Source organism: Homarus americanus, unplaced genomic scaffold (assembly GCF_018991925.1).
Source record: "Homarus americanus isolate GMGI-L3 unplaced genomic scaffold, GMGI_Hamer_2.0 scaffold44060, whole genome shotgun sequence".
NCBI lineage: Eukaryota > Metazoa > Arthropoda > Malacostraca > Decapoda > Nephropidae > Homarus > Homarus americanus.
In genome coordinates, this window is record NW_024756871.1 from 1,871,926 (window position 1) to 2,011,925 (window position 140,000).

At 38.9% G+C, this 140,000-nt stretch overlaps 6 protein-coding genes and 1 long non-coding RNA gene across 12 annotated transcripts in view; 2 read left to right on the top strand and 5 right to left on the bottom strand.

The window, feature by feature from the left end:
* Nucleotides 1-2,278: 2,278 nt before the first annotated feature.
* LOC121856957 lies at nucleotides 2,279-19,860 on the bottom strand. The gene is made up of 2 exons (XM_042352747.1): nucleotides 17,753-19,860; nucleotides 2,279-2,340 (listed from the first exon to the last, which is right to left on the bottom strand). The coding sequence occupies exons 1-2, from the start codon at nucleotides 19,242-19,244 to the stop codon at nucleotides 2,279-2,281; spliced, it is 1,554 nt and encodes a 517-aa protein (XP_042208681.1). The 5' UTR covers nucleotides 19,245-19,860.
* A 3,092-nt stretch (nucleotides 19,861-22,952) lies between these two features.
* On the bottom strand, nucleotides 22,953-48,855 carry LOC121857046 (gamma-taxilin-like). 3 transcript variants are annotated; one of them, XM_042352899.1, is made up of 9 exons: nucleotides 47,932-48,855; nucleotides 34,969-35,309; nucleotides 34,581-34,724; nucleotides 34,161-34,307; nucleotides 32,537-32,731; nucleotides 31,538-31,666; nucleotides 30,502-30,660; nucleotides 30,062-30,269; nucleotides 22,953-27,448 (listed from the first exon to the last, which is right to left on the bottom strand). In XM_042352899.1, exons 1-9 carry the CDS (start codon nucleotides 47,987-47,989, stop codon nucleotides 27,138-27,140), a joined length of 1,692 nt encoding a protein of 563 aa, XP_042208833.1. In that variant the 5' UTR covers nucleotides 47,990-48,855; the 3' UTR covers nucleotides 22,953-27,137. The 3 variants fall into 3 exon arrangements, with proteins under 3 accessions (XP_042208833.1, XP_042208836.1, XP_042208835.1); XM_042352902.1 differs by lacking the exon at nucleotides 47,932-48,855 and adding an exon at nucleotides 38,251-38,361; XM_042352901.1 differs by lacking the exon at nucleotides 47,932-48,855 and adding an exon at nucleotides 37,840-38,346.
* On the top strand, nucleotides 41,077-48,991 carry LOC121857048. The gene is made up of 2 exons (XR_006087092.1): nucleotides 41,077-41,210; nucleotides 43,068-48,991. It is a non-coding gene; the product is annotated as an uncharacterized LOC121857048 (long non-coding RNA).
* Nucleotides 48,992-50,583: 1,592 nt separating this feature from the next.
* On the bottom strand, nucleotides 50,584-71,050 carry LOC121857047 (uncharacterized MFS-type transporter YhjX-like). 2 transcript variants are annotated; one of them, XM_042352904.1, is made up of 11 exons: nucleotides 70,854-71,050; nucleotides 65,206-65,327; nucleotides 64,716-64,902; nucleotides 63,545-63,671; nucleotides 60,606-60,733; nucleotides 60,282-60,408; nucleotides 58,930-59,032; nucleotides 56,877-57,103; nucleotides 55,274-55,483; nucleotides 54,312-54,411; nucleotides 50,584-54,062 (listed from the first exon to the last, which is right to left on the bottom strand). In XM_042352904.1, exons 2-11 carry the CDS (start codon nucleotides 65,279-65,281, stop codon nucleotides 54,025-54,027), a joined length of 1,323 nt encoding a protein of 440 aa, XP_042208838.1. In that variant the 5' UTR covers nucleotides 65,282-65,327; nucleotides 70,854-71,050; the 3' UTR covers nucleotides 50,584-54,024. The 2 variants fall into 2 exon arrangements, with proteins under 2 accessions (XP_042208838.1, XP_042208837.1); XM_042352903.1 differs by lacking the exon at nucleotides 70,854-71,050 and adding an exon at nucleotides 67,872-68,118.
* Nucleotides 71,051-73,752: 2,702 nt separating this feature from the next.
* LOC121856936 lies at nucleotides 73,753-83,463 on the top strand. Of its 2 annotated transcripts, XM_042352719.1 has the most exons (7): nucleotides 73,753-73,845; nucleotides 75,705-75,910; nucleotides 76,571-76,773; nucleotides 80,975-81,169; nucleotides 81,421-81,504; nucleotides 82,453-82,617; nucleotides 83,010-83,463. In XM_042352719.1, the coding sequence occupies exons 2-7, from the start codon at nucleotides 75,706-75,708 to the stop codon at nucleotides 83,166-83,168; spliced, it is 1,011 nt and encodes a 336-aa protein (XP_042208653.1). In that variant the 5' UTR covers nucleotides 73,753-73,845; nucleotide 75,705; the 3' UTR covers nucleotides 83,169-83,463. The 2 variants fall into 2 exon arrangements, with proteins under 2 accessions (XP_042208653.1, XP_042208654.1); XM_042352720.1 differs by lacking the exon at nucleotides 75,705-75,910 and having other exon boundaries at nucleotides 73,783-73,845.
* Nucleotides 83,464-87,227: 3,764 nt separating this feature from the next.
* Nucleotides 87,228-94,195, bottom strand: LOC121856935 (45 kDa calcium-binding protein-like). Of its 2 annotated transcripts, none has more exons than XM_042352717.1 (9): nucleotides 94,004-94,195; nucleotides 93,515-93,668; nucleotides 91,287-91,486; nucleotides 90,458-90,617; nucleotides 90,059-90,198; nucleotides 89,192-89,305; nucleotides 88,616-88,765; nucleotides 87,719-87,882; nucleotides 87,228-87,555 (listed from the first exon to the last, which is right to left on the bottom strand). In XM_042352717.1, the coding sequence occupies exons 3-9, from the start codon at nucleotides 91,450-91,452 to the stop codon at nucleotides 87,379-87,381; spliced, it is 1,071 nt and encodes a 356-aa protein (XP_042208651.1). In that variant the 5' UTR covers nucleotides 91,453-91,486; nucleotides 93,515-93,668; nucleotides 94,004-94,195; the 3' UTR covers nucleotides 87,228-87,378. The 2 variants fall into 2 exon arrangements, with proteins under 2 accessions (XP_042208651.1, XP_042208652.1); XM_042352718.1 differs by having other exon boundaries at nucleotides 94,114-94,175.
* A 7,306-nt stretch (nucleotides 94,196-101,501) lies between these two features.
* Nucleotides 101,502-140,000, bottom strand: part of LOC121856944 (ecdysone receptor-like) — a 43,024-nt gene continuing 4,525 nt past the window's right edge. Inside the window, 8 exon segments of the mRNA XM_042352730.1 lie at nucleotides 101,502-102,147; nucleotides 104,287-104,509; nucleotides 106,818-106,967; nucleotides 113,438-113,563; nucleotides 115,285-115,365; nucleotides 115,771-115,895; nucleotides 116,985-117,125; nucleotides 118,362-118,532. Coding sequence (XP_042208664.1) covers nucleotides 101,900-102,147; nucleotides 104,287-104,509; nucleotides 106,818-106,967; nucleotides 113,438-113,563; nucleotides 115,285-115,365; nucleotides 115,771-115,895; nucleotides 116,985-117,125; nucleotides 118,362-118,532 — 1,265 coding nt within the window. The 3' untranslated portion in view covers nucleotides 101,502-101,899.

The following is a 140,000-nucleotide window of genomic DNA, read 5'->3' on the forward strand; positions in this document are numbered from 1 at the left end:
GTACCCACTTGGAACCTTCAATAAGCCAGGTGCCGCACCGTTTACAACTATTAGTCAGAGATGCATGCAAATTATTTGTCAAGTCTCAAGAGTCGATGAGAGAGGAGAGAATAGCGAAAGTGGGGGAGAGAAGAGAAACGTACACAGAAAAAGAAATAGATAGAAATAGAAGAGAACAGAGAAAGAGAGATAGAAGAGAGAAAAAGTAGAAAAAACATAACAAGACAGACGTATAATAAACCATCATTTCCTTCATCTAACAACAACAGCAATAATAATAATAATAATAATAATAATAATAATAATAATAATAATAATAATAATAATAATAATAATAATAATAATAATAATAATAATAATAATAATAATAATAATAATAATAATAATAATAATAATAATAATAATAATAATAATAATGTGAGCTTCACATAAGGCTGCACACTTCTCAAATTGAAGCTGACCACACAATAGTATACAGAGTGAGTCAAGCGGTGAAAGATGGGGTTAAAAAGGGCTTTGGTCTCGGTTATTCAAGGAAAAGCAAGTTAATATTTTCTTAGTATTAGGAGTCTGCAAGAAACACCTGCAGGTATGATGAATCATGAGTGCAACTGTAAATTAGTTTTCGATGTGGTCATTGTCTTGTCCCTTAAGTACAGTAAACAAAAAAACTTCCACGTCTCCAGTATGAGGAAATGTTTACCCTATGATCCTCTGAGACTACGAACCCAAAAGAAATTTTAAAATTACACTAATATTGTTGCACTGACCTGTAAGTAAACAAGGAGAATGAGACATGTTGCCGCCCGACAGGAACATACTGGCAATCAGGATGTAGGCGACGAACAGCGCCGACACCAGGGACATGAGGCTCCTGCCGTGTAACTTGTTCCGTAGTTCTGGCACACTGGCATATGACACGAGGGTCAGGAGGAGGAACACACATGACACCAGCATTAAACTCGGGTTCACGTACTTCCTGATAATAATTAAACACGGCAACGTCTCCCACAAACAGATCAGTCCATCAGTGGAAGCTGAGCCATCCTCGCCACGAAAATTTTCCACAGTAGCGGTCAGGGGGATATGGCTTTTTGTAGGTGGAAACACTTAAGAATCCATTACTCAGCAAGAATATTTCCTTTTTTGAGCTATTAACCTGGAGATGGCCGGACAAGACGGATATCCATAAACAACTCTTAAATCAACATCAAGGGTCAAGTTATCAGGGTTATAAAATGAAGGTTTCCACAACTCATTGTCACTTGTGGCAGGAACACAAACAGATCCATTATTTAACTGATTTTCTGGACAACACTTGCGCACGTAGGTGGCGTCCCTACGCTGTCTGTGGTGGCTGGTGATGGGGTCCTCATAACAGAGTCTGACAAAGTAGTCATCTTTCCCTGCTTCCACACCCACGCAGTAATCTTGCCGCTGCTCTGAACCTTGTGAGTTGGGTGGCGACCACACTAAAGACGCTTCACCTGACAAGTATGTGAGATACGACCCATCAGTGTTCAGTTGGATCATCAGCTCCTCAAATCCTCACACGTCACATTATTAATATCTCCATCTCCTCGACCGACCACTTAATAAGCACTCCGTCCACCATGACGGGTGGTGTGAAGACATGGTTGGTTGTGGCGGTGCAAAGTTGTCAGCCCTGAGGAGAGGCTCGGGCACAGCACCGAGGTACCTTTGGAGTGAGAGGCACACGTGAGCCTCCCAGGAGTTTGGTTCCTCCTTCATGCAGCGTGTGCTCGATACAATACTGATGATATTGATGTTGTTGCCAGTACTGCCCCAGAGTCTAGGAGGGAGAACTGGTCCATTGACTCACGAGTAGAGTCGAGCACAACAAATGAGTGACCCGGGGACACTGGGGCTCCCCTGACCTTCACACTACCAAATTCATTGGTTTTGACGACAACAACGCCCCCTGTCTCAGGTCCTGCACCACCACACTGGTTGTAGTGTCTGTACACTGTGACCCATCCCACACTTGGTCCCCAAACACCAACATTTTTGCAGCGTTGCATTATATAACAGAGAGTTATACACCACACTGTCTGCTGAAGCGATGTGTTTATTGGTCCATTTTGTTGAGTAATTATATAGTAGTGGTGTGTACTCGTACTCAACGAAGTCCTGCCCAACACCTGAGGCTGTTGTCAACACCAGGGTCACCACCACTACAGTCAACACCACCTTCACTGTCATGTCTGTAACGGTACTGAAACGATCACACGAATAAAAAACACTCACTGAAGAAGATTCAGATCTCAACCTCACCGAATATTACATCACTCTTCCCAAGAGTCTTCTCGTCGTCAAAGACTAAGACGAGAATGACACACCAAGTGGGGCGTAGGAAAATAGTATACACAGGAGCTGTCTCCTCACACACACCAGTTGCCTTCGGTAACTACATTCCCGACAAATACCGCCCCGCAAAATAGCCAAACTCGTCAAATGGATTTTTTTCTTATAATAAACAAATTCACGCCTAGGTGGCTCTTGGGCCGTCCATCCTCGGTACTGAGGGACAACCATTACTATTATTATTATTATTATTATTATTATTTTCGAAAATTTTTGGAAAATTTTGGAAAATTTTTGGAAAATTTTTGAAAATTTTTGGAAAAATTTTTGAAAATTTTTGAAAATTTCAAAATTTCGAAAATTTTGGAAAAAATCCTTTTAAAATTTTCGAAAATTCTGGAAAATTTACGAAAATTTTTGAAAATTTTGGAAAATTTTGGATGGAAAATTTTGAAAATTTGAAAAGTACAAAAATTTTTTAATTTTCAAAAATTTTAAAATTCTAATCAAAATTTTCAAAATTTTCAAAAATTCAAAATTTTCCAAAAATTTTCCAAAATTTTCAAAATTTTCAAAATTTTCCAAAATTTTCCAAAATTCAAAAAATTTTCCAAAATTTTTCAAATTTTCAAAATTTTCCAAAATTTTCAAAATTTCCAAATTTTCAAGGTTTTCAAAATTTCCAAAATTTTCGAAATTTTCAAAATTTGAAAATTTTGGAAAATTTTGGAAAATTTGAAAGAGTTCAGAAGAATCAGAAAATTTGGAAAATTGAAAAAGAAAATTTTGAAAATTTGGAAAATTTGAAAAAATTCTCAATTTGGAAAAATTTTTGAAAATTTTCAAAATTTTTCAAAATTTTCCAAAATTTTCAAATTTTCGAAATTCTCAAAAATTTTCAAAAATTTTCAAGAATTGAAATTTTCAAAATTTGAAATTTTTCCAAAATTTTCAAAATTTTCAAAATTTTCGAAATTTTCAAAAATTTTCAAAATTTTCAAAGTTTTCAAAATTTTCCAAAATTTTTCAAATTTTCAAAATTTTTAAATTTTCAAAATTTTCGAAATTTTTGAAATTTTTGAAATTTTGGAAGATTTGGAAAATTTTCGAGTACAGATTTTGGAAAATTTTGAAAATTTTCGAAATTTTGGAAATTTTTGAGATTACTCGAAAATTTTGAAAATTTTCGAAATTTTCAAAAATTTTAATTTTAAAGATTTTCAAAATTACTAAAATTCAAAAATTTCTCAAAATTATTTCCAATTTTCCAAAATTTTCAAAAGTTTTCAAGTTTTAAAAATTTTCAAAAAATTTCGAAATTTTTGGAAAATTTTGGAAATTTTGGAAATTGGAAAATTTTGGAAAATTTCTGAAAATTTTTGAAAATTTTGGAAAATTTTTGAAAATTTTGGAAAATTTTGGAAAATTTTGATGAAAATTTTCAAAATTTTCAAAAATTTTTCAAAAATTTTCCAAAATTTTCCATTTTCCAAAATTCAATTTCCAAAATTCTCAAAAATTTTCCAAAATTTTCCAAAATTTTCAAAAATTTTCCAAAAATTTTTTTCATTAGCCCAATAAAGCACGCGGACTTCTACATACAATCAACATATAAATAATTGTTGTCTTGTTCTTATTTATATTTATAAATAATAATACAGTATTTACATATATAGTTATTATAATTGCGTTTAGTATTGTACTAGATAAATCGTGCAGTTAGGGTGTAACAATAATTGCTCTTGTATTTACCTTTCTTCTATTATTTTCTTATTTCTTTACTTTTACTCTAATTTCTATTTATTTACTTTCTTTTACTCCACTATTCTCTAATTCTCTTTTCTTCTATTCTTTATCTTTCTCTTTGCTATTTTTACTCGTAAGATGGAGGAGGTTAGGGTGGAGCCTAACTTAACACCCCTTAATACCAAACATTAACCTGGCCTTAACCTAACTTAACCTAACCTAACCTAAAATTAACACTTAACCTAACCTAATCTAATTCAACGAGACCTTAACCTTACCTTACTTTAACCTTAACCTGACCCTACCTTAACCTTACCTTAACCTTAACAACTTCTTAAACCTTGCCATAAACATAACCTAACCTAACCTCGGCTTATTTAAGTTATGTGAAAAACGTGTAGTGGTTCCTCCCCTACAACTGCCGTGTCCCTGACCAGCCGACCCCGCAAATTCCCCAGAGTACGCCTCGTGGTCAAGGTCGGTAACCAGCGCCGCCGAACAAAGCGGAGTCCATCAAGCCACGCCTACCCCCTATATAAGACCTCACGTGGCCTGACCTAGCTCTTTCTACCTGCAGCAACACCTCCTCCGCTCCTGCCTGGCGGCTCCCGCTCCCGCCGGCGACTATCCGCCCTACAAGCTGAGTGTTCTCCTCTGAGCACCCTCACCAACCACTCTCTACATCACGTTTGGACTCACGCTGCCACCCCCCAGCACCAAGCTGCATTGTACATCCAATACAATAGGTATACAGAGAGCACATTGTGAGTTTCCTTTCTCCATCCCATCCTGAGTGTGAACCAACATCTCATAACCCCACAAACACCTCGGCGGCCTGTGACTTTTTCCTGTTTACAATGTTTTAGTTTGTGTAGAGGCCATCCAGGCATACAATTAAGAATATACTGTATATATAGACAAAGCAAGGGTATTCATTATACATAGCTGGTGCACAGGTTTACAAACAATGGTAAACAGAAAGACAATAATTCGACGAAGGATAACCTAACAAAAGACATCTGATGTTCTCATAACCTCATAAAACAGTTCCACGTAAACGATTCGGGGTGGCTGATCAAATGAAAATAACAAGGTGTAAAGAAACGCACAGAAAACAAAAGAGGAAAATGTTGGATGGTAACAAGCTGGTGTTTACCTTATCCAGTGGAGGAAGGGAGAGCATGTTTACATTTCTCCGAATTCCCATAAAACGCTGGTATATTTTTCTTTAATTATACCTTATAAACTGCAGTTCCATTATCGAGACAAGACCTTGATGAAGATATAAGTTATATCCGTATGTAGTAATGGTGATATAACGAGGAATTTTTTCTCTCTTTTTTGGGGGGTGGAGGGGGAGGATATATTAATGAGAATGTTTATAGGTGAACTGACTGGTGGCTGCGGGTATACAAAGGGCTTCACTCACTAGCGCCGCCGATTCTTCTTTATCCCTTCCTCCTCCTCCTCCTCCTGTTTGTTCTTCTTCCCGTGGACAACAACCCATGTGAGCCCCCAAAACACATTCATTGTTTTTAATAATAATAATAATATTAATAATGGAAGAAAAAAGAAAGAAAACAGAACAGCAACAAAACACCCAAGAAGAAGAAGAACCTTCTCACTAACATCTGAACATTTTACAGTATACAATAACAGGGATAAGTAAAGGTCAAGAAAACTGCTTACATGAAAATATACAAAGTAAACTAAGTCAGTAAATAAGTTAATTGCCACGACCGCCGCTATAGTAATACACACACACACACGCACGCACACAGACACACACACAAACACAAACCAACATCAGTCAATGGTATGGTAAGCTTAAAGAACTCTGTGGACTAAACAATAAGACACACCCTCTCCCCTTCCTTAGCTATCTCACTAATGTTGACGCAGCTGAGCACTCAAATAACCATTTCGTTACTATATGCCAGACGCTTCCCCGTCTTGACACAACCAGTCTCCCTGCTTACCTACCAGCCCCCCTTCCCACTGACTTAGTAGAAGAATTTGAAGTAGCAAAACGTCTGGACAAACTGAAGTTAAAACGCTCCACCCCTCTGTTCCATCATCAATGCTTCCCTCAGTCAAGCCAGATGCCCAGCTGACTGGAAGACTTCATATGTGTCACCTGTGCCCAAGTCAACCACCCAAATCCTTAAATCAGGAGCCGTAGATCCTCAGCAATTTGGTAATATGAAAACTTCCTCCACCACTCACTGTCTTGTCAGCTTTCTCGACTCCATATACCGCTATCTGAGGCATTCGACCTAGTCGACCACAATTTAATCATCAACAAAGCTATTGACCTCGGGTTTCGAAGACGTCTTACACTATGGCTTACAGACTTCCTCAGCGACCGACGCCAAGCTGTACGCTTCCGAAGGGCTGTCTCCACCTTTCAGTCACTCACCTGTGGCGTCCCCAAAGCACCAAGATGGGAACACTATGCTTCCTTATGCTTATCAATGATGCCCTAAGAGAAACCCCTGCTCGCTGGAAATATGTTGACGACTCCACCATTGGGATCAGCGTCAACAATTCTGCTCCCGACTATACCGCCCTTCAGGATTTATTGAAGAGTCTCCAAAATTGGGCCACCAACAACCACGTCACCATCAACCATACTAAGACAATGGTTATGCACATCAACCTCTCCTCCGACGTTGTCCCACCCCCTTCCATTACTTTAAGTCCCAACACACTCCAGGTTGTAGATTCCACTAAGCTCCTCGGCGTCACCATAGACAACAAACTAAATTGGAAACCACAGTCTTCTAGCTCCTCAGTGTTTACTCAACATTCATACTTCCCAAGCTCACATATGCCTCCCCTACCTGGTCTTCCTTCCTAAATGCCACACAACGTAAACACCTAGAAAAGGTGCAAAGAGGGCATGCAAGATTATTCTCTCCTTCCCTACTCCACATATCAAGAAGCGCTCAACACACTGGCCCTCTCAGCTCTCACTGACCATCACCACGACCTCATCTGCAAATTTGGTGAGAAGCTTCTGCACCATCCTCGACACCAGCTCCTACTACCACCCGAGATCCCTCGCCCGAGAATTGTTGATCGACACCACAACCGCATCCAGCCCTTACGAGCACGAACAGATCGTTATAAGAACAGCCCAGTCCCAACCATTGTAAAAATTATCAATAATTTGTAATCAACCAGTGTATTCACTCCCAGTCAATCTTACTTTTTGCACTGTCACTATGTTGAAATGCCCTGTAGTTTGAGCTTCTCCCCACCTAGTTATTATATATCATATTTGTATAACTTATGTTACTTGTATATCATTTGTAAATCAAGAGACCCATTCCCAATTATGTAACTGTATATTTTCAGTCTTCCGGCTTCCATGCTCTTTCAATAAGCCGTTAATTATTATTATTATTATTATTATTATTATTATTATTATTATTATTATTATTACACACACACACACACACACACACACTATTAATACTACTTTGCTGTCACTCGGAATCGAGTATGACGATCATCCAGCTATGATACAATGATATGAGTTATTACGGATGTCACTACTGTATAGGTCAGTGAGTTTTGAGTTGATTAAAGAGCCCGATACGGGACTCGCAGTGTCGTCCACATTCGTTGCACATGTGGAGGGCTCCATCTTCTGTGGGAGGGGCGGTGACAGCTTATCTGCCTCGGTTTGCAGTCGGTCTAACTCGAAAGTATTGACACTTCTCGTGTGGTGCTCCTCCAAGCATTACGGTGTGGTGTAATCATCTCCCATGTGAGGGGGTAGATCCGGCACTTTTTCAGGTTTATCTTAAGACTATCCTTATACCTTTTCCATTGCCCGCCAGCATTACGTTTACCATTCGTTAGGTGACTCTAAAGTAGCTGCTTTGGCAGTCTACTGGCATCAATGCGGGTAACATAGCCAGTCCAATGTAGTTGCTCATGGATAATTGTAACCTTGATGCTCCTACAGTTGGTGTCAGCCTAGAATACTGGCATTTGTTCTCTTGTCTTCCCAGCGAACTCGGAGGTTGGAATGTATACTACGTTGGTGAAAGTTTTCAAGTGCCTTGAAGTGCCTCCTGTATGTGACCCATGCCTCGCTGCCATACAGCAGGCTGGGGAGGACCACTGCTTGATATACATGCAACTTTGTAGATAATTTCAGCACTCTACAACTGAAGACACAGGTATGGAGTCTGCCAAGGAATTGAGATGCATATCTGATCCGATGTTGAATCTCTTCATCGATGTCTGTGGTGGTATTTGGGAGCCGAGATACTAAAAGTGGGTGACATTAGAGAGGGTAGTACTGTTAAGTTGGATGGATGGTGGAGGTGTGGCTGAACCAGGGGCTGGCTGAAAGAGAATCTGAGTCTTACATGCATTCACCTCAAGGCCAAAGTGTGCATACGCGTCTGCGTAGGTGTTCAAGATCTCCTGTAGGAAACGTTGAGTGTGAGCGACGAGGGTGAGGTCGTCTAAGTAGTGAAGTTCAGTAATGGAAGCTGCCGACACCTTTGTTCCTTCCTGCAGTTGTCTTATGTTGAAAAGACCCTTCATCCGGTACTGGATGTCCACCCCACCGGCTAAATTGCCACTGGTACGAGTAAGGAAGGCAGCCAAGAAAATGGAAAAGGGAGTTGGTGCCAGTTCATACCCTTGTTTAACCCCCGTTTGGATGAGGAAGAACTCAGGCTGGGTGCCATTGTGCAGGGCACTGCCATTCCTGCCATCGTGGAGGTGCTTCACAATGGCAATGAATTTTAGTGGGCAGCAAAAATGACTGATGGTCCGCCAGAGAACTCCCCTGTTGACTGAGTCGAAGGCCTTAGTAAGGTCACTGAAGGCCATGTACAAGTTACGACACTGTTCTCTGCACCTTTTCTGTATATGGCGGGCAGCAAAGATCATCTCAGTGGTACCACATTGAGACTCTGGGAGCAAGTTTTCCATATATTATCCAGGAGTGAGTGGAGATGGCTGGTAAGCAGAGGTCCGCCTGCTTTATACACCTCAGCTGGGATTCCATCAGGTCCCATGGCTTTGTCATATTTCCTCTGGTTGATGGCAGTAGCTACCTCATCAAGGGATGGAGGATAGCTGATAGTCTTCTCTGGGTGCTGAGGGACCTGCTGGGAAGTCAGGATATCCACATCGGTGTTTCAGTTGAGCAGCGAATGATAGTGCTCTTTCCAGCACTGATGCATGCCTTCTTCATCTTTAATCAGGAAGTTACCGTCGGATGAGCAGAGGTCACGCCATGAGTGGTAGACCATATATTGTTTTAGTGGAATTGACAAATTCAGGCATCTTGTGTTGATCTGCACATTATTGCATTTCACACACTTTATTTTTCCACCAGTAGTTCATTAGTTTGCGAAGTTTGCACTGGACTGCCACTTTCTCCTCGTGGAAGGTATCAGCTTTGGTCCGAGACTTAGGGTTGTTCTGCTAGTCATAGAGCAGTACGTTTACTATTAACGAATACTTAGATTTCCAGATCGTTTTCATCAAACCAATCCTGGTGATTTCTTTTGATCAGGTCGAGTGTCACATTACAGGTTTGTGCAGTGACAGCTTTGATGGGACCCCAATCGGCACAGTGATTGTGGTTGTTTGGTGTTGGGTTGTTTATCAGCCCATCGTTGAGATGCTCTCTGAAGGCATGTGCTACCGCTGGATCCTCCAGTCACTTGGTGTTGCCTTCGCCGTTTTGGGGCGAGGTGAAGGGAGAGTTTGGCTCTGACGAGCTGATGATGTGCATCACAGTGGTCTGAGCCACGCATGACTCAGGTGATGAGGACATCTCGGTGATCTCTTTCTCTGACAATGATGTAGTCAATGAGATGCCAATGTTTGGATCTTGGGAGTTGGCAAGAATCCTTGAACTTGTCGGCCTGTCTAAACAAGGTATTGGTGACAGTGAGGTTGTGTTCAACACACTAGATGAGGAGGAGTTGGCCGTTGGGATTACACTTGCCTAATCCATATCTCCCTATGGTTCCCTGCCATATGTCAGCATGTCTGCCAACTCTGGCATTGAAGTCAGCTAGGAGTACGACCTTATCTTCTCTGGTGATAGAGACTAGCACTCTGACAAGGTCGGCGTAAAAGGCCAGTGTTGGGACGTATGCACTGATGAAGAAGGAATGACGTGAGTGATTCAGTGGGACTTGTCGCGTCACAAGGAACTCGTTGATCCCAACAGTCATTTCAGTTAGCCTATGTAGAATGGATTAACGAATGGCAAAGCCAACTCCAGATATGAGGTTTCTCTCCGCAGCAGGCTTACCCTTCCAGAAGAGGGTATAGCCGGACCCCCGTTCTGTGAGTCGACCCTCGTCTGGAAGCTGGGACTCACTTTTGGCTGTTATGTCGATGGGTTACCGCACCACGTGAGATCCTTCTGCCAACACCTCTGGGTGGGTTACAGCACCACGTGAGGTCCTTCTGTCAACACCTATGGATGAGATACAGCACCACGTGAGGCCCTTCCCTCAACACCTATGGACGAGTTACAATATCACGTGAGATCCTCCTGTCAACACCTGTGGATGGGTTACAGCACCACGTGCGGTCCTTCATATCAACACCTATGAATGCGTTACTGCACGTGAGGTCCTTCATGTCAACACCTATGGACGAGTTACTGTTACTGCACCACGTGACCTACGTGACCTCACACAGTAGGGCAAGAGACCAGCCTCTGCCATCAACTGTAAACTATAATTTGTATGTTCATTTCATGTTTTTTCTCCTTTCAGTAACGAAAGCTTTTGCTAAACAACGCTCCCCCATGTTCTTGTGTGTAATAAGTCATTTCTGCCTAATGTATATTTTTCAGCTTTTGGTTGCTGAATTTGTTCAATAAACTGTTTATTATTATTATTATTATTATTATTATTATTTTACTGAATTGTCATCTAATCATTACAGTACAGTACCACTACTGTAGGTCCCATGGGAATGGTGGCCCAATAGGTAGTGTGGACGCAGCACACTGAGTACTCAGCTTTCAGTACACAAGAGGGGCAGTGTGGCCGGCACTGGAGCCAACCACATTCTTTCTCAAAATGAAAAGTTAGATATTGTACCTATATACAGCTGGGTTAAATATAAGCTCCGAGTGTGTGACCCAGCAACCCTTAAAACAGGAGGTGAGTGTTGTACCCACTCAGTTACAAACCTTTATCAGTGCCATTACATTGTCATAAAAACAGTCAGAGTGACTTCTGTTATAATAAAGACTCACGAGTAGAGTCGAGCACAACAGTGACCCGGGGGACACTGGGGCTCCCCGACCTTCACACTACCAAATTCATTGGTTTTGACGACAACAACGCCCCCTGTCTCAGGGTCCTGCACCACCACACTGGTTGTAGTGTCTGTACACTGTGACCCATCCCACACTTGGTCCCCCAAACACCAACATTTTTGCAGCGTTGCATTATATAACAGAGAGTTATACACCACACTGTCTGCTGAAGCGATGTGTTTATTGGTTCTTTTTGTTGAGTAGTTATAAAGTAGTGGTGTGTACTCGTACTCAACGAAGTCCTTGGCCCCAACACCTGAGGCTGTTGTCAACACCAGGGTCACCACCACTACAGTCAAGACCACCTTCACTGTCATGTCTGTGTTGCTGCTCACTTCCTTAACCACAAGTGAGGCTTAATGATAAAACTCAGACATTGAATCAATCACTAAAGTAAGTAGCAATATGTGAAGAATCCCTTAACAAAGTTTACACACAACAAGACGTCACGTGACGGTCTCAGCGCAGCACAACTGTCTCACTCAACACTCACTCTCACGATCTTCAACGTAAGTTTCACAGAAAGTTAAACATTACAATACGAATGTCAATCTCAGGTCGGCTACAGAAATATGAAGCAGACAGACGCGAGAGTCACAGGAGGAGGTGTGGACGTCTTAAACACACAACCGGCGAGACACAGGAAGGTGTACAAAGGAGCGCTGCGCAACACACATTCTCACACCACCCAAATTGTGTATACTGAGAGAGGCGCCTCACCCGCTAGACTATACTCAACCTACCTGCCTTCCTTGTGCCCTTCTTAACGCCAGAGATAACAAGACAACACGTTAAGTTATCAGAGGGAGGGGGGGTTGGAGGGGATGAAAGTGGTGTGTGGCTAGCTGTTGTGGAGGTAGATTCGAATACACAAACCTTACTCTGTTATCACTCGGAATCGAGTATTACGACCATCCAGCTTTGAGGTGACTTGAGAAGCCGATACGGGACCGGCAAGACTATAAACAGATGTTGCACATGTTGCACATCTAGTGCAGGAGGGGCGGAGGCAGTGTCTTTCCGGTGCTGGTGCTTATCTGCCTCAGCATGCAGTCGGGCTAATTTGAAACAATTGGCACCTTCTCGTGTGGTGCTCCTTCAAGCGTTACGGTGTGGAGTGATCGTCTCCCAGGTAAGGGGGTCGATTTGGCACTTTTTCAGATTTGCCTTAAATACTATCCTCATAAATTTTCCATTACACACCAGCGTTATATTTACCATTCATTAGGTGACTGTAAAGTAGCTGCTTTGGCAGTCTACTGTCATCCATGTGGGTAACATGGCCAGTCCAACATAGTTGTTCATGGATAATGGTAGCCTCGATGCTCCTACAGTTGGTGTCAACGAGAATACTGTTATTTGTTCTTTTATCTTTCCAGCAAACTCAGAGGATGAAATGTAGACTACGTTGGTGAAAGTTTTTAAGTGCCTTGAGGTGCCTCCTGTATGTGAAACATGTCTTGCTGCTATACAGAAGGGTGGGGAGAACCACTGATCGATATACCTGTACCGTACGTGCAACTTTGTAGATAATTTCACCTTCCTACAGCTGAAGACATGGGTACGGAGTTCTACCAAAGGCTTGAAATGCACATCTCAATGGGCGCGATTATGATATGGTATACCTCGACTTTAGTAAAGCCTTCGACAGAGTCCCCCACGAATTGGAGGGCTTACCTGTAGAATGAATCGAAGGCCTTAGTAAGGCCGATGAAGGCCATGTACAAGTTACAATGCTGTTCTCTGCACTTTTCCTGTATCTGGCGGGCAGCAAAGATCATGTCAGTGGTGCCACGTGATGGTCTAAAGCTAGATTGAGATTCTGGGATGAAGTTTTCCGCCTCAGGAAGAAGTCTGTTTAGAAGGATTCAGGCGATAATCTTGGCTCATAATGAAGTGAGTATGAGTGAGGCCCATAATGATGTGAGAATGAGTGAGGCCCATAATAATGTGAGTATGAGTGAGGTCCATAATGATGTGAGTGTGAGTGAGGAGAGTGAGACCCAGGATACAAGGGGTGACTTGAGGGTGAGTGAGGAGAGTGAGACCGATAATGATGGAAGTATGAATGGGGAGAATGAGGCCCAGACTGCCAGCGTGGTCACTACAATAACCCCAGGTCTGAAAACTGTCTACTGTATGACCCTGTCCTTCTTCCATCATTCCCGGAGGAGGAACTCGTGGAACTAATGAGGGAATCTGTGTATAGAAATCCTATTGGAACATAGGCTGCACAACGCATTCTCAAGAATTCCAAGGACAATGCACATGGAAGAGAAAACTTATTGGTCAGGTTGATCTATGAAACTAACTCACAATTCTTACAACTCAGATCAAGATGGCAGAAGTAACACGAATGCTTAGGTTTATATCAGGGAACATCCGGAGTGTTAACCGCAGAATTAATGACCTACAATGGTATGTGCAAGTTTATAACATTGATGTAATTGGTTTACAAGAACCTTACACGTCCAGCACCCAGAAGGTGCACCCAGGATAGCAGGGTTTATAGCATACAATAGTGGAGCAGGAAGTAGCCTGCTCACTTATGAATAAACCCTGTATTGGGTAGAAAAAGAGTCGGGCTTCCTGTTGAGAAAAGAATCTGATTTGGGCGCCATTGGTTGATTTGTCACTATCAATAAGAGCGCCTCAATTATACCACCTGGGTTAAGTCAAGGAGAAAGGGGGGCAGCGCTAAACCACCTCTGTGAACACATGACCCCATCCCCATCAAAGAAGGAGAGAAGGTAGAACAGCTTGCCAACACTTATAAGCAAAATAAAACGAGCGATAACCTCTTGGCATTCTTCAAAGCTAACTGAGAATTTCGTGAACAACTATTGGGAACAATTCTTACAGGGGATTAATAGAACAACCACTCTAGTAGAAGTGTGGAACAAAATTAGAGCCATTACCAAGTCACCCACCCCAGTCCAACATCATCACAGCCTGCAGAATATGCTGACATGTTATTAGACCAATGGTCTAGTGTGTCACGAATCACTTCCCTGCCTCCTGACATACAACAATATCTTAACACCTCACACATTAATAGGGGTTTCAATATTGAAATAGCCTGTTCCTCACCAGACCTTACCGACCAGTTTCCTATAACGCACCACGAACTAACAACAGCACTAATGAAAGGTGAGTCATCCTCCCCTGGTGAGGATGGCATAACCTATAACACCCTGAGATTGTTAAATGAAATCCCTAACCATCCACTGCTTGAAATGTATCAAATGAGCCTCACACAGGATATTCTACCTAAGACATGGACTCAAGGAAACATAGTACCAATCCCTAAAGCTAACTTTCCAAACTTCAGGCCCACTTCACTCATAGCCTGTATGTGCAAAGTCCTTGAAAGAGTTGTTCTCAACAGCCTCATGTTTCATGTCAAAGGCAAACTGGCCCCTAATCTGTATGGGTTCATGCCCGGGCGCAGCACACAGACATGCTTTGCAGAATATCTTGTTCACTCAAAGGATAAGACACAAACAGCCTTCATAGACCTTAAATCAGCCTTTGATGTAGTTAATAGAGACATTATACTTGAGCAACTAGCTAATTTTGGCATCCAAGGTAACCTCCTGACATGGATAAAGGGTTATCTGTCCAACAGGTATGCCAGTGTTCTGTTTAGGGGTGTCAAAAGTACCAGAATGAGAGCATTTGAGCTTGGCACGCCTCAGGGAGGAGTGTTAAGTCCTATGCTCTTTAGTATACTGATGCATAAGCTCATTGCTCTTATAAATATCTTGGAATTAATGTGAATGATGCGAACTTCGTCAGCAACCTTCGTGCCAAACTATTGCAGCGCATTAAACCTCTCAGAACCCTTGTTGGTAAGGGCAATGTAATTAACATCATCTATGCTCGTAATTTCTATCTTCGCTTCATTCGATCTGTAGTTCATTATCATGCCCTCCATCTCGTAACTGTTCCCACTAAACAACTGAACAGCCTTGAGGTGGTACAAAATGAAGCCATGCGCATCATTCTAGGATGCCCAAAATCATCCAGAATTGTAAACATGAGGAAAGAGCTCGGGCTGCCCTCTCTGTCCGAGAGGATAGCTCTGCTTAATACCATGTTTTGTATCAAACTTTTGAAGAATAATGGTCCCCAAACTACAGCTCAAACTGAGTCCCGACTGTCTCGCTAACCTTCCACAAAAGTGTTGCAGATCTCTTGAAACTGAATGTCCCAATCATCCCAGACGAACCCATTTATGCTATTTTCCTTGGTTGGTTATATCAGTTCCTATTAATTACACTCCTGTTGGTATTAATAAAATGTTAAACACCGATGTGGTGAGATGTATTACACTAGAAACTATTTACAGTCACATAGAGAGTATTAAATCAAGTGAATGTTATGCTTTTACTGATGGTTCTGTGCGGACAAACACAAGTAGAAAAGGTTGTGCATGTGTAATATTTAAAGAAAAGGAAATAATAGTGTCAAACATGCAAAAGCTGAACAACTGGGCCAGCACAACACAAACTGAACTAATGGTAATCTACTTAGCTACAGACTACCTTATTACCTTAAAGAAAATGAAGGTGGGGTGATAGTCTGTGACTCTCAAAGTGCTTTGAAATCAATGAACAGTCCGTCAGGTTCAATATCAAAAGTTGTCTGTGATATTAAAAGAAATGTGTAGGGATCCCCTCGTATTCCTAGAGACACTGGGTTTGGTTTTGGGTATATATTTATCCATCAAATGGGTCACTTTACTGGTTATGATATTCAGCGTAGTGTCTGCGTTCTTGTGCCTTAATGAGTCAGGCCAGTGGATACCCTCCTCTCTTCCCTCATCCCGTTGTAATTTCCCTTGTAATATTTGCACCTTGGCCTGGCCTTATCTTGAACTAGGTAACAGTTAAATCTGAATGACAACACTTTATGGTGACTGGTGCCAACTGAGGCAAGGTGTTCCAGTTTGGCCACCATACCCTCCTCGTCTAGTGGCTTGGGTGTTTGCTCCCCTCTGTAATGTGTCGGGTCTCTAACATGTTGGAACAGAAAATTATCTCTCAGAATTTCTACAAAAAGAGTAGTAGGGTTTTTCAAGCCATTTGGGATGAACTCGTTTCTCCAGTCGATGTCCCCCATGATAAGGAGGTGGCTTGGGTTGAGCATAGCTGCATTGTCTATTAAGGCTCTTAAGTTCCTTTGATTTAGTGGGCCACAGTTTGGGGAGCTGTAGATACACCCGACAATAAGTAAGTCCCCTCCCTTTAATTTAATTTTACACCACTTGGACTCTTCAAAAACATCCTCTCCCAGTACCCTTGCCTGGCTGGCTCTAAGGTCGAAATGTGCCATTGCATGAGGAGAAATGACATTTAGATGCATTTTTTATATACTACAACAATATTCTATACCATATTAATTGTGTTGATATGCATGTAATGATCAGAGATGATGCTTCTCCTGTCACGTAAGTAATACAGTATTTGGTAAAAAGGTAGTAAATTCGGTTATTTTACAAAAATACAGCTGGCCATTGGAATGGCAGCCCATTAGGTAGAGTGGACACAGCACTGTGGCAAAGAGGATAAAAGTAAAACAGTAAAATAGTAACACTCAGTACACAAGGAGGCAGTGTGGTTGGCACTACAGCCGACCAGTTTCACTTACCAAACTGTAAAATTAGATATTGCACCTATATACAGCTGGGTTAAATATAAGCTCCGAGTGTGTGACCCAGCAACCCTTAAACCAGGAAGTGAGTGTTGTACCCACTCAGTCACCACACCTTTAATCAGTATCATTACATTGTCTTAAAAGCAGCCAAAGCAGGCCATACAAAAATGACTACCGTACTGTTATGATAATGACTAGTTAGGGTATGGTCGAAGAGCTACTTCACACACCATTCTAACACCTATATTTAAGTCATACAGCACCCAGGTACAGAGGTGATCACTACCCCACAAAGATGGCAGCATACTGGATATGTTGTCTCAGAAAAAATGGGATATTGTCATTCAAATTAGTATAAGAGTATACTATAGGTGTATTGTCACCCTGAACATTAATACGTCCATACATAGAATGTTTATACCATGACACTAATTAACAGACAATATTAGCTCTTTCTATTGCAAAAAACTTTGGACTTGGACTGTCAAAGATTCATAAGAAAAAGTTTTCTCCATAGCTGAGGTTGAAGGAACATGTGGAAGTAATATGGACCCAGTGCTAATATGATGTTAACATTTGGTTAACATTTATGAGGTATGGATGGTCAGGTAATGCTTCCCACACCTCCAGTTGAGGGAAATGCTCCAATAAGAACATGAACCCAAAGAAATTGTAAAATCAAACTAATATTATTGGACTGACCTGTGGCTATACAGGGTGAGTGAAGCATGTTGCCGTCCACCAAGTATACGATAGGCAACAGGATGTAGGCGAGGAACAGCGCCGACACCAGGGACATGAGGCATTTGCCATGTAACTTTTTCCGTAGTTCTGGCACACTGGCATATGACACAAGGGTCACGAGGAGGAACACACATGACACCAGCATGAAACTCGGGTACACATATTTCCTGGCTATTATTGTACACGTCATCAGCTCTTCGACGTTGTCTTCGAAGCAGATCAGCCCATGAGTGGAGGCTGACCCATCTACACCAAGAAACTTTTCCACACAGTAGCGGTCAGGGGGATATGGTTTGGGGAAGCCAAAAACCTTTAAAAATCCGTTACTCAACAAGAATATTTCATCTTCTGAGTCATCAATTCCAGTTTGAAAGAAGTTCCCACAAAGTGGAAATCCATAAACAACTCTTAAATCAACATTAAGGGTCAAGTTATCAGGGTTATAAAATGAAGGTTTCCACAACTCATTGTCACTTGTGTCAGGAACACAACCAAATCCATCAATTAACTGATTTTCTGGACAACACTTGCGAACGCAGGTGGCGTCCCTACACTGTTGGTGGTGCCTGGCGACGAGGTCCTCGTAACAGAGTCTGACAAAGTAGTCATCTTTCCCTGCTTCCACACCCACGCAGTAATCTTGCCGCTGCTCTGAACCTTGTGAGTTGGGTGGCGACCACACTAAAGACGCTTCACCTGACAAGTATGTGAGATACGACCCATCAGTGTTCAGTTGTAGAATCATCAGCTCCTCAAAATCCTCACACGTCACATTATTAATATCTCCATCTCCCTCGACCAACCACTTAATAAGCACTCCGTCCACCATGACGGGTGGTGTGAAGACATGGTTGGTTGTGGCGGTGAAAGAGTTGTCGGCCCCGAGGGAGAGGCCTCGGGCACAGCATCGAGGTACCTTTGGGGGTGAGAGGCACACGTGAGCCTCCCAGGAGTTTGGTTCCCCTCCTTCATGCAGCGTGTGCTCGATACAATACTGATGATATTGATGTTGTTGCCAGTACAAGTTACCAGAGTCTAGGAGGGAGAACTGGTCCAGTGACTCACGAGTAGAGTCGAGCACAACAAATAAGTGACCCGGGGGACACTGGGGCTCCCCGACCTTCACACTACCAAATTCATTGGTTTTGACGACAACAACGCCCCTTGTCTCAGGGTCCTGCACCACCACACTGGTTGTAGTGTCTGTACACTGTGACCCATCCCACACTTGGTCCCCCAAACACCAACATTTTTGCAGCGTTGCATTATATAACAGAGAGTTATACACCACACTGTCTGCTGAAGCGATGTGTTTATTGGTTCTTTTTGTCGAGTAGTTATAAAGTAGTGGTGTGTACTCGTACTCAACGAAGTCCTTGGCCCCAACACCTGAGGCTGTTGTCAACACCAGGGTCACCACCACTACAGTCAAGACCACCTTCACTGTCATGTCTGTGGTGCTGATCACTCTTTCTTAACCAAAATGATTTTCAATAATAAATGGGAGAGTTAGACCAATAATTTAAGTAACAATAAAGAATAAGAAGAATCACTGAAACAAACGCATACAGAGTAAGACATCACAGTGGCACTCTGTACAATACACTTTCTTGGTGACTCATTTTGATAATCTGATGACAGGTCTGGTGCAGGGGTCATGTGTACCCTCAAATCCTTATCACACACATGAAGATGTATATTGTATATGGCTGCAAGACACACACTCTGGCAGGTATTGATGGCCTTGATACACAACCCTTATGGAAGGTATGAAAGTGGGTCCCAATTGTCCATTAGGGGCAATACAGATACAACACACTGTATATTAAATCTTTGGTACACAAGTCAACAGTGTGGGTGATAATGCCTTCTTTTCCCTCACACATTCACTGCTAAATGAACTGGGATTGCACTGAGTGCAAACCAGCTACCCTAAGACAGCAGGCGACTGCCCTAACACCCCAGTGGGAGGTGCATGTGGCCTCCCACATGCTCCTATAAAGGCACACAATTTGTATTCAGGATGATGCTTTACAGCCACCAAACTGTATACCGTACTACAAGGCCGAGCTACACGCACTGGTTTATAGTACTCCATCAGGCTGACTCCAACACAATCTCCATATCATGAGATAAGATAACATGTAGGGTTATCAGGCAGGGCTCCTATGTGAGGTTAGATAAGATAATTTGTGTTTAATGTACGACTATCTGAAGTGGGTCTAGGTTATGGCAGCTGACACAGAGAAATACTTTCTTTTCAGAGTGATTAAGTGAGTTAGTATCACAAAGAGTACAATTAAGAACATTGTAATCAGAACATCTACATTGTTTTTTCTAACGCATTGAATCCCATATCAAGATGAATGTCTCAAGATGAGACATATACCTATAAATTCTCAGAAACTGTTAAGTAATATTAGTGTTCCTCATTCCCAAAAACAGTTTTACTACCTCACACATTGCTTTTTCGATCAACTTTATCTAGATCCATGTTACAATTTCTGTACTTTTTTCCAAAAATATTTCACTTTTGCTCCTTAATACGGTACATACATTTGATCCATAGCTGTACATTCTCCCCCTTTACAGAACCATCTTGGCTGTACTAATAATATACGAACAGTAAGTCTTCATTTAACGTTATCCCCGACAACATTGTTTCGTTATAACGTCGCTAGTATTTAGTTACTCATGATTCGGACAACGTCCCGCCGATTCGGTATAACGTCGTCACAGACTACTTTGTATGGAGCATCACCCTCTCTCACCCAGTCAGAGCGGGAGGAGGAGCCACCTTCCGGGTCTCAGTGACTCGCCACCCTACTCCTTTCCCACCCTCCCCCTCTCCAATACCCACCACACACTCGCTCCACCTCTGCCCATCAGTGAGTACAATACAAAATGATTTAGTTTATTTATCTTTTGGGATGTATAATATATACTATTTTCTATAAAAATTCCATTGAATTATGTATGTGTAATGTATTTTATGGGGCAAAGGGAGGCTGGGGAAAGTAACTCCCGTATTTTATCTACTGTATTTCTTATGGGGAAAATTGATTCCATTAACGTTGCGGTTTTCAGGAACAGAACCACGACGTTAAGTGAGGGCTTACAGTACTCTCTTTTTGCTACAATTTTCTTATTGATGCTCCCAAATACTTTTTCTGGTATAAATATAACCTACAGACTTATGACAGCATAATTTTTACATTCCTTCTCATCACCTTTCACTTTCCAATATATAAAGGAACTACACATGTCTTCGTCATTTATTTGCTACTCCTCCCTTTGTCAGGCATACCCAATACAGGTGTTGTCATACACAGGTCTCTCTCCTTCTGCCACCTTTATTAATTTCACAGTAAATGTAATTCCATCCACTCCTCCACCTTATATATTTTCCTCTCAGATATTAATGTTTTCATTCCAACACATCCCGAACTGGATAGGCTGCCTCTCTTATCTCTTACATTCAGAAATTGCTCAAAACATTCTCCCCAACTGGATTACTCCAACATTCCCTCAATTACTTCCATTTGTTTTCTTGGTTTTCTCATCCTTTAGTGTTCAGTGTTCAAGTATCAGTGTATCGGTTGAGTCGGTAGAGAGCAAACTACAATAACCAAGAAACTGTGAAGAGTAAGTAGGAGCAGTTGTAGTGATGGTACAACAAAAACACCACCAAAATCTCAAGTGAATTCAGACCCGTTAACCCCTTCATTGCGTGGGTGCCACTTTTAATATTTTATTTAGGTAATGCCAGACAATTTTTTTCAGCAGAGAGAGGACCCCATACATATGTGGTTAATATCACCTGAAATACTAAGTTTAAATGTATCTTTGTTATTACATCTTTTTATACAGCTTATTCTAATTTTAACTGTATTCATAAATGTTTTACATAAAGAACAATTAGGATAAACACATTTCAGTGGAAAAAATATACAATTACAGTACTGTATTATTACTTTTCAACTCCAGGAACACCCTCCCTGTTATGAGGCAGCCAAACTCTACAAAAACACAGATCTTTCCTTCAGTCAGTGTCATTTGTTTCCTATGACTTACCTTCTAGAGGTAAATGAAAATGCTCTCCTTATATTATTGAGCTTTGGATTAAAATACACTATGGATTTAGATTCATATTTACAATCTTTTATAAAGTTCAGCTTTCTCATGTTATTCCCTTACAGAAATCATTATAACAACTGGAAAAAAAAATCATACACTCACAATACACATAAAACAATTAAACAACACTCACCACTTCATTACCTGATCGCGGCCTCGTGCAATCACCATGAGACATAGCTTGGTACTGCAATGCACCGGGTGACCGTTTGGAGACGCACACGTTTACAATAAAAAAATGCGTGCTACCCAGCAGCCACCTGGTGCACTACAGTACCAAGCTATGTCCCATGGTGATCACACAAGGCCACAACCATGTAACTCAACAATTATTGTCAGTATCAGTGTTGTTATTTATCATGGGTGTTTTTTTAACCTTACAATAAGAGAACATCATTAAAGTTCTTATTGTACTGTTTCGGTGACTAGGAAGTGATTTTAGCTATGTTTTTGTGACTGTAAAATGACATGTAATGACGACCAGTGTTGTTTGATTGTTTTATGAGTGTACAATTTTTTTCTTCAGATGTTATAATGATTCCGATTTACGATATTTTGACTTGCGATGGGTATTTCAGGAACCTGACCCCAGCAAAAGTAAGGCGATATCTATATTTACCAGAAGACAGTAGAATGGGTATTACCCAGAACTTGTACACTGCAGATTGCTTTAAAGCTCAAATATGAGGAGCTCTGGACTATAACCTGCTAAGAGCCATATATCGCTGATATGTGTTATGTATTGCATTGTATTCCCCAACCTCTTCTCTGTCCCCTGAATATGTCAGAGAGCCAATTGGGAACCTGTAGATGTGGATGAGAGTCCTCTGAAAAGACTATTGTATGTCACACACTCCTCCCTGAGCATTTTCCTCCACTGTCTTTTTTGGTACTTAGCAGATTATTGCCCGGAGCTCCTCATATGAGATATTAATTGCATTGCTTTGCGAAGACAATACTGTACATATTATCAATCTAAGAGATGAGGGTTACTTCATGAAAAACCAAAAAAAGCAAATGCTGATCTTACATCTTTTACTATGTAGCAATAGTTAATTTACATCATTCTAAACTTGACACACCAAAAACATACACATATTAGTTCCATTTTCATTCATGTCACAAACTGTAAACTAATACAATACATCAAGTCAGGAGAAAAAAATAAATAAAGCTTACAATCAGCTAATAAACTGTTCTCTGCATAAAAATTCTTGCTTACTCATTACATTCCAAGTTGTCTGGCCACTTGTTCCTCCCTCACTGTATTGGCATCTTCCTGCATACTTTATATTGTGATGTCCCTGTGACCACTAACACTACTGGGTGCTACCTACCACCTTACATCATCCACATAACAACAGGTGATGCTGAGTACTGTACCATGTAATACATTAAAACATCCCCATAACAACAGGTGACACAGGGTACCATTTGCAAGACTATGGTGTCCTCATAACAAGTTACATTATACAACTCCCATCTTCATGACAACATGTGACACAGAACCAAATCTCTTACATTATGGCATTCCCATGACAGCAGCAGGTTACACTGGGTAAAAGCCATTATATTATATAATATTGTCAAGGGACCACAGCTTTCACACATCACTCTATTCACACTAAATATAAAAGGGAATATATTACCAGGTCATAAAATGATAATTAAAAATGTAGTAAGGCCACATGGTACTTACAATAACTTAAGTAATAATTTAGGCTTATTGTAAACCAAATGAAACATTACACATTAAACTTAACAAAATAAAGAGTGAGAGCAGTACAATACACGGCCTAAGCATTCAATGTCACAACACATCTCCAAACTCCACAGCACGTGCCAAGAACCTACCCACCACGACTATCATGAAACACAACTAGCAGCCATAGGTTTGCAAGATATAAAACTCATTTCTTTCCTATTTCAAGCCGTTTCCCACTCAATGCAGAATCAAAGAGCAAACACACACGCAGCATATAAAAAATTTACAAGAGAGGAAAGAAGGTTACCAAAGCAACTGAAATAAAGATATAAACACAGAAAAGTAGAACAGGTACCTTACAGAGAGAACTGGGACGACCAATGCTTAAATTTTCCAACAACAGCAACAAAAACCAACAACGAGAAAGAAAAACACTATTGGGTGTAAATTAATGGAACAAAACCCTTGAACTGTACAAGCTAGAAATAACATAAATATAAATTATCCAACTTTTTTTTGATAATATTCCTAAAAAAACACATTTATTATCCAATAAAAATAATGTACTGTAGAGGCACAGATATCAAGATCATCAAATAGATGACAATATGCATTACCATACTACTATATGAATACTAATTTGCTTGTGGGTGTGAGAAAGCAATGTGAAGTTGATGCCTGATTAACCACTTAGTGTGTTGTTAGCTCAGAACTCTGCCACCATGAGCAAGTCAGCCACCAAAACTTAACTGTCATGAAATAAATGAGTGTCATTAACTAAAAGGGTCTACCACCAAGTAAATATTTCTGCCGTAAAGATGCAGGAAATATTAGTCAAACACAAGAATACTCAACACAACATGTGTAGCCACATTTAATAAGCCAAGCTTTCCTTCTGTAATAAATCCAATTGAGATAGTCAAAAACAATAGCAATGATGATACAACTAATAATAACAATGATACGAGATAAACTTAAAAGGTACACAAAACTAGGTGACTGGTAAAATGCATCTCAATCCTGATAGACCTCAACATAGCATATTCATCTGGGTCCAGTGCCACTAGTCTGACTGGGCTCTAAACACACTGGTATGGTTAAGGTTAGGTTGGGACTTACTCAGAGGGGCTCATTTAACCTGCAACCACAAGACACTACATGACCTAACAGCGCCTTTATACTAAAGGTACTTCATGACGACAATGCCCTCATAACTAGAGACACATTCCTCATGTTCGTAACTCAGTGATGACAATGCCCTTAAGTGGTTTATGAATATAAAAAATTTTCAATCCATGGAAGAGTAAGGAAGTAGGAGAGTTACTGTACCAGGGTAAAATTAGCTGCCTCATAGTGAAGAAAGATTTCAGATCAAATGGGCCTGAGTCCTCCTAAGCCATCAGTTAATCTAACCATATAGTCTTGAGGTTCAATAGCATTATGACCCATCAGGACTGGAGCACAAATTTAAAGGTCAAGTTACACTAGGCTGAGGCTCACTTGACCTGTAATGGCAAAGACGTACCCATGTTCCAAAAAGTATTGTTACGATTTTGTGTTAGATAATATGACAACGGACGAAGGATTTTGACAACCTTGCCGAGACAGCAGGAGTCACAGTACTCGTTTTTAAATTCACCGGACTCCTCCGTAAAGATACTTTTCGGCCAACATTATCGAGTCTTTCTTGAGGCAACTCATCCTAACTAAAAGCGCAAACAACACAAAAGTAAGTTTCTTTACTTCTCCTGACAACACAAAGTAAAACTTTCATACTGTACTACTTTTTCTAACTGAAGATGCAAAGGATAAAGTCACATTATGGTACACTCACGCGCCATAATTTCGATGCACCCTCTACCCCCGACTCGATGGAAGTCGTAGCCTTGGCTTCATACCAAACCCCCCCCCCCATCGTTCAGTGGTGCAATGTGGCAGCTCAAAGCTTCACTGGATTGTACGAATAACGGTTGATGACGTAATATTTGAGAGAATATATGCACCATACATTTTTTTTAGTGACTTCACAACACTTTATTTACCATCGCTATACAAGAGGGACCGTTCGGTTTGCAGACCTGACCACGACTTCCCTCGAGCCAGGAGTAGGGGTAGAGGGTGCATTGAAACTTTGGCGCGTGAATGTACTTTTCTTAACTAGACAGAAAGAATAAATATTAAAAAGAATCATTATGGAACTTTTCTGAAATTAAAATAGAAAGAATAAATATCAAACAGATTTTGTCAGTTATCATTAGAAACTACAACAAGGGATGATGTACAGTATGAACCAAAACAAAACACTCAGATACTAAGAATGTGTTTCAGCAATTCCATTTTAGATTTTCCAATCTAAACAAAACTTGTATCATGAGAAGAACATTAGCTACCAATGACACCAGAAAATATAGACCCACATTCTAAATAACTTAAGTACTGTACTGTACAAAACATGTGAATAAAATACAAAGTTAAAGAGAGGCCTGGAGACTCTATTGGCATGGGGCATTGCAGATCAGGTAAACAATATCTAATTACTGTTAAGAGGTTGAACTACATAATATAGGGCTGGTAAAGAGGAATCATAAGCACATAGGGACACTGGAGTATGTCGCCAAACACGCACTGAGGCATATTACCAACAGGAACACACACAATCATTAAAATGAGATTATACAAATGAAAGATAACCGGTAATCAAAACTCGCTACTATGAGCTACTTTCAAAGCTTTAATGTGACTAGTAAGTGTTCTCCTCAACAGCTCTTCCTCATTCCCTACAATGTGGAAAAATATAATAATATGAAGGCTCTTGGTATAGTCCGTTGGTTGTATTATGTTGCAATATGTTGTATGTACTGTATTACTGTTTAGTCTGTTGAATGTACTTTGCTACTGTCTGTTGAATGCTTTATCTTGTTACAGGCTCATGAATGTACTATGTATGTGCACTCGCTACAAAATGTACCTACAAAATTTTGGGGTAGACAATATGACACAACGGAAGGATTTTGACAAACCTACCGAGACAACAGAAGTCAGTGTTCATTTTGACATCCACCGGACCCCACCTTACAGATGCTTTCTGTAGCGAGTGTACTATGCTACAGTCTGTCGAATATCCTGTTACAGTCTTGAATATCCTGTTACAGTCTCTTGAATAAACTCAGTTAAAGTCTCTTGAAAGTACTATTATACAAGTAGTTTAACAGATGCATCCTTCTCTCACACTTTATTACAGCTTTCTTTGCAGAGTATAAAGTATAGATATTTTTTTAATTAACCATGGTGCAGATCTCCAAAATAAGCTCTTAATATATAGGATTTCAAAGACCCAGAGTTTTGTTTTAATAGTGATAAAAACCTAAATAATATGATCTATAAACCTCATAATCTATGGCTACTGCCCAGATCTGAAAAACAAGTACAGTATTGTATATATAAATATATACTGTAAGTTACGATATACGGTTCAGTTCTACGTGCACAGATGTAAACGTGCTAGTCAACCTCATCGATATTGGATACATATGGCTCCTCCTCCTCCTCTACAGCCTTCACCAAGATCTCCTCCTCCATTGCTTCTGCAGGAACTTCATTTGTCTCTACTGCAGGTGTTGGATTACTATTGGTTTCCTCCTCTGGGGTTTGATCAACATTACTACTTGAAATGTCTTCTTCAACTTCTGGTTTTGACTCTATAACTACTACTGCAGGTTCCAAAGGTTTTTCAGCAATATCTTCCTTTTTTTCTTTCCTTGCTGCTTTCTCTTGTATTTGTGCATTTTTTTCTTCATTAGATGCTTGAGATGCTGAAAAATTCAAGAATAATATCTTGTCAGTCTAAATGCACCAGTAACTAAACAAGGCTGTTTTTTCCCCACATTCACAGCAGGATGATGCAGGCACAACTTTCCTGATACATCATGACCAAATAACCTTAAACAGTTGCTGTAGCTCCTGAAGGTATTACCACAATAAAAACAATTGAATGGTGACTGGAGATATGAAGCATCAAAATTCGGAAAAAAAATTAATACCAGTAATAATATTTTGATTTCCTAGTCTTACTGTTTTTCCAGAACCATAACCACCCCTTATGAATGTGGAGCCACCAAGTCATGATACAGTCATGATTCAGGGACTAGAGAAGAGTACACTAACCTACTCACTCCTTTTGGATATCTAGCAAGCCAAATTCATTTTAAGATCAGTATATGCTGTATCACACTATATTATAAAGTACTATAATGTACTTCAATATATCATAAAAAATTATAATACAATAATTTACACTGAGCATAAAAATTCAATTATCCACCTTTCAAATAAAACAAAATTCAGTTAATGACATTTGTATGTACAGTCAAATTTTCAGTAAAACACCCCATAATTCGAAATAATAGTAACTCTAGCCCTTACAAGTTATGAAATTTTACAAAATACTGTATGAGGGACACCTTCTCCCGAGGGAAAAACAAACAAAACAACAGTACTTTTCCGTTATCTGCCCCAATCAAAATTTAAACATTTCTAAGTACAGTACCAGATTAAGGGTTATCAGACATAATGGCTCAGACACTGGGCAATGATGGAAAAAAAAAGTGCAAAAAGCTTGTGCAGCAGGCCATAGACGTCCATTCTGCACCTGACCAAAGTGAACTGACCGACACGTCATACTTGTTTACACTAAGGCGAGAGACAGCACCCAGTGGCTACATGTGCATCATACATATTCATAAATGTCTCATAATTCAAAATTTTACCAAATATTGCAATAATTGTAATATATAGTATAAACATCGTAATATTTCTAAACGTATTCAAATTTTACCAAATATTACAAAATTTTTAACATATACAAGTACTTCATAAAAGCAAAACATTATGAATTATGCGTGATTTCAAAATAGGGGAGTACAATTATGAGGGTTTTACTGCACTCACAAAAAATATTCACAAGCAAGAGTCAAGTACTGTATAACTGTGGCAGAAACATTCATGCCCTGAGGAAATGGATACCTACCAAGTTAGAAAGGCATTAACCAATGAGACACACCAAAAGTATATCAGTGATGACTTGAGCTGTGTACTCTTTGCACTCATCACAAGGAACAAAAGTAGAAACGGGGGAATTTACACACTACCAGGAAGCCCTCAAGAGTATAAAAAAAGGTTAGTAAAATCCTAGACGGTTCAAAATTACCACTCATTATGACAGTTATGTAGGAGTATGTAAAACAAGCACATGCATTAAATTAAACTTTGCAAAAGCTTAAACACTTGTGTTCGGGATCCCCTCTGTGCTGAATAAAATCATATCCCATTAGCCAAATAAAATATCATAAATGGCATCCCTGTATTGAAGGGAATAAGGGGTTAAGGCAATAGCCAAGGCCAAGAATTTCACAAAAATAAGTAAATGTCCCGAGGCAGAAAAGTTCTTGTCGTGATCTCTGTTTTAAGCATCACTACAGTATTTAGTAAGGAAGTTGCTCATGGCAGTTTAGAAAGCCTCTGCCATTACCCAAATTTCAAATTATAATGTACAGAACTTTCATACGCTTAAAAAAAAAAAAACAGCAGTAGCAGCCGGTTTTTAATGCTCATGGAATTAGCTAGTCATATGAGAGCTACAGATAAGTATGACAAGAAGCTATACAGTATGTATTATAATATAACTGCAGATGAGGTGGATCTCCCACAACTAATGAACTCTACTGTACTTGATGGTGATGATATAGAGTTTAGACTGTACTGCATATGATATTAAACTTGATCATAACGCACTATAACCATCTACAGTATATCAAAATACAGGTATACGTGAGATTGCTAATACAGTACAGTACCCGGTATGTTAGCAGCCTAATAAACCTAATAGTGGACTCACATAAATTTAGTGAAGTTCAATCAATCAATCAAGAGAACTGTCTTCACATCTGAGGGTTGGCGACCACAGTCCTCCACTCTAAACGTTCTCGGGCTGTTTTTACCAATCCTGTAAGGTTTTCTCTCTCTCTGGGGACCCAGTTTTTAATTTCATTCGTCCATCACAGTCTCTACCTTCCCCTGGTCCTCCTACCCTCAACTTTGCCCATTAATATTTCTGTTATTATCCCCTCATCCATAATCATATGACCATAATATCTCCTTTTTCTTTTTCTGTACATTTCAAGTATTTTTCTTGAAGTTGTTGCTAATCTTATTACTGTATTTTTCATTTGATTTTCCTGTCAGTGTAGCTTATTTTTAGACTCTGAACTGTTGATACCTACTGCATAACTGACAATAAAAATGTACAAAGAATAGTATTTGAGAAGAGAATGTTTGTTGACAGGAGCATCATACTCAATCAGAAGACAATGACAGCCATGACAGGCATCAAATTCCAAGGCTGGGGTTAAAATTATTTTTAGTCTCACCTTTATCCTTGTTCCTCAGTTCAGTCAGCTGTTGCTGAAGTGCCCGGCAAAGGTTTTGCAGCTGTACGTTTTGTTTCATCTGTGTATCAAGCCGCTTCTCTAAGTCTGCTCGTTCCCCTACCATATTCAAGAGGGCCTTGTTGGCACCTTCCCAACGTTCCTTCCATGACTTAGTTTCCTTTTCTAGTCTCTTAATTTTCTTTGTCATCTAAAATATAAATAATAATAATTAATAAATCTCTCGGTCAAAAATAAAATGCACGACTACAGATGAAATTAAATTCTAATGTCTCCCAAATATAACGGGTATTGATCCTAAACATTAACCCTCAAATAAGAGATGATTAAATTTAAGGCTATTGTTTATCATCCAATGTACTGTGTACATTATCACAACCATCATCAGCATATTAAGTGGAATAAAAATGCAGTAGCTTTACCTCATCCATTTCTTTCTTGAAAGTATTAAAGATCTTGTTAGACTTGTCTAAGGTATTTTGGAAGTCCTCATATTTCTCCATGTAAGAGTTGAGTTGTGTCCGTAGGCTGATCTCATTCATGGACATCTGTTGTGTCTTGTGCTGGTAAGAGGCCACCTCCTGGAATACAAAATTACCAGTTTATAGTGAGGGATAAACAAGATTGTAGTTCACAACAGTAAGATTGATGACACGAGAGCAAGAGCAAGACTAGGGAAGACAGACTGTTTATGTTAAGATGAAAATACTGAGGTGTAGAAGTGTTGTATCAGGTTAAGTAATACCAGAAACATGGCTTAGGATCATGTAAAGTGGTCATTACCTGCATGACTGTGTGAACATGAACAATTATGACAACTCAACATTAACAGTGAATCTATTCTAAGAACTATAAATCAATATAGGAATTAATGATTCTTTCTGTTTACATCACAAGGTCTCACAATGGTCTCACACCACAGGAAAATTTTTGTTCTTTTTTCTCTTTTTCAGGTGAAGGAATCGTAACAAATATACGAAGGTTGGGTGATGAGGACCAACCAAGTGGCCACCGAAGTCTCCGGACTTCACATCCCTCAATTACAGTACTTTCTCTGGTGTCACCCAAATGGTTCTTGGACGATCTTGAAGATAACAGATTTTAGGTAACGCCAAAGGAAGACACTGAGGGGTGAAATCCAGTAACCTTAGTGGCCATCTAAATGGTCCTCATCATCCAATCTCCACTGAAAATAAAAAAAAGGCAATTCAGAATTAATTTTTGTATAGTGTGAAACCTTTTTATATGTTGAGGAAGCGAGTTTGTGGAGTATTTTTAACCAAACCTAACCAAGTCCTGGCACTTTCTATCCTTGTATTGCACCAAACTTAAGTATTTCCTGGATGTATCAATGTTAAAAACTATGCTCAATTTGATGGTCCATCACCGAGGCTAACAATAATATTAATAATCTCCACATCTCTGTCTGACACACAACTTATTTCCTAGTATACTTACCTCTAACAGATTTTTCTTCTCAATAAGCATCTTCTCTTTGTCCTCAGTCACTTCAATTTGTTGTTTTGCCATCTTGGCCTCTAACAGCTGACACTGAAGCTCTTTCTGCTTAAGCATTTTATCCACATGCTGAAAGGTAATGAGAAAATGATGATACGATTACTGACAATACTGTTGCCCAGCTTGAATACCCCCCCCCCCCTTACCAGCTAATTGGGCAGTTGGTCTGTTTTTTTGTTATAACCTTCACTGTCCATCGTTAGGAAAGTCAAATACCTGGAGGAAACTTGCCATATTTGGTAGGGTCACACTGGATAACACCCTTCTCACATCTGATCCAGGGATTTGAACCCGTGACTACACTGATGAGAGGCAAGCGTGCTACCACTATACCACCATAAATATAAGTTTTTAAGTTTAGTATAGTACACAATGCTTTCATCTAAAGGGTCAGGAATAAACACATCAGGATCGATACATTGTAAAGAGTAAAGGACAAAGTATAATTTCCCTTATAAACATTTCTAAATATATCTAAGTAAAGGCACTAACTTTACAATGCTTAAGTCTGTATTTGAATTCATATTTCTGAGTATTTCAAAGTTCCTCAAATCTGAATCTCAACATACAAATCCTTGAATTACCATTATGTATCACTCAATATTATCTGTGCCATTTCTAAGAAGTTTCAGGTACTGCCATCTTGGAAGTTCATAAATAAGGCATAATGACCACAGGAAAAGAAGTGCCACAGCATTATAACAGTGAAGGGGGTTGAAAAACTCTGAATGAGGTAGCTAGCTAATAAAATTGTATAAAAGAAGAAAGTATATACTGTATCTGGTTAATACCAACAACTACTTAACAATTACATTTGGGGATCAGTCCTAATAGACCCCAGTTTTTACGAAGACTAATGGTATTGTCAACTGAGGCATAATAAGTCTAGGGAGTATTGGAATGGGCCCATTTGACCTGGAACAGTACATTCCTACTTACTGACTCCCTCTCTTCATATTGCTTAATGAGTTCCTGCAATCTGCCAGCCATGTCCTGGTTTTCATCTCTCAGCTGGGTGTTCTTGTCTGCATTCTCTTTCATCAGGTTAGATATTTCTGACAATGTAGTGTTGAACTTGGCTGACACCTCCTTCCTTCGTTCTTCTTCTTCCCGGAGCCGAGTCAAATTTTCATCCTGTTAAAACGTGTTATACATATAATCACCGTCTTGATTAATTACAGGGTATAAAATCAGTCGTAATTAACTACAGGGAAAGCAGACCTGATTTTCATCACCTGATACATTAACCAACTATCAACATCAATGATGTGGAGAATAAAAAGTATAAGTATTATTATGCTAAAACAACTATCTGTGCAGGTGGGGGCAGATATGCTCCGAAATTTTACGTGTGACTAGTGACAGCCCCACATACCAAAATTTATTGTCCATGGTCTCATATTGTTTCCCACAAAGCATGCACAGATAGTTGTTTTAGCTACTGTACATATTGTTCAAATGGAAGTTGTATCAGTTTACTGTAATGTCAGGCTTCGACTTCCTTCCTCTGATGACGACAGCCAGACGTAACCAAATACCTATCCTCACGCCACCTTAACTAGGTCATAGTCTCAGCACAGGTCACTTCCGACAGTGGAGTACTGTAACTTAAACGACGGATTGACAGTGTGGAGAGAACACAAGCACAGAAGAGACCCTTAATTTTATACATACTTAAGTGTTTGACTTGCTCCTGCACACTTAACCAACAGTATAGAGAATAAAATGGTACAGACAAGGCAAGATAAGAGAACAGCATCTACAGAATCCACCAGATCACTTGGGGCTACCAGTTAGTTTACACCTCTACAGTATACAAACCTTTATCTCTTGAACAATATTTTTTCCTAACCATAACTATTAAATATGAACATAAATTTATAGTTTACAATGAAAAGTTTTCCGGTTTAGTCTCATATGCACATTGTTTACCTGGAAAACCCTACACTATTACTTTATATACAGTACAGTATTTACCACAAAATTAACTTGTGTGTGGCATAGATATGCAGCTTTCCATCTTGCAGTCCTCAGTGCATGAATACATTTATAGTCACAGAGTGCTACAGTATTTTGTGCTCCAGTACAGTATACTGTATATTGCACGTGTTTTGCCCCTTGCATCGTGTCACCAAAGCGTCCTCTATGTTCTCCTGGTACCAGTGGTCCTAAGATTAAGATGAGTGTGCTCAAACATTATGAGAGATGAAAGAACAGCTGATATTACATGTGCCCTTGAATTTAGTGAATAATGATAGTGCACAGAAGATCAAAGGGAGGGCCAAGAGTGGAAGATTAATCAGTGCATTTAAGAATACATATTCCCAAAGTTCGATTATGGAGAGAATGGAATGAATGTTGAGCACATGGATCGAACACATTTCTGATCCCTATCTTGTAGGTTACTACACCTATTTACCCACAATGACAGTACCCCTCCTCAACCCTGAGAGGTCTCTGTTCTCTTGATCCAACAACACCAGAGTGGAAGAGGTATACATATGACACAGACAAGAAACATTGAAATAAATATTCTTCTCAAAAAATAATCCCACCACATTACCTTTATGACTTTGTTCTGCCTCTGTAGTTCCCGGCACAGTGACTCCAATCTGGATTTGGTGAGAATTACTTTTGTATGTTCTGACTCCATCTGGTCCTTCTCCTTATGCAGTACTTGTACCTGACGCTCAATAGATTTCACGCTTCCCTGTGTATAGATACTTGATTATTAAAGACATATACAGCAGAATGGGACCACATGAAGATTAGCCCCCAACTTAATTCACTTTATTATAAACTCCCCTAATTGTTAACCTAACCTAACCAAACCCAACCCTATACATAATGTACATATCACTGCCTTTTGTAACAGATAATTCAGATGATTCAGTTGACATTTTATACCATATTCTGACACTCATTCTTTTAAACTACCTATATCACACCTTGATATGTACACAGTCCCACCCAGTTACCTCACCTGTAAACGTTTATTGTTATCAGCAAGTTCTGCATATTTGGAGAGCAACGTGGACATCTGCTGTTCTGGGGGGAGAGCCTTGAGTGCAGCGGTGAGAGCCTCGACACCAGAATCCCTATCTTTTCTCTTCTTGTCCTTCTTTTGCTGCAGAAAGATGGCATTACTTAGTAGTTCTTACATTAATGTGAATTTTGAAAAGGAAAATACAACAGTAGCCACCTTTCTTATCCCAGCTAATATATAGGAATGCCAGGAAGTGAGGAGAGAGGGCTACCTTGATATAGCATGATGAATAAAAAATTTAAATATGGTAGGTAAGATTCACTATGTTTATTTGTGCCATCATTATTCCATCACATTTTAGCCTTATAAAATAACTATACTTTACCTGTTTATTATGCTTTGTTTCTGCCATGCTGGATACTTTCACCTCAACCTGAGCCTTTTTATCCTTTGGTGGTGTGCTATCAAGTGACCAAACGGCGTCACTGAAATCACTCTGAGAGGAATCAACCTTAGACGTGAGGTTATCTCCAAGAACTACTTCTGGATCACCATCCTGTGTTAAATTGCCATTCTCAGTGGTTAGGTCAAGTGGATCTTGTTTTAACACTATATTGGCATCCTCAGCATTTAGAACAAGTGCTATGGCCTCACTCCCTAGGTCAGGGTCAACTTTCTCTGATACAGTAGCTGTTTCCACACACTGTAAAGCCTCTCCCTCAGGCACTGCAAGACAAGAAATAATTTTTTTTTTAGAAATTAGCTACAGACCCGAGTCCGCCCATCTGCTAAAACCTGTGTACAAATTAAGTGACCTTCACTTTCTCGATGCCAATGAGTTATTGTACATATGTGCAGTGAGGTGCACTATACAACACAGAATATTAAAAACTACCAATCTCTATGATCATCAAGGTAGTTTAGTTTCGATTAAATAATAAATTAAGTCGGGATGTTAATTATCACAATAAATGAGAGTAAAGGTGATAAACAACAAGACATACATGAACCTAACCTAATGATTTTAGGGTACACTGCATCTCACTACACATGCAAACTGTAACACAACAATATCAGCTCTCCTAAAAACAAAGAAAGTGGCTTTTTAGCCAGGTCAGACGGTAAAATAGCTCAATGGCAATTGAGCCAGGTCACCTGGTTCACACACACACACAGGTGAGCATCCCTCCCTTACCTGTCCTTGAGGTATGTCAGGTTATTTCCTGACCTTACTCAAGCTTAGATCAGGTTAGGTATATACAACTGTAGACTATTTTACTCGCTAAATAGCTCTTGAGCTATTTTACTGTCCAACCTGGTTCAATAGCCACTTCCTAAAAAAATTTTATACTGTGTGTTGGGTCAGCCGGTAAGTTTTGGTTCTGTTGCCTTAGATAAATAAAATGTTTAATAAAACAAGGCCCCAGGGGCCATAGAACAATACAGTATATGTTCCCTTATACTGTACAGAATAATTGTAAAGCCATGTTTAAAATAATCAATAACCATCTTTGTTAGTACTACAGTATTCTCTTAATTTTTTTTTTAAACTCCACATTTTGCATCCTCTCAAATCCCTGCCCACTCAAGTTATCAAAATATACACATCCATTACATTTAAGAGGAAAGCACAGAGAAAGTACAGTCACCTACACAACCTCATTTGGTTGAATGTCTGGAGTAACTCTGAGAACTTAGCACTTAAATGGCAGCATCATCAGTAAGAGTTATGGCAGCTGTACGGACGGCAGCCATCAACAGCGGACATATAATATTCCTTGTGTGCCGTTTTTACATACATGAGAGTGGAGCAGGAAATCCTTTGTCACCAGTCATGGGTTAATAATGTTTTTCCTTGAGATTTACACTAAAACATTTTTCATACAGAATGAACATCAAGTGTGAGCAAGATATAAAGAGCACCAATACTTTAAATTCACATCTTGGTGCTTCTACCAATAAAAAATATTACGATGTTCAAACTTTGCAGGAGCGGACCACTGAACAATGTACACTACTGTACTGTACACTCTAGTCTGGCAGTACAGTACTCAGTGGTTCATGACTGGTAAATCTGACGTATATAAGTTCCCTAATCGTGGTTAATATATAGAAGAGTTTCTTGTGCATATGGATAATAAGTTTATTAATTAGGTTAGGTTAGATTGTTCTTTCTTTTCTAGGTTAGGTTAGGTTACATTACATTAGGTTACATTACACTTTGTAACATTCTCACAATTTTCCATGGAGAATTTGGACACTAGCAACACTGTCATCAGCTACTGGGAACAGTGAAAAAAAACACTTTAACATTAATAATGATAAAAATAAAATAAATACAGTAATTTCTTACATTTACATTCTCATTTTTCCACAAAGCCTTGCCCACTTTGTAAGGTGTCAATATTAAAGGAGAAATAAACCACAACTTAAATTCAGCGGATGTTTTCCCGTGACCAGTAAGTTCCTCCTTTAGCTATTTTACCGTGAGTGCGGTCTGATTGGCTCAACGTCCATTACCAGCAAACAACGTGAGAACTATATTTGACCGTGACTCTGGTGGCATTTGGCATTTATTTTGCCGTGAGTCGATCGTTGTGTAGCTGTAAACATACCTAACCATGTTTTTGTTGTGCATGGAAACTTATCATTGTAAAAGAGGCGACATTTACTAGTACATAACAGAACCTGACCTAACCAACCAAAGAAACCTACCTAACCTTACCTAACTTCTTAGGCGGGGAGCGGACCCCCCGTTATATTAAACAGAAAGTACTTAGCCAATCAGAGCGCACTCACGGTAAAATAGCATTAGTAGAAACATAGATGGTCATGGCAAAATATTCACTACAAAACTTAAAAACAAAGTAATTGCACAAGAATTTTACCACCAATGGAGGGAATAGAAAATTAAAAACAAAACATGTTTCGTCGTTTGGTCGAGGAGCCAGTGTTCTCTATATATATATTTCCATTACAATATTTGTGAATCCAGGGGGTGACAAGACAAGAGCAGCAGAAGCCTTGACCAATATGCTGTTTCTTAAGTAAATTCTAAGCCACAATTTCCTTATTATCTCAGGTTTATTTCATTCTGCACATCAAATAGAACATTTTAGTGAAAAATCCTTTAAAAAACAGACTATTATCAAGTTTCTGGAGTCATTCTGGACATCTACAAACCATTTACTTCAAATATGGCCTCTAAAGCTAAGGTTAGTAGATTAACCTTCAATACAACCACTTCTATACTTACTGACTGCACACTGCTAATCCTTAGTTGTCTAATGATCTATCAATTAACACTTGGGTAGTGGGAAGAGGTCACAGTACACCTGGTGTTAGGTGTTGCAGGAACTCCCAGCTGAGTGAGTTAGGCGGACCTAGCACGTGGAGTCAACTGATGGTGCCAAACAGGGCAGCAGACACCAGCGCCACACACAAACACACACACACACACACGCACACAACCTCAGTATAAGACTTTCCCCTTAAATACCTAATTATGATCAGCCAATCGTCTAAGAACGTGAGACTGTAGTGGCTTCACTAACTACACCTACACTAATCACATCCCTTCTCTCCTCTCTGTAGTCTCCAAGGAATTCTACTTTGGCTACAACTACGAGGCATATATTAACTATAATATCGTTCTTTTTTCACTCACGGAAATACGGTTTTCAGTAAGGTAATTCTATTCTTGTTTCCTTATACTTTTGCGTCACACCGACCAAAATAAACGGTGTTCGACAGGCGGCTACAAGAACAAACGAAAACATAAAGTAACAAATGACAACACGCCGCTAGAAAATCCTGTGTTATGATTGGCTTATATTTTATAGCTAGACGGTAAACAGTGGTAATTTTCATTCTCGTCCCCCTCATCACTGATTTATTACTTCACTTTTCAAACTAGCCTTACAAGACGATGGTGAATAAAAATTATATCTTAAAATTATTAAATACAGTAGTTATATGCAAGAGGTGGGATATATCATTTCAATTTTGTCCGTGTGGAAATCAATAAGAAGAACGTACACAAGCTTGGGACGAGAATTTGGACGATTCCGATTCCATTATTTAGTTCCCGCTCATATTTGACTTTTCTACATCGAGGTACATACCTATGAGTGATATGCCGCTCCTTTATTTAAGATATTTCACTTTCACATTGTACTTTATATCATATATAGAGTATGCTATTAAGATGTAGAGTATTTAAAACCAAGTCCATAACCGATTTACAGTATGCTAAACAGCTTGTTTTTTGCTGCTTTCCTCGTGTATCTACCATACTTTTTTATGCTGCGATAATTCAGAGTAGGGAGGGGACGGTTGTCTGCATATGTAATAGACATTTAAATTAACCGCTACCCGTATGACCGAGCATATACACACGTTCCTTACCTTTGATCCTTGAAGAGGTAACGGTTAAATGTTGTGCTTGTACCGCGTGGTAGACGAGAGAACTTCCCCTTCACCAATGATAAACTAATCAAGTATGAAATTTGTTTATTGGTGCTTATTTACGATATTGATAATGTACATGGTTTTCAAACAATTCCTCGACGTAATTAAACATTTTATCTTTCGATAGAGGGTGCGATAGGGTTGACGCACTATAATCTACAACGGCCATCTGTCCTTCTTGTCAGCCGATTTTCCACGCATTTTACTCTATCATAGCGAGATTTCTGTAGTAATTTGGCCACTTGTGAATAATGAAAGATATAAGAATTGACAACATCGCATTTCTTAATTTTACAAACGCAGATATCTTAATGTTTAGAATTATCCATAGATAAGAAGATATATTTGTACGCTACTTGTTGACATATTGACATTAACGTATTATATGAACACTATATGTATAAATTTCCTCAACAACCTCAAGGCCAAGCACCATCACGTGTACCTTGTTCATTTTTTTATTCCACTCCTCCACCCTAGCCCCTCAGTACCTCACCCGCGCCCACTGACCACCACTCCCTTCCTCTCCACTATTTTCCCAGCCTTTTCTTTCAATTAATCCATTCCTGCCTACCGCGGCCACACCCTCTCTTGCCTTCCCTCCTCAACACCCCTACTAGTGGTGTACGTGTCTGTCTCTCCTCGACCCTGCTGGAATTGACTTAGTTTACCATTATTTTTGTACCTGCACTGTCTGTACATTATTTGTATACACTGCCTATGTAAATGTTCTTATACCTACACTATCTATGTACTACATTGTATACCTGCACTGCCTATGTACACTATAACTATTTGCATACACTATCTTTGTACTTGCCGAATCAATGTGAAATCATATGACGATATTTCTGAATAAATATCTCTGCCAAGAGTCGTGCATGTAAATAGGTTCCGGCCAGTCCCGTCGCGGTGAACACATACAGGAACGTTACACGGTAGTGAATACTCAAATTCCTCGTTGCGAAGTGGCTATAGAGTTTTCTTATTTATCAATTAGACACCCCACTCTATCTGGGGTTAGGCTATATTAATATTAGGGTGGTTAGACTTCAGGTGAAATAAGTCGGGGTATATAATCTTCAGGTGGTGTAACCAAATGTCCCCCCCCCCCCAAAAGAAAACTTTTCGGTTGAATTTGAAGATTTATGGGGATAATTGAATTGGCTATAAATTCCCAAATAAACAAGCCTTTTACTCCTGCAGAACACACTTTGTTTCATATTTTTTGTCAACGCCTAACGATTGACTCCAGGTAAGCGTTATGTCAGACTTCCTGTGCATTAAATCACAGTTGATGGGATATATTCTAAGTTGATATAAAAATTATCGGAGCCTGACAGTACAACTTTATCAGTGTGGAGAAGATGAACAACATTTTAGTAAAATCGTTAAATATGTAGTTCACATACAATGCATATAAACGGTGTAGCTATGCAATATGCATAGACGGTGCAGGTATTGTATACAAATATACATAGAAAGTGCAAATATACAAACTATGTATATGGACAATGTATATATACAAGCTGTGTACTGTACTCACTTCAGGTATACAATCAACGTACATAAACAGTACAGATACAGTACAAATAATGTACAGTGTGTGTATACACATACATAGATAGTATTAAAGGTATACAAGCAGAGATGAACCAGTGTGAACTTAGGACGATTTCACTGAATAAGTACCTGGATGTCTATCTGTCCATCTATCTGTGACAGGTGTTAACTTGTTAAAAGATTTTCCTGAATAATCATCTTTCGATTCTATCTACATTATCAAAGAAAAACCAGGAGTGAACTGTAATAACTTTACCTATATCTTCTTCGCCACTAATCGAGCCGGCTCTTTAATGAAATATTAAATATAAACAATAAAATTTATATGCAAAAAATAATATTTTTTGTACAACTACACATTAAACATATTACCTACAGTATATAATATTTTAGTATTTAATTGCAATATATATATAGTGTATTGTATATATAGAGAGAGAGAGATAAGAAGTAGGGTGATCGGAGCGCTCCCAGCTGGGCGACAACAACAACGGGACGCTGATGGTCGTCGTGGCCGACCTCACACGCCATGAATATTCACCAGAATTTACATACCCAGCTCATCCCTGAACTCGGATACATCCTCAGTAAGCGGTACGTTACGTATTGCCTATTTTATTTCAAACGGTCGTCCAATTTTTTTTGGCGCAGGAGACCACGAGCGGGGTTTAAATGCTACTTGTGTATGCATACGGGTTGGCCTATGCAAATAAGGGAGGAAGGGTCGGCCCAGGTAACATGTAAAGGATCTCGGTGCATATATTAAGCTTTCAATGGGTGTGTAAGGGGAAAAAAGCATCACGGTTCCTTAAGGCCCGTTGTGGGGGGTTAAACTAGCAGGGGGACTTCTGAATATATGCAAATGTGTGTTGAATGAGGAGTGAGGGAGGCGGGGCTGGCACACGTCGAGGTGAACTGAATCTGTGGCGGCCAGTCGAGGCTCAGCTGTGCACACACACACACACGCTGCCTCACTTGTACACTTGTGTCTTGCAGTATATTATATATAACCTCATCAGTGGTGTCTCTTGTAATGTAAGTGAAAATACAGTGCTTGTGTTAGGACTGTGCTGTGCCTTCTCATGAAGGGTTCGAAGTTATTTATGTTTTCTGTAGTGTTATGCTTACAGTCCAGATTTCTCTCTTAGACTTTGTCTTGTGCAGTGAAAATTATATCAGATAAAGATGGACACCTGTCAAATATTCAATACCTTGCGATGAAACTTTCATCAGTGTGGGCTTATGGATTTCTTTCCAAACACATGCTACCATCTGTCGACCTTAATGATTACAGTTCTCCTCAGTGTAGGTACGGTATGTTTCTGCTCGAGTTATGTCGGTCTCTTAAGAGTACCTGTATAGTCCGCACTGCATTTGGTTATGATGGCATCTCCTGATTTTCAAAATCAGAGAGAACAGGAGCAAATTGGGGTTCAAAGTTTATACTGACTGGCGACAACACCTTGAAGTACAACACCAATGGATTGTGGTCCTAAGGACATATTGTATTTGGCCTCATATAAGTGCTGTTGATAATTGCAGATACATAATAAGCAACTGTCACACAAGCACTGATTAGTTGAATTGACCGAGTGAGGCTAGAATTTGCTTTAATCTTAAGCATCGTACCGTAATGTGATACACACTATCAGTTGTACAAAGATAGGTTGTTACATACTAAGATTATTCGACAGCATTATTCCAGAAATTTTCAGGGGTTTTTTCTTTTTCTTTTCAACCCTAGATCTAACCCAGTCACCCTAGTTACTGTAATATCCAGTTTTGTTTTTTGTATCACATGTCAGAGCTGTTATGTTGATGTTTACATCATGTATTTCACTTATAAATGAATAGAATTTCATTAAAATCTGACCGTTAAATATTGAGGCCACTTGGTAAAATACACGTCAGGGATAGATTCAACCAAGGTACAATGTATCTGGGTTCTGTAAACTTCATTATTTTCGAATTATCCAAATAAATATCTAATTGTTGAAAAAATTCACCATTACCTTCACACTTATAATAGTACAGTTGCCCATGTAATCATACAGCCCTGGGTCATCTCTGCTTACTGGGTCACAGTTATGTGGGGTAAAGGTGGCCATTGATATTATAGTTGGAGTTGCTGGTGCTTCTCCATTACCATGTTAAATGTTACTTTACCTGATATTATTCACCAACTTCTTAGAATAAAGTCTCAGAGCTTTTGTTATTTATGATGTAAGTTGGTATATTTCGTAGGTAATTTCATCTTGTTTGTTCTCTGGGTGTTGTCGCAGCAATAGTCAATCAAATTTGTCACCAAACTTCCTAATAAAACAGTAATACAAATTTTTCAGGTTTGTACCCGTGTTCAATGCCGTGCAGGAGTTAATGACCTGTAAGATGTTGAACAATATCCCCACTGATAAGTATCTTGGCCTTACTTAGATCCTTTTTCCCTTGCAGGAGATAATGACTTCATGATACATCACAATGACTCCGCTGATAGAGGTCACAAACACTGTAGGCCTAGACTCCCCTCCAGATTGTCTATACACAGGCTCACTGAGGAAGTCTGGTGTCAAGACCCCCAGAGGTGGTCCTAGAATCCCTGATGCTAATGGCCAAGGGGAAGTTGACAATGCAAGGCCAGTAAAAAATTCAAAGATAAGTGGTGAAGCTGCGGCAATAAAAATGTGCAATACTCAGGTGTCAAACCCAGTTGGCAGTGGTTCGAGCTGCCAGGGCATTACTGCAATATCCCACCGGCACCCATGTGCAACAAGTCCTATGCGTGTACCTCCCCTCCCACAAACCACTGATATTTTGCTGTCACAAGCCGTACAAGCCCTTAGTCTTGGCCCACTCACTACACAGACGCGTCCACGTACTCGAAGACGGCAAAGTAAACACCAAAAAGGAAATGTTGAACAAAGTGATGGAAATAATAAAAAACTGGCATCAAGTTGTAGTGGTCTTCCAGAAAATTCAGGTGGAAGTGTTATTGAGAGTGCCCCTCAGCAGTGTGGTGCATGTGGGCTGGAATTCACTTCCCTCCCAGTTTTAACCCAGCATCTGGCTCGTCATGTATACGATGGACTGTATGCGGCACAGTGGTTAACTCAGGCAATGGGCTTGGCTTTTTCCAGGCCAAACATAGAGGAGTCTGATCCTGTGGTCCAGGGTGGTAACCAGGGTAGTGATGACCCGCCCAGCAGCTCATCACCTCGCCGACCCGCCCCTTCCAAGCACTGACTATGTGTAAAGACTCCCATACTCTTGGTCTTTCCATTGTAGATTAGAATGAATGTGGTGACGTAATTTTTTATATATTGGTACACTGATATTGTCGAGGTTCTCGGTTAATGAAAGTGGTGCGTGAGTCATGCAAGATGGCTTGTGGTGTGTTTTTGTGGTAAATGAATTTTTGCAGTATTTTCCAGTCAGCTACATTCTTTAGGGTTCATTCCAAACATATTCCAGACATGTGCATTTGTATTATAATAATAAGTGCAATAAGAGTAAGACATTGTTGAAGGTTCCAAACAATCTGACAGAGGAGATATTTATTACTGTACTTTTGTTTATTCTCTTGTTATTCGTCGATGCATTATTACAATATTTTGAAAAATGCCTTTTGTTTGATACCTGGTGTTCATTTCTGTTTGTGTATAGGTCTATCTGTACTCCTAGTCTTCATTCTTGTTATTTTTAAAATTGTAATAATCTTGTGCTATAGCAGTGATTTGTGTTTCTTGGTGTTAGATGTGACTAGATATAACTTCACCTATTTTGTGAGTTCGTGTTTGATGTTCCATCAGATAAGTGTACTGTAAATGTGAACTTTGTTTTCTTATGAGTAGTAGTTATTGTTTTTGTTCTGTTGACTTTACTCAGGTTCTTGGTGAAGTTTGATCTAGACTTTCGAAGTACTATTCTGTCGTCAACAACCTTATAGTTAATTTTTCTTTTGTCCGTAGAATACCATTGACGACACAATAGTAAAGAACTGTGCCAGTTTTACTTTAAGCTGTGGTTATATTTTTTCTTTTAGTACACTATGAGTGAGCCTATACCTTGCATTAGTTGTAAGAATAGTGGCAGACCAATGTATTCCAGACTTATGGATAGTGGTGCCACTCTTTTCCTGAAATTGATGGTCTGAATCCTTATGACCTTTAAAAAACAAATTATCTCACTTAGTAATGTAAGTGGTAATCCCATCATGCAGTTAGTTCCTGAATAATGCTAGTGCTTTATTTTTATTGTGTTTATTTCATACTGTTTTGAAACAGTACAGTACTGTATATGGGAAGTCATGTGGAACTGGGGAATATCAAAAGAGTATTCTGAATTGATGCTGTTCTTTTATGTTTATTATTGTGCTTTTATTATTCAAATTATAAACTTAATTTTTTTGCACTAGTACTGTACTCAAATTTGCCTTTCTGATGAGAATTTTTAGTTCAATATGTTTGCAAAACTTTTGAAAACAAATTAATTTATTTGTCACCATTAGTAAAGTGTTTTATTTACATTATGAGTTTGAGAAATTGCCATTTGTTATTATTTTTCATTGCATTATGAAACTTTTTCCCTTATGGCTTAAAATTTTTATGCCAAAGCCAAAATTTGGATCTTGTTGTATCCATAGTGTGTAAGGAATAGGTTTTAGTAAAATGCTTAAGTTTTAGTTTAGTTTGTTGTGCTTTCATGATTGTTAGTGTTATCAGTAGTTACTAACCAAAGAACTAACTTGCATGTTCTCCTAATGTGAGAGCTAAACAGTGTCTCTGTACACAGTAATCATTGGGTTGAGATAAACCTATTGGCAGCACACTTTTTCCTTTAATATACAGTAAATAACTTTCAGAATCCATCCTGATCCCTTTATTTTAATTAAATAATTCAGTACAGTATTATAGAATCCATCACGATATCTTCAATAAATCGTTTAATATGTCTAACCCCATCCCTTTACTGATAACTCTTACAACTACAGTATTCAATAAATGAAGTTAAATGATAATAATTGGTACCTCATGCTTTGGCAAATTAACTAATTAGTGTGGAGAACTCATGTACTGTATCAGTACAAATTACATGAAAAATATTATACAGTACTGTACTTGGTTGTAAGTAGCTACCCTGTACAGTACAGTATTGGCTAAAAAGATGGAGGATCAGTTCTTCCCCCAAGTCTCAAACCTTAAATGGGATACAGGAAAAGACCTCCTCTGAGTCAGTCTGTCAACACCTGCTAAACAAAGGCCGTTACTTTGATTACCATTATACAATATCTGTAGGCATTTTAAACATCCATATTAACATTATGTTCTTATCTTGGAATTTTTAAAATGTCTGCTGCTCCACGAGCTTTGTCCACAAGGATGGATACACCTGGTCACAGGCTTGTTAAGAATGCATCCTTTACTATTTCAGGTAGTGTGTAATTTATAGTATTTTAATATTTTCCTCATACAAAGGTACTGTATTGTGGCTGTGGTACAGTTAACTAAGCAATTATCAGTCTATTGAATTTCATTTCATGAACTAAGAAAAATGCTAATCTTGAAGGTACTGTACAAGTAAAACATGTACTGTATTTAGTGTTTTACTTGGGTTGCATATAATTACTGACAGTAAGTCATATAAACAGATATTTGTGCTTGTATTCCCTGTGTACAAATATATGTATATTGTAGTAATGTGTCTGTATATTTATGTGATGCACATGTGTTTTCTGCTGTCATTCATACATTTTCTTTATTTCAAACAATTGATGCACTTCTTTATATTTAAACAGTGTGCTCAAGGTTCAAGCTGTATGGTTGATGCACAAATAGTGAAGTTATTGGATTGAATCTTAACACCAAAGTACAAACAATTAAAATCACTAATTCACTTGCTTTTAGGCTTTTAATGAAGGTAATCACAAACAAAAATTGTCAAGGCCAGTGTTACAGTTTTAAGTTATTTATATTATTTTTTATTTTTTTTTTTTCAATGTGGACTGTGATGCTGAGGTAACTGAAGTTGTTTTTTGTATTATTGTATTCAGGGTTTTTATTTTAACCTCTGGCTGCTCACTAGCTTAACCAGGTCATTTAACATCCGGCCAATTGAAATTACTGTAGTCTTAAGCAATATTTCCGTTCATCTGATAACTTCAAAATTAGTCCAGTACAGTATTTTGATTTTAAGTTAATATCTCAATATTGTACTGTATGTATGTATGTATTCAATACTTCACTCCGAGTCACTGTGTGTGTTCAGTGTGTTTGTGGTATGTATGTCAAAGCCTGTCGTCCCCTGCTTCTTGAAATAATTTTTTGGGGACTTCCACTTAAACCTATTTGTGAAAACCCTGAATATTGATGTTGTAAGTCACTATGTTTGAGTATTATATAAGTCAGGTTATCTTATATCTCGTACTGTAATGTCAACCAGATGCCAGGTAATTGTCATTCAGCCACGACAATTATTACTCTTATATTGTGTAAAAGAAGAGAAAATTTGTCCTTTATTTAAATATGTATTTTAGTTGATTAACTATCATGGAGTAAAGTTGTTGAGATATGTGAAAATATATTTTATATCATGAGCCAATATAGGCGGGTATTATCCTTGTGTCCCTGCCACTCTGTACAGTTGTCTTGCACCACTTCTCATATTATATGTTCTTGTCCCTCCCTTCCTCCAGTTCTTAAGGATTTTTGTATCTCATTTGACTGGTAGAGAAATAACGACATGGGATAATTTATGTAAATTTTGTAAGATAAGTAAATGAAGCCATGACTTGATGTTTAGATGCAATTTAGGGGAGAGTTCTTTTGGGGGGGGTGGATTTTTATTTAAGTTATTGTTTTTCTGATAGGAAACACCATATAGCACTCAAGAGTAAACTGCAAATATACATTAAAGGGCCATGTACTTAAAATTTTTACAAACAGTATTATTTACTGTACATCATCACTTTAGGGGTCACATCAGGGATTCACAGTGGGTATGGTGCTGTTTTTGGAACCTGTGTGTTTATGAGTGTAGAGGTTTATAGTGTGGTCATGGTGCTAATAGTCACTAGCATCCCAACTATAAACCTTCGAACTTAATTCATTTACAGTACACACATTATTCCCTTAAAACTCGCAGGGGGTGAGTAAAATGGATCCCGCGAGAAAGCAAAATCCACAAATTTTTTTATGCCGGTTCCAGGAGTGTGCAAAATTCATATAAATAGCTATGTCCACATGTATAACAACATTATGTATGCCTCAGACTATAATAAACATGAAATAACATAAATAAACAAATATAAAATAACACTTACTCTGTACTGCACTGTAGTGTTGACTCCTCTGGATCCCTGGCAACTCTCCCCTTGCCATATGTAAGGTGGATGACAGCTATGATGATGATGTTTACTGCCCCCTCACCCTTCTTGCAACTTGTCTAACACCTTCATCTTTAATGTCATTTTCATTTCCCTTTTCTTCTTAGGTGGGGTTTCATTTCTAGAACCACTTGCAGGGCATTTGGGAGGCACGGTGAAACACAGAATGCTGCAAAGAAGCCAGCAGGTGAACAGCATTGGGAGGATAGCAGACCATAAACAACACTAGGAGCAGGGAAGTGCATGTGCCACTGAGTGGCCATAAGCTCACTACGACAGCTGATGCTAGTCTTGCGCACCGCCCTGCAGCCTCAGATTTAGTTTCCACGGCAATTCACAAGTTTCTGAGGGATGCAAGATTTAAGGGAATACTATACTGTATATATGTATATACATACACTGGTTATAAAAACAATATTGTATCAACTGTGAACCCAATGTGGTCCCTTAAGGTTCATGATCTTACATGTGACTGCATTCACCAGTTTCCTAAACCTTTTTCAGTTGTAGTTATGTGTAGTTGCCAGTTCCTGAATTTTTTAATGGCACCAATATGGGTTTTAGAGGCATTATGTAGCTCAGCTAGAAGTATGTTCACTATTACAGTAGTCTTAATTATTTTGAATTAAATATATAACTGTTACATGAACAGCATCTTAAGGTTGATCAATACTATTTCATTGCTTCTCCTCACATAAAGAAGCCTGAATGGTCTGGACAAGTTTTGTGTTGTTTATATCATTACTACTTTAACCTTAACCTTACCACATGCATGAATTCGTAACTGATTTAATGTGTTACTGCAGGCGTGTATACATAGCCAGCTCAGCCATGTGGTAAGGAAGGAATTAAAGCCACAAAATGTCCCAAATTTGTAAAGGTAAAGCCTCTCCATTACAGTGTAATTCTCAGCACTGACATTGGAAGAGTCAATCTACTAGTACAAAACTGCCACCTGTTTGTGTATGCACTTTGAAGACTAAACTTGTCATTTTTACTTGTGTTTATTGTCATCCTACTTAACATACCACAAAGTATAACCATAACCCCACCAGTTTGTTATAAAGCTAAACAAATGATTCATAAACCATGCATAGATGGGGAGATAACATACACCACCTGTTTGATATGATGAAAGACCCATACAGGGGCATGAACTTGGCACCAATACACAGCTGAACTAATAAAAGACCTGAGAAGGTACGTGTGAGAAAGGAAGGTAAAATTACAAGCACCATTAAAAGACAACGCACAATATAATAAATAGAGAGATTACAATAAAGCTCTTGGAGCAATAAAATTTTATGTACATGTAATATCACATGATTATTTATATCATATACAGTAAATATATACCTGTATGATACACTTAAAACTAATATAGATACAGTATCAGGAATTTTTATAATGAAAACTTATTAATATACTGTACTGTATCTATATCACCCTTAACTTGATCTTCAAAGGCTGGAGGAGGAAACTAATTATGGTCTTGAGATCACAAGGTTCACCAACTGTTAAATCCTCCCATGTAATTCTTCATGTAATGTTCCAAGAAATAACCTAAACGACCTATACAGTATTTTTATCTTTGCTTGGGGTAAATCAGAGGAGAGAAATGGTATTAAAGTGTCCAGGCAATGGAAAGGATGGGAAAAAGGAGGTGGGATGTGACCACTTGTAACACAACTTCTTGCTAATGATGATGTGATTTTTGTGGCAAGTGAACAAGAACTTCAAAAGCTGGTGAAAAACTTCAACAGATTGTGTGGCAGAAGGAATTTGTAAATCAATTCAAAGTACAGTAAAATTATGTTATTTGAGACGGATTTTAACAGTAGATTTTCATAAACTAAACAGACAAAACCTAACAAACGGAAAAGTAAAATTACTCTGATGAATGGGGTACTGTATAGGAAGAAATTAAAGGTTTTTAATATTATGGGAAATTTTATGTAAGAATGGTATGATAATATATGAAATTTGGGAAAGAACAATACTGTACATAGCAAGAAGAGGATTATAGTGCTGTGAGGTACTGTATCACCAAGGGAAGGAATGTGTGCTTGTAGGTATGAACTTCAGAGATAGTACAATACAATAATACTCCTTACCTTAACTTAAGGCAGTGAAACAATGACTAGGATTGGAACAAGATGTTTGTAAATTCAAGCTCGAGTTCAATGGCCTTCATCTAGGTTTACCAGAATGAAAGTATATGGGGAATTTGGAATGTTAGAGAAGGCAAAGGATGTCATCTTTTGGTGCAGTGGAATGGGTAGAGAAGTTTATAGAGATGATTTGGACATATGAGGAGAGAAAAGTAAAGAGAGTGTATAAGGGTAATGAAGCAGATGTGTTAGGTAAAGTCACTGTCTACATCATGGCAGGGAAGAGTTTAATGACATGTTATTGAAACAATAGAGGGCAAGTAAGGTATGTAGTGTAGTGTAGTGATAGGGCAGTCTGGAGGCTGTTCTGTCAAAGGGGAGTTCTGTGGAAGAGTGAGACATTGTAGGTAAAACATGAAAGGGAAAACAGTTGACAAAGAAATATACTGTAAGGTGTGGAGAATATCAAAGGCAGAGCTAAACAGTAAAGTAAGTTTATTCCATCCACTGTTGAAAGACGAGATTCTAAGTACCGGTAACTACAAGGCAGCAGGTCAACGGGGCTCCAGTCCTAACTGGCCCCAATTTATCTTTGAGGACTATGAATCCTTTATAGTGGACAGATCAGTCCATGCAACTAGGGTACATTTGACCAGTCATCCCATGTGGAATGTGTGATGGACCAACTACCTTCACTTCCCCAACTTTAAAGTTAAGTACCTATTCACAGTGGGAGGACTTAGGGTGCCCTGGGTGCAAACCAGCAACCCTTAGGACAGGAAACAAGTGCTGTCACTACCTGATTACCACAACCCTTGGAATGTGCAAATGGACAATAATTTATAATTCATTACAGTGGAACTCACTTCAATATCAGTCTCCATGCATTATAAATATGTGGCATTAAGTGAGGTGAAACATGAGGCAAGGTTCACCATTAAGGTCTGTTGGCACCGTGCAGGGTGTTAAGTATTCAAGAGAAAATAGTTCCGCAATAAGCAGCACAGTTCATACAACAAAACATTAACTTATTGACAGTGTTTGTTGTACCGGTATGGGTTGTATTTGAATAAAAAAAGGCAGCACTTACATTAAATACAGTCAGTTGAAGTTCTGTGATATCCCATGTTTATTAAACACAAGTTCATTCCCAGTCTTTCCAGTTACTGTAGTGAAATTCTCTCAAAGCTCCAAAGTTTTGAATATAAAACTGTTAGAGTAAAAACGGAACTGCGACCCTAACAATAACTGATGATGGACACTAACATGGTTCCACCTTCTGTTTCAGTTTGTTCAGGCTGCTGCTATAGTTATTGATTTGATCCATAAGCACTCTTCAGAAGCATCACAGTGAAGACTAGATGAGCGGACCATAACTTTCTGACACACAATTAACTCGCTTAAGTGTGCCTTCACAAAACAGTGCTCTCTGGTGTCACTTGTAACACAGTACTGTAACCAACATCACAGATGAGCAACATGTCACTTAGCAGGTCCACTCTTTTGGTTAAGGTGGCATCACACAAGCACTTGTACCAACAATTCTCGCCTTTGGGAACTAACAAGTGGAGTTTCATCTGCCAGCAGCTAAATTTTCAAGACACATGTTGATCTTTAGAGCATCAGAACTACACTGCCATGCCTGACCTCAGTTGACTGGATTAAACCATATGATCTTGCACAGCCCAGGATCAGACTGCCCCACCTGACACCACTACATAACCTCAGATGACTGGATGGATTAAGGCACCTGGCACTGACTTGTGCTAGACAGTAACCCAAGTATGATTAGAAGTGTTGACATTAAGAAAAGCAAACACAAGGTTGTAGAACCTAATGGACAAGAGCTTTTTAGTGATCTGTGATATAATGGAAGTTGTGACACTATAGAAGATATTAAATAAGTTCCACTGTGCTAAGTACAGTAGTAAAATATAGTTTATAGCTTAAAATGACCATCATTCAATAACACAATTACTTACTTTCACCTTTTCAAGCATTTTCCTGCTATAATACAGGAAAGCTGGAGGGGTAGCCAACACGACTCTCCCTTCAGTTAAGCTTACTGCTGAGACACATTTGTTCTATTATGGTGCTGTACTATATTCACCTTCCATAACAAGACCCCAAATATCTATCTACTTTACTCCTGTTGCTTCACATGTAGTAATAACAGATCATTTTAAGTCTCAATGTGACGATCAATCTATGAGATAAATATATTTTTAATGTTCTGGTTAACTCAGAGAAGTTATACAATGTCACTGACCCCTTGTGTGTGGGGCTCTCTCTGCTGAATAAAACCGTCTGACGTTAGCCAAATAAAACATCAAAAGTGGAATCCCCACAGTGAAGGGGTTAATTGCTTAACTGCATTCCTTCAGAGTTCCGAGTTCAAAGAACATTTTCAACCAAATTTTATCGCAAATGAGTTAAAAATATAGGACCTATCAGGCTTACAATATTTATGTCTGCAGACAGACCCACAGACATCTAGGCAATGATGAATGCGTACTTATTACAAAATCCCATCATTTCATGGTGAGACAATCACACAGTAGCTTACTAATGACTAATTCTAAAAAAATCAAAGAATGAGCCAGTACTGTAGTTGTATGAGACCTTCACACCACTACAATGAAGATTCCCTACTCTGCCCCCATCTGCACAAAAATGGAAAGCAAGGAATGGGAAACTTCCACAGATGATTGTTACCATTTAAGGTTAATACTAGTAATTAAAAAATGATTCAGGCCAATATTTCCCTCAAATACTGTATATCTAGTGTACAGGGTGCGCCATAAACACCTGACTTTTGGAAATGAAATAACGTTATACAGTAATGCATAACGGAAAGATTTATTAACACATATAGCTACATTCCCATGTCCAACTAAACTCTAAACACTGGTGCACGCAATAACTATTAGCGTGAAAGTGCCTCCGAGTGGATAGGCAGTTTTTTTATTGAAAAGAAAAAAGTCAGGTGTTTATGGTGCACCCTATATACATGTATTAAGTACCAAGTGGCAAAATTTAATGTTAGTTTTTAAAAAAGCTTTCAAACAATTCAAGAATTTACCAAAATTTCAAAACGAATCTGTGCCACTGATTCTTTCATATGCAATATTTTGGTTAATCCCTGATAAGTTTAAAAAAATCTAATTTATTCTCTTTAGTTCTGGCTCTTCACTCCAATTACTCCAACAACTGCTACTACTACTACTACAGTACTAACATTGCAGTAAAATTTCTACTATCTGCACAATCAACATTCCTGAGCATGTGTGCATAGTTGACATTTGCAGATACTATTAGACATTCACCCCTGAGACCTGCACGATAATGTTGTGTTAGTGATGAAGAGTTTACACCATGACTGTATCCAACTGCACCATAAGATTTACTTTATCTACCATGTTAACATAATTACCTCTTCATACTTTTCAAACATCTGACTACTTTCTCCACTTGATAATTCTGTCTTTACTCTCATGATTATAAAAAGTTAGCATCGAACGTATACTGTAACACCAATAATGAGAGACGACTGCAGAGAACAAGAGACCGAGAGAAAGACTTGGATGACTTGGATGACAGGAGACACAAACTTGCTCTTCTGTTTTAACTTCAACAGACTTTCACAACTGGTAAATCTGAGCACAAAACTACTAATTGGGGATAGTTGACATATGTGGATATGCAGATAGTAAAAAAATTACTGTATTATATTACCTTACTGTACAAATATTCCTGTAAAAACTTCTTCCTCAAGTTCTCTTAGGCCCTCATCTCAAACATCTACAAGTAAAAATACACAAAATACCAGATCTGAAAAAGATAGTCTTGCATACAACTATGATCAAGTATACAGTACTATCCTGTGTAGAGTGTAGAACTGTCTCGTGAGAGGAGTACCTCAAAGACCATCAGGTACCAAGAAGGTTATGCCCACACCTGTATGAAAAATTTGTATTGTAATAAATTACCTTTTGATAGAATTTCAGTTTATATTGAATAAATCTCTATGTTACCTCTTCTTCTGATTTACATCAAACTGACTCATCTGCATATGACCAGACTGATATGTGCAAACTCTCGGTTCTTGGTAAAACTGAATTATTTTATCCACTGCAAATTTCAAATTACAATACAATCAAACAGAAAAAATCTTCAGTGGTTCCTGTATTAACAATATAAACATACTTAGAGAAAGGATGCCAGATATAGTGAGGAAACAGCCAGTGTAACCAACAGCATTCAACATCAACTGGTTGACTGCAGCCAACAGTGGACCCGAGACAACCTGCAATAATAAAATATTTTATTACATAATCACTGAATGCTCAAGACAGTCTCAAGTGATAAAAGTGCTTGCTTAGTTATACAGTTTACAGAGAGGAAATGGTAGCAAGTGAAAGGTTTTAATTAATATTACAATTAACCTATATACAGTAGAGTCTCAGTAATTCTGAAATACAAATTCGCATTCTTAAATTCGCCAATACCTACCTCTATTGTTACCTCTTTTTTTTTAAATTTCACAGTCAAATATTCATAATTCACAGCTGAGCACTGATTGTTGCAGTGTTTGTTTACATGAGGAACCATAAAAGTTATGGAAATATAATTGCACTGCTTTAATTTGCCTTGGAATTATAGAAAATATAACATGAATATCACCACAATGCTCCAGTGCAACTTAGAAATAAGGAAAATATAATTTATAGTAAAACTGCAAAACAAGAAAAATGAAAAGCAGTAAATGAAAAAAAAATCCCAAACTTAACCCCAGATGAGTTATTCTGTGGTATTTAATTCCTGGTTCTTTGTTGACATACTGTAGTGTGCTCATAGCCTCCCTGGCACCAGGTGTATTGGCGTAACCCACACAAAATTATGAGAAGGAGAGGAGCTGTTTATGTAATATAGAACTACATTTTGTACAACATCTATGTGTTACTGTACTTTTTTATGCATTATGTACAATGTTTAGTGTTTATTAAAGCAGTTTTGGTACAGTTCACGGGTATTTCTTGGCCTCTGGAACTGAACTACGGTAATTATTTCCATTTAAATCAATTAAACTATGATTTGTGATTTGATAATTCACTATATCTTCTGGTACCAAACCCACAAATTATCAAGACTCCACCGTATTACTGTACCTGGCTAGTGAAGAGAATTCCATAATTAGCGGAGTAATGTGGCGACCCAAATGCTTTCTCCACAACAGTGGGCATCAAGGAAAAGGTTCCAGAGAATGTAAAGAAGATGAGCCACACCCAGCCTGTAAAGCCCACTTTTCCCATGTGTTTGGTAAGGGGCATTGTGGCAAACAGCAGAGTCAGCATCAGTGTCAAAATACGGATAGCTGTCTGGAAGTGAAAACAATATCATGGAAACAGCGAAAATAATATTGTAAAAATCTAAAATATAAAAACTGTAATATTAATATGAATAACTCAATAACCCATAAAAACACTGGTTTATATTAAAAAATAAATAAAGTACAGTAAGTTAAAATTAAAAATATTCAATTGTACCAGTGACCTTGACAAGTGTTAAGAGCAACTAAAACAAAGAAACCAACCGATGAACCAATCTGTCCCATGCGCTGAGAAGGAATTACTAATACTGTAATGAATCAACATGAAAGATTATGTTGTGTATGTGTTAGGTTGACCAAGATGGGAAATTTGGAGCAATGACCTAAAGAGATCATGTATAGGGGTAATGGTAACAGGGAAGACCAGAGAAACATGAAATGTTAAGGCTTCTTCGAGGGTGGAGCTCCATGGGGCGGTGAGGTGTGGCAGGTAAGAAGGAGGAATAAATTTCTAAGACTAACGATCCTGGCCATGGTAAGTGGAGGCTGCACACACTATTTTATACACCCATGAAAATTTTAAATGATTTTTTCTAAAACCCAACACCTAACTCTACACAGAGGGACAGAGAGCCTGATTTTCTTTTTATTTTTTATTTGTGACAGGAAAAATAATTAAGATGTAAAGAATTATTTTTTAACATTTGCAAGTCCTTCCCAGTAAATACAAAGACTGGAAAGAATCAAAAGCAATTAAGACCCTTCTTCATTTGCTCTCATTCATAAATTCATAAGTTCAAGATACCATATCACATGTGTTTTAGTAGCAAGAGGAACAGATGAGCAAAAGCCTATGAATTATGACCTAAGGCGTTCAGAATCACAACCTGCCGTCCTCCATATTGACCGGTGGCAGATGACAGGTAATGAAACAGCCTTGGATATATCCCCATTTGAGGCAAGATGAAAGGACAGCATGAAAGAGATGTTTGAACACTGGCATATAAAAGGTGACAGTCATTCACTATCAAGTCACAATTGTAATAAACTTAAATGAGTAAGTTTTTCAATGTTTAACAAAGCAAATATATGAAGCTTGTGTTAATTACAAATACCTGTTACAGTACATCCTACTAACATGTGAAATCTCTAAGACTTTTGAATATTATCTAACATTTGCCCCCCACCCCATTGAGAAATCCTGAAGCTGCTAGAGTGTAAGAGTAGAGAATGTTATATATGATTTTAAACACAGGCTCAAAGGAAACTTTCCATTGGCCATTTTGGTGTAGACAAGAATATGGTTCATCTGATTAAAATAAAACACCAAATAACTGTCATTAAGGTGTTGGTAATATACTAGTTATCACTCATTTTATAACACTCTCGGAATGATGTTTAATCCATCAAATGTCCCCAAACAATAACACAGAAATACTCACTCGGAATGACGTTTTATCCATCAGACGTCCCCAGACAATCCGGCCTACGGCATTAAAGATTGCAGCGAAGGAGCCAATACCGGCCAAGTAATGATCGTCGCTTATGAAGGTCTGGCCAAAGCTTTTGTACATAGCATTAATATAGCCGATAGCAATGGTGTTTAACAGATACAACATCCAGAATATGTAGAAGGTCTTAGTCTGAATCATTTGCACTGGCCTCAAGTCTGTGGGTATATATTTACATTTGTCCAAGAACATATTTATTATTTATTTCTTTTCATAGCAATTTTTTTTGTATACAAGACAGGGGCAGATCCAGGAATATCAAAGGGGGGGGGTCCAAGAAGTTTAGGGTGAGGGAACATGGTGAGCACAGCGATCCCACCCAGTTCCGAGGGCATTTGGTGCTGTAAGCCCCTGCCAGAATTTTTTTTTAATCCAATCAATATCATGTGCATCTTCAAGCCATTTTGAAGCCATGTGCACTTGATATTAGGAAATATTCTGAAGTCAATTGTAATTACTTTTTACTTACAAAAATGCCTTAGTACAATACCTGTACAGTACTGCATAAAAGAAAAAGTATTGAAATTTTCTGATGAAAACGTGGGAAGGTCCAGAGGACCCCCAACCCCCCCCCCCAACCTGGATCCACCCTTGCAAGAAAAACATACTATCCACTTATTAACTTTACTCATTTCCCATTTTTATGGAGCATGAGAGGTGGAAATTATAGTGAAATGGAAATAAGCTTATGATGGTTCTGTTGGCTCTCCTTAGTCAAATTGACTTACTATTTACCACTGTTTGTATACCTGCACTCTCTATGTACAATATTAAATGGCATATAAGACACTTTTTTCTGAAAAATTACTAAAAAAAATCTGCCCATGTCCTATATGTGAAGTTGCAGTCTCCAATAGGTTAAATTCAACTTGCCCAACTCCAGAATTAAAAATCTGTAATTGTTTACTTAAACACATTACTCTGTATTACTTTTAATTAATTAAAAAATATATTATTGTAAGTATCAAAGCTGGATTTATAACTTCTGATGATGATAACCCGAGAAGATTAGCTTCTGAACAGCACTCAAGTCTTCAGAGCTAAGCAGTAACTGTTTCTGAACTCTTACAAGCATTGCTATCTGTAATGTCATACCTGCAACATTTATCTTATTTTTATTAGGAAACATCCTTTAGCTTTTGAAAGCAAGTTAAAATTATGATGATAATAGTGAATAACATCACCACTGGTTCATAGTGCACCACTGGAGCTTAACATCATCTATCAGTATGCAGCAGACTTGTACAGGTACTCAGTTGCTATTTCATGTTTTTTAAGTGCTTAGTATGGACATCTTAATACTGTACAAAGAGTAAAGCTCATAACAACAACAGCAGAATGAGTACAGTACTAACATCGAATTTGATTTTACCCTCATTTTAAAAACATTATTGGCTACAGGAGAAATTTCACTCAAGGTTTGCCTAAATATTACCTGTTGAAATATAAGTGTGTGTTATTTGCTGTAAATATGGTACCTTATATACCTGCATTGTTTATACACATGCAGAATCAATATAAGCTTATATGAAAATGTTACAAAATAAACACTATCTGTCTATCTATCTATTTGCCTATTTATAGGAGGAACCAAAAAAACACGTAGAAGCACTCCACAAAAACTTGCTCACATCCTGCCAAATATCATACAATAATATAAAAGAATATCAGACAAAAGCTTAACCTTTTCTTCAGTAACTCGCATATGACTTCTCCCATTAATATTAAATGGTCCAATTTCAAATGAATTAGCAGTGGAGGGAGGCATTTGTAACAGAGGATCTTTCTGCCAATACAGTACAGTACAGTAATACAGTAAAGTACTGTACTGCATTACTTTACTGAGGCTTACAACTGGATAGGCAGGTATATAAACTATCCTGTCATATAACTGGACAGTGCAGTTTAGTTTTTCCAGGAGCTTCCTTGATTACCTGATACTGAATTCAGTGACTTACATATAGGAGAAAGTACAGTACCTTACCTATACCCGTTACGGTGGGTGTACTAGGAAGTTCATCTTGGCTCTCATCAGGGTTATCAGCCACACCTAGCAAATTTTCTCCTTCCGGCCAATGTCGAGTATCCTGGTAGATATACAGATAATACCACGTTGTTGCACTTATGAGTCCTCTCAGAGAGATATATATATATATATATATATATATATATATATATATATATATATATATATATATATATATATATATATATATATATATATATATATATATATATATATATATATATATATATATATATGTGATTATATGTGTGTGTGTGTGTGTGTGTGTGTAATAAGCTGGATTATAAAAAGTACCAGGAAAAATTACATGGAAATCTTGGGGTTTTGTTAAGGTAGAAGAAACCTCATAGGCAGCTAAAATGAATTACACTGTACTGACATACGGGTACTGTACAGTCTTTACTCAAAATAATACACTGACCAAATTATACCATTTTATGATCACTTCTGAGTACAGTAGTGTAATTTCTGAAATCCTTTAGGTTAAATTCCTTCACAAATATTCTTCCAAGGTTGGGTCTACCCTAAACTCTTATAGGCCCTGAAATATTACAAAAATTAAACCGAGGACTAATAATAACTTCATTAAAGTTTGCATGTTGACAACCAGGACACTAAGCCATCAGGTAATCACTACTAAAACACACAGGCACGAAAAAATGACCATAAAATAGTAGTGAATACCAACACTAATTACGAATATCTTACTGCATTTTTAACAAAGACTACACAAGAGTCACCAGACTTCATTTTTTTTACACTTGAATGTCCTCTCTAATTATATATGTAAGGTGGCTGGAGTCAATGGCATATGGTGTTGCTTGTTCTCTCTAGAGGATGTAATAGATGTGTCCATGATAAGGTACCAAGATCTCCATCAAGCTTACCAGTTACTTAACACATTCCAGCATCACACACCACTACCATGCTAGCACTACAAAACTACAAAAAAATATCAATAAATAAACCCAACATACCAACACCACCAACATGTTAACACTACAAAACTACAAAAAAATATCAATAAATAAACCCAACATACCAACACCACCACCATGCTAACACTACAAAGCTAAAAAGAAATTAAACTCAAAATGCCAACAACATACACATACAAAAGGGAAAATCTCAACTTTACGATTGTATAAATGCCACTTCAGACGATTCTCAAATATATGATTGTTAATTTACTTTTACTTTACCCAATCTAACCTTATCATTTAAGAGCAACGAACAAATTTGCATACAACAGATGCTCATTCAGTTGGGAATCGTCCATATGGGATGGCATCAATATTACATTCCCAAACCTGTAATTCTGTAGGTGTAGGTTTACTGATCAGAAGACAGCCAACATACTGCATTACCAGGAATACTAGTGCCAGCACAATGAACACTGATGGAACTCGATCAAGTATGCCAGTATCAACAAAGTATCTGTAAGAGTGAAGTCCATTTACTATACCTGGGTCAATGTGTGGAGTGGTCAACCCCTTAAAAATATAAACAAACTACAATGAATAAAATCAGACACCACCTGAATAGTAAACATAATGACTTGCATCAGGATTCCTTAACAGTTACAGATGTTGCACAGTAAACAACAGAATGAAGCCAACTTTTTATTTACTTACCCATTGGCCTCTGGAGGTTTATTGTCTGGGTTGAGATAAAGGGTCTGGAGGTTAGTGGACCCTAAAGCCCCAAGACCAAAACCAGCAACTATTAAGCCATTGATCAGGCCTTTCTTCTCAGGGTACCACTGGAAGGATAAATGTCATAAGATTAATTGATGCACAAATGCTCATATACCTGTACTCCTTTTTTTTTCCACTCTCGCAAGTCTTTTCTGTCCTCTAGCAGACAACTTCTTCATTGGCAACCAAGTCTTCTGTTGTCTTCTTTTTCCATGTACAGTACAGTTAATTGTACTGTAAAATCCCTCCACACTCACCCACTCACTTTCTTTAGCAGCTGTGACAACACGACCCCAAGATTTCCAATTGGTTTTTAACTATTGACTCAAACAATCCTGACCATCACCCACCCACAGCACATCGATTACAGTAAAACAATTGACACCACATTCTTCAATCATGTATGCACAACAATGCTTCCAGTACACACACAAGCAAAATGAAATACAAAACAAAACACACAAACACAGAATAGGACTGAAAAGTTCCATCCCATTTCATGATGAAGAGAAGAAGTGGGTAACCTTTAAGAGCCATACCATGAATGCTCTCTGTGGGGCCACTAGAAAGGGTAGCTATATAAATCAATGGTAGGTTCAGTGTTTGAATAGACAAGACAATACAGTATAATGTTTACCTACAAGTACAGGTCGTACTTCTCACTCAAATGATTCAGAATTACTGGACTCCATGACCGATTCTGATTCGCTGAGTCATATAGTTTGGCTCGAATTCACATGCTCATGTACACACACACACTCCAAAAAATATCCTTACGGAGGGGTCCAATGAATTTCAAAATGAACACTGCAACTCCTACTGTTTTGGTAGGGATGTGAAAATCCTTCGTAGGATGTGTCATATTGTCAAACACAAAATCGTAAATACTGTATACCTTTTGGAGCATGTACACAGTACTTCAAACTCTCTAAACTATAACAAAAAGTTCTCAATATAGTATATATCCTCCTGTACAGAAGTCATGTACAGGAGGCTGTCTGGAATCTGATGAGATATATGTATAAACTTCATTTTATGGATTAAGTAAGCTCAAAGCCTGTGAGCTACTGAATCAACATTGATGTAAAATAAATCAGAATCTTCACTGTGTCTTAAGCCGGACTCTAGTTCATGGAAGATGAGGATTCACTATCAGCATAGGAAGGTTAGGTTGTGTTAGGTTACTGTTACCGGTAGGACAAACATTATGTGGATTTGTTTACCATGACAATGAATCTTCCATATAACTACATGTCCTCTCTGAAGGGCAAATAGTGTTCAATGGTATGGTCTAACAGGTAACTTATTGTAACCTGCAGGTCATTATTATAAAATACAGAAATTAAAAGAGTGGAAGATAGGATAAAGAGTTTGGGTTTTTCAGGTAATTTGTAACATAGTGACTGGATTAATGTATGGAATATATTTTCACATTTCACTTAGGAGGGTAAAGTTAAATAATATGAATACAGTACAGTACATAAAAGATAAAAGAAAACTTCTCACCTATATTGCATTATGTTTTTGTAAAATTGGGATTGATTTTCAGACACTGTACATGTCCTTGAATACAAGGGATCCCCACTTACTGTTGTGCATACTTGAAACAAATAAACATTAGTTTTCCTTTAAGAATTAATGTTCCATGGAATATTATTCATCAGCATCATACCATAGTAAGACTCAATTCTGTACCCAAACTATCCTCTGTAACTGTTTTTCTTGTTTTCTTGGTGCTAGGTACTGCACACATAATACACACTTTTGAGGCAGATGTTGAGGTATATTATAGTCCTATACAGTATCTGCAATAACATGGGTGCCAACCATGCTCACTGAGGCATAACATTGCTAGTGTCCTCCATGCAGTCAACGCTGTGCATCCCCAAGTAGTTATACACCAGTTATGACCAACAATGTTAAAATAAATCACAGCAATACAAAACAGACAGTGACCATAATCATCATCAATGTAAAGGAGAATACCGGAGAACCCGGAGAAAGCCTGTGGTGTATGATAGTGTTACACTGGATAACACCGTTCTCACGTCTGTACCAGGTCAGGACACAAACCCAGAACACAGTACTGAGAGATACACATCATATTATACCAACTATAAGTGGGGATCCTCTGTACCTACTAGCATGTTGTATCTCATCTTCACCACCACAATGAGTTTGATGATGGAGCAAAGAAACCTTGAATGTTGGGGGGAATAAGGAAGAGGGTGTAAGACAAGTGTAGAAAGTGACAACAATGGATTAGAATAATAATAAAAACATTTCCACACAATAATTATAATATAGTACAGTATAAAGTTACAAAATTCATCTTAAAAATAAATATTTAAGTTTCACCAGTTTTTAATATGAACTACAGAAATCTGATATCCTACATTACTAAATTGCAACATGCAATATATTCCCAAGGTCAAAATTACTATACGTACTGAGGTCGAATATTACTACAGTAGTACGTATATAAAATCCGTATACGTATCTACCTTGATGAATTTATGGATCACTAACAGAAGCACAGCTGTAAACTTTGAACAGTACACAGTACTGTAATCTTAACCATGGAGATATGATTTGTTTACAAAAACATGGCTGTAATCTTTAAGTTTACATTGTAATCATGACCACGAAGCAGCTACAAGAAAGTCCTTTACGATAGCAGCGCTTGTAAGAGCAAATAAGGTTAATTAATCATTTTGAATAAATACATTTAATCCTTAATCGGCAGCTGTGGACTTCCCAGGCTCCCCCACATGTGCGAAAGTAAAATGCATGGAACATGAAACTTCTACCGATGATGGCTGCCGTTTAAGGGTTAAATCACAAAACAAAAACTATATAAGAAACTGCAGCATTACCTGCATGCCACAAGCAAGGGGAGTAACATAAGTTAAGGATATTCCAAGTCCAGACAACAGCCCATACGTCAGGATTACAGTAAACAGCGATACCTCAATCGTATAATGCGTCAGCAAAATACCTGCACTGAAAATAAATTGTCCGGTCAGGTACATGGGATTATCTTATCTTCAAGCCTTTCACTTTCAATTGTAGTACAGTACTGTACAATGTATAAGCAAGCAATAATAAAAAAAATATATACTGCATGCATTCACTTCAATATTACCAAATCTATTAAAATTATTCTTTCTAAATTCAAAAAGAACTGCAAAGCACTAGAAAAAACAATCTAATATTATTCTACACAGAGTCATACAATAACAGCATAAATAATTGATGCTTTTGTTAAAATCATGGCATCCAATAAATGAATCTTTAATAATCATTAAAACAACATTAAAAATTTGGTATAATCACTTATTTCTGCTTCTACCAACAACAGAAGTGTTCAAAAACCTTTGCCAGTTCAAGCATCAATCACAACAACTTCAGTGTTTATTGTGGTCCATGTAGAACTTTCTGATAATGTGATCATTACATGTCTTAGCCGAGGTGAAAAAAGTTGACCATATCTCTCCTCTCCACCGGGATATACAGTACAAGAAAACTCCTACCAAGAAACTAATGCAAAGATTGGTGACTAATCAGTGACTGGTAAAAAATTAGATAATGTAATAATTGTTGATGATACAGTGTGGTAACTTCCTATGCCTAAACCATCCCTCAGTGGAGGGTCAGTGGAGTAAGATGGTTGGGAATACACAGCAATTTCATGCATCTGAAAATTATGTAGTATTTGGACAAAAATTTGAATGCTTACTAGCACGGGGTGACCTTCACTGATGATATCTGACCTTGATCACTCTTGAGCTTGACCTGTATTGGCATATTAGTAACATTTTCCTAAGATTTGAAAATAATCTGTCAAAGGAAACTAAACTTAGTCCACAGAAACCAATATAAACTACAGTACAGACATAATACACCAGACATTAATATACCAGTACATGTGCTCATAAAACTAGTATCAGCCATTCAGTAATAACTGGTATTTATAGAGCTGACTGATGCATGTAAAAGGAGTCAGACAGCACTGGTATTCATTGAGATGATGGCCTGAAAACTTACCTGAGCACAGAACAACCGACAAAGCAGGTCAACTTGGGTCCTATTTTCCGCTCCAAGAGGCCACCACACACCATGAAGAGGCCCTGGGAGGCAGTGGTAATGGAGTTCACCCATATGAAGTTTCCATAGTTTACATAAGGACTGACTCTCTCATGCATGTAGGACACCATGTATGTCATCATGTTGCCTGTAAGAAGAAATAAGGAGTTCAATAAAGGAATGCCAGTGAGACAATTTAAACAATACAGTACAGGTACAGTATATGTACTTTTTATCTATATACCTTAATTCTTCTAAGATTTTGGGCACAATAATGCAGGCTGGACAAAGTCAAGACCATACAGTATATACACACACATTTTCCATCTATTCATTCTTTCCATAGGTCTATTGACTAGTAATTTTTGGCCACTATTTTGGATACTGTTACTGGCCTTTCTAATAAATTCAATCATACCGCATTGTTACGAGTCAAGGAAGTGCTTGTTACCAAAACTGTAGAGGTTGCCAAGGGTGAGATGGATAAGAATCCCACCAATAACAGCAGCTGGGGCTTGTATCTTCATTTTTGACAGGTAAAAGTATGCTATCTTGCACTTTGCTTGAATAGACCTGTAAAAATTGAGACAAATATTACTGCTAAGGACAATAACATTAACAGAACAAAAAGAATAATTCTACAAAAACTTATATGGAACTGATAAAGCACAGTACAAGAATACACAAACCGTGATTATGACAATGAAAGAAAAGATTAAAAAAAAAAAGGATCAAGACAACTTATGGTAATCACCTTCACAAATTGAAATGAACTAAACAAACCTTCAGTACAGTACTGTACCTATACTAACCTAAAAATACTACTACGTACAGTTATAATGTACAGTATTTTAATATTCTAAAAAAAAAAAAAGTGGTGCAGAGCACTTCCGGGAATGAGAAATTTCTGGGTAACGAGACCACTCTCAAACCCAGAAAAATCCCCAATCCCTGGAATTTTGCAGTTACAGGTAGCAGGAAAATTTCTTGGAATTTTGGAATTTGCACATTACTGTAGATTCTCTCTAGAACCCGGAAAAATCCTCTATCCCCAGAATTTTCCAGAATGACGCATTATTTCATCTCTCAACGCTGGAAAAAACCACCCATTCCCCAAATTTTCCGGGTTTCTAGGAAATTTCCAGAAAATGTGCCTCTCTGAAAATCGTTCCCAAACCCGGGTTTCTTTTGGGGGGAAAATTAAGAGAAAATTTCAATTCCAGCTATGAGAGAGTCCCTGTTAAGAGGGATTCTGGTTACAGAGATATTACAGTACTGAGATATATGACGAACGTGGCTGGTGGATTTTGTAGTCCCCTCCGCAGAACAAGATATAAAAAGCATAAGATTTATATCATGTTGCTTGTGTATTTATCATCTATTTCATAAGGTAAGAACGCACTAATAAATTACTATTTAGAAGTTGCCAAGCACGGAAGTCTATATTGATTGTTAGCTATACTGTATAGGAAAAGAGTGCAAAAAAATATGCAACTTTATAGCATTTCCATTGAGAATTTATAATTTTTAAGTTATTTAGACATTTTTATTTCACTTAAATGAAGAAAAAATTTGCAGGGAAAACCATTGTTCACTTGTTACTCAGCCAATCAGCAGAAGTTTGGATGCCACATGATATTTGTGAGCCAATCAGCAGAAGTTTGTATACCACATGATACTTGTGAGCCAATCAGCAGAAGTTTGGATGCCACATTACACTTGTGAGCCAATCAGCAGAAGTTTGGATGCCACATGATAGTTGTGAGCCAATCAGCAGAAGACTTGTGAGCATGTACAAGCTCTGCAATTTGAAATGTATAGTTGCAAGAGAACGAAACCTCAGCTGCTGACATCCTTAGGGCTCATGGTGTTCTTGCTTCTTCAGTCAAGTGTGTCAAGGTGCGATTCAGATGATTCCGACTTTCAGTATCGCAAAGATCAGCACACTTGGTACAGTATTGCAATAAGAGACAGACACTTCCTAAGAGGAAGAGATCTCGTAACTGGGTTTATGGTGTTCAGATTTAAAGGCACTTAATTGAACAAAGTAGACAGTCCAGTGGAATCACTATCATTCTGCATCTGTTAATTAAGGCAAGTTTTTTTTATATATGGGGGGAGGGGGAGACCAGAGGGGGGAGGAGGTTAGGTCAGGTTCATCTGGTTTTCCAGTGAGGAGGTTTCGTTTTGTCAGTTTTTATTATGTTTTTACCTCACAATTTCCTTCTACTTTAAAGCCTTGCCCACTTTGTGCAACAACCAATACTGTTGGTAATTGGTGGCAGGGAGGGGGGGGGGGCTCATATCTCCATAACTGCTCATGATGCAAATAATGGTTCAAATTCGTATGAAATGCTATGAAATACACACACACAAAAATACCAGTAATTTCCATGCATGGCAACTTCTAAATATTTATGCACTTGTTGCCACCAAAAGAAATCTGAGAATTTTATAGTTACAATCAATAGTTTACACAAGGCTAAGAAAATGTTTATTCTATAGCGTTTCCCTCGTAAACGATTGATATATGCTAGGGTGTCCAGGGTGGCGGAGCCCCACGGCTAGGTTAGGTTAGAAGGTTTGAGATAAAAAGTCAACATAACCACAAATGATAATACGAGTGCACATGGCTAACACCAGAAGGAGTTCTTCGATTTCGTTAATTTTTCCACAGATGTTCTTTGGATGCTAGTAAGTAATGGATATGACGACATTTTATTTGAATTATAAGTATTTTATTATTAATTTTAGTTTTTCTCTATCTATGACCATGTATGAAGAATATCTCGGGCTAAAACACGTCCACGAGAAACATAAAATTACACTACGCCGCTTCAACAAAGGTGCTTTCATTGGTACTGGATATCAAAGTAATAGAAGTTCTTTCTGCTTAATATGGGAGGGTATCCAGGGTGCTGTGGGTAGAAAGGTAGGTAAGGTTAGGTAGGTTTCTTTATTTAGTTAGGTCAGGGTCTACTAGGTTATGTGCATTGTCGTGTCATTTTTATTATTTACTATCATCTAAAGAACATGTGGGAAAAAAAAGGAATGAGATAGAACAACCCGGTCTGGTGTTAGCCATCTGCTCCAGGATTACCCCATAAATTAACTTACATTATAAAGGTGTTGTATGCCTCAAGGCCCTCAGGGAGTTGCACACTTCAGCATATGTTCTTATCTCTGAATCTTATACTTTATGAATTAAAGCCATACATCACCATTTCACCATGCTCAGGTTTATTGCACCAAGTCCTAAATTTACTCCAGTCATGAAAACGTTCCAGTGACTCTAAAAGACACATCAAATACCCCCATTGAAGGAGCCTGTCACTTATTGACAAGATAGTCTATGTTTAACTTCTACCACGAACAATCACATAAATTATTTCCAAATTATACTGGCAACTCAAACCAATTTAATATATCCTGACGTAAAATAAATTCATATCTTGTCGTTACTTTATTTTTGTGCCTTTATTATAATAAAGATAAAACCGGGTGTTTAAATAATTAATTCGTGGATCTTTGTAACATGGGTCAATCTCGTCCACGTCAATCTACAGTATATACAAAGCAAATCAATAAGAAACCTCTATAATTATTTTACTAAAGATATATTATTATTATTTATTATTATTGTTATTATTTAGTATTATTTCTGGTATGAACGACAACGAGAATCCGGATATTAGAAGATAGATGGATAAATAGATCTAAGTGTTTACAATTCTCACTCCAAAATAGTTTGCCTCATAATTTTATGAATTGTGGCTTCTTTAACATGAGGGTGGGCATCTGTTTACAAAAATCTAGCAAATCACCCGATATGTAGTTAGTAACTATTTTATCATATTCGCCATTTGTACTGGATAGTGAATAGCATCCGGCTTATCATTTATGAAACAAACAAATAACAACGGTCCCACCACAATGTCCTGTGGCACCCCACTTCAGGAATATCGAAGAGGGGTGAGTGGGACAAGGCGAGCACAGCGAGCCCACCCACACCCTGCTGGAGGGGGAGGGTCGCTGTCAGCCCCCAGAACAGGGTTGCCACATGGTTTCAGTTGCTTATGGCCAAAAACACAGGAATAAAAGGCCAAAAAAAGGCCAAATGGTAAAATTGTCTTTAAAAACCTACATGCTCTCCAAATTAAACATAGAAACCTTTAAAATCAACAAAGTAAACACAAAACGTTGAAATATTTCTAAATAAATCAATTTAACAATAATAATAGGCATAAGGTAAAATAACTCACCTCAGTCTGTTACAGGAACATCGTAATGTCAACCTCTTGTGCGCTTCGTGCAGTCTGTCGTGAGTGTGAAGTTGATGCAACACCAATTCTACCACCATACGAATAGAGAATATCAGACTTGAAGTTCGTTATCATTCGATCCGTTATACGCATATCCTTACAACAGATTGAATTCTCGAAGAGATGAGCTCGGATTCTGATAATTGCATCTAGAAGATTGATTTGCATTCTGTTTCTTGGTTTTGTTTTGATTGCAGTTACCAGAGAAAATATTCGTTCAACAATAGCATTGCTTACTGGTGTGACTAGGCAATTAAGTGCATAAGCTGCTAATTCCTTGAAGTTTTCATGATGATAGACACCAAGCCAAAATTTGGTTGTGTCATCTGGAATTTCATTGTTTTCAAACACATTTTCTAGTCTCCAATCTGTTACAGTAATTTTCCGATATTGTTGTTCTATTTCATCTGAATTATTTTTAGCTAAATGCAACATAGGTAAATCTGAAAAATCACCTCTAGCTGTTTGGTTTAATACCTTCGAAGGATTTAGTAATGAAAGATTTTTGAATGCTTCAGCTGCAATGCACAATCTGGAACGCACTTGATCGATGGCCTCAACAATAAATATACGGCATCTTCTTTTAACATCAAGGACTTTGCTTTCTTCTTCTTTAACTTGTTGTCTCTCCTTGAACTCCTTTAGATGACTATTAACTTCTTGCTGAAATTTGGCTCCAAAATCAATTTTTTCAATGCCTTTGTCTGTACCATCATTATTGTAAATTCTATTGCAAAGAGTTTTTCTGAGTAACTCTAATTCATTAGATAGTTTATGTGGATCCATGTTAGTGGATTGAAACATTGAATTGACAGCTTCAAAATCTTTAACAATAGGTGTAGCAAACACAAAATATAAATAACTGACTTTATCATAAAGCATTTCTTTTAATAATCTGGCTTTGAACTTTGTATATGTTCGACGGTCGTTCAGTCTACGTGTTGTAAACACGTTCAATACGCGTTTAGTACGTACTTAAAAAAATGGCCAAATTTTGGCCAAATTTTGAATATGGCCAAATCGAAATTTTGGTGGCCAAATACCTTCCAAAAAGGCCAAATATCTCATATTTGGCCATAAAAAGGCCAATCTGGCAACCCTGCCCCAGAAGATTGTTTTGAAATCTGACCTTTATGATCTATATCATGGGCATTTTAAGGCCAGTTTGAAGCTATGCGTACTTGATATTAGGAGATATTCTGACGTCAATCGTGAATACTTTTTACTCTCCAGAAATGCCTGAGTATAATACTGCATCAAGGAAAAAGTATTGGAATTTCTTGATGAGAAGTGAGGGTCCGGATCCCCAGGACCTACCTGGATCCGACCTTGCACTTGTCACAGGTAAACTTGACAATTTTCTCATTAATCACAACTCACTGCTTTGGAAAAAAAAGAATGTCTCTGATCCACGCCAGAACACCGGTTAGTGAGTTAACCAAGGGTGAATAGGAAAAAGTGAAGTTCGTTTGTATACCTGCACTAAGTACATTACATACCTGCACAAAGTACACTGTATACCTGCACTTTGAATGTACAATGTTTGTATACCTGCAGCATTGTCTACATACATTGAATTGAAGCACATAGTGCAGGTATACAAAAAATACACACAAAACTATCTTAATTTAAGCTAACTTAACCTCAAGCTAACGTTAGCATAACTTTAACCAAACATTAGGGTATTTTAAAGATGTCTGAAGATCTATAGTCTTTCTTCTTAGCCAAAATTTTGACCTTTTGTGACTTTTCGGACAAACACTTTATAGCCACTTACTGTTGGTGTTAGATGAATGGCGACACTAATCACTTCCTTCTTGACACTCAATATAGTGTGTATAGAGACATGATTAAATGCCATTTACATGATTCCCATAAAAGACAAATTTTCCCAACATATACAATTAAACTTAACCTATCGTAATAATATAAGCGGGAAGGAAAAATTGCATAAAACAGATGATCGTCTATGTTGGGTGGCACCGCGATCAATACTGATTATGTGTCATAATCTGGCTCGCGTGGCTCCCCCTATCTGATGTATATACGTGGTTGAATCCGGGGGCGTCCGCTGGAGGGGAAAGGGGCGGGGTTATTACGTATGTTACTGAAGAGGGTCATTTAGTCTTTCTTTTCGTGAAACACTTATTTCTGTCAGATCCACATTAGTTAATTATCAACATTAATCTGGCAGACCGTAAGCTGAACTAGACTCTTGCTCTCACTCCTCCACAACCAGTGTACTGTATATGTTACAAGGTGTGTGATCGGCCATTTCGTGTAATGACTCGTCAACTTGTGTAATGTGAACAATTTTTATTTAATTAAACTTAGAAAAATCAATTGTATACAGTACTATCTTTATCAAGCCTAGCCTATCATAACTTAACTGAACATAGGACGTGTTATCAAATCTGACGAGGACTCGGCAAAACTACAGGAAGATCTAAACAAATTTTTCGAATGGTCTGAAAATTGGCAGATGAAATTCAACGTCGACAAATGTAAAGTACTCAGTATAGGAGATGTAAACAGGGAAACCAGATACCAGATGAACAACGATGCCATAGAGAAATCCGACTGCGAGAGAGATTTAGGAGTAATGATAAGTAGGAACCTTAAGCCAAGTAAACAATGTGTTTTTGCTCGTAACAAGGCTAATAAAGTACTTGGGTTCATACAAAGGAGTGTGCAGTGGACGTCTCCCCTACAACTGCTTACAACTGCGTAGTCACGCCACCACCTTTTACCGTCTTCCCTAGCAACCAAGCGTATCCGCATTCCAATGTCGCCATATCCTAGCAACCGAGCCAAAAGACCGGCGACTTCTCAGGTTTTCTCAACATGACTCATAGCGGCTGCTGGGTATATAAGCTCTGTCTCTCCATTGAGAATTCATTCTGACCATTCTTCTTGAACAAGCAACACCTCCTCATCTGCCGCTGCCTGGCGACCCTCGCCTCTCCTCCGCCTGCCTGGCGGACCTCGCTCCCGCCAGCGAGCATGGCGACGCACCAGCTGTCCTTCTCTGAGCTTCCTCACCCACCAGCTTTCTCATTCTGGTCTCTCTTCTACAACAAGCATCACCTCCTCCAGCAAGCTCCACGCTGTCACCATTTATTCAACCAGGAGGCCAGCAACAGGCAACATCTTCTCTAACGAAGCTCCTGCACATCTACCTCCTTCAACACGCTACTCACCGAACGTCTTCTACTGAGCAGCTCCTCACCACACGGCATCTCCAGCACCAGACTGTTTCCTTCCATCCTGAGTGCTAGACAACATTAATATCTCGATACCCCTACAATGGTGACTCCCAGAGATTAGCACTCACACAGGATGGAGGAGACACTGATCGTAATTACACACTTTGACATATACAGTGAGAACTGAGACTCCCGACACTCCTCAATGATAGTGTCGGGAGTCTCAGTTCTCACATAAGCTACATTTTTTAAAGACCACAACAATGCAAAATTACACATAACAGATTTCAATTACATATAACATTTTTAAACATGTAACAATTACACGACAACAAAAAATAAAATAAAAACATTTCGCGACACATACACTGCATAATAGCGTCGAGTATGTGGCCCAAACTGTAATCCACACAATAAATCTCACTATCTTCTTAATGAACTAACTTACAGGAAGACAATAACAGATAATCAACACTGACAGATAATAATATAGATGTGTCATGTTAAGGGACGTAATATTGGTGTATTTTTCTAGTTGCCTCCCCTTCCCCTCGTATATAAAACACACAATACGGTATCCTCGGATTATAACACGTTACTGATTCACTTCTGCAAGATATGGAAACATGACACGAACGCTTATTGAAGATGATAATATGAAGCGATGCATACGTTGATATTAAGCATTCCCCAATCAGCTTATTTCACCTGCTAATTAAACGCCATAACGCCAAATGAGAGGTTGGGTTAGGTTGCCTTAGGTTAGCTTAGGTTAGGTGGTTCGTCTTCAAGTGCAATATTCTGGAGGGAGATTCCTCAGGGGATCCTAAGCAAGGATTCTGAGACCAGAGGAGAAAATCTCACTCCAATAAGCGACCGCGTTCACCCAGAGCCGCAGATGAGTTCGGCCATATTAAATAGTGTAAAACTGGTGTAAAGCTGTAACTACCACCATCACTCTTACTGATGAGCCGAAGGAAATTAGGCAAATAATTATACTTTACTGTAAAATAAACAATGTGTTGCTTTGGGAAATTATCTCTAGATATCTAAAGTTGGATAATTTGGTCTTATCCCACAATATATTACATGTGAGGCCCAATAGGTTTAATGTCTTAAGTATACATTTCGGAGCCAAAATGTAATAAAACGGGTACAAGGAAAACCCCGTATATAAGGAAAAGAAGAAAAATGGTACAAGTTAAACAAAATAAGGGCCTATTTTCCTCCTCCAAATATAGGACGTGGTGACTGCCCAAGGTAATGAACCAGCGCCCGTTACTACACAACATGGATTCATTTAACTATGTAACCAATTTCACTAATCGAGTGTACTTTATGTACCACGTAAGATTCAGGCATTGTGTATATTGATTACACTACTATATTTACACTAAGTGATAAGGTCTCTCGCGTCATGTAATGAATGGAAATAAAAACCATCCTGTTGGCTGGCAACCATGGCGTACGCTAGCCCATGCAGTATTGCAGTTTTCCCACCGTAGTTTATACCTTGCTCCAGTGTTGTCAGTGACCGCTACTCACATCTACCCCTTATTTAACGTAAGTGCCCTCAGTAGCTAAGTCATTTCCCATGTATAGAACCAAACACACCTCTCACGCAGATGTGAATGACAAAGTGTGCGGCTAGGCATATTGCTTCACTGCTGTATTCATGCAGCTATGAACAGGTCACCCTCTAACAGAACTAAACAATGTATATGAAATACACTGTAACATTAAATTCCACAATATCCTGAAAACTGGAGTCTGTTATACACACGCTTTGTGACCTCTTTTCTAATCCTTTTGTGCTACCGCTCACAGGATGATTATTGGGTGCACAATAAACTAGCCACTGTACGTGGCAAAATTTTACAAATTCAATTCTTTATAAAATTATGATAACATGCATATTATTTTTGTGAAGATTATTGTCAAAACTTGTCTCTGTCGAGATATCAGTGATCTACATGCACTATGGTAAGTGGCTATAAGTCAAAACAGTAACTTGGTGGTTCAGAGGTGGCGCCCTGCTGGTACGCTCGCTCAAATCCCCAGTGGGACGGGCTTCCGCGGCCCGCCAGTTCCAAGTATGGACACTCGTACGAGTAGTGCCCTCTGAGATATTTATAAACTTAAATTAAGTCACCCTCACCGGTCTATAGTATAAGCTATATGTAGTTGCAGACGTTCTAATATCTCTGGGTAACTGAGGTGCCCTCCTTTGGACATTTTGAATCATCTGACAATCTCTAGATGTGCTAGTCTAGCACATCTAGATGATCTCGGGGACCAGAGGGATAAAGCACCTCGTTACGAGGGACGGGCCGTCTAGATAACTGAACGACTTTCTCATATGACCTAATATCTTAGTCACTTGATTCACCTCAAAATAACCCAAGAACTTCAGTACGTTGTCAACATACAGTACACACCCAGGTCCTTTTCACATTCGGTCTCTCTTAATGCTGTTTCCTCATCCCGATGGGACATGTGATACACTTCTTTGCTGTTGGTACGACCTTGTGCGTACACTAAGGGCATTGAATCTTAGCAAATATTCCTTCGACCACCCTTGAAGCTGACAAGAGATTGCTTGAAAAACGAAAAACTTTTAACTGAGACGGAAATTTAGTACGGAATTACAAAATGAAATCGGTTGAATCGTGTGTTCGGCCAATGATACCTGTGTTTCTTTTATGAATAATATGTAATGCCAAATTCTAAAATAGAGTTGCTAGGCCTCACCCTTTTCTGTAATGTCATGGAAGCCACACATTCTCAACATTGCTAAAGCTGCCACCCGAAAGTTGTCAAAGCTACTTCACTCCTGAGCAGTTGCTTCAAATATGCAAGGGATTCATTCGTCCTAACTTGGAGTACTGCTCTCATATCTGGGGTGGCTCTTTTTCTGTCCAACTGTTGGATAGGGTGGAATCAAAGGCATTTCGTCTTATTAACTCTCCTCCTTTAGTAGATAAACTTCCTTCCCTTTCTCTTCGACGCAATGTTGTTTCACTCTCTCTTTTACATGTACTTTTACGGGCAATGTTAGGTGGATTTGGCATCCTGTGTACGGCCGGCAAAGCCTTGGACTCGTAACATACGTTTTGCCCGCGGTGCCCACCGTTTCTCTGTGGATGTCGGTCACACAAGAATAACTCGTTATAGTACACCTTTCTTTCCTCACACAGCCAAACTGTGGAATGCTCTGCCTTCTCCTGTGTTTCCACACTCATATAATCTGTTTCACTTTAAAAAGCTGGTTTACCGGTATCTTCGTAGTGTAGATTAATATAACCTTTTTCTTTTATATTTTTAATTTAGTTTTACTCTTGTTTTTTCGCCCCCAAGGGTATACCCCGTAAAAAATATAATCACTAAATAACCAACTCTCACCTTATTCGTCGTGATCCCAGCATGGCGCGGGCGTGCATAACAGAGAGGCAGCAGTCGAGATTCCTGACGATCTGGTTGATGGGACTGACGCTAGCCACGGTAGTAAACTTCTGGTCCCCGCGTAATAACCGTCACCAAGGGGTGTTGCTGGAGGACTCCACACAGAATCGGCAAAGCCAGTGTAACACTTCTGTGGCTGCCGCCGCCTCCACTGCCACCCTTAACAGTAAGAGCCTACGTCATACTATTACTGTACTACTACAAGTATTATTGTATTATTATTATTATAAACTGAAGCTTAGCCCCAGTTTATTTCACCTTATGATTAACATCCTAACGTTAACCTAACCTAATCTTAACCCCCAATTTTGGTAGCACGTACAAAATACACTGGAACACATCTTCACCCATAGTGATGTGTGTTGACCATAATTCTCTCTCACTCTCATGCTTATAATATACTAGTATCACTGACATCAGCGAATCATGCTATATCCAACAGTCGTTCAGTGTATCATTATCGACATCTTGATAATTTTCTTCTGATAATACAAACTATTTAAAGTGCGTGCAGCGTGTTGTAGCAAAGAAGTCATGAGTGTTACTGTAGCCTGTATAAATCTGACAAATCATATAATCTAATTGTATTTAGGCACAATTTTTTTATTACCTGAATATTAGGCACCCCAGCTTATTTCACCTGAAGTTACCTTAACGCCACCTGGAGGTTAAGCTGGGGAGGGTTGGGAGTTGAACTGTCTCGTTACGTTTGGTTGGTTAATCCAGGTGAAATAAGTTTGGGTGCTTAATTTTTGGGGTTATTTAATATTTTAAGTGACGTCTGTACGACAGAGATCGAAGTATACTGTACCTGTATTCCCGGCAGGCATGGTGGAGGTGCTGTTGGATGGGCCCATGGAAGCGGAAGATAGGCGCCTGGTGCAGTGGGTTAAGGAGGGGGGTGGGGGTCGCGTATTCCCACCCTCCTCTCTGCATTACAACATCACCCTGGAGAACCCTGGAGGCTGGAGGGACACCATCGTCTGGAAGTTTTACGTCAAAGTGATCGAACATTACTTCGGCAAAAAGGTATTAAGACAGGATTGCCGTACAGTATATCACGGGCTCAGAGGCAGCGCATTTGCACCTTGTGTTATGTATGTTGTTGGTGCTGTTAACTTAAGAACATAAGAAAATAAGGAGTCTGCAATAGGCCGGTTGGCCTGTGCATGGCAGCTCCTGTCGAGAGTTACTACCACTCTATCATCCATGAATCTATCTAGCCTCCTTTTAAAACTTAACAGCATTCCAGCACTTACTACTAAGTTGCTAAGCTTGTTCCACTCGTACACTACCCTATTTGTGAACCAATTCCTTCCTATCTCTCTCCTAAACCTAAAGTTATCCAACTTAAATCCGTTGCTACGAGTCCTATCCTGCTCGGATATTATAAGAACTTTACCTATATCCCCTTTATTGATTCCTTTCACCCACTTAAATACTTCTATCTTATCTCCTCGCACTCTTCGTCTCTCTAGGGAATGCAAGTTTAGTTTCTTTAACCTATCCTGATATGGAAGGTTTCTAAGTCCGAAATAATTTTCGTCATTCTTCGCTGCACCGACTCCAGTGAATTGATATCCATTCTATAATAAGGGCACCAGAACTGAACCGCATAATCGAGGTGCGGCCTGACTAGCGCAAGATATAGTTGCAATAAGACCTCTGCACTCTTATTACTTACACTTCTAGATATAAAACCTAATACTCTGCTTGCCTTATTTCGAACATTAACGCACTGTTTTCTAGGCCGTAGGTCCGGGCATACAAGTACCCCCAAGTCTCTTTCACAAGTCGACTTCTGTAGGTTGATGTTGTTAAGGCTGTATACATGACAGTATTTGTTCTTCCAATATTAAGTACGCTGCACTTGCTGGTGTTGAATTTCATTTGCCATTTTTCTGACCACTCCTGCAGTTTATTTAAATCCTCCTGTAGTGCATTTGCATCCTGCCCTGAATTAATCTGCCGCCCTGTTTTGGTGTCATCCGCAAACTTGCTTATGTCACTGCTGATCCCAGTATCTAGATCATTTATGTAGATTATGAACAAGAGTGGGCCTAGTACTGACCTCTGGGGAACCCCACTGGTTACACAGCCCCACTCAGATTTAACACTATCTACGCTGACCCTCTGCGTTCTATCGGTGAGCTATGATTTTATCCAATTTAAAACTTCCCCTCGATACCATGAGTCTCGCACAACTCCCGTGTCTGTTATCTGAATGGCAACTGGGATAATCCGTGATATGATTTGAGAAAAGTATCCACCTAGTCTGATAATAATAGATAACCTAAATAAGAGTTTTGCTACATTAATGTCCGATAAAAAATATTTCTTAACATTGACATCTTGGATAATTATGACCCAGATTCCATTATTACTTTTTTTAAATCATACACATTTCAGGATGCCTTTTAGATTGGTAGGACATTCATTTCAGGGTGGCTTTTTTACTAGGTGGGGGTTTTAACAGCCTTCTAATAGGTGTTTTATCATTGGCAGTTTATACTAAAATTAGCGTAATGAAAGACGTCGTTTGGGATCGAGAAATCGTCACTTCGGACGAGTGTAAATTCATGATCATATTTGTCGAATTCGGTTATTTGTCAATTTGACTAGTAAATTGCCGATTCAAATACACTCAAAATTTTCCCTTAGAGTCGGAATAAAACTATTTTATGTCGTTCAGACATAGATTCTTTCAATTAAAAAATTTCATAATTAAATTAACATTTTCGAAAAACTCACCAACTTGGGAGATTTTTATTGAAAAAAAAATCGATTCGGGGTGAAAAATGGTGTACAGTAATTGTAATGAAAGTTTAACGAATCCATACTTATTGAGTTATGACCCTTCCTACCTTGATAGTCTTGACCTTGGTGAGCAGGGCTTCCATACATTGCGAAACTATGGAATAGAAAACGCAACAAAAGAATCTAACCAAACCAGCTACTTTGGTCGTTGTACTCACCCACAAATACTGGCATGCAATTTAAATAGTGAAATGCATAAACAATTTCCTAATAAAGCTTAATAAAGGTGAATAGTCCCGGCTGCTGAGATCTGGTTGCCGATGAACGTAACTGTCTGATGCCGTGGTGTCTTTCTTCACAACGACAACACGGGATTAATCCTTTACACACAAAACCTTCAGACACGAACATATCCTAAGTTGTACAAACTAGTCGTTCACACCTCGGCCACGATTCCTCAGCTGCACAAACGAATCCAGGTAAAAAAGTCACAGAAAAAGTCACAGGAAAAAAAGAAAAGTTAACTATCGAATTCTCACATTTTTTAAGGTTAATATGTCAACCTAACCTAACCTAACCTAGCCTTTATTACCGGCCACCATAAATTAATTGTGACTTTTTTCCTGACTTTTTTTCCTAGCCAAAATTGTGACTTTTTTTCCTGTGACTTTATTACCGGCCACCGCACAAACAGGGCTCAGGACAGGACTTCGACACCACAAACACCAGAACGAAACCACCGCCAGCGCCACCCGTGACCAAGGCGTCGTTGGTTTCTTCCCCGTGGTGTTGTGGGATATGGGATGTTTGGATTCACTCAGGATGGGATGGAGAAAGGAAACTCACAATGTGCTCTCTGTATACATGTTGTATTGGATGTACAATGCAGCGTGGTTACAAGCGTGATGTAGAGAGAGCTGGTTGGTGAGGGTGCTCAGAGGAGGACCAGCTTGTGGGTCGCCATGCTCGTCGGCGGGAGCGAGGACCGCCAGGCAGGCGGAGGAGGAGGTGTTGCTGGCTGGTCGGTGAAGGTAGAAAGAGGCAGGTCACCACCAGGTCAGGTCTTAAATAGCGGAGGTAGGCGTGGCTTAGTAGTTGACCTCCGTCATGTAAGGCGGCGCTAGTTGACCTAGACCACGAGGCATACACTGGGGAATTCGCGGGATCGGCTGCTCAGCGACAAACAGCGTTTGCAGGGGAGAAATCATCCACTACAGTGTAAACTGTAGATTAGCTCGAGACATATACACGAAACCCAATGAAGCTCCAAACCACCGAACTCTATGAAGGAAAGTTTTTCAACTCTAACATACTGAAACATTACAAAATAAAACAAAATACAAAATTTCAGTGAATTTGATTTACTGTATACAATGAAAGCGCAAGCATACAAAATTCTTTATACAGTATATGTTTCTCGATATATAAACGAGACTATACACCCTGGCAAGATTAACTTAACTTAAATTAAGGTAACCGAACATAACAGAATATAGCATTAGCCTAACATAATGTTAACTTAGTGTAATCTTAACATAACCTGCCTGATATGACCTTAACAAGGGAGGATTCAGCCCTGAGGTCCGGACTCCCTCCCCCCCCCCCCGTTTTCATAAAAAATTCCAACACGTTTTCTTTAATGCAGTATTGTACTCAGGCGTTTTTGTAAAATAGATTATTTACTATTGACCTCAGAATATATCCTAATATTAAGTGCACATGCCTTCAAAATGCCCATGATATTGGTCAGCTCTAAAAAAAAAGTAACAATAAAATAACCTGGGGGTCTTACAGCCCCGCCCCCAAAACCTCCAGCTGGGTGGGTTCGCTGCGCTCGCCATGTTCCCCCCCCCCTTTTTTTATATTCCTGGACCCTCCACTGCTTAACCAAATTTAACCATTTATATGCTTACTTCATGGTTCAGTATTATTATGGCTAAGGTCTGGGATAACATTAAAAGAATCACCTGAAGATTGGGCACCCCAACTTATTTCACCTGATAATGAGGGAATTGAAGTAGGTTAATATTAATTAGGTCAGGTTAGGCTAGGCAAGATTAGATTGAGATAAGTTAACTTACTTTAGGTTAGGGTGCTTAATCTTCAAGTGAAATAAGCTGGGGTATCTAATTTTTAAATGAAATAAGCTGGGGTATCTAATCTTTAGGTGAAATAAGCTGGGGTATCTAATCTTCATGAGTAATAAATTGGGGTGAAATAAGCTGGGGTACATATTCTTCATGGGAAATAGCTTGCACTGTGTAGGTTGTATTTACATGTACATTTACTTAAAGCTGTGATTAGCAGTTGGACTGAATAAGCTTGTTATCTTGTGAACTGTTAAGATAATCTCCCTTCTCAGATTTTCACTGTCAGCAAGTACTGTGTACAGGTTAATTAATGTACCAAAGCAGTACTGTAGGACATGATGCAGTCCATGTATACACTAATAAAACTTGGGAGTGTTTAACAGGAGGGTGGGTTCTTTGTGGAGGCCGGTGCACTTGATGGGGTCCTCCTCTCAGCAACGCTGAGGCTGGAGCAAGACTTGCACTGGTCAGGTCTTCTGGTAGAGCCCAGACCTGACATGTTCCAGGAGCTGCTGTATAAACACCGCAAGGCTCATGCTGTCAGATTCTGCCTCTCTGAGAAGCCTTATCCTCACAAGGTAAATCCAATTGATTCTCTTGATATGAGTAACCATTCTTTTACAGTATACAGTATAATGTTCATTACCTGTACAGTATATGGTTTGCACAATGTTTCTCAAAGTCTGTGCTTGTACATGTGTATGTAAAGAAGGCATATATTATTTGCTTATGGTGCAAAAATCTATCCTGGTAAGCTTGAACCTCCTAGCTGTTATTATAATTACAGTACAGTGCTATATTTCATTATGATCATTATTATTTTCAACAGACTAGTTTCTGGATGAGCCCTGACTTCGTGAAGAGTAGTGTCGCCTTTAGTGCTGTCGCCAGTCAGCTCTATGAAAAAGTTAATGTAAGTCCCAATATTATTTTAATTTGAATATAAAAATAAATGTAACTGGAGGGGGTGGGGATCAGACCCCTTCCTCCCTTATCTCTCGGTTTTTATGGTAGGGAGGTAAATGATTGTAGAAAATTGGTCTTAAAAATAGGGAGAGAGACATCTTCGAGTTATTCGTCCGTTTCTGACTGATTTTATTTTTGTATATTGGAGTTGAATGAATAAGTTCTACCTTTATCACTGTTGGATAAGTACTAGACATCCTTAATACAAAACACAATACAATAACAAAAATGTAATGCGAGAAACTCTATAGCTAACGAGCACTTATGTTTACCAGACACCATGTTCATCATTTTCATACACTAAAGATGATTTCAACAACAAAGTACAGTATATAGAAGATGGTTACAGAATACAGTAATTATATACTTTCTGGTGATATATCCTGTACAGTAGTTGTATATCATCAAAAGTCGATGGTTTTCATTTGTGTGTTATATTCTCTTTACAATAATATGGCTAACACAACATGTGGTAGGATCACATGAACTCCTCCAGCAATCACACCAACTCAAGCTTGAGCTGAGATATATAGTATAAGGTAAATGGTGTACAGTCCAAACAAAATTTTGATGAAAACTGTGTTTCTTTGAAATGTAGAAGTTGATAGATATTATAAAATAAAAATAGGAGTCCTAAAATGCAGAGAAATTTTGCATTGGACAATGCATTACTGTTACCGTGAAGGTAAAGCAGATGATTTTTGAGTTGCTAGGCCAAAAGGGCCTCAAGTCATTATTGATCTCAACCTAACCTAACTAAACATGAAGACTAAGACTATTAAAACTGGGTACAAACTTTAATTCATAAATTAAAGTTCCAAGGCTAACAAGACTGGGGTCACAATGACCAGCCACCATTGTAGTACAGTATGCGAGTGGCTGGTTTTACCGGCAGGCTGATCAGCGGGAGACAGGCTACGTAGTGAATGTCCACTGCATCCCTCTCTTCACACTTCTCACGGCACTTGGCAGACGTCACGTTGACCTCTTTGTTCTGGATGTGGAGGGTGTTGAGTGGGGCGTCATTGACCTCTTCCCATTTGACCAGATCACTATTGATGTGAGTACAGTACTGTACTGCTGCATAACCTGGCACTTACTGCTACACTTTTGTAATTTTAATCAATTTCACTCCTGATATGTTGTAGTGTTGAGCATTACACAGTAGATGTACTGTATATTCCCAAAAGGCATTATTTATCATAGCCTGTAAGATTTCAATGAAAATTTCAATCTTATAATACAAATTAAACTAATGTCCAGTGAACATAGTGAATAAAAATTTTATAATTTTTAATTCAGTGATGTGGCCACTTATTAAAGTGTTTAAGGTAGTTGTACTGTATGTTCATGTACACCATACACTGTTCCATCTCTGTTTTTTCATTCACAAGAGAAGCCTACCTCAGAGTACTGCCTTTATATGTTACTGACAACAGTGGTGTGTTACAGATGTTGGCAGTGGAGAGGAAGGACAAGGGTGATAGAGACAGGGCTGCCTTCATTCACCTGGTACAGTCAAAGGGTTTCACACTGGCCCACAGCTTGAAGGAGGACTTTATCTTTATCAGGAATGCAGCTCACTTAGATATTGATCCCAATTTGAAATAACTGCAAATTGATATTCAACAACATAACCATATCATCCCCATTAGACCTTACACTGATAACTACAAGAACAGCTTCATTCCAACCAACTTACAAAAATCATCCATCAATAATAGATAACTTGTAAATTTCCTCCATGTTTTTTCTCCTCTTTGTATTGTACTGGATATGAACTGATAGCTTTTGTTAAATGACCCTCTCCCCCATTTCACTATACAGGTATGTTATGTATAACTCTTAAGTCATTTGTATACATTTAGCTGCTGTACTTTCTAATAAACATTTTTCCTAAGCCTTACTTAAACTTTGCTTTGCACATGTCCGAGACATTAAAATTACTTTAATTCAACTTAATCTCAGTCACTCTTTTCTTATCTTTGCAATTGTATCCACTAATCAACATACATGTTAGAGGTAGCGTTCCCCGGTCACAGTCGTGGGCCGTGGGTTCGAATCCTGGCGGGGTGAGGTGTTGATTTTATATATATATATATATATATATATATATATATATATATATATATATATATATATATATATATATATATATATATATATATATATATATATATATATATATATATATATATATATATAATTGAGTTATATAAAACTAAAACTATAAACATAAGAAACATTATCAATTATGCATATATTCTAGCTTCTGAAAAAGGCCGAGTACCAATCACTTTGAATCACCCAGAACTATATTTTCACACATATATTTATAAGAAACTACAGTACTTATTTAATCATCATCTAATCTTTCCAAACAAAATGCAATTCTATATGATTTCTATCTTTCTATTATAATTACTCATGCCCTACTCTTGTATTAAGATAGGGTTAAAGGGTACTGGAATATTTCAGGAGGGGGTAGTAAGATGGTGCAAGACAAGTGTATAAAATCAAGAGGAAAGGGCTAAGAAATCCCACACATACACTTTTTGCATATCCTCAACTTACATACAGATGATACAAAGTAAATAATTTTCCTACAAATTGGTTTATAACACTTTATACCAATTCACCGTCCATATTACTTTAACCCTTAAACTGCAGCCATGCACATTGATGTTGATGTAAGTGAATGCTGGCCAATGTCAAGAAACACACTCATTTCCTACCAAGACATTTAAATATGTATGGTGTTCCCGAGCTTTGTTTTATGTCTAAGAGAGTGGACATGTGAACAGCATCCTCAGTAAGCCTTTATCAGGCATGGGGATCAGAAGTTCTATGTCTCAGTTCAGGGGATGATAAGAGGGAGGAAGTGGTTCCCTGACCATAGTGGAATTGCACATGGAAAAAACATCTAACAGACAAGTTGTATGGTAAGTAAATAATTTTTTCCTGTTATTCTGTTTGTCTATAATGTCATACAAAAATTTACTATTAGAGTATTCAAGAATTAAAAAAAAAAAACCTTTTTGGGGACATACAGTACTGTACACAGATCACCCAATTTTCCAATGCTGATGTTTGAGGATTATATACCTCGACTTACTACACAAACTTAAGAGAAATACTCTTTTCATTTAATTTTGATTATCTTATTTTTCTATGTTATTGCATTCAACAACTAACAAAGATACCTAAAAACAATGAAAATAAAAATAATAATTATGTACAGTATATTTTAATCAACACTAATTCAGGTTGTTTACCAATAATTATTTAATCCAATAATGTAAGTTAAGCTGACTCCTCTAAAGACTCATTTTGTATATCAATGACTATAGCTAGAGACTATTTGTTTAACTATTTCTTGGAAACTACAGTATCTCTCTCTCCTTCTGGGCCCCAACTGGTAGATATTATGCACTAATTCACCGAGACAAGAGTACAGGTAAAATTACAGTAATACAATATTAACATAACATATTACAGAAGGAAATGGACACCCAATGGTTCTCACTCCATACCAGGACACCCCAATGGTTTTCACCCCACACCAGGACACCCCGATGGTTCTCACCCCACACTAGGACTACCCAATGGTTCTCACTCCATACCAGGACACCCCAATGGTTTCCAAACCACACTAGGACACACCCGATGGTTCTCACCCCACACTAGGACACCCTGATGGTTCCCACCCCATACTATCACACCCTGATGGTTCTCACCCCATACTATCACACCCCGATGGTTCTCACCCCACACTAGCACACCCCGATGGTTCTCACCCCACTCACCAAACAATTAACACAATAATAGAAGATAGTTAGTTACCTGGTTGAAGGTCTAGTGGTCACCTGGACAGGAGGAAAAGGTTTAAAGGGTCCCCACGTGCAGTTTGGCCTGTCCATCACCTGTGCAAACTGGAATTCCACAGCAACACCTAAAGTTTGTCAGCTGTGTCACCCAGAGATAAGGAATTAACTTTGATGACCTGACAACTCACCTCCAGCACTATCTACCCATCACTCTGGAACACAAAATCTTTTATGGTGATAAATCCAGATCCCAATTACTGTTATTAGACAGAGGCAAATGATGCAAAGGAACTTATACATAGTTCAGGGTGGAACTGTGGGTAATACCAAAGGGCGAGTTAGAAAATAAAAGAGTTTGGTTTTGGCAAAATAAATATTGTGTCCCAATGATGGTCATTACAAAGCCTTCAGTAAACTTGGCATTAAATTGTTATTAAAAACAAAACAAAACCCAATGTGCATATTTCAAAAGCTTCAAATTTCTAGCGATTAAACATTTTTATTGCAGACATCTATAAATCTTAACTTTTAAACCTAACATCATAATATCCCGTGGACGGCTCTTATAAAACACCAGTTGGGAACCACCAAGTTATCACGTCCACAAAGTTGGATCTACACAAGTATAGACACAAAGACACCTGTCACTTCTTTATCCTCCTCTGTGGGAGTGGCAGAGGATAATAAGCAAGCTGAACCTCAAGAATCTACATCACAAGATAATGAATGTTTGTCAGCAGGGTCATCAGGCCTTGTTTTAATATAAGTGTGTGAACTGCAGGCTGGTGAGATGCACAGGTATCCCTCATTTAGTGATCGGTCATTTCCTGACATTTCAGTTAAGCGATTTAAAATTTTTAACACCCTTTCTTATTTAACAGTTGTCAATTTTCAGTTTAGTGATCTTTGACTCACTGGGAAAAATTCGGGAGGGAATACAGTTCTGTTATGTGGTTTAGAAATAAAGAAAACACTGTACTGTATGCAGTACAGTGTTTTAAAGTAAAAATGAAGTAAATAATACAGTAATAAATAAATAGAACACTTACATTGCGAAGTGAGCTGATAATATGTAGATGCTATTCCAAAAGTGTAATGGTTACACTGGTAAATGAAGTAAAAACCCACACTGGACAAATAAAAGACAAAATCTTGGAGCTGGTATACTAGGCCTCTTCAGCCAACTAGCAGAACAAAGCAATGGAGAAAGACATAGAACAAAGGAATCAGGTCACATGACCTGTGGAGATTAGGAATAATCTTCTTGATGACAGTATTCAGGATCAGGTCCGGGGTCCACTGATAATATTTCCCATTTTCTCTCATTTAGTGATCATTTCGCTTTGTGATCCATTTTCAGAAATGCATTTTAATAACTAAATGGAGGATACCTGTACTACTATATATGCATGTAATGTAGGCTTGGTGTGAACAGCTCTAATGTAAGCTATGATACAGATTAAACAAAAGGAAAGATTGAAAGAAAGGTGAAGGTGATGGAATATTTACTGTATGTATGAGAGGTGCTGATATGAAGCAATGAGGTGAACTTGCAAAGAGAGTGGTGTGCATGAGGCATCTTACAGTAGTCTGGGATAAGGCACAATAAATATATATCAGGGAATACAAAATAATATAAAAATATATCTATATACATAAATAAAAGACAAATTGTATAGCACAAAGGCCTGGAATGTATTGAACTCAAATAACTAGACTATATAAATGCAGTACGGTACATACAATATATATATATATATATATATATATATATATATATATATATATATATATATATATATATATATATATATATATATATATATATATATATATATATAAATACTGGCAAATGCATTTAGCAAGAGCAATATAACATCTATGTTACAAAAAATATAAAAAATTCTAACTCATTACAAATATATCAACTTAACCAAATGTATTTCAAATGTATCAAAATCATCTTTAATGTGCTAGTCACATCTCAGGAAAAGTTAAAACTCATCATGGAAACTCTTTGCAGCATCCACCATCTTGCTTCTCATGAACATCTCTCTCTGGGCGAGCACTTCAACCAATGTAAGAACTCCGTCTTGGTTAGTGTCTGCTGCACTTAACAGATTGACTGCCTCTTTCTCTGCATGATGGATGTTGCGAGGATCTATGTAACGCTGTCAAGGAACAAATATAAACGTTATTATGCCATTTATATGGCAGTAAACATGGGAGTAAATACAGGTGTATCAATATTACGATACTGTTTTATCAAACACTATTGAATCCAACCTGTGAGTTAAGCACAGTACAGTATGAGCTATGCAAACTCTGACATACCAACAATTCCCTCCTGTCTACTTTTCCATTACTGTCTTCATCTGCAATCCTAAACTCCTTGAGACGTTCATTCTTGTACTGTTCTAAGGTCATGTCATCTGGCACCTCGTTCATGTCTGGATCAGAAAACTCATCCTCACTCAGTTTGTTGTCTTCATCAACATCTGTAACACAAAAATTCGACTTGGTCTCCAAGGTATGCTGCAGACTTTCAAGTTTCAACTACTTAAAAGTGTCCAGAGGGCCACCAAACTGGTGCCATCATTCCAACACCTCACTTACTAAGAGACAGGAATGTTTACAACTGCCAAGCTTACTTTACAGAAAAGGAAGGGGCAATTTAATTATACAGTACTGTAGTTTACAATTACATCAAAAGGCGCATTACTCAGTCAAATACAGTGATTTTCTGGAGAGTAAGAGTTGTGGATTTAGGAAATAAGCTTGCAGAGATTGTTGACACAGCACTCGAGTGTGAACTCCCTTGAATCCAGATTTAAAAACACTTGAACATGTTCACATACATTGGGGATACTGTATATGCCCAGTTCTTGCCAACAATGTATAAAAGATAACTGATGGATTCCATGACCAGCTGATGTGGCAAGTAGGATTAAGTAAAATAAAAAATCTTTTTTTTATCTTGGACACGAAAATTCTACTGCTTTTAATAAAACAATATGCATCATAAATTATTAGTAAATATTCAGTAACAATACAAGGAGTACCTGCACTAAAAAAAATACTCTAATGTAATTTCTCATTTCTGAAATATTGACCCAGTATTAAAATTCACAAAAAAAAAAGAAAACTACAAACACACAAACAGATGCCTGCCATTTCTATATCCCCCTGTGTGAAAGTGGTGACGGTTAAAGAGGCTGCCATCAAGCTTACCCAGTCTTCCTATAGTCTCCTCAACAATGCTCAGGATTGTAGCATGTGAAGACTCAGGATGTCTGAAGGCTAAGAATTCATCAATGGTCAGATGCTCGGGATTATCCCGGGCGGCTTCAGACCACGCGGCCTTGTCTCTCATGATGGCCTCTGTTAACATGGAAACCCAGTTTATTATCACTCGAGTTTAAGGATCACCTGAAGATTAAGACACCCCTGCACATCTCACCTGAAGATTAGGCACCCCAGCATATTTCACCTGATGATTAAACACCCTAATGCTGACCTAACCTAACTTCTCTAGGTAGCATTTGGGAGTTTTAATCATCAAACAAAATATACTGTGATGCCCAATCTTCAAGTAATCCGAGTTAAATATAAACTGGGATATTATCTATTCTGTACAGTAAAAGCTCAAAGAACATAAGAGAACTGTATCAAGAAATAATATGGTAGTACTGTATACAGCTGTACAGTACTGACCTATAAAACTACTGCATCTGGAATATTTGTACATGTATAAATTATTATTTTTGATAGATAAATTAAAATTCTTGAGGTCGTAATTCAGCTTACCCTTTAATTCTCTGGGCATTCCTTTGTGGTTTTTCTTATGCTCCTGTATGTATTTGTCATCATAACCATGCTGTTTGAGGAAGTAATGGTGAAACTCATCCCAAGACACCATCCCTACAGAGACCAAAAGAAAATATGCACAGTACAGTATATGGTTTATCTAGACTGCTGCATGATAAATGTCTTGAAATATGCACAGTACAGTATATGGTGCAACCAGACTGCTGCATGATAAATGTCTTCAAATATGCACATTACAGTACAGTATATGGTGTATCTAGACTGCTGTATGATAAATTTCTTGAGATATGCACAGTGCAGTACAGTATATGGTGTATCTAGACTGCTGTATGATAAATGTCTTCTCTGACTATGTGTACATCCATAAACTGACACAGAAAATTTTTTTGTGACTTGACGGAGATCTTAAAAGCTTTTATACAACAGAAGTGTTTTCACTCCAAAACTAACATAGCCAAGGAGACACATTCACATGCTGTACAAGCCTACACATCATCACATATGAACCTATAGATCCTTAAAACAATCTTCCATTAAGTATTACTCATTATAAAACTGTAGAAGGGTAATAGAAATAACACCAAAACATCACACACATACTAAAGGGTTAATGAGGAGATCCTAAAGAGAGACAGGGCCTTATTCCTTGGTTGTCCCAGAAAAATATATATGTACTGTTATATATTTCAATTCTAAACCGTGAACCCTGTGACCAAGTTGGGGCATATGAATGATTATGTGATTAAAAAAGTACATCAGCATCCACATCAAGTAACTGCTATTCATGTATGGCAGAAGAATGATGACCCAATTATAAAAACAAAATGTATCACACTTGTTTCATACCATTCCTTGGGTCCTGGTCTATGGCTGTAAACATAAAGAAATTCTCCTTCAGTGCAAGAGTGAGGTGTTCCTTAATCTTGGTGCTTATCCACGAAGACAGTTCAGCCAGATCTAGGAGGCCATCAACACTGCTATCTGCCCTGACAAAAACCAATGAAGATATTAGCAAAATGTATATAAAATTGAACTTTGAAATCTTTAACGACAGGAAGACACAGCATAAGTTTAAGAACCCTGAAAACATATACACCCACAGTTTCAAACATAATATATTGTGCATACTATAAAGAACTCTCAGCCTTGATAAATGAAAGGTAAATAGTTTTAACCAGTCATATTGTTATTCTTATTGTTATTGTTATAATCCACAAATTATCAAAATATTGTTTAATGACTAACTTCTTAAAGGTTTCTTTTAACAATGATATCTGTTGAGCGGTCTCCATGTCAGCTGCAGGAGCCTTGAGAGCTGCCTGAGCGTACTTCTCTGCCTCTTTCTTCACTGCTGCACGATGCTTTGCAAAAACACCTTCTCCTGACAGGTCATAGTGAGAGTGAACTGCAACAATGAAGTGACAAGTATTACCTTCTTCACTCTTAATGTTTTTCACAAAATCCAAGAATATTCTACACTTGTGTACAGTAATATCAGCCGTACGCAATTTCAACTGCAAAGTTTCAAAATACAGTTCAGTACAGTAATATACCTTTGTCAACCAAAATGGTGCAAATCAAAATTACCTCTACTGTATATCATTTGGTTGAACTAGTGTATCTCTGCAAAGTTTTGCAAGTACAGTACAGTACTGAACTGTACTGTATCAATAAAGGTCTGAGGTGTACCTCAGTCATAATTTATTGTCAAGTTATTTAAGGGAATCATTACCATTTGATAGTCTTGAAACTGATCTATAGGCCTGACAACCCATTAGGGGCAGTGCCAATACTGTACTGTACATCATAATATAGACTAGACTTTTTTCTGTACACAGGGAGGCAGTGTGGCTGGCAGAGTGCAAGCCACACTGCCTCCCTGATTGTAAAATTAGGCACCCATTCACAACTGGGTGACCTTGAGGCACCCCAGAAGAGGAGGTGAGAATTTTATCTTCACAGTTACCTTACCACTGTTCAGTGTATTAAATATTCCAATATACATCTAATAAAAGCCTCCATTAAATGAGGAGGGAACTTAAAAGTTAATAAGACTTAACTCTTGCCAACTTACGTGCATTTGATCTCAGAGGGACTTGCAGCAAGTGAACAAATCCCATGAAAAGAACATATGCTGAGGCGAGGCCCACCCAAAATCTTAGTCGCACATGTAGCCTCATATTACTCTTGATCATCGATGCTCCCCTCACAAATACTTGTACTAACATTAACAGTAACATTCTTGGTGAGAGTTTGATGGTGGACAAAGGATATCTGAAAACAGACATTAAAGAGTAACTAATTGTTGAAGTCTTGTGAAATTGAGAAATTTCAATCATACAATACAGTACAGGGTAATTTTGTTTATTTGAGAACCCTAAATGACTAGTACAGGTATACAGTATTTTAAGATGTGTAATAAAAAGGAACCTAAAAATAAGCAGGAATATAATCTGATCATATCATTGTAAAGAAGATAAATGGTGTCCACAATGATCAGAATTGATTCCTTCAAATTTCTAAGTTACTCCTCATTACACATCCTGAAATATATAATAATTTAGGGTTCTAAAAAAATATAAATAAATTACCCTGTACGTTAGCAGAATTTGATACAGTAATTTATTTCCTTATAAAGTTTTCTTTCCAGGTCTGGATATCCACAACATACTCTTCTGCAAAGTTTCAATCATCACAAAGGATCTTCTGAAAAAACTTCTGCTAACTTTAGGACACTTGGAAAAATTCACTATTCATAAAAACTAAAGTTTGATTTAGATGTGTGTTAAAGAGGTGAATCAATATCCTACTTTGAAATGGTTTAAGCTGAATGGAAAGAGAGGACAGGAAATCATCTTCCATCTGTTGCCTATAGCAGTGAGAGAATTAAAGATCCTCAGCAGATGTTCAGTCTGATAACAGTCAGGGAGAGATAACCAAGTTAACCATTTACCTAATGAAAAATCTCTATTGAAGAAAACTTATTTCTTACCTCCAGAGCAGTGGTTCTTAACCTTTTTAGGGTCACGCCCCTCATAGCAGTTGGTCCTCATCTCCATGCCCCCTTCCTTCATATAAAATTCTAATCTAATAATTCTAAAACAATTTCCTCTTGAATTAAATCGGAAAATTGAGAAACTAGTTTTTCATTCATTACTTAAATAACTTTAATTATTCAAAATAGTCTGTATCAGCAACTCGCAAATACACAACATATTTAGTGAGATTTTTGACACGGATTCTGAACTACCAGATCCCGAATACGTGGCCGCGTGCCAGAGAGAGCACAGCTTAAGTCCCCTTCAAAGTTCAGCTTATTTCTGTATTTGGTCTTGACAGCAACCAGCACAGAAAATGCAGCCTCACAAAGATACAAGGGGAGCGAGACCCCCCACGAAATCCAAATAAGGACATACACACACCTGTTAAGGCCATTCCTTATTTTTGCTTTGGCTTTGCGCCCACCCTGGAAATTACTTACACCCCCTGTCCTCCCGATTAAGAACCGCTGCTCTAGAGTAACACAAATTAGGTAGAGGAATTACACTTTTTGCATATAGTTTTTTCTCTAATTCTCCATCCAACTCACACAAATACTCCCCATAATCTTAAGGTATATAATAATACAACAAAATAATATTAATTGGTTTTCACAGAAGTGTGCAAAGATAAAGATAATATGGTTAGGCTAAATTACCAGTCACGGCAATAACTGACAGGCTGTTTTGGGCTATTTTGCCGGTCCATTGTTTATGAAATAGAAGTACAGTAATGATATAATAATACCGAATTTATTGCAGCATGCAAAAAAAAACATGACATGATATTTATGTACAAAAAAATTATTTGTTAGGTTAGGTTGGGGTAAAATTATCGTTTCGGTTATCCACCTATTTAAATGAAGGTCAGAATCATTCAAAACACATCAAAAACAGAATTTCAACCTAACCTAACCTCGCTGGATGACCTAACGATAATACCTAGCTTAAATGAGAAGATCACACTGGTAAATACATTCACATGGTAAACTGTAATATGATTTTGCTTCGCCTGACTTCACCTTTAACAAACTATAATCCACACCAGGTTAAAAAGATTACTTCCATTAGATATATACTGTACATTACTGTATGTGGGTTGGGTCAGAGCCAGCTTGTATGGTGTTAAGAGGCCAATCAAAACTAACAACACACCAATAAAAACACAGATAAATAATGAAGAAAAATTATAACAAAACTAATAAATGTGAGGAAGACCAGGTGGTAAATGAGGGTTATAAAGGTGTAGTGGTGAGGGCCTTACCTGGTGTGTGGGTCACTCCAGCACACACTACTGTCTCACTGGTAACCTTCACCTCCTTGTACATGATGGTTGGTGTTCTTCCTCACTTTCTCTTTTTCTTCCTCCGCCCCTCTTGGTTTTATTTATTCTGACTTCAACTCAAATTTCTGAATCCCTAACGAAGGTGGAAAGCAACAAAATTATATATTTTATCAGTAAACCTTTATTGTATGATAATTGTATGGTGTATATATTATTTATGCCTATTCCTATTCACAATTAAAAAATATTAAATAAATTTAACTGGAAGACGAAGACATTGCAATTTTAATTTAAACAGAATACTAAAATTTATTATCCTTTGTACCCGATCATCTGGCGAAGACAATAACAGCTACTGTACAGTATATGTCTAAGCAAAGAAACATATTATTTATTTTAATATATATTATTGTATTATTTATACTTACTTTATTAGGCATCATTTAGAAAATTGTACAAAACAAATACCTGCCCGCGGGAGATGTTTCAATTCTAATTCATCCTAAGGACGAAACCCACAACCCGAACAGGTAGGAGCCACAATATCTTATGTTTTAAAATATTTTCTTTCACTTTACTTTATCCTCTTCGCCACTGAACGGCCTGTTAACCTCTTGGCGGTCAGTCACACACTGTTGGCAAGTACCTGTACAAGTGAACCGAACCAGAACTCCAGTAGCCGAAACGATAACTGCGCATGCGTGGTTGATGACGTCACAACATACTCGGAGTTGCCGCTGGTACTGTAAACAATCTTTGCTTGGTAACTTCTGGTCCGCGTAAAAGTGGACCAGAAGTTCCCCGTACTGAAAGTTACAATTCGACCCTCATTTACATTGAAGGTTGGGCTATTCTTATACAGTATATATATATATATATATATATATATATATATATATATATATATATATATATATATATATATATATATATATATATATATATATATATATATATATATATATATGCTTGGCTCCTATTGCATGTTTCTCAATATCAGATTTGCCTGCTTTTCCCATCAGGTTTACACAGCTTACAATGATTACAATGATAATATTGTGGGGTTCAGGATGTTTGGTTCACACTCAGGATGGAATGGAGAAAGGAAACTCACAATGTGCTTTCTATATACATGTTGTATTGGATGTACAATGCAGCTTGGTGCTGGGAAGGCAGCATGGTTACAAGCATGATGTAGAGAGAGCTGGTTGGTGAGGGTGCTCAGAGGAGGACCAGCTTGTGGGTCGCCATGCTCGCCGGCGGGAGCGAGGACCGCCAGGCAGGCGGAGGAGGAGGTGTTGCTGGCTGGTTGGTGTAGGTAGAAAGAGGCAGGTCACCACGAGGTCAGGTCTTAAATAGCGGGGGTTGGCGTGGCTTAGTAGTTGACCCCCGCTCCATGATGTATGGCGGCGTTGGTTGACCTAGACCACGAGGCATACACTGGGGAATTGGTGGGGTCGGCTACTCAGCGACAAACAGTGTTTGTAGGGGAGAAATCCACTACAATACTCCCCCTTCCCTCCAGGCGGTGTAGGAGACTTGTTGTCTGCAGGGTTGCATAGCACATGTGAGGCAGAACGGGCGGTGCATGCCTCATGTGAGACAACGGCGATGGCGTGGATGAGCCGGTCGCTGGACACAACTGTCTAGATACACAATATCTGTGGGAGTAAAGAGGGAGAAAAAGGGTGTGTGGAGGCGATGAATTTTGTTCTTCCCTCACGGCAGGTACAGAGTCGTCAGATGCGCCTGCTGGGGTGTGTGGGCCTGGGTCAGGAGCAGGGGCTGCGTCAGCAGAAGCGGATGAGGGCTCGTGACAGCAGCTGGGTCCACGACAGCAGCAAGGTGCAGGACATTAGCAGGGAGTACCTGAGGGAGAAAAGAGGGGTGTGTGGGTCCGCACTCAGGAACAGGGGCTGCGTCAGGAGAAGCGGCAGGGGGTACTGCTGGGCCGGGGTCGGCGTCTGAGGCAGGACGGGTGTGTTGGTCAGCGTCAGGAGCAGGGGCCGCATCAGGGGCGGCAGGGGTTACTGCTGGGCCGGGGTCGGCGTCTGAGGCAGGACGGGTGTGCTAGGGTCGGAAGAGGAGCGACTGTCTGCTTAGAGTAGCAGAGCTGCTCTAGGGTGTCTAACCTGCGGTGTAGAGACAGTAGCTGTAGAGCCGATGAGAGCTGCTTCTGGGTGAATAAGTCAGTCCTCCATGTTGCTTGAAGACTGGGAGCGTGATCTGTTTCTCCTCCATCCTGTGTGAGTACGAATCTCCGGGAGTCACCATTTGTGGGGTTCAGGATGTTTGGTTCACACTCAGGATGGAATGGAGAAAGGAAACTCACAATGTGCTCTCTATATACATGTTGTATTGGATGTACAATGCAGCTTGGTGCTGGGAAGGCAGCATGGTTACAAGCGTGATGTAGAGAGAGCTGGTTGGTGAGGGTGCTCAGAGGAGGACCAGCTTGTGGGTTGCCATGCTCGTCGGTGGGAGTGAGGACCGCCAGGCAGGCGGAGGAGGAGGTGTTGCTGGCTGGTCGGTGAAGGTAGAAAGAGGCAGGTCACCACTAGGTCAGGTCTTAAATAGCGGGGGATGGCGTGGCTTAGTAGTTGACCCCCGCTCCGTGATGTATGGCGGCGTTGGTTGACCTAGACCACGAGGCATACACTGGGGAATTGGTGGGGTCGGCTACTCAGCGACAAACAGCGTTTGTAGGGGAGAAATCCACTACAATATAACAGGCCCGTACTACTCTTGGTTAACCGCTGTTTAAATTTAGGATCATTTTCCCATTTTCTGTATATTTATGAGTACCCCTGTATACTGTAGGCCTGACATTTGCAGGAAGATTTAAAATCAGTTTTATCTTTGGGTACCGTCTGAATTGTTGAATTTTTTTGTATATTTCTGTCCGCGACATTAAAGTACATAATGGATCCACGTAGGTATAAGTCTTGCTCTGTCCTCAAAATGAAGAAAACGCTACACAGTAATTTATAATTGTAGGCATTGTGCCAAGGTCGGCAAGTCACTGATAGAGTCGGCACAACAGAGAAGGCGTAGGACCGAGTCGGCTCAAAGGCTTTACCCTCACCTTTCTCCAAACAACAGAACTCTACCACTAACCTACCTAAAACCTTTCGTTCTTCATATGTTTATTGTGATGGTGTGGCCATCGAGATCCGAAGGGGTACAGCCCCTGGCGGTTTTGGGTGGCTCTCGGGCTGCTTTCCTGGTGGTGTCGGTTTTACTAAGGAAACGCAACCCTTAAGCTCCCTTCACACGAGCATGTTGTCCCCTCCAGAGATGAACCACAACTGAGGCGCATGAAAACACGCTCACGTGAAGGGAGTCATAGCCACATGAACATTTCTAGCATGCAAGGCGTGTTTTTTCATGCCGCGGATTGGCTACTTGGCAGTACTGGTGTGCTGTGACGGTGCAGTCGTAACTTTGTGTGACCGTATGTCATCAAACATGGCTGTGCCCACAGGCCGATTTTGTTTCGAGTATTCAATCGAGACGGCAAAAAAAGATGTCGTAACTCATGTTACGACCAACTCTGAGAGATGGGACGTCTTAAGAGGTTAAATTGAGCTACAGATTTGTTTATGCAGTACTTCATAGAACGAACTGGTCAAAAGAGGCAACACAAAATACTTAATAGTCTGCACTTTCTTTGACCTTGTAATATACTGTACACCTTATTTATTTTTTCCTGGATACTGTCAACAAGGAGAAAGATCAAGGTGGTGCAACAAGTGGGGGCAGCAGCATAGGATTTCCAAGCACCTTAACTAGCATGACATGGTCCCTACTCCCCGGGGTAATAAAAAAATTGCCGCCTACCTACTACATTATTTTACTTTTTATAAATACGTACCTTATATAACTAAAGTATTTAATTTGGCAAATTGTGGTTTCAAACTGCAACATTGCATGATGACAGGATTAAGTAGATTATGACCACCATTAGTGATCAGGGTAATATTTCCCTATTGCATAAATAAGTGTAACTTTTCTTGAACTATATTGTCCCTTATATATTTACCAGGTCTTTAAATAAGACATAGTCAATGTACTAGTGATTGCCATTTGATAGTTCAAACGAATTGTTGTCTATAGTTTATCATTCCAGTTTTAGGGTGAATGGGGAAAAAAACTCCAAGACAAAAGAAACAAGATAATTTTATTATTTTCCAAATTTAATATAAAAACTGTTTTCTCAAAATTAATAATGAGTTGCTCATTTCCAGCAAATGTTGTCACAATCATCTTAATGGAGGAGCTTGGACGTATAACTGACACCTGATTGGCTTGTGGACTATAGAAGCTGACCAATCAGAGGACAGTGAGACACATTTATATGGCCCTTTCAAAAGTGATTGGGTGGCTTAATTCTCAACCAATCACATTTGAAGATATGTTCTCACAAAAGCAAATACTGACAAGATGGTTCATTTATACATGCATTAGTCTTGGGTTTCTTTAAAGTAGACCAAGAAAATATAATTACAAAATCTCTTCACTGAATACATCCCAAATTTCTCCAGATGGAATCCAACCACAGACTACCGATAAGGGCAACAAGTTGGTTAAGACGAACAGAGACAAACCAGGGGACAAGCTGTGTTAAAACAAAATAAGTAATCTAACATTTTCACAGTTAATCCATTATGAAAAGTGATTACTGGAACATTGTTGATTGTTGCTGCTTAAATTTAAATATATTTGATTGGCTCTTTGCTCATTCATACCATATAAAAGTCCTGAAGTTTCCAAAAACAAATAAGTAAGTCAGGGATTTTATTATGACTTCGTTGTGAACCAAATCATATTTTTTCTAGATACGAACACAGTAAATAAAGCTCTTACACTTGCTATTCTTAATAAATAAGAACAGTTCACCAATTATATAAACAATATTTGTGCATTTGAAGGTTTTACAGATTATACAATCTGAGTCTCTAATATCATATTCAATAAAAGGCTTTCTTTACAGGATGAAGTATCACAGAACTTGTATTATGCACCCACACTACTCAAAAACTGCATGAAACTGAGAGTGTTTAAAATATTTCTTGACCAAGTGGACAGTCATCACAGAATGTGACATGAGAAGTGCATACTGATTAGCTGAGCTTGTAAGTGAACCACTCTACAATGCTTACCTGCATTAGACAATGACATTATCCAAGCGATATAAGAATTAATTTCCCAAACACACCTTTATTAATGGTGGAATTATGTTTTGACTAACTATATCAGCCTCAACACCTCATAATGGAACTGCAGTGACTGGAAATGGTACCAAACAATAACAATAAAATGGCCAGGAAAAATGATATTCAAACTGATCTCCCACTTCAGATCCTACATTTTCCTATTTACAATTACTGTATAGCCACTGTTCTTACCTATTACACTTTTCCCTTCTGGCACGGAGATGAAACAGCTGCACCTGACACAAGCAATTTCAAGACATCACAACCCAAATATTTTTGATTGCAAACTCCTTTGGGTATATAGTCTAACCCAGCTTGAGCCATTTTTAACCAACTTGTTACACAGACTAAACATTCTTCTATGTGCTGAAAAGTGGCTACCAAAAATGAAGATGTGAAGATGAGAAAAGCTAAAAGACTATGGAAGATGACCTTAATCTAAGATGAAGGTGAAGTCTTTCTGTACTTACACACATTTATTCTAAGAATATCTTATTCACTTTCAAAATCATTTGTATCATTCGACATCTTTTGCTTTACAAAACCTGCTTTACAGATATTAAAACACTGAAATTGTAGCAAACAACCAATATATCTGGACAAACAACAACATGAGATAATGCACTGGATTCATGATATACAAATATATTTCAGCCTGAACGAGGGACTTTGTATACCATAGGATCTTTACAACCACAAATATACGTATCACCTGTCCAGAACATGAACTAGATATCATGGGCGGCTTACACAACATGGAGAAGCCAAGGGTGGGTAATTCACCAGTTTCAGGGATTTCAATTATACAGTACTGAATTTTCTCTAATCATGTGATTTCATAAACACAACTTCAAATTCTCAGTCCCTGTATGGGACATGGACCGTGTAATCTAGTTGGTCCATGAAAAGTCAGTTGATACCTCACTTGATTGATGTGGGTGCTGATTATCACTGGAGTGACTGAAAAATCTGGAAATTTGCTAAACTGACATCCCTAAATCTGAGCATTACAGTTATAAGGACAACCTATGCTCCTAAATTAATAACTGACAAGAAAAGCAATAGAGTGCCTAATAATGACAGGTAATAGGTCACATGATCCATATCATGACGACTGGAAGATGTGACATATTATTATTATTATACAGCGAGCAATATTGCTTATCATATCAAGTATTGTAGGCAGAGTTCCTGAGCCCTTCTGGAAACAGCGTTTTTTAAAATAGCACCCTGGACAATTTTATTTCCTCAGCACCCTATTCATTTCCCTTACAATAAGAATTTTTATCTTAATCTATACTATCAGTTGTACTTTTCAGGTAAGTTCAAAATTTCTACTGTCTGCAAATTTACTATAATATATATGATATACTGTTACTTTAATTTGTAATTTTTAGGTTAGGGTAGGGTGACCAGTGAGAGATTCTAATGTTAAGGTTGGGAAGATGATGGCATTAGCTGCATGATCCTAATTACCACTCATTCCTTTCTTTTGATTAGGGGAAAAGGCAAAGGGTGTTTCTTAGGGTTAGCTATGGGTTTTTGGGGTATTCAGCAATTCCACTGAAGATACAGGGGTACACACTTGGTGCAAGATTGGTTAATGATATCTAATTAAATATGTCCTCAGAAATTGAAGTTAATTTTTTTTAAGTTGGCTAATTGGCTAAGGAAGGAATCTCATTCTTTAACACAGGACTGGGATATGAATGCCTTTACACGGAAACTTAATTTTTCAAACTAATACTGTACAGTAATTGATGAATGTTGTCAAATTTTCATTTAAATTTACTGTATATACTTGTGGTGCAATGAATTTATTATATAATCAAAACAAACATTATTACCATAATAATTTCTCTTAATAAGTAATAAGGAAACAATAGACCTCTACATAAAAGTGCTATGGCTACTACAATATTATGATAAATAAAGCTCAATAAATTTTGTGTCATAATCCTCTATGAATCAATTATTTTATTAATTTTAGTTCTATGTATGGCATTGAGTACCCCATTCCATACTGTTGGATACACATTATTAACGTAATCCATTTACATTGCACATTTCATAGGAGCAAACTGCAAACCCATTTCACATTCTAGACTGCACTACTACATTTCTCAAGTCTTAAATGTAAGCTGATTTATACACAACCTTCCATGTGTAAGGGCAGGGATATTGGTACAAGATTACACTTTATAGCAGTAATAATAACATTACAATAATATTAACATATATTTTCAATAGTCTACTACTTGTAAGGACGGCATACCAGCTCAATTAAATTAACAAGTAAGAAGTCATATAAAAATATGGATCCGAAGACATCGCACTGTTCCTTTGTGTTTAAATTCCACTCTCCTCAGTCCCTCGGGAGCACCTTGAGAATAAGATAGGAAACAGAAGCTTGACCGTAAGCAAGGCACGTGGAGTTCGTTGCCTGCCAAATAGTGGCTTGCGCAGTATCTGAGCAACATTGCAATGTAGCCTTACATATTGTTTAATATTATCTATAAGACAAAATGTTTGTTTAATACACAACATAGTTTAGACATTGTGTGATATATATATATATATATATATATATATATATATATATATATATATATATATATATATATATATATATATATATATATATATATATATATATATATATATATATATATATATATATATATATATATATATATATATATATATATATATATATATATATATATATATATATATATATATATATATGTGTGTGTGTGTGTGTGTGTGTGTGTCCTTCTGTGATCTTTTGAGCTGAGCAATAAGAAGGTTCATAAAAAGTGAGTGTTAATAAGCAAGGCTACAATGCTTATCATGTTGCTACGTGGACACACTGGGCGCATTATTATACACTCAACATTGCACTGGTGGCGGGCTGCACGGCACTGTCACAATGGCGGCCTAGCACATAGACACATCAGGTGGCTGAAAGTGGGTCCTGGGTGGCAGTGTTAAAGTTGCTCCCACAGCATTATCAGTCTCTCACTCACAGCCTGCAGGTACATAGTGTAGGGACCACCCACCACCCCCAGATGACTCACAACCTTCTTCTCGCACTCGTAAGTCGACCTCAGTAACATGGCACCCGGGAAGTGGCGGTGGCTCAGCATTAACATCCAGTAACGTCCCAAATCTCGGCCAGGAAAGGCGGAAGTCGCTTGTTCTTGAGTGTGAGAGAGAAGCACACCTCTGAGTTTAGGTTTCCAAGGGTTCGCAATTCTGTGAGAATGTTAAGCAACTTTGCAAACACCATGGCGGACCGTGGCATTCGTCGGTTCTCCACATAAGATTTCAATGCTTCGAGGTATATTTCTTGAAGTTTCTCCACCTTTGAGAGTTCTTTTAGATTAGGCCTCTCTGAAAGAAATAATGATAAAAATTAGTTATTTAATTTAGCTTTCCTTCGTGTCTTCCATATTTACAAATACTGGGTAAACATTACTGGACAGTGTGTGTAAGATATGAGAGAGGCATTTGTTGGTGAGAGATTTTATTCAAGGCTACCAAATTCAACTATTCTTTGATCCAACATCATAATACAGTACCACCATACAACACTACAGTACAATACTTACATATTGTATATTGTACTGTACTATATATATATATATATATATATATATATATATATATATATATATATATATATATATATATATATATATATATATATATATATATATATATATATATATATATATATATATATATTATTTTTAAAATATCTAGAGATTTTATAGGCAACACTCTAAAGAAACAATCTTTCTTGCACTTTTAATTTTCAATAAAACAAACCATTTTGGGGGGAAATTACCATCTTATTCAAAAAATTCCAAGCCATTTATGTTATCAATACCATTATAAACATTCAAAGTGAACTGTACATGTCAATGCTCCCAAACCTTTCAGTGACTGACTATTTACAAACAGTTCAAGAGCTAATTAATCAACTGTATAAATCTCAAGTACGTCCAAGTCTGGATTTCTGTATACAGCCATGGAAACCCTACCCCCAGAAAGATCTAATATCCCTAGAAAAGGTGCAACACAGAGCGACTAGGATGATTCTGGAGCTATGTCATCTGAATTATCCAAGTAGACTGAGGACCTCAGGACTAGCAACCCTTCAGACAAGCCACACTAGGGCAAATTTCATTTGAAACATTCAAAATCCTGAAAAGGATGGGAAATGTGGACATGGTTCATTCCTTTGTGATGTCATGCACCACCAACACAAGAGGACATAACTACAAGCTCGCCAAGTTATCATGCAGAACAAATAAAAGGAAACACTTTTTCATACCAAGGGTGGTAAACTAAAGGAACAATCTACCAGCCCAAGCTGTGGAACCAAACACAGTACAGTACTGGGCTTCAAAAAACAGACCCTGACAAATTTATCAAGAACAAGGGAGGGACTACACAGGCCATTGGCCTCCTTCCCTCAGCACAGCCACCTCTAGTGGGTGGCCATTAGGTAAATAACATATTATTCTGCTGCACTTGTAAGTACATTTAATGTCTAACTTTTATAAACTACAACAGCATTGTCTCATTATATAAAATTTTACATATATATGTGATGACCTGCTGTTATCTGTCAGTTAACCAAAATCGAAAATGCAGATCATGATTTCCTTTCCAGGAATCTAATACGTATGGTCGGCAGGTTTATCTAATTCTATATTTTCTTCTCTTTGTAGATCTCCAGTTTCAAGTTTTGGGTCCTGTAGATTTTTTACTACAGTACCTGAGTTGCCCAAACCCACCAGATATAAATCTATGGAGTATTTAACCAGGTGAACACCAAATTTAAAATCTGTGACCACATGCTAAATGACCCATCACGTAGGCGGTCTTGCCTTCAAGATAGACAGTCCAGTTAAAAATAATTTTGGACATATAGGCAGATTTGCCTTCGACAGACTCATATTCAATGAGGAACAACTGTACTGAGAAGTGGGAGGGGACACAACATGATTTCACATGTTCAACCACACAAGACCAAGTTGATTTAACACATAATAAATTTCTGGTAGAAAAAAGGTTCTTACAAATAACTAAATTTACATAAGGTGAACTTTTAATGCCAAGAAGGTAACATTTTCTTTCATCATCAACATCTGCTAAATTCCATTATAAGTAGTGGAAGGGAGGGTACACTAACATCACCGTTGCTAAACACTAATACAGTACAGTACATACTGCATGAAAACAGTTGATAACATGCAACAGAACCTAGAAGTTTCTTCTAATTATCTCATTGGAAGAACTAAATAAATGTTGTTAAACATTGTTACTGTACTGTAGAAAAAAAAATGATAAAAATACTGCCTCGACTTCTTTGGCATCGGTGTAAATGATTTATCATAATTTGGATATTTTTTGTTTTGGCAAATCGAGCCCTAATTATCTCATTCTGAATTATGAATGTTTTATCTAAAATGCTCCAAAATTAAAGTTTACTAAATTGAAGAAAACTGAGATAAACCTTACCTGAGAAAATGGCAATAGCTGCTAGTAATGCATATTCAGCATTATCCACCTTCATCTTACACAAATTGCGACAAAAGCGGAAAAGTGTACCGGCTGATTCTCCAAGGCCTGCCAACTCATATGAGTGTTGTGTATAGGGAAAATTATTCCCAAACACAATTGAGTCGGTTTTGGAATCATAACGACGAGCAGCTCGTAGCATCATCACCTCTGAAGAGCAGGCCTGTGGACAATTAATTTATATAAGTATTTACTAGTCTCTCTTGGAAAACCATTAACAATTTTATAAATACTGCACACATAGTAAGGAAATGGAATTAATTTCCTTAACCCTATTACTCTAGATGATGCTAAATATTTAAACAAAATAAAAAATCTATAGCAAAAGGCAATACACACACATAAATATAATATTTAAAAGAATGTGAAAAAATTATTTGTAATTAATTATAGCAGCTGGCAACTAATAGTTCCTGCCACAGTAAAGTAGTGTCTATCTTAATTAGCTAACTCTATGTGCTGTTGCAAAAAAGCTTGAGCTGCCATTTATTAAGAGAGTGCCAGCAAAGTGACAAAGTTGCAGCATTGCATGTAATAACAAACTGAGAATACATTTCAGTTGTTACTGATACATAATTGTGATACATTGTACTGTGTTATCATTAAATTAACACAGCCTTCCCATAAAACATCCATTAAAAATAATAGTCTAGTTACTAAAAGTTAAGTCACAAGTCAATAAGTCACCTCGGTTAAATGATAGTGGCATCACCAGTATGATCTCATTCAGCCTAAATAATGTGTCTGATGTCATGTATTGAGAGCATTGCTTTCTTCTTGTGCTATTGTGGTCACTAGGGGTTGAGTATCTTGTGAGTATCATGAGATCTAATCTTAGGATCTTGTTGCAGTGGTCAGTGTGTGTGTGTGCGGCGAGTGTAGGTGCATACAGTTCTTGAACAATTATAGGAGAACAACTTAGCTAGCAGTAATTACTAGAAAGATTTGATACATCGGGATTGTTTCTGAGTACACCGAGGTCTGGAACACTTAATTCTTTTCAATCTTATGTATTAATTTTGTGCGGTGATGTATACAGTAAGTTCTCGTTTAACTTTGCCCCCGACAACGTTGTTTCGTTAAAACGTCGCTACTCTTTAGATACCCATGAATCGGACAACGTCCTGCCGATTTGGTATAAAGTCATCACGGACTACTTTGTACGGCACATCTTCTTGGAGTGCTACGCTCTCTCGTGTAGTGTCACAGCATCCCCAAGCGTTCCCAGCTTTTGTTAGGCTTCCACAGCATTTGTGCGTGTTTAAGTGTTTTTGCTCTAAATACCGTACTGTAACCATTCAAAATGGCTTCCAAGCGCCCATAAAGTGTTAATGATGTGAAAATGCAACACAAGACCATTAGCCTTGATACGAAAATGGAGGTTTTAAAACTCAGGGTCTCAGTGACTAGCGTTCCTCCTCCTCTCCACTACCCACCACACGCTTACTCCACCTCTGCCCATCAATGAGTACAATACAAAATGATTTAGTTTATTTATCTCTTTGGATGTATAATATATACGATTTTCTATAAAAATTCCAATGAATTTTTGTATGTGTAATGTATTTTATGGGGCAAAGGGAGGCTGGGGAACGTAACTCCCGTATTTTATCTATTTCTTATGGGGAAAATTTATTCCGTTGACATTGTTTCCGTTAACGTCGCGGTTTTCAGGAACGGAACCACGACGTTAAGCGAGGTCTTACTGTACTGTTAAAAGCCTGCCTGTACTTTACCCACATCTTCATGACTACATTTTCTGCTCATGATTTCTATAATTCTGAAGGATTACTTTAATAGTGAGTAGATGAAAATGGTAATGAAAAGAAATCATAAAAAATCTTTTCTATATTCAGATAACCCCCTAACCATTTGGTGTTATCCCTGTTTACATAACATGCTGAATTCTATATCAGAGCATTGGTGTATCTTGTGTCAAACTGAAGTATTTTGTGAACATACAGCAATCCCTTCACTTGTACAACAGTGCTTCCTTGGGCAATGAAGGCAAATCAATCTACAATCCACAAAAGATTACATTCATTAAAATATAATTTCTGAAGATAGAAACAAGAATTTAAATTTTGATGTTTTGCTTAAAGTTTGGCCAATGAGGCTTCCAAAAATTAAGTATATTCAGTGTTCTTTTTGGGGAGATATAACACTGATTGTTATATCTTCAAAACAACAAAATTATCTTTTGTAATCATCACTGTTTACAGATGGGACACTGGATGAGTTGATGTTGGGGTTTCTTTTATATTGTATCTCACAGGACTACTGAGGATTATGGGCTTTACATCAATGAGCACATGAATTGATGACGGCTTACTGCAAAGCATTATCTTGTCTATGACAAAACTTATGGCCACCGAGGGTAGAGAATTACAATTATTTCAAGTCTATTTTCTCTACTGCTATATACAAATAACTTACCTTCTACCTGAAACTGTCTCTATACTCTTATCTACCTTTAGAAGTGTAATCTGGTCCTCCCTGAGTAGTGTGTCAAACCCGGGCAGACGCTTGGAGAACTCTACGATCAGCTGCACTGTGAGGATGGTCATGTCTGTGATGTGTTTAAACTTGGCATCCGAGTCGTCATCACTTATTTCGTAATCCTAGAAGGAGTCAAAGGAACCACTGACTTACAAAGCAGTCACTATGCCTCCTGCAATCTTCAGTTGACAGAAGATGGGGAAAGCAGATCCTCAAGATGATGATGATTGTCCCTGAAACCATATGCTCATTTCTTTAAATTTAGTCCAAAAAGTAAGTTAAGGAGGAATGAACAATGACTTTTTGTCATTACTCAAGTGGTTATAGAGTGGAGCTAAGGGATAACTTTGGGTATCATCATCAGCTTCTGGAATGGCTTTCCCCTTCGTATATCCTGCTGTCCAGAGAAGTTCCAATGTTCATCTGAAATGGAGATTTCTGGGTTCATTCTCAATGAATTCTTTCTTTTTTCCAACCAAAAAGTGGATATTCTTTGGCTTTCAAAGTGCCAAAGATTTTTTTTTTCCAACCGAGAAGTCTCCCAAAGGTCACAAAAAATTCATTAGTTGCCCTGCAAGAAATTTGCTCATCAATCCACCATTTTCATGTGCTGGACTGTGTACCTTGAGCAGAGTAATCTGGTCTTCTCGTTCAAGAGTGCCGAAACCTGGTAGTTGCTTGGAGAATTCCACTATGAGTTGAACTGTGAGGATCGTCATCTCGGTTATGTGCCTGAATCTCATGTCACTTGTATCTTCACCATCGAAGGTAAACTGAAGAAAGGAAACAGAAGCCACTTTGTGAGGAAATGACTGAAAACGATTCACAAGAAGTAAGGGAACACTTTAATAGCTATAGTGTTCAGATATTGTACTTCAGTCATTTGTGTATTTACAAGTCATTTCAGTCAAAGAAACCAAGCTATTAAACTGAAACACAGTGTTGAAATCTCTGAGTATTCTCAGATAGCAATTCTGGGTACATATCAAGACAACTGTTACACTACATCATTAAAATTAAAAGGTATTGGTTCCACTTCCCTTAACATTATGAATCTGACCAATAATCCCAACAGCATGAGACACACTTAAGTATATCCTCTCCTAAATTCTCTCTCATCATACAAGTCACACTCATACAACTCAACAGCATGAGACACACTTAAGTATATCCTCTCCTAAATTCTCTCTCATCATACAAGTCACACTCATACAACTCAACAGCATGAGACACACTTAAGTATATCCTCTCCTAAATTCTCTCTCATCATACAAGTCACACTCATACAACTCAACAGCATGAGACACACTTAAGTATATCCTCTCCTAAATTCTCTCTCATCATACAAGTCACACTCATACAACTCAACAGCACATCACTCACATAGAAAACACAACAAATAGTAACAAATATGCAGATACACATGTAAATGTTTATTTTTTTTTACGGGGATTTACACAACCATGCACATTTAATAGAATACACATATACACAAATGCACAACCATTACAATAAACACAGTTATGTAATGCTTATACACACACATACACACATGGACAAATACAGGGATAATTGCATCACATGCATAAATATGATATACCCACTCAATGATACAAATAAATACATCACACACACTCAGAATCACTAATAAGCATATACAAAATTCTTTATGTAAAACAAAGACAACGATACAAACAAATATGCACTCAAGTACAGTATCATAAATATTCATACACATACATATATACATACATACATATATACATACATACATATACATATATACATACATACATACACATGAATTTGAGTGTTAAAGCATACACACTCTCTAAATCACTCAAACATACATAGAATATACTGTACAAATAATCAGCATAAAATACATTTGTTCATAGTCAAAGGGTCTTAGTAAGTACTGCATCTAATGCAATACTGTACTGGAGACCTAATTCCTCTCCTAAAATTTGTTTTACTTGGGGGAATATGATACTAGACTTCGTGATAGTTACTGTGATGGCATATAGTAATCCTATACCATAATATTAAGTGTAGGATCTTTCCATGGTTATAAAAGTATGAGCCAAGGTTCTCTGCGAGGAAAAAATATGGCACCTTTTTGACTCCTAAGTTTAATTTTTTTTGTAGTTAGTGACATTCATTCTTCAGCAGTGCCAACATGAACACTAGAATCATTGACAAAACTGGTAGTGAAATTTCCATCTATATTCATGTACTGTACCATGCACAGTTTTAAAATATCTCGAATTTACAGTATGGCAACAATTTTGTGTCTTTTTTGTTGCCAGCAACATATTCTGGGTGGGTCTGGTGGCCAGCAGGATACTTAGTCAAGCTCTCTGAAGAATGTTGTATAGCAAGTCCAGTCCATTGTAGGTTTAAAATTTCCCTTTTCCCTCATAACAAATGTTCTCAATTGTAAGTATTAATTTAATATTATATACTGTACTATATATCACATACTAATTAAGTCATTAAGAATTATATCCAAAAATTATTTCTTCAATTTCAACATATATATACCGTAGCTACTGTATTACAATATAAATGGCATGTCATTTTAAATCAAGAAGTAATATCACCTTAAAACTGTCATCAAACCTCCCTTTATTGTCAATTTATCAAATTTAAATAGTTTAACTTGCAACTGATCATCTGCTCACTGAAGGTTACAGTGGGATTTTGTTTCTAACTCAACACAGTATACAGTACCAGGGTATACCATGATCTGAAGCTTTTTAGTATGAGAATTAACACAATTCCAATACTGCAATGACTGGAATTTTTTTGGGGACTCAGGGTACACTCTAGTATATGGTGTGCCTTTAGTATGGCTGCTCTCTAAACTGATAAATGACTGTTCTCTTATTCTTCAATATTTTAAGAAATTTAAGAGATTCATCTTTCATAGTTCAGGCGGCAAGCAACTACTTCGTTTGTTCGTCAAAATAAGCTTGCATGCAAATTTTCTTCAGCATATATATACTGTATGTATATATATATATATATATATATATATATATATATATATATATATATATATATATATATATATATATATATATATATATATATATATATATATATATATATATATATATATACAGTATATATAGATATATACTGTATATTTATATATATAGTTTATTATAAATATTCAAATGTTTATACTGTACTGTGGATCAGGCAACAGAAAGTATGAAGATATGCATTGGCTGGATTATTTAGAAAGAATTTTACATAAACACAGTTTCAATGTCAGGAGGAGCCTAATGAACACAACAGTAGATACAATCCATCTTTTCCTCTCCTCAGTTAAAATATAAACAGAATCTGAATTAATTCTTTGTACTGATATACATCAAGAAATATTCATATTTTCTTAAAGCAACATACTGACTCAGAAATGGTAACTGAAACTTATTGAAAAATACTCTACATCATTCTGTATTTCTAATAAAAAACAGCACTGTGGTCTTGATCGGTGACATCCCCATATATAATGGGCTGAGTAACAAGCCAATAACTTTATGTAAGCCTTAATAACTGTAATGGTCTTCTGTCTGGGTAAAATACTTTGATAATTTGGTCACACTCAGTGTCAGTCATTCGATAATGCATTTTCACACTAATTTTACTGAAAAAGTTCTGCTAAGGTTCACCACACCTGTTAATCTTATTGTGACACAAAATTAATGGTAACTATTTGAAAACTGTTCTATTATTACCGAGAGAAGTATCAGTATGATCCGCTAAATAAATACAGGACAGTATTATAAAAACAATTCTTAGAATTTATGAAATCATTACTAATCTTTTTAAAGTGTATATGCCTTTCTGTGTTGTCACCATTCTTTAAACTACTCTCCTGAAAGATGTCTCGGGTCTTCACCTCAGTACTGCATGCTAATGTACTCTTTATGTAATGGGTTATGAAATATTCCGACAATATACGTAAGCAAAATATAAATGCATCAGCCACTGACATCATTTTAAAAATTTACATAGAAAGCGGAAAACTTATAAGTTTATCTTCCTATAATAGTTCTTAATGCCGATTCCTTAGAATAAAAAAATAGCTCCTTTTAGATCTTGCATAAAACATTAAAATTAAATTGTTTTATTAAAAACTGTGACATAATTTATATGAACAGATTCACAAATGCTGTTAATGGGAACCAAACTACAGTACAATATATCTAATGTTCATAAGCAATCCAGAATATCATTCACATTTCAACAAATTTTATGCTTCAGTTTAATAGCAGGTTAAAGGCAAAAATACAAGAATTATAAAGAGTTCATGCAAAAATAAAAGCAGTAAACATGCAAGATTCCCAATCACCAAAATATACTGTAGTCTGATAGGTCAGGTACCAAGAGAGCCGACTTGTGGAGGGGTGCTTTGCACGTGTTAATGAGAGCCTCTTCTTTTCATATTGGTTCAAGAGTGAGTGATTGTCTTAAACATATTTGCAGGTGATTTAAGTATGTAAAGAATACTTAACAGTCTTGGGCATTAAGAGTACAGTACTGGGCATTAAGAGTATGGGTACTGGGCATAAAGAGTATGGGTACTGGGCATTAAGAGTACAGTACTGGGCATTAAGAGTATGGGTACTGGGCATAAAGAGTATGGGTACTGGGCATTAAGAGTACAGTACTGGGCATTAAGAGTATATAGTACTGGGCATTAAGAGTACAGTACTGGACATTAATACCTACAGTACAGTGATCTCACCAATATTCATTGTTAATCTGAAAATGCCTTTCTTTTTCAATGCTTTATCACTATTATCAACTATCCACAAAAAATCTTACAAAAGAGAATTAATTTAAAAGTCAGCTTAACCTTAAATATTATCATGACCAATATTTGCGTTGTCAGACATAATGTACTACTGTACGTATACTGTATGGGAGATGGAGGATAAATCTTTGGGTTAAGTCCAAGAGAAAGATTTCTGACTGAGAGAAAATACAGTATTAGGAAGTTCTCATTGTACATTATCAAGCTGTGATTTTCAGTACAGCACAACTGAAAATTTCTGGGTGGAGATCACTTGAATTACACACTCAAGAATATCGATTACCTCCTGTTACAACTATAATGCACAAATGAAAAACAATTTATATACAGTAAAATATCTACCATAATAAAGTTCTCATATACTACAGAAGTATCTTCTTTTCAGAGCAGACTACTTTCATAAACAAATCTATACTTGTACAACAACTGTCTTAAGTTGTCAACACAACACCTAAAGTTTGATAAAGAGATTAAAACTGCCAATACAGTATACAATATAAAGTAATTTCTTAAAATACTTTAACAAAAAGAGCAAAAACAGATTCTCAGATACAAAAGATTATTTTATCATAAATTTTGAAATATTTTGATTGTAGAAATTTTAATAATGACATTTCAAAAATAATAATTGCAGATAATTCAAAGAGAACCCAGCATAATCTCAACAGCATTGTGGAATGACATTACGTATAGTGAATGAAACTAGTTACACCCAAGTGACGGACACTGTACCTCCCGGGGGGTGATAGTGTACAGTACTGTAGTACTGGGATTATCTACTCTAACATGAAATAATAAAATGATTTTCTTGTGAGACAGAGTTCTTGCATGTGGAAACTAGCTCACAGGGAAAGAAAATTTAAAATCTTTATCACTTTTATATAATAGTAATAAATATTGATTTTCCAGCTGTATTAATTGGCTGCTGCATGAATCTCCCCTCAGTGTAAGAAGAAGTGTCGAATGTAATGGTGCAGTAGACTTGCCTGTATTGTACTGTATTTCATAGTACAGTATCAACATTTGTTGCAAAGCTATTGACACTTAAATCAAATGAGCTCGAAACAGTAGTAGCACCCACTACACCATGGCATTGTTTCATTATACCAGTAAACAGTATAGTATATATAAGTGATATCTCCATTAGCAGGAACAAATGGTGCAAAGCACTTCCAGGAATGAGAGATTTCCAGGTAACGAGGTGACCCTCAAAGCTGGAAAAAATCCCGCATCCCAGGAATTTTCCAGGTACTGAGTCGGGTTATGCAGTTCAAGTTCATGATATAATTTTATAAAGCTGCCAAAAGCCCCAGCTGATAGCCTTTACTATGCGAAATCACCTGGATACGGACTGCCAGAACAAGGATTCCGGCTCATAGTAAAGGCTATCAGTTGGGGCTTTTGGCAGCTGTATAAAATTATCTCATGAACTTGAACTACATAACCCGACTCAGTACCTGTACACACCAGGTAAATTCCAGTAAAGCCTAAAATTCATCTTCGAAACAAGAGATACTGTAAAGTACTAAATAACTGAACACAGTACAGTACTAGAGGCAACATTACTGTATTACACAGGATGGGCCACACAATCATAAAAAGAATAGAGTATCAACTAGGTGGTCTCCTGAAATTTTTTTCTTTCCCTGTGTACAGCAATCACATACTGTATTGTATTAATTTTTCAAAATTAAATAAATTTTGAAACTATTACACTTCATCGCCACAGATAAAAAAAATAATGAGCAATCATCAACTTACTTTGATTTTCTTTAGGTCTTCTTCAGAGGGCTGCTCAAATTCCTCTTGATAGTAGACTAGAGTATGGATCAGTTCTTCTTGCTCTCGAGTCAAGGGTTTAATATTAGTCCTTGGCATTGTTGGCATCTGTCAAAAGAGTAGTTGATACCATGTTGCTGAGCCAGATACATTCATGTACTGTATAGGTTGTTGATGCATGCTGCAGTGCAACAAATCTCTCTACAAAAGTGAATGACCTACAACCAAGGGTTTTGTGGTGAGTTTCAAATCTTCTACATTCCCTTATGAAATACTTGCTGTTTAGACATAAGTTTTGGCAGAAAACCATGTTAAACAATAACCATTCACTGACACTTTCATGGTTCCATTGCAGGCCATGGTATCAGCTAATAATTTATGGTGAAAACTCTACAGGTAACAAGGAAGGTAAAATTGCTTCCCTATAGATACAGGTTATAGATTTTGTTCTAACCACCAACTTCACATGTCCCAGGTCTATGGGGGGAGGGAGTTGGTTCTAACAATCCGAATCCCCCCCCCCCCCACCCCCTTTTCTAAAGGAAGGTTAATTGAAAATTAATGAATACTATATTCAATTAATTTGGGGAATTTTAATTAAGTTATGTTAACCTGTACCTTAAGACTTAAGTAAATTTAAGTAAAATTTAAGTAACTAGAGTTTCTTTATATAATACTGTATAGCACAATTGCTAAAGAGGAAAGCACTTCAATTCTGCTTGGATTATAGGAATGAATAAATTACTGTACAATACCTGTACTTCCAAATTATGGAAATTTTCAAGTCCCTCTAACTCACAGGCACCATAAAACAAAAACATGTACTGTATTGAAGAGCATACATGGATATGAAAACAAAACAAAACAGAAAATAACAGTTTGTAGATTGTACTACAATACGTATATTGTCTTGACAAAAATGTCTAATCCAATTAGCGTACAAAAAATATGACCATTACAATATGAATATACAGTATAGTACTGTATAGGGGAATTATAGGAGTACAGTGCACACTTGGAGAAATAGTAGCAAATTTTACTGTACAAAAAGAAATGGAAGTTAACGCATTTAAATACAGTACACAAAACAGCTTTACCCAGGGTATTTGATAACTGTCAATGTATACTGTACAAGGAACATAGAATAAGAGAATGAGTATGGCTCTCTATTTCATTGATGTTCTTTTTCTTTAATGGTTCACCTGCCATCTTTATTGACACTCTTCCTTCATTATTGTTTCACCTGCCATATTTTTTATTCCCTTCCTTCATTAATGGTTCACCTGTATTATCTATACTGTCGCTGCATAATTAAGGATAAACAAATAAACAAGTATGAGAAAAGTATCAAGACGATAACAGTGATTTATCAGTACAACAATATGAAGTGGCAAGTTACCATATTCCATTGGGAAACTTTCTGAAGTTAAACATATGGACTAGCACAACTAGGTGCAGGTAAAATCATATCTATGTTCTTAATTTTCCACATCATGTTGATTACTGTATTTTCCAAATACGTACTAATTTTGTGATGCTAAATACAAGTAATGATAATTGGCTCTTATTTTTGGAAGTGAGCTTCCTGCAACTTTATTAATGTATTAGAGAATTAAGAATGTTTTATTGGTATTTTAATTATGACAATATCCTGTAAGCAATAATACATAACTTGCCCATAAGTGACTGAATATTAACAATATTCCATCACTATATGTACAAGTGTTATTCTAAATTGTACAACATTTTACATTAAATTTCTGCGTTTAACTGTCCTTAAGCCGTAATGGAATTAAATAATTTTGTTGTCAAGGCCGAATTTTACTTACAGGACTTAAAGTGATGTTACTGCTTCCCACAAGAGTTTTGAACTGCATAGCAGAAGCAGTTGGTGATCCTTTGGGTTTACACTGAAATAAAGTAATTTTGTAAATAATGTTTTTAAAAGCATGATCACAGTAAATAAATAACAAAATAAGGAATATTAATACGGTATATTAAATATTACTACGAATTTAGGATCAAAATACACAATTTATTGGTTTTGTTTCTGCACTTTCCCATATGGATATGGTTGCCACATACTTAATGAAATCTCCGAGACAGAATTTCTTATGAAAATTAATTTTCTCTACAGTAAATCAATGTACGTAGAATAGAAACATTTAAAGGAATTCCCTTGTACAGGTAGTGTACTGTATAGTGTGCACCTTAATACTGTACCATTTAATTGCATAATAAAATAAAATAAAGTTTGGCATCTTATACTCATATACCTCATTGAGCTCTCCACATGGGATCACACTGCTACTCACTGGATTAATTATGATAGCCTTTTCCTCAGCTATGGGGGAGCCAATGCTGGGATAATCCTTTTTGTCTTTATCCCGGGCCTTTTTCTGTTCACGTTTTACTTGGCATTGAGACTCTGGCACCACACCTAGAAAAATAAAATAAATATTACACAAACTCAAAGTAATCTGATATGTGTGTGTGCTGCATTGGACATAATATAATGTTGTACAGTATTAGATTCTCAAATGAATTTGAGCCAGGGTAGTGAGTGTGTGAGGCATCTTACTTCACTCCATCCAACTGTGAGTGGCTACTACTTCCTGTAGTTTACTTGATAGTGAAATAGAGTAGTGTACAATACTGGCCATATATTGCAATGGTTTTATGCCCATATCATTTGTAAATATTTACTCTTGAGTTTATAAGCCAAATAGATAAACATTAGCAGTGACTTTTTATGTTGGAATTTATAACACAGTCTACTCATAACTTTTATTAAGATCATGCTGTCCTGATACTGTACTTAATAAATTGAATGTAAATCACAGGATGTGACTATAGAACTGGATCCAGCTAGGTATGGTATGCCATAAACATATGTACAGTACAGTACTTATAACATAAACAGCTCTTGAATGCACTAAGCCAAGTTGGTCACAGTACACACGTGCAGTAAGCTGCAACACTTGACACAAAACACAAATCCAAACCTAAGACTGTTAGGTTAGGTTTGATCAAGTTACAGTATATTTGGTCAGTTCTTGTCTGGTCTCATAAATAGCTATTTTGTATATAGGATGCACATGTGCAGCTCTAGCTAGGATATATACTGAGAACTAGATTTGGGCTGGTAGCAACAACCAAAAAATTATTACTCTCTAGTAGTACAGTCTCTCCTCGACTTAAGACGGGGTTCCGTCCCGACGACCAGGTTATAAGTCAAATTGGTCGTAAGTCAAAAAGGCAAAAATAATACAAAGAAATTCTAAAATGGGTGTCTCTTTTTCTTCTCAGCACCACGAAAACTCTCACTTTTACGCTTGCCAGCGATTTTAAAGGGAATTACAAACGAAAATTTTATCAGTACACAGCGCGATCACTAACGTTGGGACTCAAAAATATGTAATGTGAAAAATATTTTATACGACCATGGCCGTCGTATGTCCGGGTTGTCGTAAGTCGAGGAGAGACTGTAATTGCATGATTAAACAAAAACATCTAATACAGTACTCACATTCTGGTCGCATGCCAACACTGAGACATTTCTTCAGACGACATTCTTGACACTTGCGTCTCATATACATGTCCATTTCACAGTTGTTGCCATATTTACATTGGTAGACTGCATTCTTGGTGATAGATCTTCGGAAGAAACCTGAGAACGGTAAATGATTATCAGATATTGTGAGCTTCAGGTTTCAAAATATGAGACAGATGAAAACAGGTACAGTACTACAACAATAAAATTTTTGTACCGGTAAATACTGTACAGTACTGTATAGTATACAATGATACTTAAAGAACATTAATTCACCCAAGGGAAGAATTTGTTCCTCCCATTAGTTATATTAAATTCCACAAAAAATTATATGACAAGAAATTAACACAGATGCATCACTCATAAGGAACTCAGTGACAATGCAGAACAAGCACCCAGTAAGTAATAATGAATGTTGTCTTTATACTTATGACTGTTCTCACTGATGGTGGCAGAGCTCAATGCACATATTTGGTGTACTGTACAGGAATTCCCAAGTCGAGTTCTCTGGTCCCAAAAGATAACATAGCTGAGCTAGTACCATACAAACTGAGCTGGTGGGATTCATCTGCTGTTACATTAAAAGTGTCTTTCAGGTGATGAGTCCATCTAAAAATGTTTCATCACACCTAGAACAGCATAAGACATTGAACCTAATATAATATCTTCCCAAAGATCTGGTACTGTACACAGATTCTGTAAGTGTGGATACCATTTCATGTTAACATCAAGAAAGAAGATATCTGACACACTTACAACAAAGAACATCTTGATGGTGATCTGGGTACATCTCTCACCACACTCATAAAGGAACTAACCCTCCTAAGAAACTACTGTATTCAAGTCCAGAAACTTGCAGCATTAAATATTTTGGCCAATATTTTCACACAAAACACTTTGTAAATATAAAGTGAGAACTTGACAGTGTGATATTGCCACTGCACACATAAGGCTTGACTACAGATATATCTAGCAAGTTTCTGATGTCAATCCTATGCATGAACACTCCAATTGTAAAGTGTGCAAAGAACCTCTGAAACATACCCTTCAAGATTCTGCCCATTTTAGACTACAGCAGTGCTATATCATAAGCTTGAAGAAACCTTTATCTACATGTAAGTAAGGGCTCTATATTAATCAACCTACAAGTTGTACCTATTGCTAGATTCAGCTCATAATCCAAGTCATGGCTGTGATTCTCTAACCACAACCTTATCCCCAACTTAGCATTGTGAAAGCAGCCCTACACACCAATCAGTTCTTACTTAGTATTACTGTTATACTAAACAAAAATAACAGATAGTCTAGTTGTATTAGAGCAGCGATACGTCAACACCTGACTCTCCTCCTTACCTTTGCATCCTTCACAGGTTAACGCATTGTAATGATAGCCGGACGCCCTGTCTCCACATACCAGGCACAGCTCCTCCTGTTGGCGGGGTATGGGGCCTTTTTTCTTCTTGAGGTCGCTGTAGGAGTCTGTGCCGTAGTTGTTAAGGGAGGAGGGGGACATGTCATCTCGACCTGTGGGTACACAAATATTCCCGCATCAGATAAAGTGATAAGAGTATACAAAGATAAACTTTCAGTGTTAGCATGACATATAAGAGAGGTTATGTGACATACACGTGCAATGCTTAGTAACAATTTTGTTATCTTTTCAATGTTGGTAATATCTAATAAGGATTTACTAATTAACAATAACTTACAGAAGTCACAATAACTTAAGAAGGTGCATGAGTCCATTAACTACTGGTATAATATCATAATATTTACATTTTGTCCTGTACAGTAATAATGTGCATGCTACTCTTAATACCTAGATCAAGGAACACTACCATCAACAACACTTATCATCAATACTCATCATCTCGTCAATAAACTCCAGGAGGGGAAGGGTTACCTACCTCGCTACTTGATGCTTCAGTTGGTAAAAAAAATATGTTATCAAAGATATTATCAAACTTGTGTGATTTCATCGTAAAGAGTGACGACGACCTAGTTGACATTTAAATACATTGTGAATATAGAGGACAAGGAAATTATGAGGTACTACAACCGTTTACATAATGGGCGTGAGTCTTGATTAAGATGGTTTGCATACGAAAGAAAATGGACACGTGTTTCAGCAAAGTGGGCCTTAATGAGTGACGGGAGCCTGCATACAGTAATTCTGCTCCTGCTTCCTGATTCTTTACAGTATATACAGTATACGTTAAGTTTTGGGCGTTCGTACTGAAATGGTTTGTGAATACAGCAAAATACTGGTCAAAGGTTATTATAGCTGATATATGGACAAAATCTGCAGTTGAAGAAAAGTATCCGTTGTTTAAATGGCCTTTTATTTGGGAAAATATTGCTTGTAAATATATGGATCCTCACCAGAAAGGCTTCATATATAGGTATATTCATGAAACTCTACCAACAAATCAGAGACTAAAAATGTTAAACATAAAACAAGATGATAGTTGTGTAAGATGTGGTGAGGTAGAATATCCATTACATGTATTTTACTTCTGTTTCTATAACAAAGAGATAATTAAATTGTTTAAAAATATCCTGAATACAGTCTGCAATGTAAATAGCAAATTATTTCTACATTTCTTAATGTTTAATATTAACTGTAGTGATAATACGGATAAGAATACAATGATCATGCTAATGACAGATTATATTTACTGTATGTGCTAGTAGGAAAGAAAATTATTATGTTAAGGAGACTATAGCCTTTATTAAAGGCAGGATATATTATAATAAATGGATGATCAAGTGTATTTTAAAAGAAAAGTCATCCAAATATTTCACTTACAAATGTTATTATGTAATATGTATACAGTATATATGTAAATTGTAAAATTTATAAATAAAAAAATTATCCTTGTATAAATAGAATGTATGTGTGTGTGTGTGTATGTGAGATAGGGGCCCGGGAAGACAACCCATTGGAGGAGGGATGGGAGGGGTAGATCAGGTGGCGGGCGTGACCTTGTGGTGACAGAGGGCGGGGATACAGCCTTGTCTCCACGACAACAACCTCTCCCGCCCGCCCAACATCTACAACACAACCACAAATTTGTTTCTGTAACTGTGAGGCAGAAAACTCGGTGTATTTCGGGGTTAAGATTAGATCACTTTAAGAAAAATAAACAAAATATTTTGATAAGGAAAATAAACAATGATGACATTTTGGTAGTGTATATTTATTCTCATTTGTTCAGTTGTCTTCATTAACAAATTATAGTTTTGAATTCCCTTTCATCTCCCTAAGGTTTAAATGTAACACTTACCCCCATCACACTGTACACCTGTTTATTCACCCGTCTGTTCACCTAAGTAACTCTCCAAAACCTTGACCCATTTTGATGACAACTGCTGTCCACTCATGGAGCACCTGTGACCTTTAGGTGTTTGACTTTCGAGATCCCCAAGGCCAAGGCCAAGGTCACAGAACTCAGCATCGTATGTGTATATATATATATATATATATATATATATATATATATATATATATATATATATATATTTTATGGGATTAGCCCACCAGAGCACAGGTCAATGACCCACATCAGGGCCTGGGGTCGAAAACACAACAACAACAACAACAACAACAACAACAACAATAATAATAAAAATAATAATAATAATAATAATTTATAAAAAATAAGAAGAAAAAAAATATAATAATAATAATAATAATAATAATAATAATAATAATAATAATAATAATAATAATAATAATAATAATAAAGGACCATAAATAAATAACAAAATAAAAAAAGAGATCAATAGTGAAAAACAATATATGTATGTTGTGTTGTCAAAGAAACATTTGAGACCCTCCACTTGTGTGTAAATGAGGCAGAAAGTCAGATCAGCAACCTGGGACTTGGTCACTATTTTTGTGATGCCATATGGCAGCAGGGTCTACCATTAGACAACACATTATGCTTCCAAAATATTCCCAGGCGGTAGTACCTCCCTGTCTGATAGCTGCCTACTACATATTCAGAGAGATACATATGCATAGTCTAAATTATTTTCATGTAGGTTTATTGGTGCAATGTGGGATTGGTGTCTAAATTTCGCGTTAACTTTCCAAAGTTCACATTAACAGCTACCCAAAATTCTCGCTAACATCTAAAATTCAAGTTAATTTCACCCACTTAAAGGATGATGTAGCCACCGACTGCCACTCTCCGGTGACCAACACAATATACTGTATACCGAAACCTGCCAAGGGTGAGTGGATAACTGGGTATATCTCCCGAACCCACCTGTTGCCAAGACTACTGTACAGTATACCCTTACGATAAAAAAAAATACCTTAAATGTTATATTCGCAACATAAATACGATAGTCCTCAGCCTACCATTATTATCAGGGTAATCTTTAATCCCCTACCATTACCTGGATAATCTTCAATGCACTATTATTTACCTGGATATCTTAGGTACGCCACCCACTCAGTTCATCCATTCCATCAACTGAACACCTGAACGCCTGCGCCATCCTCGTCTCAAGCTGTACACGTCTACATAAGTGAACAAAGTCTTTAGCACGGTAATATGCATGGCTATATTCACATGACCTATAATAGTATATTCCTTCTGTTCACCTGAAGATTCGCTCCCAGGCTACACCACCTGAAGATTAACCACACTAATGCTAACCTAACTTAATAATCTAACTTAACATAACCTTCTTCTAATCTAACCTTACCTACCATAACCTAACTTAACATAACCCAAATTTAATCTAATCTTACCTACTATAACTTAACCTAACCTAAGTAATGGTATGTGCGTTTATTTTGTGTGTTTACTATATGTTTATTTTGTTTACTATATCACATGTCTATTTTGTGTTTACTATAGCATGTGTTTACTTCGCGTGTAGTTACAAGTTCCATCAATGTTTACCGTGTCAGTTCATGAGCACCAGGAACACCACAACACCCTCCATGTTCAATGTACCGTGTAAGTATGTGTGCACCAGGAACAAGTGTAAGCGCTGCAGTGTGTCGGTCATGCAGAGCTGGTCCCGCCGGCACCAGATGTAGCAGAGATCCGCCACTCAACGCTGACCCTCACCTCACCCCCACACAGTACCGGGAACAGCTCGCATAAACCCTGGCAGCTGTTTGTTACCCTGAATTGTTCTCCTGTACTTCCAACACTACCTAATATATACACAGTGGATAGTAGGATTAAAGGGACGGGAAGACTGATAAAACATTCCATCGTTTAATATAATGAAACATACCCTTGTGCTAAGAATGAAGCTGTCATTCTTACCCCGTCGTATTAGTGTGTTGAACAGATGTTTACTATAAGAATGTGGTAAGGCTAGTTAGAATAATTTTACCCCTAATAGTAGAGTCCCATTCCCCCCACCCCCTCAACACCAAACACCAGTGCGCGGTAAGATAAGGGCGCTGAAGGCTGGAGAACCTGCACCACTACCGTATAATTCATAGCATCTTAATTACTATAATAATCTGAGTACGGATTCTAAAAAAATTCGTACTGCAGTTTTTGTAACCTTCGCTATATAAGACGCAATCTATGTATCGTAGCTTCAGTGAGCCATTTAACTAACTCATTTAAGGCCCAAAGATGGTGAACAAAAATGCATCGATATAAAGCTGAGACTAACGTAAATGAACAAGCATTCTCCAATATCAATAACAATTCTATCTTACATATCTATTTAAGAATCCGGATCTAATTTTGAAGAACAAGCCCAGCATCTTCCGGATAATGTACTATATTGTACTTAAACCAATAAAAATACAAAAATACAATTAATATATAACTCCTGAAATAACCGAAGAAAACTCAGCACTAAACCTATACCTATGAACAGCCCAACAGTGTACAAGAATTCAGTGTAGAAGTGTAGATCAACGTGGTTAAGGACAGTATAGGGCAAAACTACCACAGTATTAGTCGTCACATGACCATCAGTTAACAGTAGTTTCATGCAATCCTCCACATCAGTTAACAATAGCCTCATGCAATCCTCCAGAATCCTAACAAATAAGATTCAGGATAGCCCTCGTATAACATTGTAGGATTCACTTGATATAGTATACGAGTAAGGATGGCTGGGAGACCATCCTAGCACCACAATTTTAGAGTTAACGATGATGACAAAATACAACGTAACATTTAGTTTTCAGTAACCCGTTAAGTTGACCGAGGAAGTATTCCGTTTGATAACCAACACTGATTATATATAAGATGGCGTAACCTCTTCAAGCCTGACTGATATAATCCTTGGATGTCAACCAATAAATAAACCACACCCTGATAATATTGATCAAGGCATTTCGTAATTATTGTCCACATGAATATTTGTTTTCTTCTTCTGATTTTGGCAACGACAGTCATCTTGGATTGCGAGTCTTGTCAAAATTGGTTTATGTTCATTTATATTAACCTTTATATTCATCCAGATCAATTACGTTCACCTGATCATTTTTGTTCACCTGATCACAGTGGTCATCCTTCCATTTATATGACCATCTACAAAACAGCAGAGAAAGAAGTAATACAACACAGCACGATAAAGAAAGGGTACAAACACAGTAGAAGCCGACAACACAACACAGCAAGGGGACACATAAGACAGGAAGGGGCCACGCAACACAGTAAAAGGGGCCACATAACACAGCAGAGGCAGACACAACACAGCAAGAGGACACATAACACAGCAAGACACAACACAGCAAGGGGTCACACAACACAGCAAGGAGACACATAACACAGCAAGGGGACACATAACACAGCAAGGGGACACATAACACAGCAAGGGGACACATAACACAGCAAGAGGACACATAACACAGCAAGGGGTCACACAACACAGCAAGGGGACACATAAGACAGGAAGGGGCCACGCAACACAGTAAAAGGGGCCACATAACACAGCAGAGGCAGACACAACACAGCAAGAGGACACATAACACAGCAAGACACAACACAGCAAGGGGTCACACAACACAGCAAGGAGACACATAACTTTGTGGGGATGCACTGCTTACAGCAAGGGGACACATAACACAGCAAGGGATACATAGCAGCAAGGGGACCACATAACACAGCAAGGGGACTATAACACAGCAAGGGACATATAACAGCAGAGGACACATAACACAGCAGGGGTCACACAACAGCAGGGGACATAACTAATAGGGGACACATAACACAGCAAGGGGACACATAACACAGCAAGGACACAGCACAGCAGGGGACACATAACACAGCAGGGACACATAGCACTGTGGGGGACCACATAACACAGCAGGGGACCTATAACACAGCAGGGGGGACACACAGCACACAGCAAGGGGTCACACAGCAGCAGGGACCTATAACACAGCAGGGGACACATAACACAGCAGGACCTATAACACAACAGGGGTCACACTGACACAGCCAGGGGACACACATAACACAGGGACACATCAGCACAACAAGGACATACCTTACAGCAAGGGCCATTTTTACTCTTTAGCAAGGGACATAACACAGCAAGGGACACCTGTGAAGCATACACAGCACACACAGCGGCTGACGAGAAAGTAAGACACCCGGGCAAGGAGTGACCTTCACCACCACCGTCAAGGGGAGCCACACCAGCCAACGGTACTCTGGCGGACTCCCTCTTATGATTCACACTCACCTGACGTGGGAATATTGATCTCAGACAGTCCTCACTCATACACACACACACACACACACACACACACACACACACACACACACACTCACACACACACACACACACACACACACACGAGAGAGACACTTTATGTTGGGACACTGGGATACAGTAGTGTAGTGTTCTTCCCCTGGTTTGGTCGACACCTGTGTAACACCTGGCAATTACCTCCGAGGCCACCTGTGACCTTGTCTGCCTTTGATGGTGTCGGGGTCAAAATCCTGATAATTTTTCTCATCCTCCTTCTTCTCTCCCCCATCCTCTGTCTGTCTCTATCTCTTAGCCAGACGAGCCTCCTCTGTGTGTGTGTCTCTCTCTTAGACTCAAACGAGACAAACGCTTTTTTTTTTCTTGGCAAGACGTGATATATTTTCCATGTCCACCTCGACATGTTTAGTAATATAGATCGAGACTCTTGTATTTTTATTACTATGGCATGACTCTCAGACCTAAAGCACACGTGATCATCCCGCAGCATAACGCGAACTCTTGCTGGGTTGACCTGTTATACACGTAATGTGGGGCTCTCAGCTAACTGTGAATTCTTTCTGCCTGCCGCCGGTGCGTTCAGGCCGTCACACTCAACTCTATCATAACACAGGTCTAAACTCATTCCTCTGACTCACCTATATATGTTTTGTCATTCTTGCGGAAGCTGTCACACCCAAACGGCTGCCACATCTATAATCACTGTCATAACTACAACCCTTTCTGTCACAGCTGCAAGTATTCTTCACATTTATAAATAGTCATACTCACAGCTACAGGTGTAAAGTAACAATACCAAAGACTCTCAGCGTTACAGAATACCCCGTTACGACTCATATGACACCCGTCTCACAACACCCTTCTTACATGACACCACACTTACATGACACCCTTCTCACATGACACCCGACTCACATGACACCCTTCTCACATGAAACCCGTCTCACATGACACCCGACACATTCATGACAGTTTACTCATCTATGACGTATCATGTCTACTGCAGCATAACCCGTCTCCCCGTTCCCCCTTAAGCATCACGAACACCGACTTGTGAAAGATGTATTAATTTTCACGACACACTAATGCAACAACAACACACTTGGATCCCTAAAGCGATACTTGATATAGGATGTGACTTGATCTCGACCCTATACTGTAATGGCGTATCAAGTAGCCTGGTCAATGGAATTTAATACTACATGAGCGTAGAGTAAAGTAAAGGTAGTGGGTTAATGACGAAGAGGGGCCAGAACAATATAAGGCCGGGAGAGGTGCCCACGTACACTACACCTGTGCCGCCGCCACCACACCTGTTCCACACACCGGTTGCCAATAACGCACACACACACACACAAACTACGCAGTGGTATAGTGCAATGAATCCAACACCATTGTTCAGAATAACACATGAAATAAAGCTCATGCTCACATATGTGTGTGTGTGTGTGTATGTATAAAAGCGTATACGTTTATGATTAGAGAGAGAGAGAGACGTCCTCCCAGCAGGGTGTTCTGAGGGACTAAGACTGGAGGCACACATCAGGAGGACAGACTCATATCATTAACGGTACCCTTCACTCATGGCCTCCCGCCCCACGCCACTCAGCTCTCACAACAACCCCAAACTCTGGCCCCTACTACCACCCTGACCAGTGGCAATAATCTACCACAGGATCAGATTCAAGTAAAAAAAACGATAACCCTTTCCGTGTGGCCATAAGGTGGACGGGTACAGGGGGCAATGGTGACTTTACACGACAGATAGATTCTTGTAAACATTTTGGAGTAAGAGAGGATAGGGTAAGAGACGATAAGGGGGAGGAAGCGAGCAACGCTGAGGGTGAACTGCGTGGCAGACTGTTGCTGGAGGGGGGGGGGGGAATGACGCGGGTTCACCTGAAGGCTCCACCTACTACTACCACAACTACACGCCGCAGTCCACCCTCACACCTTACCTAAACATTTTATGAATGAACTTACGCAAGGTAGTAATTAGTGTCTTGGCTCGCTCACCTGTAGCACTTGACACTCGTTATGAAACAAACACATTTACCGTGAGATGACACCTTACACACCGTAGTACACACCCCGGGGCGAGCGTGTTGGGTGTAGTAGACGGTGTTATCATTATGGGCCACGCAGACTGCATGACCTCACCTTTCTCCGAACTAGTTGTGTGGTGGAGGACCGCCTTCAGGTGAGTGCCGCTAGCATTACCTGGCAGTAACACGTCGCCTTCCTCACACAACCTACACCCCCCACCCCCTCCCTATCTCTCCTACGTTTCTAACTCTTTTATTATCTATTTCACCTACGATTCTATGTGTACACGCAGAGTTATTCCGGTTTGTGAGGCTTCTGTTTCTTCACTATTTGGATGTGTAATTATTCTCTTATAGGCTAACCTTAACATTGTCCGGATATTATATATATGTGTGTGTGAGGCCCCGGAGCTTTCTCGTGGGGTGAGGAGAGTGCCCGGGGCTGTGTGTGGTATGTGACCGTGGCCTTCTCTCCTATCACTACCTTACACCCCCTTCCTCCCCTCCCTCATCACCCCCTTCTTTCCCTCCCTCATCACACACACACACATCACGTACATCACACACCCACATCAAGGAGGAGTGAAGAAGAGGAGGAGGAGGAGGAAGGGGAAGAAGAGGAGGAGGAGAAGGAAGAAGGAAGAGGTGACACAGAGGACGCCAAGGACTCAAGAGGAGATTTGAACGCGACATCCAACACCTATCCTACATCCACCTAACAATGCCGGAGGTTCGCTGGCTAGTGGATAACACACACACACACACACACACACACACACACACACTTACATATAACAATCTAATATCTGGACAAAGTGAGATTAAAATACCCAGACGTGTTGAGAGTAAGGGAGAGAGGAGAGGAAAAGTGGGAGGAGAGTGGGGGAAGAGGGGAAAAGAAATAGGAAAAGAAGGAGAGAGAGAGAGAGGAAGAGGAGAGGAGAGGGAGAAAGAGGGGAAGTGAGGTAAGCCCAAATATTCATTAGTGTTTGACCGAGTGACTTTCATTTTCAACACATTTAAATTTGACTTTCGAAACAGCCAATGGTAGTGTGGTGAGGTGGTGGTGGTGTGATGATAGTGGCAGTAGTTGTGTGGTGGTTGTGATGGTGGTATGGTAGTAGTGTGATGGTGGTAATGGTTGTGATGTGATAGTGGTGTGGCGATAGTGGTGATGATGATGGTGGTGGTGAGGGCGTGGGTGGAGGAGGCTGACTCGTCACGCCTCGCTGCTCCAACGTGATGCCCTGGCCCGCCACCGCCATCGTCTCCGTCGCCGCCTCACACTTGTACATCATTGTTCTCGCTCTTTACTGCTGCGCGAGAGAGAGAGAGAGAGAGAGAGAGAGAGAGAGACTGCCACACAATTGACACAGGTATAACACAAGTGACATAAGTAACACGCAGGTGACAAAGGTAAAGGTGTAGCGGTCTCGGGGAGGGGGAGGGGGGAGTGCGTAGGTGAGTCAGGAAGTGTGGCAGTGTGGCGAGTCACTGCCGGGGCGGAGGAGACGAGGGTTGGCCGCTCCCCCCCTCCCTACACACACACACACACACTAACATATCAACACTTATGGTACAATAACATGCGTGCCATCATCACCATGACTAAACTGCCATTAACACCACTAACACGATGCACCACTCTTACACTACCACCTGCCACTAACGCTATTAACGCCACTATCAGCAGACAATATCACTCTACCACCACCACAGCTGCCACTAACACCACCCCCTCGTCACTTACCACTACCACTTTGTCAACTCGTATACCATTAACTCTAGGTGGTTCGTCTCTCAGGGTCTCTCTTTAGGTGATAACGGTAACACACCTACACTCCTACACCCACTACAACTAGCTTCTGTGCCCCCCTAAACCACCCTTACACCTTACACCCCGGCTTCTGTGCCCCCGTGCCACCCTGTGCCCCTAAACACCCCAACCTTACACCCCTGGCTTCTGTGCCCCTAAACACCCTTACACCTTACACCCCGGCTTCTGTGCCCCCCTAAACCACCCTTACACCTTACACCCCGGCTTCTGTGCCCCCCTAAAACACCCCCAACACTCACTACACCTAAACAAGACATAAGGTCGGGCCATAAGCGCCATGAGATCACCTGCTGATTAGAACACACTAACCTAACCTAACCACCACCATCACCTTGAGCGCTCGAGGGTCAAGGTTAAGCGTCACGGCAGGAAGAGGAAGAACCCTAACTCAGATGACTGCCGGGCCAACAACACTGGTTGCTAGGAAGACCGTCTGAGCCCCGTATTACCGTTACAAAGCCAAAAGGTAAAAGATTGCAGAAATGGACTAGAATGAGCAGGTCGTCGTGAGTGTAGACAACGAGCCTGCCTCTCACACAGCCCTCACTAACACCACCAGAGTTCTGAGAGTTAGTCGTTTCCCTACCATGCCTGGGGAAGCAGCTGGTGGACTGTCACACTGAGGGAAGTTACCTGGAAAGAGAGAGAGAGTAAATTATTAGTAATGGCGACATTTCCTCTCACACACACAATACTTCTACCACTTCAAATATAAGTTTCTAATGGATGACGTGATATAGTAATTTGTAAAAAATGCCTCAACACAAAGATATGGCAAATATTCATGACAAATGTACATACGAGTTACAAAAAGGCGGGAGGTGACCGCCGTCGCAACAACAACCTGTGCTTGCGGCGGAGAGGCAAAAACTTAGCCAACATCGGACCAGCCAACCCGCCGTAGGACAGCCGCCACCAACCTCACAGTTTTCACAACGTTAGCACTGTTAACCCCGTCACCACACACTTCTTCATGATGAGTTACCTTATATGGTGCGTGTGTGGTGCAGGTAAGTGTTGGGTTATGGTTTGTGGAGGAGCATTTGTGTGTGTGTGTGTAGCAACATGACACAGGTAGCGGGTGTCGACACATGAAGGGGACGAGTCGTGTCCGTCCGGCCAGTGGTCAAAAGTTATTGTTAGAGTGGGTGTGGCAACACCACCACCTGCCCCCGACCCCGCCCCCACCACGCTCCTTCACCCCCGCCAACACCTGCAGTAGTAACGTCACTACACCTACAACATCTCATCAACTCCACGACATCTTCAAATCTACAACGCCGCCAAACACCATTACACCATCACCACTACTACACCACTACACCACCACTACTACACCACCACATCACCACCACTACACCACCACCACTACACCAGGTTAGGATGCCGTCACCTGGGAGCCGCCGTCGCCTGTGCTCCAGTTCTCCCTGCTGCTGGTGGTCACATAATGAGTTCCTGATGGTTATTACGGCAGCCAGGTGACCTCCCCAGCCAGGTGACCTCCCCAGCCAGGTGACCTCCCCAGCCAGGTGAACTTCTCTCCCAGCCAGGTGAGCTTCTCTCCCAGCCAGGTGAGCTTCTCCCCCGGCCAGGTGAGTTTCTCCCCCGGCTTCGGGTACAATTCGGGTATCCCGTTTGCCTCACTCACCCACCATGACCCTGACCACAGTGGCGAGGTTTAGGGACGATAACATGGTAAAAAATTTCCCGTTATTTCAGGTTTGGTAAAAGGAGACGATACACGAACGAGAGAGAGAGAGAGGATAGTGTTCCAACATGCACGGAAGCCATCAACACCCTCCCCTGCATGACAACATGCCTCATTACGCAACAGTCTCCATCTCACCCTCCCTCAGCCACGGGAAGCGAGACACTCATCATCCAGATTCATCCCAAGTGTATAGAACTGACGTCTGGTTGGCATAGTGATGGCAAGAGGTGGTGGGTGGTAGTTAAGTGTTACCTGACCACGAAATGCAACCAAAGGTTACCTGGCAACCAAACCATACCTGGCAAGCAAACGTTACCTGGCAACCAAACCATACCTGGCAAGCAAACGTTACCTGGCAAGCAAACATTACCTGCCATGCAAACGTTACCTAGCAAGCAAACGTTACCTGACAACCAAACGTCACTTGACAAGCAAACGTTATCTGCCATACAAACGTTACCTGACAACCAAACGTTACCTGATACAAACACACAAACCAAACGATTTCTAACCACGACACATAACCAAATGTCATCCAAACGACGACATCCAACCTCAACCAACAACCACTAACTGCAGCATCCAACCACAACAACCAAAACATCCCGTAAAGACTACCACACGTCACCTCCACCAGCTGTACCTGTCAGTCCTGGTGGAGGAGGAGGAAGAGGAGGAGGCTAGATGCAGTTTCCCGCGGGCGTGGGTCGTCCTTCACATTGCGTCCTTACGGCATTCTGGCTGAGTGACCCCGCTAGAGAGGGTGGTGGTGGTGGTTGTTGTTGTTGGTAGTGATGGTGGTAGTGGAGTGTTACCAACTGTAGTGGTTGTTACTGATGGTGGTGGTGGTGGTGGTGGTGGTGGTTGGTTGTTGTTGTTGGTAGTGATGGTGGTAGTGGAGTGTTACCAACTGTAGTGGTTGTTATTGATGGTGGTAGTGGTGGTGGGTGGGTGTGTACAAAGGGGACGGAGAAACATGTACACACTCTATATGTACGGGTGTTTGTGGCGGTGTGTGTGTGGGGAGGAGTGGAGGGAGGGGGTGTGGTGGTGAGAGGAAGAGGGGAGGGGGAGGGAGAAAGGTGGGGGCACAGTGAGGTAAAGAAGAAGGTGATTTATACAACATGACTCTGTAGCTAAGAATAATAACATAAGAATTACTAGTTGTCAGAGCTCAACTATTAAGGGGTGCATCACTGTGCCCTCTGAGGTCTCTTGGGCCCGAGGTAAAGGAAGGAAGGAAGGAAGGAAGGAAGGAAGGAAGGAAGGAAGGAAGGAAGGAAGGAAGGATAGGAAGGAAGGAAGGAAAGAAGGAAGGAAGGAAAGGTTCACGGTTCAATCTCGGTTTCATGGTTGTGTCCCGACTCCAACACTCGCCTTCCCCAGAACTGTTGTCGACGGACCTGGTCATTTAAACCCGGAAATGACGACGGGAAGAAGCGCCTATTTACTCACCAGTCTAGGCGGTATGTCGATGTCATTTTTCCCTCCTTTATCATCGCGTGGCAGCCAATCAGATTTCTGTCTCTAATATTCTCAATTTTATTTGTGTGTGTGTGTGTGTGTGTGTGTGTGTGTGTGTGTGTGACGTAGGTAAGGCGAGGTTGGGGGAGGGTTTAGGGTCGAAGAGAATATATGTTGATTGTTTATTTACATCACACACACACACATACTCTACTCCCCACACTGTTTCATCCTCCCCATTAATTGCCCCAACCCCCCCCCACACACAATAACTGTCTCACACTCTGAGTCCCGTTTTAAGTATACAATGTTTGGCACCTCGCTTAGTCCCCTTCGTGTTGGTCGCTGGCAACAGGTAACTCTTTATGTTGGTCGCTGGCAAAAGGTAGCTTGGTTTTAGTTGCTGGCGTTTGGTATTAAGTGTTCGCCAGTAAGTGTAGTCGCTGGTGTTGGTTGCTGGCGTCAGGTATTAAGTGTTCGCCAGTAAGTGTGGTTGCTGGTGTTGGTTGCTGGCGTCAGGTATTAAGTGTTCGCCAGTAAGTGTGGTTGCTGGTGTTGGTTACTGGCGTCAGGTATTAAGTGTTCGCCAGTAAGTGTAGTCGCTGGTGTTGGTTGCTGTGCAGTAGCCAAATGTCATGTTTACACTACTAATCTTCTAAGAGAAATCATAGTGTCCTTGGCGCGCCTTTTGTCAACTGTCACACAACACACACTGAGACATCCCCGTTACAGAGCCTCCTTCTTCAGATATCCAGAAGAACTTAAAGTATCCTGAAAAGATATGTGTACAATCTCCCCTCTTTCATATGCACTCATGGTATGTTTGGTGAGAGTGGATCTTGTAAGTTAAATGCCTGTACCGTCGAAAGTACGCCACAGCAGGCAGAGGATGCGAGAACATTCGTCTAGGGGAGCTCTAAGAGGGTGAAGACGTAACTACTTCATCGAACGTCAGGGAAGAGAGCGGTGTGTGTGTGTGTGTGTGTGTGTGTGTGTGTGTGTGTGTGTGTGTGTGTGTGTGTGTGTGTGTGTGTGTGTGTGTGTGTGTGTGTGTGTGTGTGTGTGTGAATATCTCAAGATGGGTTAACCTCCTGCCAAAGGTGTGAGCTAACCCACTGTAGCTGCTGTGTGAAGGATTAGAAAAGGAGAGAGTGAGAGATTGGGCAGAGGAGGAAATAGGAAAAGCTAGAAGTGGAGAGAAGAGAAGGAAGAAGGAGAGAGGGAGAGGAAGAGGACGAGATAAGAAGCGAGAGGGAGGGAGGGTGAGGGAGGTAGAGGTTGACAGGAGGAGACAGCTCGCAGCACTTGACCGCAGCACCACCACAGTCCTTGACCGTGTTACCGTGTTGACAGAAAAACTCTTAAAACAGGATCTGTCCATTATTCTCCCTAGACAGGTGACAGGTGGCAACTTTATCCTCACCTGTCCATTTCATATTTTCAGTTGATTTTACACTTTTTACTTTATTCTTATTTTCATTATTAATTTACATTCTACACAACGTATTATCATTTACAATATCATTCTTATTATTGGTATTAATAGAGACAAATAAACACTATTAAAACACCGTATTTACTCCTACATACGTTTTCTTTGACTAAACGGGACGGTACTAAACCTCACCTGGTTCAAGACACACACACATACAGACTCTCAACCAATATAAACAATCCCTCCACCAACCAAGCGAGTTTAAAGATACCACACTATAACACGCAGTTACTAAGAAGAGTTACAATAGTGTACACCAATATCAGATAAAAATAAACCACATTTTCTTCACCACGATGATACGTGAGAGGGTAACTCTGGTAAACTGGATGGGCTCTGACCTTAGTCGAACATTAACTCATTGCTTTTTACTTTTTTTCTATATATATATTTTTTCTGCCTCGCTGCTCCAGTTGTGCAAGTCATGTGAAGTACAGTGGTGTTGGAGAGGGGCAAAGGTGGCTGGGATGTGAGAGAGAGAGACACACACACACTTAAGAACCTAACATACGGCGTCTTGGTATTGTTTCAGTCAATAATAAAAAACGATGTTAACCCCGACCTTGTGTAAGGAAAAGTAACCAAGACGGCATAAGAAAGGCTGATGGGGGTCGGGTACTCCCCAGCACGACCCACCACCATCGACAGCCTGGCGTTTACCTGGCGATGATTGAGGAGAGGGGTGCGAAAGGTCTCTCTCCTCAACCACCTGTAATCAGTCGAAACTACACATAAAATCACCCCAAAAACGCTTACAGGGTCAAACACGTGTACAGTACCTGTCCGCTATACCCACTCGGACAACAGACTGTACCTGGCGCCCCAACACAAAGCAGAACGGAAATGTAGACAAAAAATATTAAACTCCAGCCAGTGTTTTCCTTATGGCGTATTTAACCTGAGATACAATAGGTTATGTTTACACCATGTTATGTTATAGTAGAGCTGATAATAAAGAGTGATGTGTGTGTGTGTGTGTGTGTGTGTGTGTGTGTGTGTGTGTGTGTGTGTGTGTGTGTGTGTGTGTGTGTGTGTGTGTGTGTGTGTGTGTGTGTGTGTGGAGTATTTCTAAACGCGTAAAATAAAGTCAGTTGCTAAGAATGAATGCAACGAAAATAGTCCTGGCTCACAAGGTCTTTCAGTATATGTACAAATCAAAGTTAAAACAACATTGGACTATAGGACAGACGTTCATTGCTCCCATCTAAGCAGAACAATCAAGCCTTTCATGTAGCGATTTTCCTCCTCTCTGCCTTGTACTTCTAAAACATCTTCCCTATTTACTTGTTTTCCTTGTTCATAATAAGTTCATCTTCATAAAATAACAAACAAAAACAAAGGAATGTCTTTTGATTATTGTAATGGCGACGCAGGTGATCAGACTCCCAAGTTCCTCGCACAAGATGTTTAATGCCACTTGACGAAAGGTCATGTGGAGGGAGGGACGCTGGTCACGGTGAGAACCCCAGCAGCAGACACCACGAAAAGTGAAAGAGGGTCAAGGTGTCACCAGCCACGAGAACTGTTCATCTGGCCAGTGTTCACGGGAATACTGCCCTGGTAACACACTGCCACAGTCTGCTCTATGTTACAACTCCAAATTGCTGACTGACTGACTGACTAACTGACTGACTGGCTGACTAACTGACTGACTTGCTGATTAACTTACTGTCAAAGCCTGCTGATTATACTCCCACAACCTATATATTACCAAAGTTTACAGCACACACAAACACACACACACACACACACACACACACACACACACACACACACACACACACACACACACACACACACACAAAACAGTCCACGAGAGACATACGGCATCCTCTGTTGGAAGCGACGTAATTCATGCAAAACAGACCAACGTGTGAACGATGACTGGGGTTACATCAGTGCCTGTGTGTTTTATACCCCAATCACACACACACACACACACACACACACACACATCCATCCTGTCTCACTTGAAGACATCAACCGGAAGAAACATTTATCTTTCGTGATACATGAATCAAACGGTTAGAAACTTGTTGAAGGAGACACTGAGGGAAGGAGGAGGAGTGGAGGAGGGTAAGGAGGAGGAGGAGGAGGAGGAGGAGGAGGAGGAGGAGGAGGAGGAAGATGATGATGAGGAGGAGGTAGAAGGTCATCGTTGCCAACTTTGCAGGATCAACAAATTCAACTCGAAGCCGATTTCAAATACGTGTTTTATGCCTCACTTGTCATACAGTCTATAGATAACATTACACAATTTTACCTGGTCTATAAAGTGTGCGTGTGTGTGTGTGTGTGCGTAGAGGGGAGGGGAGGGGAGAGATCTTCAACATTCTGCGCACTTTACACGGCCAAAGACCCCAACGAGTCGACCTCTCCAACACACCCACCATCTCCTAGACTAGTTGACTTATTTTATTTATTTATTTAATTTTTTTTGGGGGGCACTCCCCTACATCCTTGTTGAGGTGAAGCGCAGAAGCATTTACAGCACCCAACAGGGAAGCATGCTAAGTTCATGCTTGCCTTTATGTCTCATGACTTAAGGGCGTAGAAGCTGACTTACATCTCCACACTGAGGCTGTACAAGGCCACGGGGTCAACAGCGGGTAAGCTGAGGCGACAGTGGCTGACCCAGGGGAAGCTCACTACACACACACACACACACACACAGGTACATTGCAATCCAACCTAACCTATTCTAACTTAACGAAACTAAAGAGAACATAACCTAATCTAACCAAACCAAACATTAGAAATTCACATCTTATATTTTGTCTATCCTAAGTAAGTTGGTAACTGACCCTCACCTCCTACCCTAACACCCCTCACCTTCTACCCTAACACCCCTCACCCTCCCTCCTAGGTGGCGGGTATCAAGGTGTGTGTATATGGGGCTCAGTGAAAGGGAAGATTCGGATCACATGAACATTAGACCCCCGATTATTTCACCTGATGTTTAAACACCCTAACGTTACCTGGGGGGCAAGGTTAGATTAGCTTATGTACGTTAGTTTATGTTAGGTTCGATTAGGTTAGTTTAGGTTCGAACAGGTTAGGTGATGTGAGGTTAATCTTCAGGTGAAATAAGCTGGGGACTAATCAATAGGTGAACAAAGGATTATTTAGGCCTAAGCCAGGGAGACCCACAAAACCCGTTAATGGTGGGCCACTTTCACACAAGCATCATAAAGAAGACCATAATGTGTATAGGCCTACGAGTCTCCACAGGATTGTATAAATGTATAAACGTGGTTTATACTTTTTAGTGTTAATATTTTTCTTGTATACATACTGAAGACAAATACCACTATTGAAACGTTATTATAATTATTATTATTTCGCCCTGCCAGACGCCACCACACACAAGCACTGGGGACTTCTAACTGACACTCATTGACCTCTCTATATTACTCCCCTTTACTGTAATTTCCCTGTAATACTACTACTACTACTAATAATAATAATAAAATAATCTACTACCACTACTACTAATAATAACAAGAGATCTAAGTGAGAGAACGGTATCATCTGGGAAGAGTACGGCCCTTGTCTGCCAGGGTTAAGACACACGTGAGTCATGTGAAAAGGAAGGAGGAGAGGCAGAGATAAGCGTCTACCAGTGCCCCCCACACATGCACGCACGCGCACACACACACACACACTCTGATACTAGATACGGTGTTACGTTATCAACCCCAGGAATTAAGAATACCTTTTTTATGTCTATTGCAAACTATAGCATGATGTGTGTATTACAACCTGAAGTATTACAACCTGAAGTATTTACCTGAAGTATTACCGCCTGAAGTATTACCCTGATGTATTACACCTGATATTCACCTAGTATTACCGCCTGAAGTATTATAACCTGAAGTATTGCCGAAATGGCCGCCTGAAGTATTACCGCCTGATGTATTACCGCCTGAAGTATTACCACCTGAAGTACCGCCTGAAGTATTACCGCCTGAAGTATTACCACCTGAAGTATTACCACCTGATATTACCACCTGAAGTATTACTACCTGAAGTATTACCTGAAGTATTACCACCTGAAGTATTACCGCCTGATATTACCACCTGATATTACCTGAAGTATTACCGCCTGGTATTACAACCTGAAGTATTACAACGCAGTGTTACCACCTAAGTATTACCGCCTGATGTATTACCGCCTGAAGTATTACCACCTGAAGTATTACCACCTGAAGTATTACTACCTGAAGTATTACCACCTGATATTACCGCCTGAAGATGTGCAAAAATGCCTTACCTGAAGAAGTATTACGCCTGAATGTACCACCTGAAATTACCGCCTGGTATTACGCCTGAAGTATTACCTAAAGTATTACTGAAGTATTACTGACTGAAGTATTACCACCTGAAATATTACCACCTGAAGTATTACCACCTGAAGTATTACCACTGATATTACCACCTGAAGTATTACCACCTGAAGTATTACCGCCTGAAGTATTTCCACTGATGTACGAAAGTATTACTGCAAGTATTACTGACTGAAGTATTACCACCTGAAATATTACCACAAGTATTACCACCTGAAGTATTACCACCTGAAGTAGTATTACCACCAAAATGTACCACCTGAAATGTACTAATTACCACCAGTATTACCGCCTGAAGTTACTACCTAGTATTACTACCAGAAGTATTACTGACTGATATTACCGCCTGAAGTATTACCGCCTGGTATTACCTAAGTATTACTACAATGTATTACCTGAAGTAATACTGCCTGAAGTTTTACCACCTGAAGTATTACCACCTGAAGTATTACCCCTGAAGTATTACCTCTGAAGTATTACCGCCTGAAATTTTACCACCTGAAGTATTACCGCCTGAAGTATTACCGCCTGAAGTATTACCAACTGAAGTATTACCACCTAGTATTACTGCCTGAAGTATTACCACCTGAAGTATTACCGCCTGAAGTATTACCACACAATGTACCACTGAAGTATTACCCTGAAATTTTACCACCTAGTATTGCCACCTGAAGTATTACCGCCTGAAGTATTACCAACTGATTACCACTGAAGTATTACTGCCAAATTTTACCACCTGAAGTATTACCACCTGAAGTATTACCGCCTGAAGTATTACGCCTGAAGTATTACCACCTGAAGTATTACCGCCTGATATTACCGCCTGAAGTATTACAGCTGGTATTACCACCTGAAATGTTACTGCTGAAGTATTACCTCCCGAAGTATTACGCCTGAATGTACACCACTTGAAGTATTATTACCAACTGAAGTATTACCACCACTGAAGTATTACTGCCTGAAGTATTACCGCCTGAAGTATTACCGCCTGAAGTATTACCAACTGAAGTATTACCGCCTGAATGTATTACCGCCTGAAGTATTACCAGCTGAAGTATTACCGCCTGATGTATTACCACCTGAAGTATTACCAACTGAAGTATTACCGCCTGATATTACCACCTGATATTACCGCCTGAAGATTACTGCCTGAAGTTTTACCGCCTTAAGTATTACCACTAAGGAGAAAGTTTATCTTACTGTACTGATAAGATTATCCCCAGAGACAACACATTTGAAAGTAAGAGTGTAGGTGATATGGGTGGGTTCTGGGGGTATGGTTCTCTCTGGGGGTTGTGGTTATCTCCGGTGTGGTTCTCTCTGGGAGGTGTGGGTTCTCTTTGGGGTGTGGTTATCTCTGGGGTTGTGGTTTCTCTCTGGGAGGTGTGGTTCTCTTTGGGGGTGTGGTTATCTCTGGGGGTGTGGTTCTCTCTGGGAGGTGTGGTTCTCTTTGGGGTGTGGTTCTCTTGGGGTGTGATTCTCTTTGGGGATATAGTTCTCTCTGGGGAAACATGATTCTTGGGGTGTGGTTCCCTCTGGGGTGTGGTTATCTCTGGGGGTGTGGTTATCTCTGGGGTGTGGTTCTCTCTGGGGACATACTCAACTTCTGAAAGACTTCCCTGTTACAAATCCTAACTCACAGCCTAATCCTAAACTAACCCAGCTCTACCTAACCTAACCCAGCTCTACCTAACCTAGCAGTTCTACCTAACCTACCCCAGCTCTACCTAACCTACCCCAGCTCTACCTAACCTACCCCAGCTCTACTAAACCTAACCTAACTTTATTAACCAAATCCTAACCTAACCCAACTGGCTACAGCTTCCTGGGTCAAAGATTTCCTTTCCTCCTCACTGGCAAGAGAACATGTCTAGTTACGTCGTCAACCTCGAAGTGCGTAACCTTGACACTGTTCCAACTTTTGTGTTTATGTTGTAATATGTCATTCACTACACATAAAAGTACATAAACATACATAAACACATAAAAACATCCGCTCTTATCCATGCACGTCATACACTCACCTTCCAGTGTCTAAAATTCCATTGTACTCAATTCAGTAACGCAAAAAACATCGTCGCTTTGTTCAGCCGAGCTTCCAGGCAGTGAGGAGACTGTGGTCCACATACTAAACATGACTAGCGACATTTTAACCACAATAACGAGACAAGCAACAACCACCATCACCAGCCACAAGCAACAACCACCATCACCAGTCACAAGCAACAACCACCATCACCAGTCACAAGCAACAACCACCATCATAGTCACAAGCAACAACCACCATCACCAGCCACAAGCAACAACCACCATCACCAGTCACAAGCAACAACCACCATCACCAGTCACAAGCAACAACCACCATCACCAGTCACAAGCAA

What these genes read in the sequence shown, in the direction of transcription:
- LOC121856936 (XM_042352719.1), top strand. Translation starts at nt 75,706, where the DNA reads ATGGCGCGGGCGTGCATAACAGAGAGGCAGCAGTCGAGATTCCTGACG. An exon ending in AACATTACTTCGGCAAAAAG is followed by an intron (nt 76,774 to 80,974) that starts GTATTAAGACAG and finishes AGTGTTTAACAG; the next exon opens with GAGGGTGGGTTCTTTGTGGA. An exon ending in AGAAGCCTTATCCTCACAAG is followed by an intron (nt 81,170 to 81,420) that starts GTAAATCCAATT and finishes TATTTTCAACAG; the next exon opens with ACTAGTTTCTGGATGAGCCC.
- LOC121857046 (XM_042352899.1), bottom strand. Translation starts at nt 47,989, where the DNA reads ATGGCAAGGGGAGAGTTGCCAGGGATCCAGAGGAGTCAACACTACAGT. An exon ending in GGCAGAACAAAGTCATAAAG is followed by an intron (nt 32,732 to 34,160) that starts GTAATGTGGTGG and finishes ACGTTTTAACAG; the next exon opens with GATGAAAATTTGACTCGGCT. An exon ending in AATATGAAGAGAGGGAGTCA is followed by an intron (nt 31,667 to 32,536) that starts GTAAGTAGGAAT and finishes ATTACCTTTCAG; the next exon opens with CATGTGGATAAAATGCTTAA.
- LOC121856935 (XM_042352717.1), bottom strand. Translation starts at nt 91,452, where the DNA reads ATGTTACTGTTAATGTTAGTACAAGTATTTGTGAGGGGAGCATCGATG. An exon ending in CCCTCTGAGATCAAATGCAC is followed by an intron (nt 90,618 to 91,286) that starts GTAAGTTGGCAA and finishes TCATTGTTGCAG; the next exon opens with TTCACTCTCACTATGACCTG. An exon ending in TAGACAGGAGGGAATTGTTG is followed by an intron (nt 87,556 to 87,718) that starts GTATGTCAGAGT and finishes GTTCCTTGACAG; the next exon opens with CGTTACATAGATCCTCGCAA.
- LOC121857047 (XM_042352903.1), bottom strand. An exon ending in AAACCTCCAGAGGCCAATGG is followed by an intron (nt 60,409 to 60,605) that starts GTAAGTAAATAA and finishes TCACTCTTACAG; the next exon opens with ATACTTTGTTGATACTGGCA. An exon ending in CTACACCTACAGAATTACAG is followed by an intron (nt 59,033 to 60,281) that starts GTTTGGGAATGT and finishes TATATCTACCAG; the next exon opens with GATACTCGACATTGGCCGGA.
- LOC121856957 (XM_042352747.1), bottom strand. Translation starts at nt 19,244, where the DNA reads ATGACAGTGAAGGTGGTCTTGACTGTAGTGGTGGTGACCCTGGTGTTG. An exon ending in CTCACCCTGTATAGCCACAG is followed by an intron (nt 2,341 to 17,752) that starts GTCAGTCCAATA and finishes TTCTCGTCTTAG; the next exon opens with TCTTTGACGACGAGAAGACT.